We start from the raw sequence: 144,179 nt of genomic DNA, 5'->3' as shown, positions 1-144,179 counted from the left end.
GTGACCAGTCGGACAGTGGGCACCGGTTACTATTTGATACAAAATGTTCTACATCATCTTAGGCATTGATTAACACTAATATCATATACCTATAGCTTATGGTTCATAAGATGAAGCTTCTTAAATCCATGGAAATCGGCCATTTTTCGCCAATGTCTCGGAAACGAGAAAACTGACGCGAAAAATTCCATCACTTTTACAAATACGTTTTCATGCTCTATCGAATGGAAGGCTCAAAATTGAAAAAAAAATCACAACTAGCAAACAGCCTTACACACACACACACACACATACACACACACACAAATAGATAGAGAGAGAGAGAAAGACGGACAGACATAAAGAGTTCGGTAACCAAATTATAAGTTCATTGATAATCAAATTTAAAACACCCGAAAAGTTATAAGAACCATTATTAAAATAGTTTATAAGTTAATTTAACTACCTGAAAACAAATATAACCAAAGCGCTGCCACAGGCCAGATAACCAAAGAGTTCGGTAACCAAATTATAAGTTCATTGATAATCAAATTTAAAACACCCGAAAAGTTATAAGAACCATTATTAAAATAGTTTATAAGTTAATTTAACTACCTGAAAACAAATATAACCAAAGCGCTGCCACAGGCCAGATACCCAAAATGAAATATCTTATAATTATTCAACACAATTTAACCCACAGAAACCCAAACATAGTTCAAGTAAGAATTTTTGAAAAAAAAAAACTTTCGTGGTTCACTGAGAGCCTTACATAACAGAATTGTCAAAAAAAAAACGTTTTCGAATGAATTGAAAACCCAATGTGACACGTGTGACTCAGCAAGGAACAGACTTAGTTTATGACCTTAATTTAGTACATGAACAATTATTATTTTACCAGAATAATCCTTCTACATACATGACAAATAAATTATTAGGGATTTAAATACTTACTTATCATAATAAATAAAATATATCCGTAAGCTAAAAGGCGCTCGAGGACCCCATGAGCACATGAAGTTACTGACAAGAAAGGGTGAATGAAATTGCTAAAACCAGAAGAAAAGAAACGAAACAAAGCCTGCTACAAAGGCTTATATGTGTCTTGTAAAGTAGAATGGGTATTTGTGTAAAACCTTTAAAACTAACTTTATAATGTTAACAGGAAACGCTGGGGATTTGTGGGTTAAATTACTACATCATTTTAAAATGAAAAAGTAATGAACCAGTTTTAATGTTGAAACGAAAAGCTAAATGCAAATTTACAACTGTAACATTACTTATTTAATATAATCTAAGTATGAATTTAGTATTTCGAAACTAAGTGTAGGGTGGCTGTGAAATTAAGTTTTGGATGCAGTTAGGAAAACAAAATTTATTAAACACTCTTTAACATATATTGTAATTGTCCCTTTTATGCCACTGGCATAACATCAAAATTATTTTTGTCAAGAAACACAAGTTTTAGGTCCTTACACTTTATAAATTTATCACAACAAACTTTCTCGTTTAACATTACCATCCTCAAAACATGATAGAACATCTACTGCATATATAATAGAAATATCCTCCACAAGCCTGTCTGGTTTTAATTTCCTTTTCTCACCAAAACTTCTAACTGTCTTTCAGCCATATAGCAGAGTATTTCGTAGTGCTTATTTCGTATCTGCAAAATATATTCTTTGTATGCTCAAAGCAATTTAGCAGAGCATGTTGTATTTCTTGACAGACTTTATGTTATACAGAGATGAATTTCATGTTGAACTTTCGGGTTTAGCTTTGAGTGTATTATTGGTTAGTTTGTATATTAACACATTTGTTATACATAAACAGTTGTAAAGACAGCCATTAAGCAAAAATTATACATTTTTACTTAAATTACTTTGTTCTTCCAATTCCCAAAGTAAAATTCTTCAATTTCAGTTTATTGTTGTTCCTACAACCTTTCCAAAATTATGAGTATTTATTATTAAAAGTCACGTTGGAAGCAAATGAACTTAGAGCTGAATCATTTCTAATAAAAAGTTCACACCTGTGAATCCATCTGGTTTGGAGAATGGAAATTTGCTTCTAAGAATTGTCATTTAAAATAATTAAACTTTTAATTTTATGTTTCGTTATCTGTGACACATGCAGAATGTAATAATTTTAAGGTTATATCTGTCGAAGTCTCTTATTTTGAATTGATTGACCCGAAACAGTTTGGCGACTTTAGCAAGGTTTACCACGAACAATTATCAGATTAGATTGTGTACGTTTCATTTGTTCAAGCTTATGCGCTCTATCCGTTCAGTAATGATTAAAATATTATTTTAATTAACTTAAGTGAAAGTTAAATGTCTGGTTATCAGGTAAAGACAGCATTTTCAATCTACTACTACATACTTTTTACGAATGAATACCAACTTTGAAAGGCACATTTCTCATAACATATTAGATAAAATGTATATCCTAAAGGGAGTATAGAATAACAAGGTATGTGGCTTTTATATCGATGGATGATAGTGAGTCAATCAGTACCGAATTGTGTGACAAGTAACTCAGTGGTTCACACAGCCACTTGTCGGTACTCAAGCCAGTTATGAGACTTTACGTTAAAAAGAAATACAAGCTCAGTCCTTCATCACAGATGAGGGCCTTCACCATTTATTAGCTGTCTAGTAAACGGCGTCGTCCAAAAGGAAAAAAGTAGAGGACTGTTAGGACGACACTAGTATCAAAGATCCAGTTTAAATAAAAGAAAATAATGCTACGTAAACCACTCTTCGCTACGGCTTCTCTGTGGTCAATGTGGTGATTTACAAATTGTCACTGGACTGTTACATATGAAATGAAAATATGAATTACATACTAAATGGCAATTGTGAGAACCAGCGCGTCCATAGCTGGAAACCTAAGGATACAGCTTTCCTCAATTCACTGTTACTGCTATCTCATTCAAATGTCTTTTTAAGAAGTATCAGACATTTAATTCTGCATATATAAATCATCTTAGTTTTTAAAATGCTAGCCTATTTGTCCAAACATTAATCTCCACACGCGATGTGGAGAGAAGAGAAAGAAAGAGATACAACATCTGTAAGCTTTATTTAATTCACTAATTGACTGCAGGGACCGACTGAGCTAATTCCTGTTAGTAGCGCTTTTAAATCTTCAGGAATTTACTACGACAAGTTTGCAGGTAACTTTTGTAAGTCCTAAATCTGTGCGTGAATTATTTCATTCACCTCACGGTAATTATATGAGAATGGAAATTGATTACGTTGAACGTGAATATGTTTCACTGTCGTAAAGCAAGGGCCGCAATAAATGTAAATAAGATTTTTATTATTATATAACAAACAAAAGTATTGATTCCATATATAAAACAATATAATACAGTAACTAAACAACATCGTAATCACTAACGCCCACAGGATTTTTTCTAACGGTGGGACAAAATACCGATGTAGAGTTTTCGTTTTATTCCATAAATGTATTAAGTTTAAATTTATAACATTTATCATTGATAAAGTATATCGTCTTTCGTCGCTATAGCCTACTAGTCAGAACAAGTTGTCGAGAGAATAGAAAGAAAGATATATTTGAACAGTGGTGTAACTAACTTCACTGCGCCTTGCATCGATAGATCAAATATTTACTCATACCTTCCAGGCCCTCGCCCCAGGTATTTTAGCTACTGCGTAATATATATGGTTCCATGTCAGAAGGGCCAGACAAAAGGATGAAGACAGAAAGGCCCGAATCAAAACGACCCCAGTCAAATGGGCCCGAGTTAGGAGGACATGCGTCAAACGGGCAAGGGTCGAAAGGGACCCAGCTACAAAAGTCCCGATTCAAAACGGACCCACGTCGAAAAGCCCGTGTCCAAAGATATTAACGAAAGACCCCGAGCCAAAAGGCCCCGAATCAAAGCGCCACTCATAAAAGGGCCCGAGTCAAAAGGGACCAAGCTACAAAAGAGCCACGTCAAACGACCCTGAGATAAAAGGTCCCAGGTTAAAAGGGCCAGAGTCAGAAGAGGCCTAATCAAAACGCCCCTCATAAAAAGAGGTCGGGTCACTTGGTTCCCATTACAAAAGACGCGAGACAAAAGGCGCTGCGTCAAACGGGCTCGGGTCAAAAAAGGGTCCCGCGTCAAAGAGCCCGGGCCAAAGGTCTCCGCAACAAAAGGTCCCCTGTCAAAAGACCCAAATCAAATGCCTCTCGTCAATCGTTTGTTAAAGCTTTGAGATTTAGGTAGCGATAATAAACATGACAATTATAATGACTGTTTTTTTGCGTTTGGTTACTATACTTAGAAATTTTACAAAGACTGTTGCGGAATGACAACCAACGTTAGTAACAGAGTCGACTCTTGAGGGAAGTGCCATTGGTAATAATTAAGATTTTACGAATGCAATACACGAGAAGTTAATTACGCAAATGTATGATGCAATTTTATTTATTGTGGAAAATATTAACGGTCTCATAATAATATTTATTATTATTATTATTATTATTATTATTATTATTATTATTAATAATAGTAGTAATATACAAGGTCAGTGGTAGCCCACGCTCTCAAACCAGTATAGGACACTGCTCGAAACTATGAACTCTAACATCGATTGTCTTTCGATCATTTTATATTATTCCTCCACCCTCCCAAAGTGCGCTAGGGCGTCTTACCCCTTACACTAAAGCATGAAAGGCAGACAACATTTTCGCAAACACAGCCAGAGGCAGAGCGGGAGTGACAATGAACGCACAAAGTCGCTGTATAGCTGCAAGAGACTCATGGGTACTTATAATTGCCCTCTTGTTCCAAGGTGTTTAGTCAACGCGTACCTATCAAGGTCACTTCCGGCAGTTCAACACTGTTGACTGTTAGAAAACAACCGCAGCCTAGAACTAGTCACTTCTGTTTACTTTAGTTTGATTAGGATTCACCTCCTCATTTTAGTTGAGCGTTTGGCTCTGAATACTACCGCGACAAGTCGTGGTTCTTATGATAGTGGTGTATTTTCGTCCGGAGAAATTACGAAAATAATAAATAATATAAACTAGTTTCTCTTGAAAGGGACGATGAATGTACTTTGTAGAAAGTTTCTAGCATCTATTTATCTGACATCTATATCTTTCATATAGCCACGCTGTTGAACGGGATGTTAAACTCAAAATCAAACCTCAACCTCTTTCTATTTAGCAGTATTGTGTGGTATACAATATGCGGAATTAAAGATGTCTGCCATGATGTACACTAGTTCATTTCAAGCAGTTTTTACACCAATGCTAAATTGTAACATTTGTTTTACCTCATTGTATTCGTCTGTTTGTTACTGCCCTATCATGATAATTTTTTCTAATACATACATATGTCAAACAGCACATTCTGTCTCAGACAGATGATGTGTCAAAAATGAGTTCCATTCTCATTTGTGGGAATATTCAAGCCTAAGTTGAAGTGTAAAGTCATACCCTTTTACATTTAAAACAATACTGTGTGATATGCAATATGACGGAATTCAAGGTAAATTCCATGGTGACCACACTGCAAATCAATGAAGTTTTTGCAATAATAACATGTGTAACATTTATTTTCCTCCGTCCACGTATGTCGTTATTATTGTTCTGTCCCAATACTTTTCACTAACCTTTTATACAAATCACATATGTCTTCTCAGAGCAAAATGTTTCATACTATACTTTGATTCAAGAGCAGAAATGGAATTTTAGAAGTAAGGGGAAGTCAACAATAGATAAAGTTTGATTGGCTATGTCAGGAGAATACAATTACAGAATGACGGGGGTCAGGGTTGGACTGGCCAGGGCTGTTATGCCGCAAGGCCCTCTCAGAAAAAAAATAATGAAACAATAGTGAAAGAAAGAGAAAGAGAAAAACTAAAACATGAGAAAGCTAAATAATCCGGTAGATCACTGTTGTTTTGGTGCCAACACACACTCCTCTTCCATCCTTCCATCAATCAGTAAGTTATCTTTTTCAATATGGTCCTTTTGTTACTAGATTTGTGGCTAGACCCATCTTTCAGTATAGTATTTTATTATAAGAAACTATGATTCAGTTTCTACCTGGAGCCTTGGGCCGTTCTTTCAATATATTGGACAGTAGGGGCGCTGGGCCCTTTATTCATTATATTGGGCAGTTTAGTCCCTTCTTTCATTTCATTGAGAAGGTGGGGTCATAGGCAATTTTTTCATCATGTTGAGCTGTTGGGGCCTGGGACCTGTTTTCGATATGTTGGGCAGTTGGGGCCCTATCATCGTTGAAGACTGGGGCCTGGTTTGTAGCTGGGCCCATATTTAACTAGAGACTGATTTGTCTTTTATGGACGTTAATACATCTTGTAGGTCTATATTTGAAAACTCAAAAATGGAAAAAAAGCCCATTTTTAACAATTTATTTTCTATCAAAAACCTTTACAAAATTGCTGGAGAAAACAGTGGAAAACGCCAAAAAATCCGGCATTTTTATCATAATGTTTGATTCTATCTGACATGGTTCAGCGCTTAATTACCTGGCTATAGTAATTCTCTACCTTCTAAACGGTCAAGTATTTGAGCGGCTGTTAGCAGTTGTCGTGAACAGTGACACTACAATACAAATAAGTTCTAATGAAATCAAAAAAGAACTTTGTGCCAACAATGTTTTGATGTTTGATATAGTAAACTACTCGTTCGATGGAGGTGCTAACTTGAGTGGATCCCATAAAGTAGTTAAACCATTATTGAAGAAGGATAATCCAGAAATCAATTACACCCAATGCATGGTTCATGCTCTCAATTTCGTTATGACAAATTCAACTAAGTAGATCATTGAAGCTGCAAACTTATTTAGTGCGCTTGAAACCAGTGCCGTGTTCTGTCTGAATACTACAAAAAAGAATGTTTGGAAGAAAATGGTTGATGTAAACCACGAGGGACATGACATGCTACGAAAAGTTCAACAAGTTGGTGAAGAACGATGGTGGAGCAAAAACAAGGCACTGAATGCAGTAGTCGAGAGTAACGAGTTTCGCCACGAAAAATGAAGCCTGTAAGAGGAAGACTATCATCAAGATTTCTTTCATTTTTATTGTTCCTCAATGATGATGTACAGGACAAGAGTTTTAATGCGAACTTAAAATTTCAAGCTAAACTTTGTTGAACAAATGGACAGAATTGAACACTGTGATGATGTTCTTTGTTTCAGGACTTGTTTACAGAAACGGAACCTTTTACAAAATACATGCAGTCACATGGTATTTTGTGTACAAGTCGAATTTGCCGCACGGCGTTTTCTACAAATTGTCTACAAGTCTCCAGGTTGAAAGATAGTCCATATCTTGCAACTTGTAGACTTGTAGACTATTTGCAGCTGTAGCTTCAGAAGAAAATAGAGGAAAAAGATTTATCTTTAATGATTTACGATAATACAAAAATACTTATGTGAAAACAAATCAACAGCTCGTGCAATTTGCTGTAGAGATAGCAATGGAAAAAGACTTTCCGCCCAGAAGAATCTTAAAGAAGAAGAAAATTACAGGAGAGTTTGCGGCAGATGAACTTGAAAAGAATTTAAATATATGTAACCATGATTTATTTAGAAGAAAAAAAAACACCAACAAAAACTCTGAATACAGCTCTTACATGTGTCAGTGATAGATTTCAGCAGAAAAAAAGAACTCCAAATGCTGGATTCCACGCACCTTTCGGAAATCGAGAAGAATAGTGTATCTGCAGGAGCTTTAAAAGTTCTTGCGAAAAAAACTAAATGTAAAACAGGAGGAAATATACAAAGAGCTCAGGCAGTTCGCTGTCGTGTATTATATTTTGTCATAAAACGTTCTGGTTTTTGATGATACTGAAGAGGATGATGCCCCTGAATCCGTAGAAAAAGATGATGATGGATATGCATCTGAGCATGATATAGGAGATGGAACATCTTTGGACAGGATTCACGGCAAGAGTGATAGTGATGCTGCCCACACCTTGTGTAAATATTGCTTGTCATCTGCAGGGAAAATGTTGTACCAATTTCTATCAGTCTAGCTATTTTTATAATTTATACATTTTATACAAACATGCGTTGGCTCTACATGCAAGTGACATGTGAAAAGTGCTTCTCAAAGTTAAAGTTAGTGAGTAAAGAAATCTCAGAGCTAGTTTGTGTAAAGACATTTTGGACACATTTTACTAATGAATATGGAAAGAGACTTGTTAAAGTTAGTGTCTTATTCAGGAGTGATGTGAACGAGATTATTCAAGAACTCAGCAATTCATAATCTGATCTGTAAAGAATGTTAAGTTTTTCAAAATATCAGTTGTTTAGTGGTTCAGCAGTGATTTTCGTTTCAGCAAAACTGCCATAGTCAAAAGTTTATATTAGTTGTTTAGTGTTATAATTTTCATTGAGCTGTCCTGTTTATTCTATAGTAAAAATTATCGACTATTATTTGTTTAGTATTTTAGCTACTATATCGAGTGTCTCAAAAGTCCCATGACATACTGTAATCTCCTATTATCAGATTTAAAACAAAATGCAGGAGGGGAAACAGTTTCCAAATATTTTGTTTTAATTTTAAGTGAAAGAATTTTTTAAATCGGAAAAGCCGTTTGGGCTGTACACTCCATATGCACCCAATGTTATATGAAAATGCAACGTTACCATTTACCTGGACTCACAACATAAATTAATAAAATTCCTCTCTTTTAAAAACATTGGAGACGTTTTCTTCTCTTACATTTTGTTATAACTCTGATAATAACAAAGTTACCCTATGTCATGGGAATTTTTAGACATCCAGTATGGCAATACAATAATAATTATAAAATATTCTCTTGAAAGTTTATTTCTCGGAAATCCTGTGCTTGTTGTTACATCAAATTTCCAATAAACAATGATAAATCATAGCATGCAAAAAACTATTAATTAACAACAAATTTATAACTGCATAAAGCGATGGCTCAACCGAGATGTTCATTGTACGCAGTGGCGCAACCTGGATTTTATTTCGGGAGGGGCTAAGAATATCAAGTACAGTAGTCTGCAAACGACATGCTGCACCATTTTATATGAAATAATTGTAAGATTTAATACTCCCCGTTACAAGCAATTTAGTTATCCTTATTATTAACATTCTAAAAAACCTTAAAATGAAAATTCCAATTCACAAATTCCCCGTTATTAACGGTTAGAAGTTTTGAAATTTGCGCTGTAATTATTATTTTGTACCCATTTATTTTTGCATAAAATGACGCACTTTTTACTAGCATATATTACTCTAAAAATTAAAGAAAAGGTTTTCACTTGGTATTTCTCCTTTCGTACAATGCTTTCACTTAATTCAATATTCATTTATGAATTAATCTATTTTGAAATTTCACCAAAAATTGTCTGCAGCTCTGCTGTATAAGATAGACCAGGTTTGTTTCGAGGAGGGCATGGCCCCCCGAGCTCATTGCTCGTTGCGCCACTGATTGTACGTTATTTACGAAATTGGTGTTGTAGTCTGAAAGCCCTCCATCCTAACCACGGCCTAGGCCCTAATACACCCAGCCTGCCTATGGCGGGAGTGCAGGCAAACTTTAATGGAAAACAACTTAAACCATAGCGATTGTTGCAAAACAATCAGCAAGGAAACAAAACTAATATCACTATTCAAATTTGCTATTTGTTGCTAATAACCACAGGTATATTTCCTTCTTTTGCACAAACGTTTCAACTTACTAAGGGGACACAATCCCCTTGTGCAGGCCTCATCTCCACTTTTGCATTGATCTCAAGCATAGAACCGTAGAACCGTATTTACCGGGTCTTTTAGTGTCAGGGATTTTCTGACTTGTGCCTTTTTGACGCAGGGCACTTTTCACTAAGACCTAATTGACACCTGACCATTTTGACGCGTGCCCTTCTGTAGTGATGCCCCTTTTGACCTGGACCCGTTTGACGAAGTTCCCTGTTCACTCGGGCACTTTTGTCGCAGCGCGCTTATAACTTGGACACTTTTGTCCCGTGCCCTATTTAAACAGGGCCCTTATAACTCGGGCCTTTTTCTTGCGGAGACTTTCAACTGAGCCTTTTTGACGTTGGGCTATCATCACTCGGGCATTTTGTAGCGGGACCGCTTTTGACCTGTGTCATTTTGACGCAGGGCCCTTTTCACTCGAACCGCTTTTGTCGTGGGACTCTTTTGAGACAGGCTTTTTGATCAGTGGCGTTTTGATTCGGCCCTTTTGACTCGGGCCCATTTGTTGCGTAGACCTTTTGAACCTGGCATTTTTTGACATGGGGCCGTTTGACTCGGGCCTTTTCAAGCTGGGCTCCATTTCCCCCGGGTCCGTTTGACGCAGAGGTCATAAGACTCTGGTCCTATTATCGTGCGACCCTTTTAACCCTAGCACTTTTTATGCGGTTCGTTTTGATTCGTCCCCTTTATATTCAGGCTCTTTTGTGCGGCGAACTTTTGACCCTGGCTCTTCAGACGCGGCAACGTTGTGACTCTGGCCTTTGTGCAGCGGGGCAACTTTTTACTCGGGCTCGTTTGAGACAGGTCCCTTTTCAGTCTTGTTCTTTTGTCGTGGAACCCCCTTGACCCGCCCTTCCGCGACCCTTTTAGTGAGGGTCGTTTTGACTTGTGCCTTAGGGCTTCTGCCCTTTTGTTGCGGAGAAGTTAAACCTAAGCCCTTTTGTCGCGAGTGCGTTTTGGCAGGAGGCGTTTGTTGCTGAGCCAGTTTTGACTTCTGAACTCTTGTTGAGGAGACCTTGGGACTCGTGTACTTTTGACGGAGGTCGTTTTGACTCGGGCCGCTTTGCAGGGGGGGGGAGCATTTTGAGCAGGTCCCGTTTGACGCAGAGTTCTTTTGTCGCGGGATTCCTTTGACCCAGGCCCTTTCGACCAATTTCGCGGGATTCCTTTGACCCAATTTTTTCACGTGCTTTTTAGACTCGGATCATTCTGTCTTTTCCCTTTTGTCTGTCGATTGTTACATGGAACAATATATATGACGCAACAGCTGAAATGCCTTTGGCAGGGGGCGGGCATCCCACAATAAAATTAGTTACCCCATTGATCATATCTCTTTCTTTCTATTCTATCGACATCATGTTTGGAGATGAATGTTCTGTCTAATAGACTTTAGCGGCGAAAGATGATATACGCTTTCAATGATTAAATGCTATGACTTTTAACTTAACATGTATAGGGCAATAAAACGAAAAACTTTATATCGGTCTTTTGCTTCCCCCCACCCGTTGGAAAAATCCTGTGGGTGTTAGTGATTATGATATTTCTTAGTTACTGTATTTTATTGTTCCATAAGCAAAATAAATACTTCTGTGTTTTATATAATAATAAGAACGTTATCTCCATTTATTATGGTCCTTGGTTTACGACAGAGATACATAGTCACGTTCAGCGTAATCAGTTTCCATTCTCAAATAAGAACAGTGACGCGAATGAAATAATTCAAGCACAGATTTAGGACTTAAAAAAGTATCCTGCGAACATGTAGTAGTAAATTCCTGAAGAGTGACAAGTGCTGGTAGTTGTTGTTAGCAGCTATTCGCTTAACATATAAGACAATAAATTGAAAAACTGAGAATACGAATCTTTTCAGAGATGACAGTGCCTTGAAGTTTCAAATCTATGCCTTTATTTCCTATACCTTCATTATTGCTCTAGTCAAAATAGAAACTCTTCAAAATAATCACAATTTCTTATGCAACAATCCCTTCCTCGGAGTACTGTGCGGTCGCGTACATCTAAGGCGACGTAAATCCACTTTTGGCTACGAGGATACATTAATTGGTCTAAGGTACTAAAGAAAAAAATGTCATACTACCTGCAATTTATTAATTTATCAATTCCTGTAAATTTACAGAGAAAATGCAAAAGTATACAAAAACGTTTTATTGGCCAAGTTTTTAACCTTCATTTAGCTTTGATTTTAAGGATAGAATCATAAGTTTACCCATTATCATAAGTTTACCATTCCTTAATACTTCATACTTAATATCATTACTTAATACTGCGGCTAATTAGAACCAAATTCAACTCATTTCACGAGTGCCCTAAATTCCAGGTTCAACAGAAGCAACCTTGGAATTCACACCGTAGCATGCAGAGTTGTCTTCTGATAGGGGAATATAACCGAATGTTGAAAAATTGATACAATTTCCAAAAAAAGAGAAAAGAAAAAGAAAGGAAGAAAGAAAAATATATAAGTAATAAATCATGAAGTAATAAGTTGAAGTAATAATTCATTTTTTAATTTAACAGAAGCCGAAATATAAAACAGGTTTCAGGACAGTTACTGCACCTGCAAAAAGAAATTATATCTGTCTACATTTTTATGTTTTGTAGTTTGGGAATATTAATGCCCATTTCTATTACATTTTAGCAAAGGCGATCGAAGCAACCGAGGAAAACTCCATCTGTCCTCGAGATTGTGTCAGACCACAGGCTATGCTAACAGAGGAAACGGAGTAAGTACTATATTTATCACATTAAAACAAACCATTGATAATCAACTCAATGTTTTGGGGGGCGCGGTGGCTCAGTGACAGCCGGTGGGTATAGCCGAGCGTTCTGAGGCGTTAGGCTGATGATCGCGAGGTGAAGCCCATTGGGGGTTCGAGTCCCTCTGTAGTAGCAAGGGTGGAATTTTAACTGTCCTCGATGTTTCTGTGTTTGTGTCCCTGTCGTGTTTAGTAGTCCTGTAAAATGGTTGCAGTACAAAATAAGTCAGAAAGTCTTTTAAAAAAAGTGGTAGAGCGTTCACCTCAGGTGCTGGGGGTCCCTGGTTCAATCCCAGCTCGCGCCGTGTAGACTTTGTGGTGGACAAACACCGTGCTCGTGGGTTTTCTCGGGGTTCTCCCGTTTCCTCCCACTTTCTTCATTTCACTCATCTTTCATCATCACCGTCTCCTTTAGCCTAACCGACATAAGCATGGGACGTGAAACTTACAGATTTCATTTTCAACTCAATGTTTTCTTTTAGTGTTCGGTTTCCATGCTAAACATTACAACGCTGGGGGAAATAATATTGAATGCACATATGTGTAAGGCAAGTTAACACATAAAATGCACTCTATCACATAAGAACTATATTTAAACATTACGAATGTCTTTGCCAGTATTAAAAGGAATACTTGTCTATGTCAAATCATGAATGTGATAAGAAGAAACATTAAAGCCGCAGTGTATTTAGAGCCAATAATAATTTAGTTATTTTACTCTATACGTATTTGAAGGTCTTCAAACTAATGATTTTATATCACATGTTCCAACTCAGAGTTTGGTTGGTAAGCACAAATATACACCCTCCATTCCGAAAGAAACCGAACTTTCAAAACAAATAGTACCACTAGTGCCATCTGTTGTAATACTTTACCGGTAGATGGCGTAGTCCCTCATTGACAACTGGTATAAATGTCATGACATTTGGATGCACGGCAACAAAGTTATTGCGTTTCAACTGTCAGTGTGTTGTCTACATCGGTCGGAAAATGAGTTCCAAACAACGAGCTGCAATTGAGTTTTGTGTTAAACTGGGTAAAACTTTTAGTGAAACGCACCAAATGCTACAAGATGCATATGGTGATGAGTGTCTATCCCGTACGCAAGTTCACGAGTGGTTCAGGCGATTCAAATCGGGTAGAGAGACGCTGGATGATGACGAAAGATCAGGCCGTCCCAGAACCGGATTATCGGAAGAAAACATCGAAAAAGTGCGTGGATTCATCAAACGTAACAAAAAATAGTCGATGAAAGTTATTGAAATGGAATTAGGCATTCCTCAAACAACCGCATTTTGACCGAAGTCTTGGGCCTTAAGAAGGTTAATTCGCGGTTTGTACCACACAAACTCACCGAAGACCAAAAAGTTGATCGAATTGCGCATTGCAAAGACATCGTTAAAAGTGCTCGGCAGGATCGAAACTTCTTGAAATCGATTGTAACTGGTGACGAGACGTGGTGTTTTGAATATGAGCCCGAAACAAAGCGGCAAAGTGCTGAATGGAGAGCGCCGGATGAAGGAACACCCAAAAAAAGTCGCTTGGTGAAGTCAAAAGTTAAGGTGATGCTGATTTGTTTTTACGATTCAAAAGGAATTATCCACAAAGAATTTGTTCAGCCCGGCCAGACAGTCACTGGAGAGTTTTACTTGGGCGTCATGAAGCGTTTGCTGGCAAGAATTCGTCGTATTCGGCCCGAATATCCCGAAATCGGCAGTTGGACTCTTTTGGACGATAATGCACCATCACATCGTTCGCGACTTGTAACTGAATTTTTGGTCAAAAATCATTATTCGGTTGCATCATCCGCCCTATTCATTAGATCTCGCTCCGTGCGATTTCTATCTGTTCCCGAAACTGCATTTGGCGATGAAAGGAAAGTGGCACGCATCGATTGATGCTATTGAGAAGGCGACGACCGCCGTCCTAAAGACCATTCCAATAAAGGACATGGAGAAGTCGTTTGACTACTTGTTGGAACGTGCAAATATGTGTATCGATGCAGAAGGGGAATACATTGATTAATAAAAATGATTTGTTCCAAAATGTACATTGCTTTTTTGTTTTTTTTTAAAACGTTCGGTTTCTTTTGGAATGGAGGGCTGTTGAAAATATGATAAATGAAAGATAGTAATAGAATGTTACCAGTTGTGAATGCTTTTATAAACATCAATTGTCAATACTGTTAGAGGTAGTAACATTGACTACCTTCCAGAGGTTAAGTAAGAAAAAATCAACATCCTTATAAATTTCATTTAGAAATAGATTATTTTCGCATTTTTTGCCTAAGTCAGGTCAGAACATGAATTATAATATTGAACAGTTACGTTCATATATAATAATATGAATATAAAAATGGACTAAATAATATTAGATACTCTACTCAAACAGATTAGACAATTGTTTCGCTATCTGACTACTAATTCGATTGCCTATAAATTATTCCTTTTTTCCGTTAACATCCTTTGAGAGTAATGTAAGGAGTGATTTATAATTAACCCATTGTAATCAGGGTATGATCAGTGTAAGATTATTAGGGTAAGAGAAAAGCTTCTCCTTCTGCGTGCATATTTGGAGGCTTCTCTTCTTGTATATCATGCGATTACAGAGCCATTTATTGTGTTGGTCTTTGAAAGGAATCTGACATTTCTTCCAGACATTCACTCAGAGAAGAAGTAGTAGTGTGATGAAGACAAAGCAATTGCTTTGGAACCGTTAAGTGATGGTTTTATATATATATATATATATATATATATATATATATATATATATATATATATATATATATATTTGAAAGATGTTTATCCTCCTTGACAATCAATTTGGTACCGTATATTGTTATATGATGATGTACTTACAGAGGTTAGAATTTGACAGAGGTTAAATTCCAAGATTAATATTTTTAGCAAACTCATGCAAACTTATTTTCCAGGACTAATTTCGTTCAATTAGATGGGTATGAATTTGACATAAATTAAGACTTTGGGGGGATCGTTACTTTTGAGGGTCAATGTTCAATTTTGAGTTCACTTCGAATTTAACATCTCTTTTAGCAGCGAGGTTCTATGAGACGTGGAAGTATAGGTTAACGTGGAATCCGACTACAAGGTCCTAGCATGGAATCCCTCTTGAGTTTTCCACGTTAAAGGTGCATACTAGTCACCTAGCCACGAAGGCATTTCTATTTTGTTGCGAGCAGTTTCACGAATAATTACTATATTGGAAAAGACCACTAGCAGGTATTAGATATGGTATGTTGAATCATTATGATACATTATTCATCTCTGTTTATGGTTACGCATATGCGTCAATTTTCGAGGAACCACAGAATCTGCTCTTACACAGAGTGCATTCATTGAGTTCATTCATTCATTGAATCTTACAACATCAACATTTTTTTCTCTCAGCTGACAGTGAAACGACGTGCTTTTTTAATTCTCAGCATTTTGTATGTATTTGTAATGAAAATAGAGCTTCGTAATACGTATCGGGGAATGATACATTTTTCAATCAAGGTTATGAAAAATGAATATTTATGATTTTTTATGATGTTTTAATTTCAAATGTCCTAATAAATCAAATAAGGCGTAATTTTGTCATCTGTACAATATCTTGATCAGAATTGTGATGCTAGCTGATGGAATTAAAAAATACAACGAATAATAAAAAAAACGTAATGCCGTAACTATTTACCTGTCAGAAGAAGCGGAGCCCTTTCGATGTCATCTGTTTATAAATTTCGAATTCAATGACATCATGACAGCACTTAGCCAATCATATTGCTTGTTATATGTCGTTTCAGTTAGTGATTCATTATGTTCTGAATATTTTGTAATATTAAAAGCTGTATTTTCATTGGTTCTGTTTCACGTCATTCATTAATTTCCTCATTTTTGATTGCTGATAGTCATGTCACATTATACTGATCACGTTTCTCACCTAAATAAAAATCCATTTTTCATTTTTCAAATCCAACACCGACAATAATTGTGAATATAACAATGAGTGAATTTTGTATGTGTGACTTTTTAAACCTTTACCTCAATTTCTTTTCATTCACTGAATTTAAGGGAAGTTCAGAAAGTACTTGGAACACTAACATTTAAGATTTTATCATCAGGTAAGTTTATAATTTTTTCGAAAACTTTGTTGTTCAATATCAGTGGAGTGATGCTTGAACAGTATTTAGCGTACATTATGCATGAGAGTAATATTGTGCCTGAAGCAACGTTACGCGCTCTTAATTATACGCTACGCTTGAGAATAAAATTGTTTCGTTTTTAAGTTATACTACCGTAATTTTATTTTATTTTATTTTATTTTTTTTAAAAGAAGACGAATGAATTATCATTTCACTATTATGCACTTTTCGACTACAGGAGAGCATTTCAATGATAATGGGGAAATTAGTAGAATGAGAAAGTGGAATAAAACGGCGTACTACCGACATCTTGCTCATCAAAAACTTACTTGAGTGGACGAATCATTGACCTCTTGTACCAACGGTAAACTTTTAATTGCACAATTTAATATCATTTTTTTTTAAATTTTAGTTTAGAGTCTCTTCAGCAGTGAGATTAGGACATACCGCTCGAATCACATTAGTGCCCACCTGGATTGAACCCTAGTCTTCCACGGCATATGCCCGTACACTAACCAGTTATCAATGCGGAAGCTCAGTTTTCGAAAAAAGTGCAAGCGAATTAGGTCCAAAATTTTACTTTCTTTTAAAACTACACATGGGAATGATATTATTTTTTCCCGAAATGGTTGATTTCAGTTTAACGTACCTTTCAGCATGGATGGTCTATAAGACGTAGACCTACATTAACATGGACAGCAAACCACACGACTGACCTCAGTCAAAGCACGATGGTCTTTCACGCCTTGTGCACTTCCGCTAATAACTTAGCAAAGAGAAAACACAGTTTTCGAAAAAAGTGCTTGCGTATTTGTTAAAAACTTTTACTCTCTACAGATTTACAAAACAAACTATGATATGTTTTCCTTATAAAATATGTTTGATGGAAATCTTAAGCTTGCTAACGCATCATTAAATATTTTATTTTACAAAAAATGCTTACGCGTACTACGATACCCTGTCAATTCGTGACAGTTAGAAACCAATTTCAATGTATTTTTACCATTACAGACTCGTAGGTCACTTAACTTTGTGATGGACAAACATCCTGCTCGTTGCTTCTATCGATGTTCTCCCGTTTCCTCCCACTTTCTTAATCCACCATTTCATTTATTTCTCATTATCATTGTTTCCCTTAGCCTAAGCGGAATAACTGTGGGAAGTACAACCTAAAAATTTCATTTTTTCGTAGGTTTCGTTTCGCTTTTTCATGAATTTGGTCTTGTTTTTGAGTTCCAGTATGACCACAAAACGTTCATTTCAAAGACAGAGTTATTTAAGACACGGAAGTAGATAAAAACTTCCGGGCTTGATTTCTAGCACTTGCGTTGCAGCAATTTACCTGTGATCGGCCACCGGGAATCAAATTCAGGCCCTATACACTAATTGGTTGGCTAAGAATTTAAGATTTATGATTTCCTGTTTATCATGTGGTCAGTTGATTGATTTATATTTTTGTTTACTTATTTCATTCTAGAATAAGTCAAATAACGCTGCTAAATTCCATTCCCGTTACGTTTTACCGTAATTATTCCTCTTCGTATTTCCTTTTTTTCTATCGAGGCCGAATGGGGATTTTCTAATTTCAATGAAGTCGCTTGACACTACAGTCAATTTAATATTGAGGATGCTATGCTGGAAGTCCAGTTTAACTCATCACACATAAAAACCAGTATTGTTGCACTCTTACATACTTTCAAGTGATGCTGGATTATTTATTGGACAATATCAATGAGAAGACTATGGTAGATTTGTCGGTAATATTTCTAAAATACCAATAAGCCGTTTTAGATGAGTTTTCGCAAGGCCCGCAACCTAACACTGGAAAAAATGTGAGGCTCGTTTGAAAGAGTTTTGAGAGCAATGACACGTATCTCCCTCAAAAGCCATTCAATTTCCATTTACATAGAGTGGATATTCCACCTGCTTATGGAGATGTTTTGCAGCAGCGAATAGTTCGAAATGAAGAACTGTTACGAAGCAAGCGAAGAATTGTACTCGTAAGAATCAAAATTCAAGATACGCTGTTGTAATTGCTATTTGTGTTAGAATAGCGCTCTACAAATGACACGATATACACAGTTATCAACGGCAGAGAAAACGTGTTATGGTCCAAGAAGTGGATGCTTTATGTGCAGATACAGGAATCAATTTGGACTATTGTGCCAGTGTGACTGAAATTCATCATTTTGAGGCTCACCTTAAAGAATATCAAATAACTGTTTATACCAGTTATGACATCCTTTGCGAGGGACCTAATGATCAAACACTTCCATAAATTTAATTTGTTTCGCAGGCTTTTTATATAATTCAGAGTTTGTCTGTTTGTTTTGCCAAGAATTTCTACTGTGAATCGTGGCATAAAATATAGATAGAACATAACAGACATGTGGAAAACTCCCTTGTAACATGTTCAAATGTTCACAAAGACCTGTATGTGACCAGAAAGATGTTGTTCGACAACTGCAAACGTAAATGTTATGAAGATATTTTAACAATCCTCGTAATGATCAGTATCATCAAATGAACCTGTCTCTAAAATTGTGAAAAAAATGTGCTAAAGATTACAGATTGTACTCTGTAGTATGAAGTAGACAACGAAGTCAGCGAAAACAGATGCTTCAAGCAAAAGTTCAAATGTAAAATTTTCTTCAGTATTTGCAATACCGTAAGTCTAATATTAAGAAAACTGTGTGTCTCGCACACAATTCAAAAGGTTATGATTTACATTTCATTCTAAAGGTAAAGGTGGAACAATGCCAATGGAGACCTGCTGCGACATTAAATTTATCATAGATACTAAGTTTAACACTAACTTTTCTGACATTGATTGACTCTTTAAATTTTCTACCTATGAAATTAAGGAAATTGATAAAGTATTCAATTTACCCACAAGGAAAGGCTATTTCACGCATTTATTCAACACAAAGGAAAATCAAACCAAAATTAGGCTACTTCCTTAAACAAAGTTTTATGGTGCAAATGGAATATGCGTCGAAACCAGCAACAAGTTTATGCAATGCAAAAACCAACATCGTAATGACACTTTTAATATTCAGAAAGAAATTGTCTAGTATTACATTGAAATTGTCATTGTACTACGTTAAGCATGTATTTTCTTTATGACGTCGTTTGCAGATAAATTGGATCCGTTCTTGCAGACGATAACTATTGTAAATGCTTCAAATTTAGTATTCCGTAGAAATCTTTTAAATGCAAATATCATTGGAACTCTACAGGCAAATGATTTCCACTGGAGACGTTGTCAAGCGTTTTCTGCAATTCCATGATTGGCATACATTGAGAAAATGGAATGGGAAGAAATCTGGTATGCGACTAGACAAAAGGGGGTGTTTCTTTTTGGCTTTCTGAGTTGATGGCTACTACCAAGATCCCGAAACGTAACAAAACCGCTTTATGAGCATGAAAAGTGCTTCTTAAACAGGTGCCCGATTTGGATCACTACAGTACGTAATCAGCCCGTCGATGGCAATATTGAAGACACGTGGGATTCGTTATGAACGCACGCAACGAAAAATAGCAAGACTTCGTGAATGAGGGAATATTTTTCATAGTTTTTGGGAGTGCGATTTTAAGCAACTATTGAAGCAAAATTCTGCAATGGTATCGTATCACAAGAATCACCCGTGCCTGAATTCCATCCCTTTAAATCCGAGAGATAGCTTTTTTGGGCGCTATTATTTGTAAACGTATACAAATTATTTGAAAGTTTATCATGAAGTCGACGAAAAGGTAGCAGAAAAAATAAGATATCTGGTTATAGTTAGTTTATATCCGTTGATCAACAACACACTAAATACCGTATAGGGTAATAAGGTAGCCATGAATTTGTGTACAGAGAGATGAAAATATATCACCAAACAATTAAAGTGAATGGTCTGATCAATGGCTATCCTTCTATGTTACGAAGGTAGCATATTCTATTTAATAGACTAATTTCTCCTAATAAATTTAATGTTGGTGGTGCAGCCATATTAGCAATTCTTAATAAAAATCATCATAATGCTAAACTAGGTATAAAAGATAGTATTCCCCGATTAATTAACAGTCTTCGACTTCCTAGGCGTTCATAAGAAATATTTGCAAGACAAAATAATCCTGAAGAACATAAACCATGAGCAATCATCAGTGTAAGAGCACCTCTAAACCCTCATAATCCTATTGTTAATAAGCCTATTAACACTAAACCTATATGGGCAACAGAAGAATAAGCAATTAAAGACTTTACATCAACTTGTCGTAAACATACTAATCTAACTGATCAAATACCTACAACTCTAATACCAAATCAAATTAAATTTATATTTACTGCTACATTTTCCATAAAATATAAAATACGTAATAATCCATACCCTCCTAGCTTCAATAAAACTCCCGCCAAAATTATCGAACCACTCACGGGTGCTTCAACATGTGCCTTAGGTAATCAAAGATGAACTAGAAATATAGGCATTTTAATTAAAAAAGCAACAACTAAGGCAAAGTATCATGCATAATATATAATTCCTAAATCTATTACACTTCTCATATTAATTATTAATAAACTACCCCTAACATATTCTAAATAAAAAATGCCAATCAAAAGTGGTAATGAAGCAAACAAGGTATAAAATAACAAATATATTCCTGCCTGCACTCGCTCGGGTTGATAACCTCATCCTAAAATTAAAAACAATGTAGGAATTAATGAACCCTCAAAAAAAATAAAACATAAACAATCTAGAAGAAGAAAATCTCAAAAAAAGTAACACAAGTAATAGTAAAACTAAACTGATAAAACTCGTACTATAAAATGAACTTCTTAATACACCTTCTCTAGCCATAATTATAAGAATAATAATTCAAATACTTAATAAAATCAACGAATATCTCAAAGAATCTCCCCACAAATAATAACCTACTTGTCAAGGAACCAGTCCTATACTATTTCTTATTATAAATAAAAAACAAACTCTAATAAGACAAAACTGAACAACTCATCATAATTTAAAATTAAAACCCAAAGGTATTAAAAACAACATAAATATTAAATATTTTAGCATCGTAATACAACTAAAGAATTCAAATAATCTCCACCATGAGTTCGAACAATGGACACCAAAATTGACAGGCCTAGGCTACCTTCACAAACTCTAAAAGTTAGAAATAACAAACAAAAATAGTTCTCAACATACAAACTACCTAAAGAATAAGATAGAAGTAAAAAACTTATCAATACAATAAATTCAAGTCTTAATAGAACCATCAATAAATGTTTACGCTGAATAACAAAACAAGCTATTCCTAAAATAACTAGAAAACAAGAAAACAAAATAAATAATATTTTCATAAGCTTTTATAGTTTAATTAAAACGTTGGTCTTGTAAACCATTAATGAACAAAATTCTAAAAGCATCAAGAGAAAGTATAAACTTATCTTTAGTCCCCAAAACTAATATTTTAATAAACTACCTCTCGAAAATAAAATAACCTGAATATTACTTATAATTTTAGTAATTCTAAGATTTATCCTAATTCAAATATCTCACCCCTTATCAATAGGACTAATGCTTATTATCAACACTATTACTACCTGCTTAACTATCTCAACTATAAGAGAATCTCCTTGATTTTCTTATATTCTCTTCCTAGTTTTTCTAGGGGGTATATTAGTTCTATTTATTTATGTTACAAGACTAGCATCAAATGAAATATTTAGCTTAACACCCAGCCTTTTCTTATTAATTCTTCTAGTGCCATTACTATTAATTCTTATTACAATTATTGATCCCCTCTTACTGCCGAACATGACTTCGCTACCAGACCCACACCTCTGTACAACTAATTACCAAGAAATTCCTGGTATAAAATTTTACATAACATCAATCTTAATGAACACTATTATATTAGCTACATATCTATTCATTACATTAATCGCAGTAGTGAAAATCACTTCATTATATCAAGGTCCTTTACGACCATCTAAGTCATATGTCAACACCAATTCGCTTACATCACCCTCTTTTTAAAATTGCTAATAACGCCTTAGTAGACCTCCCAGCTCCTATTAACATCTCATATTGATGGAATTTTGGCTCCCTTCTCGGCTTATGTCTAGTTATTCAAATTGCTACAGGCTTATTTCTAGCAATACATTACGTATCAAGTATTGAATTAGCCTTCAACAGTGTAATCCACATTTGCCGAGATGTAAATTTTGGCTGACTTTTACGCACTTTACATGCTAACGGAGCATCATTTTTCTTCATTTGCCTTTATTTACACGTCGGCCGAGGAATATATTATGGTTCTTATCTTTACCTTCACACTTGAAGAGTGGGAGTCGCTATTCTACTTCTAGTAATGGCAACCGCTTTTGTAGGTTATGTTCTACCTTGAGGTCAAATATCTTTCTGAGGTGCTACAGTCATTACAAATTTATTATCAGCTATCCCCTACCTAGGAACAATATTAGTACAATGAATTTGGGGAGGATTCGCCGTAGATAATGCTACCTTAAACCGATTCTTTGCCTTCCATTTCCTTTTACCTTTTATTGTAGCTGCCATGTCAATAGTACACCTCCTATTCCTTCACCAAACAGGTTCCAACAATCCTCTTGGTCTTAACAGAAATCAAGATAAAATTCCTTTTCATCCTTATTTTTCAACTAAGGACACTATTGGTTTCCTAACAATAATAATAGGACTAATATTACTTAGCCTCTGAAACCCTTACATACTAGGGGATCCTGAAAATTTCACTCCCGCTAACCCCTTAGTTACACCAGTACACATCCAACCAGAATGATATTTCCTATTTGCTTACGCCATTCTTCGTTCCATTCCTAATAAGCTCGGAGGAGTGATCGCCTTAGTAATATCAATCCTCATTTTAATAATTATACCATTTTTTCATACTAGAAAAATACGAGGTTTACAGTTCTATCCTATTAATCAAATTATATTCTGAATTACAGTTAGCACAGTAATCCTTTTAACCTGAATTGGAGCTCGACCAGTTGAAGATCCTTACATTTTAACAGGTCAAATTCTCACAGTCATCTACTTCGCCTACTTCCTATTTGTGCCTTATCTATCCTCCTTATGAGACTTCCTATTAAATAAAACTTAGTTCTTTGGCTGAGAATAAGCATATGTTTTGAAAACATACAACAGAGCAAAGCTCTAAGAACTTATTCTCAATTTAATACACTTAAATTAAAAAAGAAATAAAAAGAAGCTTTATACCTCCTAAAAATAAAAAGATAATTAAGAGACAGAGGCAAAAAACACTTTCAAGCAAGGTATATTAATTTATCATATCGAAATCGTGGTAATGTTCCTCCCACTCAAATAAATCCAAAAGAAATAATTACTGCCCTACAAAAAAACAAAACAGAAAAAAATATCATGTCCTAAAAACAAAATAGTAAATAAAACTCTTATAAACAAAATACTAGCATATTCTGCTATGAAAATAAGAGCAAATCCTCCTGCTCTATACTCAATATTAAATCCAGAAACGAGTTCTGATTCCCCTTCTGCAAAATCAAAAGGAGTACGATTAGTTTCAGCTAAACAAGAAGCAAATCAAACTAATGCTAAAGGAAAAGTAATTCATAAAAATCACAACTCTTCCTGGTAATAACCAAAATTTAACAATCCATATCTCTCAGCCAAAAATACAAAAGATAATAAAATCAAAGCTAAACTAACTTCATAAGAAATAGTTTGTGCTACTGCGCGAAGTCCCCCTAATAAAGAATATGAAGAATTAGAAGACCAACCAGCAATCATTACAGTATACACTCCCATACTTGTACAACATAAAAAAAATAATAAACCCAAAGAAAAAGTTAGTATAACACTTAAATAAGGAATTCTTAATCATACCAACAAAGATAAAAATAAACTAAAAACAGGAGCTAAATAATAAGGGTAATAATTAGACATAGTAGAAAAAACTTGCTCCTTAGTAAATAATTTAATTGCATCCGCAAAGGGCTGAGGTAAACCACAAATACCTACCTTATTAGGCCCTCGACGAATCTGAATATAGCCTAAAACCTTCCGTTCCAATAAAGTTAAAAATGCAACACCAATTAAAACACAAATAATTAAAACTAAATAAGAAACCACACCTATAACATAATCATAATACATTATTACCTGGACTCAAGCATCCATTATCAGATCCTAAATCTAATGCACTTATCTGCCAAAGTAATTGCTTATTATTTTTATTCTTTAATAATAAATATTACTAGTACCTGGTCCTTTCGTACTAAAGTACTATTTCCAAATAAAGGATAGAAACCGATCTGGCTCACGCCGATCTGAACTCAGATCATGTAAGATTTTAAAGGTCGAACAGACCTATACACTAAACTTCTGAACCTAGGTAAAATCTTAATCCAACATCGAGGTCGCAATCTCTCTTGTCGATATGAACTCTCAAAAAAAATTACGCTGTTATCCCTGAGGTAACTTAGTCTATTAATCATTAATAAAGGATCATAAAAATACTTAAAAGTAATTGAATTAAGAAGAGTTTATTTTATCTTCTCGTCGCCCCAACGCAACAATCAAATAGCAAATCTACTTATTACCAACTACAAAAATTACTACTTAAATATAAAGATCTACAGGGTCTTATCGTCCTCTTAAATCATTTAAGCCTTTTCACTCAAAAGTAAAATTCAATATTACAAATAGAGACAGTCTTCCACTCGTCCAACCTTTCATACAAGCCCACAATTAAAGGACTAACGATTATGCTACCTTCGCACACAAATCAAGTGCACCTCGATCACAACCTCTTTCCCTACTGATATAAAAATAAACTACTGTTTCCTGTATGTGGTGCTTGTGCTGAAGAAATAAATCCTGCTCCTATAGCAATGTGCATTCACAACGTTTAGGAGCGGTGCCTCATTGGAACATGGGTGTTACATGAAATATGAAAAGCAATAGAAAAGGGAATTGAACCCATGGAAATCTTTGAAATTTGGGGTTAGGGCAATGAGCAATATGATCTCATCACGAAAAGACGTGATTTGTTCACGGAACATCCCATGGAAATCTTTGAAATTTGGGGTTAGGGCAATGAGCAATATGATCTCATCACGAAAAGACGTGATTTGTTCACAGAACATATCAACACGTTTCTAAAATCAAAAATGGAAGCTTCTGGATGGAGAAGTACATGCGTCATCCAAGAAGAGACGATGAAGTTTGCACATACCATCTTCGAGGGTAAATGTATTGCTTGGAAGAGGTCAAATTGAAAATAATCTTGGTAGACGAAGTTTGTCCAAGCTCACATTAATTGCATAATGGGATAAAATGGCCCAGCGTTCAAACATTAGTCCGAACACAATTATTTATCTGGATGAAGTATTTTATGAAAAAAATACTTCCCTTAATATTATACTCCATCAAATTGTAATAATCAAAGATACCAAGTTGTAGCGTTCTAGGAGTATAATGAGAATGCCCAGTTCAAAATCTAAACATCAATATTATTCTTACAGCCTTTACTACATGTCAGGCACGTCTAGAACTGTGTAGTTCCTGGAAAGATTGCACGAACGTTTTGGTACTTCGTGATGAATTCTGTCAATTCTATTGCAAAATCCGGGAAGCCTACATTTAAACCTTCAACTTATGGTGGGTGTTTATCAGCTAAAATACTGCCCTATGAACAATAAGCCTACATCAAAACATGTCAGTTGAATGCCCAAATATATATATATATATATATATATATATATATATATATATATATATATATCCCTATCTATCTATCTATATTCTATCACATCTATATATATTAATGACACCAACGTCGCCAGGTATATATGCAAGATCAGAGGGTATACGTTAAACTACAAGCATTGACTGATGAATCCCGATGCCTTCTTCATCAAGAGGATGAGCGAGTGCGAATTCGTCGTGTGCCAAGGCAATAGCTCCTTGACACCTGTACTGCGTGACGGAGACAAGCTGGCGGCGGCTTAATTATGCCCTGGGGGACATTCACGTGAGCTTTCATGTATCTAGTGAAGCTTAAACAAGGCACCATTACGGCCAACGCAATTCGCACACTGCTTGCAGACTACGTATACCCCTTCATGACGACCATGTTTCCCAACAGTAATGGCAGTTTTTGACAAGATAATGGAACATGTCACAAGGTCAGGAGTGTGATGGAGTGGTTCGGGGAACATAGAGGCGAGTTGCAAGTGAAGTGCTGTCCTCCAAACTCGAAAGATCCGGACCCAATCGAACACATCTGGGATGTGATTTAACGTGACATTAGAGAACACCCCCTCCTTCCCGAAATTTACGGGAATTAGATGATCTGTGTGTGCAACCTACCAAGGATCGACCTACCTACCAGCGACCTACGAAGGATCGTTGCGTCAATGCCCAGATGCGTCACCGTTGTTATCCGTGCCAAAGGTGGATATACTGACAATTAGGCAGGTAGTCATATTCTGGCTAATGTGTGAGTATATTTAAACTCGTACATTTTAACTCGACTCGAATTTCAAGACGTCTCGTCTCGAATTCGAGCCGAGTCAAGACAAACTGTCAAGTCGAGACACGAATCAAGACAAAAACATATTTTCAACTCGAGACATGAGTGGAGACAACGTTTTCTCGAGACGAATATAGACAGCCTTAAATCTTGAGTCAACTCGACGGGTGTACACCCCTATATATACATAATTATGATCATAGCGATGATACAACTATGATCTTTTAATGCAAATGTATTATTTCTAAACAAAGTGTCATATTGAACTCATACGAATGCTATTTATCCTTCTTTGTGTATGCTACTGTGTGCAGAAAGTAGTTTTGGCGAGGAAACGTGACAAGGCGACCTCGTCCAGTAGAAATAGGTAAACCTTTTTGAATACAAAGCTGAATGTTGACGATACTTCACGAAACGAGAAAGACCGAAATCTCATTAACGTGAACAGCACTAGAAAAATCCTGAAGCTTACGTCGTGACCGAGGGGAATTCTCTAATAACTATATACTTAGCATACTCATCTTCGGCACGAGAGATCTGGGATCGATTCCTGGTGGAAGCTTATCTGGTTTGGATTCAATGTTAAGTTGTAGGTTCATGTCTTAAATATCCTCAAGGCTATACTAAACTACAAATCAACCCAATAACCAATCAAATGAAATCACACTTCGGAGCACCTTTCCATGAACATAATTGGATATAGTAGTTCAATGATAGAGTTCTCACCTCTGGTTTTAAAGTCATAGATTCGATTCCAGTCTATGCCAAGAAGTTTGTGTTGAACAGTATCGTGCCCGTTGTTTTGGAAGAGTTCTTTTTTTTCGTCCAAATCTTTCATCAGTTTATTTTATTATTAATTTTCTTCACCCATCATTCCTTTCCTTTAGCTTTCAGGTCATAAGCGTGCGACTGCTAAAAATTTTCGTTTGGTATCATAGTATTAGATCAATAATTGAGTCTTGAATTTCCAAAAGTCAGTCTTCACTATTCACTACTAATTACTTCTGAGTAGATCATGAGTATTTAGATATCTAAATTAATTATAAGTGCCCCGGCACATGTAAACTACTGTGTATTAACTATTTTTTGTTTTTGTCAAACAGAAATTCACGTATTGATTTTCTTCTCTGTCTGAAAACACTAAGCTTAGTCTCAAAAAGAAGATTGCTTTTCAGCAAACACCAGATTTGTTTCACAGGAGTTGCTTGCTCACAGAATTTACGTGAAAGCAGCATGATTCTAGGAGAAATTAACTGACGTGAAAAGGGTTGGAAATATTTTCCCCTTTCACCCGGCTGACTTACTTCTAACGCGATGGTAATACCAGCAGTAGTAGCAGTAGTAGTAGTAATGGAAGTAGAATGGGGATGAGGAGAAATGTTATAAAGAATAAAAGAACTTTTCTTGGACCGGGTTTAAACCGACGCCAAAAGCGGCTCTCGTCACCAGCCTACAGCGCTAGTGCGCACGGCCGCGACGACAGAAAGTAACAATCGTCCGATTTCTTGTATATGCCTAGGATAGCCGGATACTGATAACGCCAATAATGAGAACTGTGCATTTAATTACTACTTCCGGGAGTACTCTCCCGAGCTAGTCCTCAATTACCCAGTCCGAAGTAACAGTTAACTATGTTAATAGAATTCATTTCAAACGGTTCATGCATCTTTCGTTATGATATATAGCGTATTTCTCATTTACATACAATGTAGATATAGATTAATAGTATTGTTCCTGTGTTCTTTATTCATTAAAGTTATTTATTAATATAAAAAATGAGGTGTTATGTTTAATGTTAAACAATACCTAGCATTTTATGTTATCAACAGTCAAATAGCCAATTTGTGTGTAATCAGTAGCGGATATAGGCCAGGTCCGTGGAGCCTAGACCCCTTGTTTGTTCAGTGACAAAATAATTTAAGCCATTATTCATATATTTTTTAAAGTTTATATATATACCTATCATAGTATAGGTACTGGCTGGCCCCCAGTTTTTACCTTCTACATTCGCCACTACATGTAACGTGCATATTACATTAAATTCAATGTGTCACGTAAGTAGTAAATTAGTAGTAAAAACATGAATACTAAACATTATTCAGTGTAAGTTCTCAAGAGATTATCTTTCAACTTACAAACCAATTACAACTGGCTTTTACATGTACAGAAGTTAACAGCTTTTCCCATAAACTTCTCTTATCGTTCAAGTCGTTTACGCTAAAGGCGAGGGATTGTTGATGAAAATATGTTCTAGTTAAAGTAAAATTTTAATTAATCCTTAATGGGAATCCTTAAAACGAGACTGCAACAGCCAGAAACGTACAGGCTGGCCACTAGCCAAGCAGAAACCATATAAGTTTTACTAGAAGCATCATACAAATTCGCCGTGAGTATAACTACGTTTTCTCGTCTCCAGATCTGTTCCGGTCATACCAGGAGACTAGGCGTGATTGTTTCCAGGTCACGAAATTCGTAACCAAATTCATCACTCCTTCCAAATATCAGTATAATCATAGGTCTATTCTAACCCCAACTAGTAAGAATTGACTGTGGTCAGATACTTCTTTCTAAAAATGGAGTTCTATCCTCGATACAAGCCTATGGTTTCGGATCCATAAACTGTAAGTCCATGTCTCATATAGCCTCGCTGCAGAATGGGATGCTAAAATCAAATGAACTACTACAAGTAATAACAGACATTCTAGAAAGAGTTCTGCAGACAATTTTCTTCATAATAAACACTTTCTCGTTTCAAAGAAAACAAAAAATAAAAAATAAAAAAACGACTTGATGTATGAACTTCTACCAAGCATACGCTTTAGCAACAAAGTAGCCTATTTTTAGCATTATTCAACTTGTTCAGTTGCTACATTTGCTAATAAAATGTTGACGTTACATGTTCTTCCTGAAATATACGTAAAGGAGAAAATATATTTTGATGAAAGAATCCGATTTTAGATTGGTTGATTTATATAAAAACATCGGGAAGCAGAGATTCTTATAATTTGTAACCACAATATTATAACCATGGGATTAAAACTTATGTTGCGTTCTCCAAAGGTTAAAGTTCTTAGCATATTTCAGATTCCATCGAGAGTCAAATCCAACGCGTATATTTCAAGGTGAAGTGTCAAGAAACTTGTATTTCAGCATCTGTTCAAGAAACTTGTATTTCAGCATCTACTGGCAATATTTTTGCTAACTTCAAATACCCTGCATTTCGTTACACTTTATTTTATTCTAAACCATAGCTTACTTCTATTACACAATTGTTCATAATATTTGTCATATTATCTTTTACATTTGAAAGTAATATATATATATATATATATATATATATATATATATATATATATATATATATATATATATATATATACATTTCTTTATATAACGAAATTTAATGAAATAGTGACAGTTCGAACTATAATTTCAGTTTTGTTAAGGACAAAAGATGAGAATTGTATATGTAAATTAAAAACAAAATTAGTGATATATAGGCCCAGAATTAGGGATGATGGAAGTGAATGTGCTGAACACACACAAATCAGCTGAAATCCATTTCTTTAATCAAAGCTAATTATGTTCTAAAATTGAAGAGAATTTGATTTATTTTAGAGCTGTATACTTATTCATTGTTTTTTATTAAAAGTAATATGTAGAACAGTTTTACGGTTGTAAAATTGTACTTCATTTTTTCGATTGACAATAAAGAAATACATGCAGAATATGAAATCACACCTTAAACTGTATCCATGTGTTTCTTTCTACTGGAGTCCAATTTGATCAATAAAAAAATAAAAAACAAATAGAGGGACAAGGATTCGTGCACGGGTTGGTGAAACAAGAATTCTGCACGGATCCAATGAGCTACGGAATAAGATACACAAGACATCTACGCTATAAATATATGCCAATAGCCGTAAGCTTCACACTGTGAAAGAATATTTGTTTACTTTTATAAAGTTTTACGTTATTTCTATAGTGTCTTGTATGAACTGGAGAGATAGATCATGCAATTATCGATTTGGGTAGGGATTGTGCTTAAAAAAACTTTTAAAACATTTAATTCAATCGTCATGGGGTAGCAAAGAATGTGTACCGATTTAATTCTTATAGTAAGATGCAAAAGATAGTATCCGCGGAAAACGTGCATTTTCTTATGTGACAGGGAATACATCACTTGGTATCAGGGACGTAGCCAGGATTTGATTTCAGGGAGGCCGCTGGCTAAACGTTCATTTGGGGGTGTCTGGAGGTCCACGCCGTTAAAATGTTTGAATAAAACCGCTAACTTAGGCCTTATGTTAACAAGTTTGACAAATGTCGGGGGTTCCAGACCTTCAGGCTACGCCACTGATTGGTAGCATCCATTGTCCTCGTTTGTAATCTGTCTGTTCACCTCCACCTTCAGCCACAATCTTAAAAGCTAAAAAGTAGGGATACACACGAGATGAGTCGAGACAGAATTTTCGTGGCAAAATTCGAGTCAAGACACGCCTCTTGGAATAGGGAAATATACATTTTTCCAGTCGAAGAATTACTTTTACACCACATTTTCGAGACGAGACAGTCAGAAACGTTGTTTCGTGCGCTTCTCTATCAAACACAATGCACTCGTTCTACTCTTAAAAGTAAAAATTGGGTATTATTAAACGTTTGATTTTGCCATTTGAATGTAAAGGTATGTCCCCTAATCTCTAAATCAAACCTTACGGGCAAAACCTGATCCCTAAGCCCCGCGTGTTTGCTTCCCTTGTTCCAAATAGAAATTTAGTTTGTGTATTTTCTGCGAGATAGAATTTCATACTCAGTACATCTGTTTACTTGGTACGGAAATTCATAGAATTGGAAGTAATTGTTTGTGTAAGTATAATTATGCATTGCAGCCATTAATAAATATTTTGTGTTCCTAAAAAGGTATGAAAATTGTTCGGAAATTTTATATAAAGGTGGAAATATTCTTCCCATTCTGGGACAATAGTAAATAAGTTAATTCCTGGGAAAAAAACTAGAGACGGGGAATTTTCCTAGCACCCCCCTACAAATAAATCACTGGTCATAACGAACGCTTTGTTCCTTACGTATGACTGTCTATCGTTCTGTTTGGCCCCGTGGATGAGTGTGCAAAGGTGTTGCTTGTAATCGTGAGGTCTATGGATCGAATCCGTTCCTGGGTAGTTGAATGTTTTTCATTCTTCGTTCCCTCTTATCTTAAGATGTTTTTAAGGGTGAGCTTTTACGTGTCTAATTACAAAATCAAAATTTGCAACAACCTTTGTTTGCTATCTGAACATCTCTCAAATTCTAAATTTGCACATGTGGGTGTATTTCTCCGTCATATTTGCATCTCCCATTCTCCATTGTCGTCAGCTATGACATAAGATGAGTTGGTAGCAAAACTTCAAATCATAAAAGTTATATAAAGGTGGAAATATACCAATGGGCTCACTCTCGCTAAGCATTTGATGAAAAATATGTTTTCATACTCAAGGAGGGCATTATTCGCTCTTCCCACCACTCCTGAAGTGACAGAATATTTATTCAGTTTTGCAAAGTCACTTGAGATTAACCCTTGTACGTCCCTCGATTTTTGCATACACATAAGTTCCTCTGGGTCAAAATGGACCCATTCATTTTTTTATGTTTCAATTTGTAGTTTACACTACATTTGTATATGTAATAGTGTTGTGACTGGTTTGTGTCAAATATAACAAAAGATGGCTCAAATCTAGACAAGCGTCACTGGTGGGAGGGATGTCTTCTGTTCCCTATATTTTTGAAATGCATGATATATTTTCCTGTCGTCTTCAAATGTTTAGAAATAATTGTGCAATTGTTTTATTATTCACCGAAATTTAACATGCCAGAGATTCCCTTGCATCTAGAAGACTAAAACATTACACACACACACCTATACACACACACACACACACACACACACACACACACACACACACACTATGTTCTGCTGCAACCAGGTTTTATTTAGGTTACTTTTGGTTTGGTTAGGTCATGCATTCCTGTTAACTTTTATTGAAAACCTCTGAGAACAAAGTCCACGTAAGTTATTGTTTTCTTTTATGCGACCTGAAACATGTGAACACCCATTTTACTGCTTTTGACATTGCTCACAAATCTGATTGGAATGTCTCTTACAGATAAATTTGTTTGACAAACTATATTTGATCGTACTTTTGCTGTCTGTTCCTTTTCACCTCTTTTCCTCGGAACATCAGGGCTACTCGTCGTTTAGTGAACACACTCCTCTTGTGTCTCTCCACGGAGCGATCGTACGATTTCTCGGGCTGCACTTGTTCTTAGCACATTTTTGTTTGTTTGATGTAGTTTTCAGTTGAGATGATTTTAGTTTAGTGTCCCTTTCAGCAGCGAGAATATATGAAACGTGGACCTACTGATTAACGTGGAATCCGAACCACATGAGCTCCTGTCAGGAATCAAACCCGGGTGTCCCACGCCAAAGGCGAGTACGCTAACCGCTTAGCAACGAGGAGGATCTTGATGTAGTTTTCAATCAGAGCTTTCCCAACAATCTTCATGAAGACAAATAATCCTGCACTGATAATTGATCCTCCGTTTTAGATGTCACTTCTAAATCGTCAGAAAAAAAATAAGTAAGTTTTGAACTCTTCTGGTGTCAAAAGAGCCATTTTAGACACCAAAATAGACTGTAATTACTGCACAACGAGAAAACAAGCAATGCTAGGAACGAAACTAATCCAAAATGAACGTAAACAATGTTGCCAGTACAAGGTATCTGAAAAATTAAACAATTTTGCCAGTACAGTATACTGGACGAAAGTAAATAATTTTCGGACAGTGCAATAACTAATAATAATAATAATAATAATAATAATAATAATAATAATAATAATAATAATAATAATAATAATAATAATAATAATAATAATAATAATAATTTTGACATTCTTTTGTGGAGGTATTATCATCAGAAATTCATTCAATAATGATTTTTTAGTCACTTAAATATTCATTGAACTAATGGGTCTAAATGGACCCGAGGAACTTATGTGTTACTTTTTCTACTGTGACGTAACAGGATGGAGTTTTGAATCGAAATTTTTACAAAACACACATTTGGTAAAATAACTAAAAGTGACGAAGTATGATGATCAGAGCTCACATAGTGTCCGAGATAATCAAGTTGAAAAATCGCTTTGGGTCAAAATGGACCCGAGGGACGTAAGAAGGTTAAACAACTGAAAGAGAGATCATTCCAACAGCAACAGGATTGGACTTCCATTTTTTGTTCCTCATTATCTTCACCAATAGGACGAATATGAAGTCGTATTTTTGGCATAAGAACTACACTTCTAAGATTCATTTTATTTTGGAGAAATAATGCTGCAGACGGTAGTGTGAATTTCACCCAAGTGTACGGGAACTTTCAGTGCCTGACGATTATGCCACCCAGTTACGTTTAATGCTAATTCGGTTACAATACTTCCCGGCAAATGCTTCGCACTTAATTGGTGGATCACTCTTGCCGTAAATTTCTATATGGGTGTACCATCCAGAAGAGTCCCTTACTCTACTAATTAATCGAAAAAGTAGTGTCTGGTTCATTTTTTGAATTTGAAGTAACTACTCACTTTATCTCGAGATCACTTGATCTGATTCAATTGGTAAGAGTAGTATGTTAAACTAGTAGAAATCAAAGTCAAATTAAATATAACAGTAAAGGGTCTTTCCTAGTAAGATAGTGAAATCGGCCCTCGATCCTAATACCCTTAACCGAAAACTAACTAAAAGAATTTTGACCCCATCCTTACCGAATTATCGTATAATACATGCTCAAAATTGAATATTTTTTTTTTTTTAATTTTGGTGGGAATGATCCCAAAATTTTGAAAGTTTCACAGATTGTAGATACTATCTACATGCAAATGTGCATTTTTAAAACTATTGATTTCATTTATTTTTTTGCGTGATGAAAATTTCAAAAAAAAAAATGTAGAAAAATTTTTTGGGGAGACACGTTCCTGATTTTTTGGTTGAAAATGTTGTTAAACCTTAGGTACATCATATATTTTTTCTGTGCCTGAAACTGATGGCAACATTGTCAAAAAGATATAAACTAAAACAAACGCATTTTTCGCACAGTTTTTCCACTATTTTAGGGCCGTGAAGGTGACGGCCTCTTCAGCAATTCTTTGCCAAAATTCACAATTTTCCTTTTTCTTGCGTCCCTTCTGCTTCTGTCGTTTTCTGGATGCTTCGAATGTGTCCATTTCGGAAGAGAAACACCAAATATATCTCGGCAACAGTGCTTCAACTTTAACCGACTGTTGCAAACACATACCTCGCGTCGGTATCTCGTATCTATCAGCGCTTGCTTCAGTGGCCGCACATACTGGAACTCTCTACCAGCAGTGGTCTCTACCGCAAGCTGTGGGTAACTTTGTTGTGCAAGAGTCGTATGAAGAGTTATCACTGTTGAGGAGAAATATTTGGTGTTTCTGTGTCGAAATGGACACAATCGAAGCAGCCGGGAAACGACAGAAGCGGAAGGGACGCAAGAGAGAGGAAACTAGTGAACTTTGGCAAAGGATTTTTCGAAGGGAGGCCCTCACCTTGAGGGCACTAAAATGGTTGAAAAACTGTGTGAAAAGCACGTTTGTTTTCAGTTTTATTTTTTTGACAATGTTGCCATCACCATCAGGCCCCGAAAAAAATATATGTTGTACTTAAGGGTATATTCTTTAACCAAAACATCAGCAACTTGTCCCCCACCTTCATTTTTTCTACAATTGTTTGAAATTTTTAACACGCAAAAAAATAAAGAAAATACGCATCGATAGTTTTGAAAAAATGCACGTTTGGATCTAGATAGTATCTACAATCTGTGAAACTTTCAAAAGTTTTGAACCACCCCCAAGAAAATTTAAACATATTCAATTTTGAGGATGTATGATACGATAATTCGGTAAGGGAAGGGGGTAGAGGGAAAAGAAGTGAGTTAATTTTAGGTCAAGGTTAACCATTTGAGTCAATAGCAACCCATTTTGGATCAAGGGCCGATTTCACTATCTTACCAGGTAAGACCCTTTGACCACTGTAAGATAAAGAAATATACATCTTCGGAATGAGTTTCATGATGTGTTTACAAAAGAAAATAGGGACGTAGAAACTAATGAAGCTAAAGAAAAGCATTAGTTTAAGATATATGAAAGTAGTTCTGAGATTAAAAGAATAACATAGGAAGATATGGATATGGAATATGTACCGGAAGAATAAATCCATATCCTACCAATATATGTAATAATTTTCAGTAGAAGAGAGTATCCGTAAATGAGAAAACGTTTATAAAGCTTGTTGAAGGTTTTACAGGAGATGCAGCTGATAGTAATTTTGTTATTTGATTTTAGCTTGTGAAAAGGACATTACATATTATCCAAACAATAAGAAAGTAATTAAATATGTTAAAAGGAGATTGAATTTATTTCCATCATTTTTCTTTTTTTGTTTTCAATCGAAATATCCTTAATCATTTTTATAGATGGAAACATTGCTAAACAAAAAATTTCAAATAATTAAAAATAATGTCATATAGAATTTAAATAACTTAATATTTAAACAATAAAAAGTTATTAATTGAAATGAATTAGATTTAGATACGGAATATAAGATTGTAAGTATGGAAATATAAAGGTTAAATACGGTAGGCGTAGTTCAGCTCAATAAGAAGACCAAGATTTTTTTTAAATATACAAGACTAAATAGTAATTAACCAACTTTTGTATTCTGGATTAATAAAATGAATCAAATTATTCAAAGATTTTCTACGTGCGAAATAGAAAACTGTTTTACGTTTAACAATAAAAATATATAAAAGTTTAAAGAATTCTTAAAATAGAACATCCAAAACATTGACGACCGTTTCAGATAATGTAATAGGTATTGATTGAAAGTATATATAAGGAAGAAAAATTACTAATATGTTTAGATAAAAATATGAAACTTCGATAATAGAGAAATACAATTGAGATACAGTATAAGTATTGAACGATATGAAAAAATAGAAACTCCCTGAAAGTGCGAAGAGTACAAAGATTTAGATATTCGATCTATAGTTCATCAATCGTACTTTAAAAATGACGTAAGATGTAAAAATTTATTTTCAAAAAATTCTGAGGAAAAGTCAGTTGTGAGTTAGGACTTGAGAAAAGATTTATTCTTACAAAAAAAAAAAAAAAAAAAAAAAACTTTTAATGCAGTTGTTGAAGATGGAGAGAATAATACGCGAATAATATTCGAAATCATTGTCCGTTTATTTTTTAAATTTAGGATTAATGAACTACTCGTAACTGCAATAAATCATTATTCTTAGAATGAGGTAAGTAGAGCATTCCGTTATCAATATACTTACTTGCAATGTTGACAATTGTAGCTGTATATTTTATTGTTTTCTCGACGAAAAGAACTCTTTGATAAATTCTAAATTCAGAAAGACTCTTATATATATTAGTTGTCGAGATATTAACATAATTACTAATAATTATTTTTAGATAACCCTTATAGACAACTTACTTAAAAAAAAGATTGTTTAATGTTTTCTAAGTATTCCCATGTTTACTAGTTTTCGAGTTATAACCATATGGTAAGAATTACTTCAAACAAAACTTGTATATTGATTTTTGATAAAGCCGGCTGAGTAGTTTCAACATATTTCAATATTAACTTTCTATCTATATATATATCTATATCTATATCTATATCCATCTATCTATCTATCTATCTATCTATCTATCTATCTATCTATCTATCTATCTATCTATCTATCTATCTATATCTATCTATCTATCTATCTATCTATCTATATATATATATATATATATATATATATATATAAGGATTCATTTATGGTATATAATAACGGATAAATGAGAGTTTGTAATTTCCCCAACACAGGTTTGCGAATTTTGTAATCCTGCAACAGGAATTCCGAAAGCATGCAACCATCAATACATACATGGTGTGATTGAAAAGTACCAGAACTTTTCCCGCCGCGCGGCTCCCTGACGTTTGAAAAATGTGAAAGGTCTGGGAAAATGTGCGAGGGACCTTCCTCTTTCAAGCGAAACTTGGCCCAGTGCGCTGCAAGCAGCGGTTGAGAAATCATCGCTGTCTTCGCGAACGTCGTTTTGGTCGTCGGTCACGCTTTCTGAGCGCCGAAAAAGATTGACCAACGCTACGCCATCAAGTTTTGTGTCAAACTAAAAAAGACGTTCACCGAGACCCAGGACCTGTTCAAGGAAGCCTTTGGGGAAGATGTGATGTCCCGTACTCGGATCTTTGAGTGGCACAAGGCCTTCAGGAAAGGACGGGAGGACGCTGATGACGAACCACGCTCTGGGAGGTCGTCGACGTCGAAAACCGATGAAAACGTCGACCGAGTTCGCGAATACCTGAACCTGGACCGTGCAAAAAAATTGTGACTGAAGAATTGAACATGCGAAAGGTGTGCGCCAATCTGGTCCCCAAAATGTTGACCGAGGAGCAAAAAGAACTGCGAGTGAAAATGAGTCGTGAAGTGCTGGATTGTGTGCAAGCCGATCAGTGGTGATGAAACATGGTGCTACGAGTACAACCCGTCGGTGAATTTGATGGCGTAGCGTTGGTCAATCTTTGACTTCATTTTCGGCGCTCAAAAAACGTGACCGACGACCAAAACGCCGTTCGAGCGGACAGCGATGCGTTCTCAACCGCTGCTCGCAGTGCATTGGGCCAAGATCCGCTTGAAAGAGGAAGGTCCCGCGCAGATTTCCCCCCACCCCTCACATTTTTCGAAAGCCATTGAGCCGCGCGGCGGGAAAAGTTCCGGTACTTTTTAATCACACCCTGTACATTAGCTATTCAAATCTGAAGCAAATAGCCAAACTATTGATAATATTATTTCTTTTATTTTAAATTTACCGGACAATTGAGAACCTATTAGGCAATTACTCACTCAACTAATCGATTGCTCTGACTATTCTTCAGTTTATCAGTTTGTCGGTAAACATTGCTTTGCATAGCAAAGAGCAGGTTTATATACATAGGTCTATAGACCGAGTTTACTCGATTTCTCTAAGTGAAAGTTAACCGAGCGCGTTCACTCGCAGCTTGCGACCTATTATTTTTAGTACGCACACCGTCGTTGGTTCGAATCTGGCTACCAACTAACGTAGGATATTAACTCTCGTCTTTGCGAGACACAAGGAAGCTGGAGTCACTGCCTAAGTAGACTTCAACTAGTCAGAAAGGGGACGCGGCAGAAGTCCTAAACGGCAGAAGTCCTAAAAGGCAGAAGTTCTAAAAATCTCTTGTGGCGCTACCATCGCGTCCGTAAGAAGAATACTGTCAATCTGTTAGTCAAAGTTTTAGATATACTGTTTCATATTACAGAGCCTTAGTTCTTACAAGTTATTTGTATAAATACATATTGTATCGTTCTGAAATAATAAATAAATAAATAAATAAAGCCTATTGTCCTTTCTTAATCTTTCCATGATATATTTCTATGTTGACAAAATTTTAACTTTCTACCAAATGTGATTCCCATATCTTTCATAATGTCTGTTTTTCTCTATTTCCACACCATTGATCTCATATTAGTAACATAATATTGTGTATTAGTTATGTACGTCATAAATTTTGTTTTCCTTGTGTTGTTTTGAAGCAAATTATTTTTACATATATATTTCTTGTACAGAAGTCTTTCTGTAGCAAATATTTGTCATACTCGTAATTAATTACTTTTACTCGTTGTCATTATTAATAACAATTTTAGTGTTACTAACATAGTTGTTACCGTTGGAATTAAATACGTTCATATTGGTATTGTGCAACTACTTACTACTGAAATGCTTTATCGAATATTTAAATCTGTAGTTTGTAGCAGGGTGGCCATAGAAGTTAATGGCTTATAGCCCATAGTGCGTCACTGAAATTTTAGAGGATTTTTGAAAAGCAACTTAATTGAAATTAATGAGAAAGATATATTTAAAATAAATTTATTTAATACAAGAACATTACGTTTAATCAATTCCGCAACCATTGTTGAGGAGATGTATTAAAGATCGAACCATTGGAATATTGCAGAAGCAATAGCTGAGTTTTTTAAATATATATATATATATATATATATATATATATATATATATATATATATATATATATATATATATATATATGAAAGTATACTAGAATGTAACTAACTAGACTAGAAATGAAAGAATGTAACTATATATATATATATATATATATATATATATATATATATATATATATATATATAAATGAAAGTAACTATATTTGTAACTTAACAACACTTAAACCACCAGAGTGATCTCGACAAAAACTTTCAACATAGATGAGGTTCGGGCCTGAAATGGTTTTATCATTTCACTTTGAAGGTGCAACTTGGAGGAAGGAAGTGCGGATATATATTAAAACTTATCGATCTTAGTGTGGAACCCATAGTTTTCGGGGTTGCTGAGATGAACACTGACATTTCCGATGAAGCTTAAATTCTAATTCAGCACTGCAACTTGGGGGAAGGAGAGGAAGTTGTATAAAATGATCAAAAATAACCGCTAAAAGTGTCGATTCAATAGCTTTTGCGGTCGCTGAAGTGAACAGTTACACTTTCGATGCCGTTTAAATTCAAATTTACTCCCGCAAATTGAGGGAGGTATATAAAAATGATGAAAAATAATCGATATTAGTGTGGATCTATAGTTTTCGAGGTCGTTAATGTGAACAGTGACACTTTCGATGCCGTTTTAAAAAAAAATAAATTTATCCCCGCAAATTGAGGGAGGGGGAGGTATATTAAAATGATGCAAAATAATCGATATCAGTGCGAATCTATAGTTTTCAGGGCCACTGAGATAAACAGTAACATTTCCGATGCAGTTTAAATCCAAATTCAACGCCGAAATTTTAGGGAGGGAAAAGAGGTGATATATAAAAACTGATGGAAAATGACTGATATTAGTGTTGAATCTATAGTTTCTGTGGTTGCTGAGATGAGCAGTGACGCTTCTAATGCCGTTTAAACCCAAATTCAGCGCCGTGACCTGGGGACATAGGAGAGGGGGATATATATATACAGTGGCGGATCCAAGTGGGGGCTATAGGGGCTATAACCCCCCCCCTTGATGCTCAGTTTTACACTGGATAAAATGGGCTTCAATCCTGCGTTACACTGGATAAAACGGCAAAATATGGTTTAGCCCCTCCCATGATCATATCCTGGATCCGCCACTGTATATATATATATATACATATACATATACATATATATATATATATATATATATATATATATATATATATATATATATATATATATATATATATATATATGACCGATATTATAGTCGAATACATCGTTTTTGGGGTTGCTTTGATGAACAGTAACACTTCCGATACAGTTTAAATCCAAATTCATCTCCGCAACTTGGAGGTGGAGAGATATATAAAAATGATCGAAAATGACTGATAATAGTGTCGAATCAACACTAGTAGTTTTTAGAGTCGCTGAAATCAACAGTAACACTTCCGATGCAGTTTAAATCCAAATGCATCCCCGCAACTTGGAGGCGGATATATATATATATATATATATATATATATATATATATATATATGATCCAAAATAGCGATACTAGTGTTGAATTCATGGTTTTTGGGGTCCTGAGATGAACAGTGACACTTCCGATTGCATTTAAATCCACATTCTGCACCGCAACTCGTAGGGGAAGAAGATGTGGGTATATAAAAATGGTCGAAAATGGTCGATATCAGTGTCGAAACCATACTTTTCTGGGTGACTGAGATGAACAGTGACACTTCCGATGCCGTTTAAATCCAAATTCAGCCCCCATTATTACTCCTAAAGGGAGAGAATGACATGTAATAGTAAGTGAAAATGGCTGATACTAGTGTCAAACTCATAGTTTTGGGGTCCCTAAGTTCACTGGTGACAGTTTTGATGCTCCTGATACCGAAAATGAAACTATTCTCCCCGTATGAAGAACGGGTATTCTGCTAGACTTTAAGAATAATGGACGGAAGTTTCACATGTTAAATTCTTTAATATATTTGTCGCTGCTCAAATTTACGCACTTATGCAGTGTATGTGTGTATATGTAAAGAACATCCTCTCTCTTTTTGAGTTCTTCGAAAAATATACACATAATAAAGATGTATTTATATCAGAAAACTAAATAGTAAAATTAAAAGATGTTGCTTTAACTATTTTTCCTGCTAGCAAAATACGTTGTATGTATAGATGATGCAGACACGTTACAGCAAATAAGATTAGCATCAGGCGAATAAATAGTTTTTAAATTACATTATCCGGGTTTTGCCAATATTTCCGAACAATTTTTTTTTTCTAATGGGTTCAAAATTTACACAGGACAAGGAAGATGCGTGTCCCCATCCTGTTATTTTAACATTTCCCTGCCATAAAACGGTAACTTTATAAGATTACTTAAGATAATTTAAATGCGTCTATATTATTTAATCTAACTTCAATTATATTTCCGTATTTTTTGTAGCCATAACTCCATTCTATCACGGTGCTAACTTTAAAGGAATGGTGTAAATATATTTATTGCCATAAAATTTACCTATTCTAATACAAGAAACATAACTACTCAATGATCTTAACTGTAAAGTAGTAAATATAAAATAGTTTTCAGTTTAAAGGCATAATGTGTGAAACATTAGAAAATTTCAATTTTCCCCAATCTTTTCGTTTTTTTTTTCAGGTTCGGGAAAAACGGTAAAAAAATGTTTTTTACCCAAAATTTCCGTTTTTTTCTAGACCTTTGCAACACTAGTCGCACATATTGTGAACATTCATCAGACACGAAGACACATGATTCATCACTAAAACTCCTATCCTCCAATCATCAGCAGTCCAATGTTCTTTGCCTCGTGCCCATTCGAGGCGCTTCTTTGCAATAATTGGAGTAATTTTTGCTTTCTTTCTTGGCCTGAGTGCTTTTATTCCCTTAATACAAAGAACCCTTCGAACATTTTCAGGCGAAATGTCTACACCATTCTCAGCCATTTTTATGCTTAAGTCTCTAGAAGTTGCGTTTCTGTTTCCCAGAGCCAATCTTTTTTAGTTTTTTGATACCTCTTGGCGATAGCTTTGGATCTCACCCACACTTCCAAAGCCTATTTTTCTGACACATTTGCTTTTTGCTCATCGCAACGGAGATTTTACTCCCAGATTTTTGCCCTACCCCAACTCTAATAGCAATTTGTCGTGTATATCTTCCTTTCACCAAAAGTGTTTTGACAACTTCCACTTTACGGGAAGAAAGGTCTCTGGCTTTTCAAATTATGCCGCGATTACAGGACTTCATAGAATAAAAGATTAATACAAAACACGTCAAGATCACTTCGAACTGACCCTTACGAACTGTTGAACGCTTTGAATGTCGTAACCGCTTACGACACAATACTTCAGATTGTAACTTGTTGTTCGAAATCACAACAGCTGTCTAAGCTGAAATACCACTTTCAGAACTCTCTCCCCTCTACTAATGCCATCTGCTGTTCAACGGTATCACCACTTCAAGTCTACAGTAAACAAATGAAGAATCCTATATTGGTGGTATAAACAATTAAATTACATGTTCAAGAACTCCGAAATTAGGACTGCAACATCAACTTCGCATTTTTCGAGAGTGAGTCTAATAATTTGAAAATGAAATGAAATGAAATCTTTGAGTTTTACGTCCTACGGTTATGCCGGTTAGGCTAAAGGAGACGGTGATGATGAGTAATGAATTAAATGGTGGAATGAAGAAACTGGGAGGAAACGGGAGAACCCCGAGAAAACTCACGAACACGGTGTTTGTCCACCACAAAGTTCACTTGGCGGGGGCTGGGATCGAACCCGGGGCCCCAAGCACCAGAAGTAAACGCTCTACCACAGTACCACTGAGCCACCGCGGCCCCCTCTAATAATTTGAACACGTCTGTACAACTGTCTTACGTGTTTTATTGAGTTTTCAGTATTTTAAACAGTTACTTATAAAGTGAAGAATTACAGATAACATTTTAGGTGCATGACATCATCATCATCATAGGTATTCTGCCATTATTGGCAGGTCAGTTGCTACAACTGAGAAGCTTTCATACTCCACGGTCTTCTGCTAACCTCTTTCTCTTCACGTACGATTATTTTTCTGTTTTGATATCGTCCATCAATTGTAGTCTTCTTCGCCCCTCCCTCTGTCAAAGATGTGTGACAGTTGTAGAAAAAAATAATCATCCTTCTATTAGGCTGCGCCTATGATTCTGTCTCTTGATTTTAGTTCATTTTGTAAGAATTTTCAAGGTCTTATCCTCTTGAATTTTGTCTTGCATTCATGATCATCTGTTTAGTAATTTTAACGAAGCCTGTAAGAAGAATAACCATATCTTTAAGTTTCATCATAAATTTTAGATGTTATTCTACTTGTTCTTTTCGGAAAAATGACTAGGATACAGTTCTGTCATTAGCAGTGCTATTCACATCACTTTCGTACAAATGAATGTAATTTTTTAACACCTGCAGGGAAATGGAAAATCAATTGATTCAGTTGCAGGAAAGCCGTCTGACATTGTGACTTAAACGAACATAAAACATACCTAATGCGGCTTAATATCAAGCCATTTCACATCAAAATTTTATTCAATTTTCCAGAAGTTCATTTCCAACATGCTGAGGCTCTCACAAGCAAGGGGCGCGATATCGAGACTCGAATTGCGCAGTAAGAGTTACATATACTGAAAGAGCATCAGGTACTTAGTAAGTTACCAAATTATTAGCTGCAGTCCGCCAGTAGGGAAAAAGTTATGGAACTGTAAAGTCCAGAGCCCGGCGTACGAAAACCACACAAAACTTAGCATTTGGCTTGTTCCTCTTTGTATTGACAAGAGATAATGAACTCTAACGAATTCCCATCACAGAGCATGATGTTTGACATAAGAAAATCTGTATGAGAAGAATTGTCAGTGTTGCCATCCATAGAAATTACAGTGTTCCCAAAATAAGAATACCTCGAAAAGCTTGGTTTGCAGCCAATGAAAGAGTGAACACAACTGTGTTCTGTGACATCATGTTTTCGTGGTACGCACGGAACTACGTTTTACATAATACGTTATTTAGTTTGTAAGAATCAAAGTAGTTATAATATACTTGTATTAATATTACAAGTATATTATAACTACTTTGTATATTATAACTACTACTATATTAAAGTAGAAACTCTTTTAAAGTCTCGACTGGAAGACCAATCGGAAAACGACCGTTAGGAAGACCTACGCGCAGATGGGAGGACAATATTAAGATGGATCTCGCAGAGATAGGAATACAAAGTAGAAACTGGATGCAATTAGCTAAGGATAGAAGTCAGTGGAGAGCTTTTGTGAACGCGGCACTGAACATCGGGTCCCATAGGCCATAGAGTTAGTTAGTTAGTTAGTTTTTGTATTAATATTACAGAATATTATTTAAACAGAAGTGCAAAAGCTACCAAGAGAACACTAGTATGAAGGTGCTTCGCAAAGTAGACCACACGATAAACCTGTGAAAATGTCATTCGGGTTCGAATCGGTTTGTTCATTGGGCATTTATCGTGAGGCATACCGACAGACAGGCTACACAAATTCCGAGCATCGCGAATCGTAAAACTCGGTCGCTGGCTATCGTCTGGTGTGCATATTGTACTAACTGTTTTTGTTTGAATCACTCGATACTTTGAGCTCTTCATATCAATTGTGTGGCTTAACACTGTCATTTACATAGCTATCTCCCCTTCCCAAACAAATACCATTTGCTATTGCACACACAAACAGGTTATTCCTTCTGTTTGCCATAGTCTCTCATGTTAATTTTGCAGCCCTATAATTTTGTCCTACTGGCGGACTGCAGCTAATAACGTGGTCACTTTATGATTGGTGCTCTTTCAGAATATATTTTATAACCCGTAATGTGCAACGCAAGTCCCGATCACGTACTATTTGCTTGCAAGCTTTTCGAGGTATTATTCTGGCAACATTGTCATTTCTATGGTTGGCAACACTGACAATTCTTCTCATACAGATTTTCTTATGTCAAACATCATGTTCTCTGATGGGAATACGTTAGAGTTCATTATATCTTGTCAATGCAAAGAGGAACAAGCCAAATACTAAGTTTTGTGTGCTTTTCGTATGCCGGGCTCTGAACTTTACAGTCCCATAACTTTTTTCCCTACTGGCGGACTGCAGCTAATAATTTGGTAACTTACTAAGTACCTGATGCTCTTTCAGTATATGTAACTCTTATTGCGAAATTCGAGTCTCGATATCGCGTCCCTTGCTTGTCAGTACGCAAAATGTGTCACAGTTCACATCCTCAAGAGATGTTTGGCCACATATTAAGTAAGCAATGCAAGAGAACCATAAGGAGTACCTTAAGAAAGAGTCTTACTCCTGTACATCACAACTTCTTTTTCGGCATCACCTTATCAGCTTATTTGTCTTCTATATATAAATCTATACTATATGCGATAACACTTCTGTTCTCATATTTATATTGTCAATGTACAAGGTTGTAAATAGCACCAATTCAAAATATCAATATAACACTTTCAAATACTTGTATGCTTTTTATAGAGTTCCAACCAAATCAAAAGGTCAGATAATCGGGGATAAGGGCCGTCCCCCTTATGCACCCTCTTGGATTATTTGTTTAATGTATGGCCAAACATTACATGGGGATGTGAAATGTGATACCTTTTATTTACTGCTAACCTTAGCATGTTGGGCGTGAATTACTGGAAAACTGAGAAAAAAAAATGTTTTGAAATGACTTTATATTAGACCGAATTAAGTTTGATTTATGTTTGTTTCAGTTACAATGTCAAACGACTTTCTTGCAACTGAGTCAATCAATTTTCCATTTCTCTGCAGATATTTAAAGAAATCACATTCATTTTTACTAAAATAGATGTGAATAATACTGCTAATAGCAAAACTGTATCTACTCATTTTTCCGAGAAGAACAAGTAGAATAACATTTAAAATTTATGATGAATTCTGAAAAAAATAGTTATTCTTCTTACAGAATCGCTTACAATTAAGAAGAAAAACATTCCTAGGAGAAATCTCTCCCTGTACAGAATTCGCACCTTCAAAGATTAAGCAGAACGGGAATTTATAATATTTTTTTTACAAAGTGCTAGAGGGCCCTTAGGCAGAGCAGAAAGACACCGAGTTCATAAGGAAAAGACCTCTCGCTTTCCTCTTCGGAGAAATTGACAGAAGAGTAACGTAAGAATATACTGCATATTATGAGGGGATTCCAAATAGTAAATAGCTTTCCAAAGTGAATAGCTTTTATGTAGAATACGGTTCACTAGATGCTCTGCTTCTGTGATGATGTACTGTACATTCGATGTTCTTTGGAAAAGAAAGGAAAAAATAGAAAACATAGAAACATCAATTTAAAGACAGAAGCATTATTTACTTGTTAGGAAACTATTCATACTGTACGAATGCATTTCACATTGAATTGAAGTATTGATAGCAACGAGAGTAAATTATTCATTTTATTAAATAATTTCTCATAACAAGGTAAAAGGACTGTCTAATATTTAACGGCTTTTGTAAACCATTACTAGGTTAACAGAGTAGCGAAGGGGTTTAAGGCATAATGCTTGCAAACTTACAGACGTAGATTCGAGTCCCTATTACGGTAGAAACTCTCCTTTTCTTTATATAATGGAGCATTTTTCTACAACTCACGAATTATTCATTGATAAAACGCAAAATCAGCAAAAGTATCGGAGGTGATAGAATACGAAGGTAAAACAAAACACATGGTTATTTCATGACGGCAGTCTTGCACCAAACAAGCTTCGAAAACAACACTTTCCATTGCTTGATGTGAAGTTCAGTAATACATTCGATTCAAGCAGAGTGTAGCGAATTACTCTAATTGTTTAAAAAATAATTTCTTTTCTTTGCGTTCTTAGGAACATCGTTTTGTAGATTATAAACACTCTTTTTATTTCTTCATATAAACTATATAGTAAATGTCATATTTTTCGCTACTGGTACTCATGGAATTAAAAGAAAAAAATACTCCCATTTCCATCTTAGTGGCAACATTTATGAAATTGTCGGTGGTGAATAACTACATTCAGTGCTCGAAATGCGATAGGTGTCAGGAATTCTCTACTTGTTCATTTATTTTAACGTTTTCGACTGTTACTGACATTTAAAGTCTCCCTAAGATAAAGTTACTTAATTTAATAATGTTGCCACGAGATTAGGCGAGCGAAGACTGTAGACTGTCTCCTGTGGTATGATGTAAATGCCATCTCGTCTCGAAACAATCTTTGTCTCATATGAAAGTCTCCACTCTTACACTGAGAAAAAAACGTTCTCCGGACAGCGGTATAATGTACAAATATACGTAATCCTCTTGCTTGCTAAAGAAATCAGTGCGGAGCATACGTTATCCATATGCTACATACGCACTGCCCTTAGATGTTACATCATGCCATTGCACGATGTCTGACATCCAAGTTTTCCTTATATTACATACATATATGTATGTTACATTCGTCAGCTACATGTTATATACGTCCATTTGTATGTGAGATCCTCACCGCCTATATTGTTTCATACGGAAAGTACGAATAGATGGAACACTTATACGGAATGTATTAGAAAACATGCGTTTTCAGTTATACGTCCGCTGTACGTTAAGTCTAAAAACTACAGGAATTATGCATGTGACCTACCATTTTATGTACGCCACATATATTTTTTTTCTCAGTGTAAGACTCTTGATGATAAACTTTGATAGGTGTTTGTCCACGCACACTGTGTTTGTCCACCACTAAGTTCACATGGCAGGAGTCGAGATCGAACCCGGGCCCTATGCACCAGAGGTGAACTCTCTATCACTGAGCCGCCGAAGTCTCATGTATAAGCGGAAAAAATAAACAAATGTAACGATCACCTACGATCAGGAGAGTATACACTGTGAGAATGAAAAGAATTCTAATATTAAACAAAATGAAGCTATGTTTTCTTACAAGTTAACAAGAAACCGTTGGAAAAGTTTCCGTGGCTGCATTAAGGCACGGAACACAAACTAAAAGTTAACTTCCCAAGTAAAATTTAGTTACAGAAAGTAGTTCGTGACCTGAAAAACCAAGAACAGTAAAGAGTATTTAAACTTCGGGTTTTGAGGTCACGGATGTTCTTCTCGGAAGGAGGCCAAGGTGTTGTACGTTTTCCGAGGAGTTCTTGATTAACAGGCTGCCTCGATTTCGGAAGAGAGAGGCCCAGAGTTCAATTCAGTTTTATTCAGTTCCATAAGCCACGCAAATAGGTTTGGTGTGGGCTGTGACGGTTGCCTACCTCAGATGTCCTGAGATCCATACCGTTCTATATAGCCACGCAAAGAGGTTTGCTGTGGGCTACCACTGATGCTCTCTTTAGAGGTCAAAAGTTCGATCCCGACTACGTAGCCACAAAGAGGTTTGTAGTGGGCTCAAACCTGATCGCTACTCTAGGCTTGGAAGAGGATGACGTGATGCATCTAGTGAATTGTAGTGCCTATAATTAAAAAAATGAAATGAAAGCTTTAAGTTTTACTTCCCACGGTTATGCCGATTAGGCTAAAGGAGACGGTGATGATAAGAGATGAGTGAAATGGTGGAATGAATAAAGAGGGAGGAAACGGGAGAACCCCGAGAATACCCACGAGCGCGGTGTTTGTCCACCACAAAATTCACTTGGCGAGGGCTAAAATCGAACCCGAGACCCCAAGCACCAGAGGTGAACGCTCTATCATTGACCCACCGCTTCCCCTGCCTATAATTATTGTGCAATTAAAACAGTTATCGTGGGATATGAGAAGAACACGAAAAGCTGACTTCCAATACGAGGCTGAAACGTGTAAGTAGCCAGTAATGAAATTTAATGCATAAATGATAGATTCACTCTTAAAACAGTTCTAAACGATATAGCCCAAGGCTCATCTTTTGCCTGGCGTGTTATTTCAAATCATTTTGCTAATATGATAATCTTTGTAAGTCAAACAAAATATATATATAAACAAAATATATATTATTTTAAACTCTGTTAAACTAACTTTTATGACACACAGAGTTTGACCCTTGTTTAGCAGATACGCAGTAGTGACCAACAGATGTAAATAAACAATCATCATCATTACATATTTTCTTTATTATCCCATTTTGCAATTGTTAAATAAAATTAACAAAAGGTTGTAAGAACGAATAGCGTTATATTAACAAAGGTTCACCAAGTAGTTTATAAAATAATTTCGTCCTTATGTGTAATGGAATTGCACGGGTTTAGAGCCCAGCCTTGTTAGGAAGAAGAAGCATATACAGTTTATTGCATTGCAGATAGCATACCCTGCAGGGAAGTTAAATTATAGGTCACACTCTATCACCGTACTACCACACCAAACTAGTAATATTCCAAGACAAGAACCATTGTCTTGTTCTACAAATAACACTAGACTAGCAAGTGATAACAAAATACGTGTACAGAAACCAATACATAGTCATTCAGGAAGTAGCCAGCAAGTTATTCTAGAGGGCCTTGATTTTTACAAACTAAAAACAAATAAAAAGTTTCTTTCAAGATTATGAAAGAATTAATAACACATAGACACATACGTATTTCAGAAGTACATTTATTATTATTATTATTATTATTATTATTATTATTATTATTATTATTATTATTATTATTATTATTAATTGTAGTAGTAGTAGTAGAAGTAGTAGTAGTATATTTCATATATGCTACATTTCTGAGACTTGAGTCTTGATAGTACGTGAAGTTAAAATCAAAGGTTATATTACGAACGGCAAATGATGGCTTCACACCAAAAACACATTCCTGACCGGGACCGGGGGCTAGTCTGTTTTATGTTTATTAAACGTGTTTAATAATTACAGCAAATGATGGATGTTTATAATAGAATGTTAAAGAATACAGCTTTAAAAGAATTAAACTACGTCAACATGTTAAAATAATTAAAAGAGCCTAATTAATCAGCCACTTTGTACTCTCGTTTGCTTAACTGGATGAACCGAGGCCTAAAGGAAAAGAGTTTTCTGCCCAAATCCCGTAAGCAGTGGGATATTTTAATATTATAGAAATTGACCCTCCTTCCCCTTAAAAGTGTAATTTTCAAGACGTTGAAACATATAGTATTTTATTACTTTTAATTAAAAGTTCAAATACCGAGTTTCACGCATCTAACTTAAACAATCCTTCCTTAATTTATTTACATATTTTCTGAGTAAGTAATGGGAAATTCGAACATAAAAAAGTGCTCTTTCCCTTTTATGTGTTCAATTTTCAGTTTTCTTAAACAGGAAAGTTTATATGCCAAGTTTCATTTTGCTAGCTTCAGAAACTTGCGAGATACACTTCCCTTTTAAAAAATCTTGCCCCACCCTTTTTACGATAATTATTTCCAAAAATTCTTTCTTATGTCCTGCTTTCATAAGAAAATTATATTTTATAATTAAAATTTAACGACTCTACTTGTAGTAGTATGCCCAAAAAATCACTCATCTTTACTCTTTTATATAAGAGTACAGAAGATAAATACAGTCAAACAAATGGACTTGCATGAACAGTTTCCGATTTCTTATAACTAACTTATTCATACATTTACCGCAAGCTGTGGTTTGAAATTTACGCTCTGCCAAGGTCCAGGTTTCAAAAAGGAACTAACTGGAAATATAATAATATTCTGTATTTATGTACAGGTGTAATATATATAAATTTACTGTCTTATTGAAGTTTTCGTAATCTGGAAATAAACTTTTGATTTGCTTTTAACATATAAAAAGCCTGTTCCCCTAGAAAAATTTGCAGGCCATACCCCTAAATGACTATGTAGTAATTTCTGCAAAAATGGCACAGGAGCTAAAATTTAGGTCTAGTGCCTATATTTTTAGGACTTGTGCCGTTTAGGACTTATGAATGTCGCCCACTGTATTGCATATTAAATGTTCTTTATTCAATTTTAAATTTACTGCGTTCTTTATGTATACAGTTGGTATTTAATGTTCACTCGTGAAATGCCTAGTGATCTTTTGTCCTAATTAAGTAAACTTCGGTGGATTTTTCTCCTACTCTTAATAAAATACGCTCCGCATAGTATATATTGCAATTCTGAATGTTTGCTTGGTTTCAGAAGTCTGGTAAAATATGCTTTTTAAACATTTTTTTATTTTTATTTATTTATTTTTATTTTAGGAATTTGTCTTGGGATTCTCGTATCTCCATTCGAAAGAAACTAATTTCTTAAGTAATTATGTATTAATTCTTAGAATGAAACAGATTGTATTATGTAACTCGTGTATAAGTGCAGAACAGATAGTGATAATAATAATCTTAGTAGTACAAATATAGCTGTTACTGTTGGAATTAGCTACGTTCGTAACATCATTTCCAACTAGTTGTTACATCGTCCCAATTTCGTGTGGTGGTGGCGAATTTCAGAACTAAAGCAAGTGAATAAAAAAGGCGCAAGTCCTAAATGGCACAAGTCCTAAAAGGCAGAAGTCCTAAACGCCAGAAGTCCTAAAAATCATATCGTGGCAGAAGTCCTAAACTGCAGAAGTCCTAAAATTTAGGACTAGTGCCTATATTTTTAAGACTTCTGCCGTTTAGGACTTCTGGATGTCACCCGTCAGAAAAAGTAGGAAGGAACGGTAACCGCAACATACATTGAAACAGAAGGGGCAAAAACATGCAGATCAAAAGCGTCAGTGGGAAGTAAGATTTGTGATTAAAAATGTAGAAAATGTAAATCAGAGCTTCAATTCAGATATTTTTCCATCACTTTGATATAAGAGCGAGCAAAGTAAGATTGTATATAATAAATGATTTTATCTATTATTCCATCGTTCTTAGTGGATTTTGCGCTAGGATAATTTGAGGAAATATGTTTAGTAGTGAAAGTTATTTAGAAAATATGGTGAAAGTGGGTAATTTATATATCTGCTCCCAACAAAATAGTTTTCTATCTACCATTATTCGTCTTTATAAAAACAGAAGGTGTAAGAACTGTTGCGACTTGCCGTTTCGAAACTTAGACCAGATAGTAAAATTAGACTCTATCTAACGAATATACACAAATGCTTGTTAACATGCATCCATACAGGTTGAGAGGCTTATATCATTGTTGATATTTTTTTCATGAACTACCTTGTAATGTGCTCGAACTTTCCATTAACCAAAGAAAAATAATTTATAGACTACTCGGAACAGAAATACTAAAAGTATGCTTCATATTCCCTTTCCTCATCCTTGCCTAAAATTATTACATATTTGCAGGAAATTTGCTAAGAAAGGGAATCTGTACAGTACAGCTAGAATAATTCTAAAACTGTCAAGATATTCAACAGAGATGCGTGCTACTAGGGAATTCATTGACATTGTAGGTAAGTGTGCTATGATTGCGTCTTTCATTTAGCTCTTACTAAATACACTTAGTAATTCACGTGTGAGCATATGTATATTTTATGGTAATAGTTGAGTTGAGTTGATTTTAGTTTTAGCGTCCCTTTCAGCAGGGAGGCTATATGAGACGTGGACCTACTGATTAACGTGGAATGCGAACCACATGAGCTCCCGCCGGGAATCGAACCCGGATCTCCCACGCCAAAGGCGCGTACGCTAACCGCTTAGCCACGGAGGAGCTCTATAGTAATAGTTGTGAAATAATTGTCCACACTCCATTCGAATTGATAAATTAAAGATTGATCCACACTCCAAATTCTCAGAACGAAATACGTATTACTCGAATTCGTTGATCAATTACCCCCATGTATGTATTGTACGTGACGAAACAAGCTGGTTGAGGGACAAATATACTTTTTTCTGTGCATTTGGCCACTTTTTTAGTGCAGAGAGTGGATGCGTATCACAAACTGTAGAAAGGACTGTCACCACACTGGTATCATTGTACCGAACTAATGTAATGCCATTTTTCTCATCTCTTACTTGAGAGTGGCTACCTCGAGGACTCTTTTAAAATTGTTTTGGGTCTGGTAGCGGAGCCCCTTCCACCCTGTTATTCCTTATTGTTCCAGTGGCCGGATGGCCTTTCTCTTTGAGGTAATGTACAGTACCAATGAAACCGAGGAAAAGAAAGTGTCAAAAGTAACTGTCAACTGTCTTTCCTGTGGTAGTTCCGATATGAGGTACATAACCACTGATCCACCAACAACCAAGTTCAGGCATTGTACTATACGTTAACGCACCTTGGTAAGGTTCGCCCTGCACGAGGTAGCCAACTCTGGTAGCTAGTGACCACACTTTGTAACCGAATGATATCGGCTTACCATGTATCTGCTGTTTAGCACCATGCAGCCCGAAATATGGAACCATGGATTCTTCAACGGAAAGGTATGGATCCCCAGGCCAGTATCTACACCACCTTTCATTTAACATACATCACACTGGTCTTATCCTACCAAATCTGTCCTTTGCATCTATTTCCGAGTTGTAGCAAAAGTGCAAATTCCTGAAAAATTTCCTCAAACCGATTTCTTGACATAGCTTTTGCCACAGCAATATTGTGGACGTCGTCAGCTATTTTCCAGTACATTCTGGTTTGGGGAAGAACGTTGTAACCCGATAAAAAAGGATAGCAAAAAACAAACGGAGCTCATCACCCGACAAATTGAAAGATATGTTCTCCTTTTCTTTGGCATATTGCACTGTGCAGTCAACATCATTGTCAAAAAATATCTGAAACAAGTCTACAGGTGTAAAATATCTGTATAGAAATGCTGGGCGTTGAAATTCCTTTTGAAAACTATCTGGAATATAAACATTTCTTCCAGTCACTCATTTCTGCCGAAATTTCTCTTTTTTTCTTGGCTTGAAATGATTTTTGACTTTCATGAACGCTTGGTTGTTCTTCTGTATCAGAAGATCTCACGGAACACAAATTTTGACCCTCTGATAGAGAATCGGAATCACATAGCTCTTGAGCCCAGGTTTCACCATCACCATATCTATTCTGCAACATTCTCTCTTCTGTTACTTTCCTAAACACCAGCTCTGCTCCCGCTCGAAGCTAATTTCCTGATAACTTGTTAAGGTCACCTGAGGGATCATCAATGTCTCCATCACTGACTATTCCGTTTTCTGGTGGCTCGATGAACATTAGCCTCCAGAAAGTCTTCAGTCTGCTCACACTCGTCTAGAATGAAAGCTATCTCCTCCACCGTAAAACTGAAATGAGATGAAATGATATATTATTATTATTATTATTATTATTATTATTATTATTATTATTATTATTATTATTATTGTTGTTGTTGTTGTTGTTGTTGTAAAATCCTAAATATCCGCGTTCGGAATATGCGTGGGCGTTCCGAGAGAAAAATTCAATAAAACTACTGTACTACGAGCCGTCAATTAAGAAAATAGTAAAATAAATACTTGGTTCAGTGTTTTTAGTTTCTGTATTGCAATACAAATAGCTTTTGCTGTATTGTGCATAGTATCACTGTTTACGTTATGTTTTATGTACAGTCGGGACAAAAATCGGGACAGCCCCAAAATTTATTCGATTCCCACGAAGAACGAGGAATACCAATAAACCAACAATTGTGCGTTCTGGAAATAGGGTTAAAACTAAAGCTAATGAGAATGGCTCATAGTGCACACAAAGATCTCAAAATGCCGGGACAAGAAGAGGGGTCCAATTTTTTGTCGCCGACTGTACAATACAAAACAATAAGTTACTAGGCTAAAAGATTTTTACTTTATTTGGCTGATTTCCCTTATCTGCGACACATGTTGCACTATATTTCGCGGATAAGATGGAGTTTACATAATAATAATAATAATAATAATAATAATAATAATAATTATTATTATTATTATTATTATTATTATTATTATTATTATTATTATTATTATTATTATTAATACTAGCGTAGAATTCTAAATCACAACAAATATATATATCTGTTTCAGTGAATATTGGGAATATACGAATTGTTGCACGGCATCGATTCAAGTAGGAAATTTCATTCCTCTTATTATTTATTTATTTATTTATTTATTTATTTGTTGCAACTCAAGGGTATATAAATACAACGGCTTCTGTGTATAGTGCTATGTCGATGATGATGGGTGTTCTGCCTGAAGGCACGTCTTTCACCCCGAAGGTCCCTGGGCAAGGTGAGACCATGGTTTTTTGCCATTGCCTTCCATGGGATGATTATGATGATGATGACGTCCAAAGAACGGGACCTACAGTTTATAGTGGGATTACAAGGTGACGAGCGTGGCTACTCATACACGGGGACACTATGTTGATAAAGAAAAGTTAAATTATAGTGTTTCTTACGTATAAGAGAATAGAAATACATTCTTTTCTACCAAAAAGTAACGGTAAAATACTTAGTTTACCTTCCCCCTCCCAGTTGGGAACATGAAGGGGCAAATGGCCTATTTTAATCTAAAGTTTACGCTTCCGACATGAAAGCAATATTATTCTCCATTCACAAGAGAGGGAAAGTGAATGCCCCTCAGTGTGAAGTTCATGGTCCCTCCTGTGACCTCTATCGACAAATGACGACACGAAAATCAATGACAAGATAATACAATGTTCTGCAATCAATAACAGAATATTTAATAAACATTATTAAAACGACATGTTCTAACAATAAAAATACTGAGCTACTAAAGAAAAGTGATGTAATAATATAAAGTAATATACTTACTTGTTAGAAAGAGACATTGTATCTTCTGCTCGCTTCAAAATCTCCATACACAATGCACACCACGTGACACGACGCGGGATGTCGCTGTCCTTTTCGTATGCAGTGATACCAGCTAACACTAGAAAAAAGTTGTCTCGTTTACAAAGATTCTCATTTCAGCTCTAGGAGTCCCAAAAACGTCAAGTCGACAAATGTCAGTAATGGGCACAAATGGGTTAAGATTATTTTCTTAGGTCAGCTGAGAATAATATAATGCCAAACTCTAGTAGTTTCTGTAATTTTATTAAAAGTAAAACGAAACATCTTTCTACTGTGTCAAAACAACTCAGTGGGAGAGAGATTTACAGTAATGACGAAATTGCTAACCTTTTTGCATTTCATTTTCAAGCAACTTACACAAAAATCGTGCTAAATATAATGTAGAAGACGTCATTCATCTAGATTTAAAGTGTGAGATATTGGACGCATTTGTTCTTTCTCCTGTGAGTATGAAAGAGATTCAAAAGCCTATCAAGAACTTGAAACCAAGGTCCTGATCTCATCCCGTCATATTTAATCAAAGGTTGTGTTGAGATCCTAAGAACACCCCTACATATTATCATCAATTTGTCAATCGTAACCTCTACATTCCCAGACAGGTGGAAAATAGCAACTATATGAACAATTCCAAAATCAGGATCATAAAACGATACAAATAATTATAGACCAATATCTATCTAATCCTCATTTGCTAAAGTATATGGAAATATATAGTATGAAAGGATAATAACTCATGTTCGCCTAGCTCATATTAACTGATCTCATAGCCTCTACGCTCGATAAAGGCGGCCGAATTGATGTGATATATACATGTTTAAGTAAAGCATTTGACACCGTAGATCATGATGCGCTATGAAGTAAACTTCACTCCTTCAACTTTTAGAAGTCATCATTACAGCTAATATCTTCATATTTGAAAATCGAAAATAGGCAGTGCTTTACAAAAATTTTCTCTCAGAGGCAAAAGTGGTAAACTCTGGAGTGCCTAAAGGATCGAATGTACATCCCTTATCGTTTCTATTACTTATTAATGATTTGCCACAGTGTGTTACGAAATGAGATAAATTATTGTTTGCTGACAACCTAAAGATCTATTTGCCAATATCATCCGAACAAGACTGCGAAAGGCTGCGGGATAATCTAAATAGCATATATTATTGGTGCCAAGAAAATGGTCTTAGGTTAAATATAAATAAATCTAAGTATGACATTTACAAAACAATGAAACCGTTATACATCTTCATAATCGATAGACGGAACTACACTTAAGAAAACAAAATCAGTGAAAAATCTGGGTGTAACCTATGATAGCTGTTTGTCATTCAAAACTCATGTAAGAAATATAATGAAGCATACAGAAACTTAGGCTTGATACGAGTAGTAAGAATAGGTAGAAACATCAATACGATCCATGTGATCAAGATTTGTACATATCTTTCGTGCGATCGAAGTTAGAATATGCAAGCCAAATATGGAACCTGAATCGTGTTACCTTCACAAAACAGATTGAGATTATACATATCAAATTCTTAAAATATCTCACTTACAAGCAGACAGGTCACTTTTTTGGGATAAGGACAAAATCTCGCGGCAGAAACATCGCCGCCAAAACATCGCGGGCCAAAACCTTGGCTCCCAAAATTTTGCCTTGCAAAAAGCTCGCCGTTCGAAGCCTCACGTGACAAAATTTCGCCAAGACGAAACCTATCATCGCCCAAACCTCGCCTTCAGAAACCTCGCGGGCTAAAATCTTGCCGGGCCAAAGCCTCGCGTGGACAAACCCTCGCCGACCAAAACCTCGAGTGGCCAAAACCTCGCCATCCAAAATCTCGCGTGACCAAAATCTCGCTTGGCAAAAATTTGTGAAATGAAACCTTTCCATAAAATTTACCCAATTAGTTTCTTCATATGCAATTCCATATTACAAATAATAATAATAATAATAATATAAAAACATCGTGTGTTTGTACTTTCGAAGGGTATTCCCGTTTTTTCTTACTTTCTTCATTCCATCATTTCCTTCATCCTGATCATCTACGTCTCCTTTAACCTACAGGACATAACCGAGGGACGTAAAACACAAATTATTTCATATTTTCATAAATATTATTCGATTTTGTTAGAATTTCCTAAGATCACCGTCAAAGTGAAATAAAAACCATCCCAGGCTCAAACTCCATCTGTATTAAAAATTTGATCAAGAGAGGTCGGGTCATTCAAGAGTTATTAAGTCACAAACGCGGCCATTCCCCTAGGCCTACCCGTCAATTTGAAATGATAAAAACCATCCCAGGTGGTAACCTGATCTTTCTGGCAAATTCAATCGAGATTGGTTTCTTGGTTCAAGAGTTATTAAGTTTTATTTATTTTTACATATCTCCCCCTCCACTTCATTATGCAGTCAAAGTGAAATTACAAAAGAAATCCCAGGCTCGAACCTCAACTATGTGGAAAATTTGATCGAGATAGGTCGGGTGGCTCAAGAGATATGATGGTTTTCTTGTTATTATCTTAATGCAAGTATGTGTTATTACAAAGTATATACATATAGCAATATATAGAGCATTCTACATCGAATAAATCGTCGTGACAAGGTTTTATACGACGACATCTCTTCCCAGGCAAGATTATGTCCCGCGAAATTTAGACCAGGCGAGATTCTGTGTCCAGAAATCAGGTTTTGGCCGGCGAGATTTTGGGACTCGAGGTTTGGCAAGGTGAGATTTCGCCAATTCTCTGTATCCAATGTATTCTTAAATATATAAATAAATAAATAAATGTAACATATAACACACAATTGCAACCTCAGGGCACGGGGAAAAATCCGTCCTACGGACAGCGGTATATTGTACAAATATACCGTATCCTCTTGCTTGCTATAGAAATCAGTACGGAACATACGTTATAATTATGCTACATAGGCACTGCCCTTAGATGTTACATCATGCCGTTGCAGGATGTCTGACATCTAACAGTTTTCCGTATATCACATGCATATACTTATGTTACCTTCGTCAGCTATATGTTATATACGTCCATTTGTATGTGAGATCCTGATCACCTGCAATGTTTCATACTGAAAGTACGTATAGATAAAACACTTATACAGAAAGTATTATAAAACATTTTTTTTTCAGTTATACGTCTGGTGTACCTTAAGTTCTAAAACTACAGTAAATACGCATGTAACCTAACTTTTTTATTAGGCCAACTACAATATTTTCTCAGTGTGATAATAACACTTGGCTGCCCTGTGCACTATATGTGTATACATCTATTGCTTTAGTTCTTTTTTCTCTTTTCAATGACGTTTTCTTTACATTGTTTTTAAATAATAAATATATTAATGCTCTTTTGTTAGTTACTTCTCTACAAAGAAGATTAAACAAAATCATAGGGGAGGGGTCTAAGGCATAACACTTGGAATCACATGGACATACTTTTGGATTCCAATAAAGGTTAATATTTTGTTTCTTTATGTAATTCTTCAATTTTTTTCGACATTAAATATTTATCAACAAACGCAAAATCCGCTAAAGTATCGGTTATGATAGAAAAAGGACATCACGTGCTTAATGTGAACCTCAGAAATACTTCGTTTTAAAAATACCTTTTTACGCTCTTAGTAACATCATTTTATTAATTAGAAAATGGTTGCTTCTTTTAAACTATATATTACCTTTCATATCTCTCGCTGCAGCCGCTCATAGAAATCAAATAATAACACTTCGGCTTTTACCTTAAATCAAAATGTCTGTAATTGATCGTGAATAACTACTTACAAAGAGTTCTAGTACGATATGCGTGACGAGTCCACTACTTGTTCATTTAATTAAATGTTTTCAATGGTGAATGACGCTTTACCTAAGACAAAGTTACCTAACTAAATTGTGTTGCAACGATAGGAGACAAGAGGAGATTGCTGTTTATATTTTCTGGTGTAGTGTCTTTTCCCATTGAACGTTAAATGCCTCTCTCGTTTCCAAGTCTCTTCTCGTTATCAAGACGATACACGAAAAATATCACTCTTTTCACCAATAATGTTGCCACAATACAAGACGACACAGTTTAAAATCTCGACCTGGCTCGTAAAGAATGCTGCCTCGTATTGAAAATTATGACTGTCTCTTCTTGAAGTATCACTACTTAATTGAATGCATTATAGAACGTTCACCTCAATAAATGTTTAAATATAAATATAAATATTTAACAATATAGTATTCTTTGAATCACGTAAGTAGTGACAAAAGCTCTATAATGCATTTGATTAAGTGATGATGCTGTAAGACAAGACAATCATTCATTTCTCGGGACGATAAACAATGTACAAATTGATTATAAAATTCTCTAAATTACTGTTTTTAAGAAACAAAGTTAACAAAAAGCTTTCCTTATGCACCATTAACATACATAAGATAATTAAGAAGCATTTGCAAACAAAAATTGCGAGTAATAATAGAATTAAAGAATTGCATTGTTCATACTTTCATAACGTGTTGAGTTTTCAACATGTGTAGTAGTTTATATTTTTCACATACCAAGAAAAATTATAATAGTAAAGAAAACTTTTGTTCATCGGACTCTATCCTCCTTAAGTTGTTAATTGATTTCACGTTCTCACCCCTGTTGACTTCTTACAAGTTATAGGACTGTTGTGCTACGAGACATGATTTTCGTTATGATCGAGTTCCAATCCGTGTCTTTTGATAATTGATATAAATTGTTTTGTTCATTTGGAGTCTGCATGTCGTAACTAAATCTCTAATGTCTTCATGGATATAAGAAAAGTTAAAAATATTGATTAAAAGTTTTGCATGTTGATATAAATCCGCATTGTTCTCACTGTCTGTGGGGTGTAGGTATCAGTTCTATGTTGAACTACAGATCTCCTCCCCTGTCTAGAAAAATTCACTTTTGAATATTGTTTGTAATTTTAGAGCTTTCCACCAAATTAAGGCTTTCTGTTCTCATTTCTTTCTCTTAAAATAATATAGAATACAAACATTAAATCATATTTCTCATTAACCTATCTTGCTGTGAAAAACCTCCCAAAATTTCAAAGATGTAAATCAAACGGATATATCTTCAAATACATCAGATTAAAACGGAGCGTTTTTTTTTTATTTGCTCTCACTTGTTCGTTGTAGCCCTGGATTAAAAACTTTGTATCTCTTTTGGCAGAATGTTTCACAAAAGCTGAAATTTGTTACTTTTTAGTAGATATACTAAGACAAAAATTTGATCAACGAAGAGATCCTAGATTATGTGATATTCATACATAGAGTTTCTTTTTGTACGTCGAGGTTTCTCGGAATTTTTTAACCGTCTGTAGGAACACCATTCCTCTTTATATTTGCTACAATATTATTTTTTTACAATATGTTAATACATATCTAAATTATTAATATTTTGGGCTACATAGATGAGAATTTTCAAACGATAAATGTGATTTGGTTTCGTGAATCTCAAACCTCTATTCCATTGACACAATTTTTCAAAGCAGTTTTGAGTATTAGATTAGCCCCTCTTATTTTTCAATTCATCAAAAATGAAAAATAGGGGTTACACATGCACAGTTTAATTGATACTTTTATTTTATTGAAAAATGTTGTTTGCTGGTTATTACTAAATTAATTGACACAAGTATTTGGACTTTCTAATCATCCTATTTTGATTTCTGGTACAATGAAGTGTTTAGTGTAGCAGACAAAAGGTTGGAGTATGTTTTGATAATGTATGTGTGTTTAATTATAAATAGATAAATTTGAGATATATGATATGAAAGATCTACAAAATTTCTATTTGAGTCAATATTACGGTAACCTAGTAATGTACGCTATAATATGTGTAGAAAACATGCAATGATATTGCAGTAAATGTTAATTTCGTATGTATATTAGCATCCTGTGGGCACGGGGTGGCTTACTGGTAGAGCGTTTACCTCCGGTGCTTTGGGTCTCTGGTTCGATCAAAGATCGAGTCGTGTGGACTTTGTGGTGGACAAACACAATGCTAGTGGTGTATCTCGGGGTTCCATTGTCTCCTCCCACTTTCTTCATTCCACCATTTCATTCATTTTTCATTATCAGCGTCTCTTTTAGCCTAACTGGCATAATCATGGGAGGTAAAACTGAAATATTTCATTTCATTCTGTGGGCAAAAAATAACAATTTAATATTTCGTAAACAATCCATCCAAAACAATAAAAGCCTTGTATGAAACTCAGAAATATATTATAGCTAAAATTTGAGAGCTGTACAATTATTGGAAACCATTTAAAGTGATACAGTTGTGATAAGTTTTATGAATTAGATTGAGAGCTTACGATATTTATGGTGACCTTGAATGTATGAAAATAAACATATCTTCCAGTAGTATCTGTAACAATATAAATGTATCTTATAAGATTTATATATCTAAGAAAACACATCAAAGAATTGAAATCCAATAAACGTGATTTATTACAAATCTGTCTTTATAATAACAGTTAATCACAATGGCGGACTTAATGTCTAAATAAATACAGTAACGTGCACTTTTAGTGTCTGCATAATTGAATGAAATATCAAATACTAAACAAAATATTAATCAAAAATTAACTCAAGAAAGTGAACTTATTAAAGGTTAGCCTTAAGAGGACAATCAATTTGAGAGAAACGTCTTAAAAAGGAAACTCAATAAAGCTAATTAAATGAGATTTACATTGTAAAGAATCGGCAAAGTTCTCTCATGTCTCTGAATATAATGCCCTGTATAGACTGAAGTGTTACGGGAGAGTTCTTCCTGAAACGTTGTAATACTATGTCTTTCTTTTATATCTTTCTGATATATGTTATTGAATGTACAAAATTTCACTTTTACTTCTCATGAAATATAGAAACTGGATTATTCAAAGACTGTTCTTGTAAAGTGTTTATATCTTTTATGTCCTTCAGTTTTCTTAAGAATAAATTTTATTTTACCTAATATCCAGACTTCGTGTACATGGTTGAAGGAACTTTTGATTGAAGTAGATTCAAGTGTAGAAGACTTTTATTATTTCAATGAAAATAGATTGTAATTTTAGTTATACAACTCACTATGAGCAGAATTTTAAATAAATTCATATGACACAATTTTAACACTCGCCCAACCGAGATCGGGTCATTTTTTAATAGTTTATTTTATTTTAACTTTTTTTCCTTTTTTTCTTTCTTTTCCCGGTCACCGGCCCAGGAACCTTCTTTTAATATGCATACCTTGCAGTATGATTTTTATGTCCCTATTATTCTTAATTTTCACTACAAATTAAAAAAAAATATTTGTCTAGGTCTTGAATGGCCTGGTCTTTGCTATTCAAGGATATTTTATTTTATTTTTCTTCTCTACGGCAGACCATCCGATTTCTTGCAGTTTTTTTCACTTTGTATGATCATTTCTATGCTTTACTCATTTGCTCAGCATTCTCCATGTCAGCAGTCTTCCCAGGTGGCACAAGAGTTTCCACAAAACGGAAAATTCATATCAGTGAGTGGAATGCGCGATATTTCTTTTCAATGTAGAATACGAGACTGTTTTCTTCAAAATATGTACCAATGGAAGCGCATCACACAACTTTTCAGTGTGTTTGTGTAGATTATTTATTTGCTGGAAACATAGAATTATATTAGAAAATTTCATGTTTACGGACGGGAAATTTCCATTTATGAGCTTATAACATTCTCTGTCGCAGTAAATGTCAAACTCCGGGGAATAATATATATTTTGATAAATAGACCAAGGCCAACAGTGGCGGGTTTATCCTTGGCTTGGTAGCCTAGGCCCCCAATTTTTTGAGTGACAAAAATAATTGAAATATTTATTTATTTTAGAAAGTTTACAGTAAGCTATCATAGTCTGTGTTCAGGCTGCCCCGCAGTTTTTACCTTCTAAATCCGCCACTGAAGACCCATATGCTCATAACTAATATCAAGCTTTAAATAAATTGGATATCTAGTAATAATACTACGTTTTCCTTAAAAACAATAAAAAAGAATTAATGATGAGCCAAAAATGACCCTATCTTCGTCAGAAGTTTTTTTTTTTTTTTTTTTTTTTTTACTATCTTCGCTGGGCGAGTGTTCAATATGAAGAAAACAATATTTTAAAGCAGTGGTCACTAGAAGAAAATTCAAACTTTCTTTTCTTTTAAAACGCTCACATATAATGTGTTGTAAATACACCTTAACCTAATTACAAAACAACAGGTTTATTTCCGTATTTACATAGACTATTTATCTGTATTTTAAGAGAAGTTATGTGTTCTCAGTTATTAGAATTAGATTTTTGCCAGTAACAGCAATAAGGTTTTCATGTGTACAAAGAAGAGAATGGAAACTACCTTTTGAACTACGACATTTCATTTTTGTCGTTGCCAAAGAATTATGAACAAGTAGTTTTTTTTATATTAGGAAGAGTTTTGATCTTACTATTTTCGTAGGGAATATTTCTTAACCGTTGCTAAAATCACTACCCCATATTAAATACCCAATTTATACAATTTAATACACATGTATTATTATTATCAGCTCATGTCAATGTATCCGATCACTGGTGGTGAGTAATGAGGTATGCTGAATGAAACGAAAGCCTCTCTCTCTCTCTCTTATATATATATATATATATATATATATATATATATATATATATATATATATATATATATATATATATATATATATATATATATATATATATATATATCCGGGTACCCTTATTTTGAGTTATTTCGTGTTGCGATACGCACACCCTGCACATCCATACACTGTCACTATTAAAATGGACAGAGAAACGAAGCATCAGAAAAGGAATGACATCTGCCTTTGTATTGTCGAGCATCACTGGATGAACATTGTAGCCATCAAAAGAGAAACTTGTGTTTTTTTTTAAATCGAATGACCTAAACTGCAATTATCATTGGAAGCAACTATGAAAATAAAAACAAAAAAGATGGAAAATGTATATCCGTGTTGCAAATATTTCGCTAAATAACGTGAAATATATGTTAAATTCAAAAATTGTTGGCGCACAAATGGGGTGAGGTACTAAAGTTTTGTACTCCTTAAAATTTATTAACTAAAATAACTAAATGGCCCATGAAACCCGTTGGCAAAAGGACCCCATTGACTTCAATCCTTAGCTAACTAGATTCAGTTTTCCACTTTGTATTCCCATTTGTGCGAGATCCATTTTAATATTGTCCTCCCATCTGCATCTATGTCTTCTAATTGTCGTTTTCCGATTTGTCATCCAGTGAAGACTTCTTACTTTCTTCCATTCTATCTAAATAAGCTGACCACCTAAGCATCCTAGACTTGCTGACCCTAACAATGTTTGGTAATCCGTAGATGTAAATTATGTAGTTCTTCTTTATGACGGTTCCGACATTTTCCATTCCCACTCTTGGGGAAGAATATTCCTCTCTGGATCTTGTTCTGAAATACTTTCAGTCTATGTTCTTCGCTCAGAGTAAGCAATCATGTTTCGCAACCATATAGAACAACAGGCATGATTACACTGGTCCGCAAAGGTATTGTCTTTTTAATTTCATCTGGATTACATGTTTTTGAGTGCGCCTATTCAGAGACTGGCATTAGTTTTTTTTCTATCACCTTAGAATTACTAGCAATTCACTAATAACGCTCGATCCTAATAGTATCTGTTTGATCTTTATTTCGTCAAACGCTCCCTAGAAAGCAGCAGTGCGTCTGTAAGACATTAGGTAGCTGATGCAGGTATGAATAAAGAAAATCAGCTATAAATTTAGTGTATAAAATTGACATTTATTTTTCTCTAGAACTGTATAACGTTCATAGCAATGTCTCTGGTGTGAATTCTTTTGTAGTATTGACTTTTTTAGTTTGTGTATGAACGAATCATATTTGCGTAAAATTTGTAACGAACTATATTAAGGAGGGTTACCTCTTTTGTGTCCTTTAATGTGTTAGCTAGGGCCAAGAGTTGCATATGCATTTGTAAGCACACCACACATACAACATCTAGAGGGTTGACGAAAGTTTTCACTTTCAGAGGACACTTGCTCTTTGAATCTCATTTAGCATCTTTTCATTCATTTTCTCATTCGTTTCGACTTCGGCCCTAAGATAATTCATTGCGATGGCGGACTCTGACAATACTATCGGACAATAAGTTCTTTATCGGCATACAAGATTACCTGCTTCTCTTTCTACAACTACAAACACTTCTCATGTTCAAGCTGCACCCACTAGAAGTACCGGTCGCACTGTCACACCCGACACTTATGCTTTAGCAAGCACATCTAAAGATAGACATCCATCTACTGAGTCAACTCACACTGCAAAGAGATTTCGTGGTGGACCTCTATCTTCTAGCATCCAACCATTGGACACTGGATCGCCATCTTCAGACTTATTATCCGAAACACTTAGCATAACTCCAAAACCCGTTTACAATTTTCTACGAACTGACTTTGAACTGACCTTACAACACCAACTACTGAAACTGAATTGTATAACACTATTTCCCGACTTACAGATACCTGAACCTCTAATACTGAAGTATCTATTAATAGAGACAAAATTTGTCCCCATAAACCAAAGTTACCGCCTCAATATCTGGCCATTGTAAAACGTACATGTAAAACGTAAAAATAATACCATCGTACAGCAAAACGAGGTTTATCTTCACTGCTATAGACAATGGCAACGAGCAGTGAAAAACTACCTTATAAACGAAAACACTGGATTAGTGCTTGCAATAAGTTGCAAGACGAAGCAAATCCTACCCGCTACTAGACGAAATATCAACAATTAACGAGAGAGAATACTATATTAACATATCCGCTCCATGTGAATAGTGTTCAGACACAGACAAAGCAAATTCTTTTGCAGATCAAATACATGCAGTATTTACTCAAACTGAGTCTCCATCCCAGAAAGAACGTGTTGGTATTTCCAATGTTCCTTTTCTACAGCTTTCTGTAACACACCAAATCGATTTCAATCATCCTCTTACAAGACCAATCTTTCATATCATATATCTCAGATTTCTCTATTTATAATTAAACACGCATACATTATCAAAACATACTCCAACTTTTGTCTGCTACACTAAACACTTCATTGTACCAGAAATCAAAATAGGATGATTAGAAAGTCCAAATACTTGTGTCAATTAATTTAGTAATAACCAGCAAACAACATTTTTGCACAAAATAAAAGTATGAATTAAACTGTGCATCTTTAACTCCTATTTTTTTTATCTTTGATGAATTGAAAAGTAAGAGGTGCTAATGTAATACGCAAAACTGCTTTGAAGAATTGTGTCAATGGAATAAATGTTTGAGATTCACGAAACCAAATCACATATATCGTTTGAAAATTCTCTTCCATGTAGCCCAAAATATTAATGATTTAGATATGTATTAACATATTGTAAAAAATAATATTGAAACAAACATAGAGAGGAATGGTGTTCCTACAGACGGTTAAAAAATTCCGAGAGACATCGACGTACAAAAAGAAATTCTATGTACGAATACCACATAATCTAGAATCTCTTCGTTGATCAAATTTTTGTCTTAGTATATCTACTAAAAAGTAACACACTTCAGCTTTTGTGAAACATTATGCCAAAAGAGATACAAAGCTTTTAATCCAGGGCTACAACGAACAAGTGAGAACAAATAAAAACACGCTCCGCTTCAATCTGATGTATCTGAAGATATGCCCGTTTGGTTTACATCTTTCAAATTTTGGAAGGTTTTTTCACAGCAAGATAGGTTGATGAGAAATATGTTTTTAATGTTTGTGTTCAATATTATTTTAAGAGAATGAAATGAGAACAGAAAGCCTTAATTTGGTGGAAATCTCTAAAATTACAAACAATATTCAAAAGTGAATTTTTCTAGACCGGGAAGGAGATCTGTAGTTCAACATAGAACTGATACCTACACCCCACAAACAGTGAGAACAATGCGGATTTATATCAACATGCAAAACTTTCAATCAATATTTTTAACTTTTCTTATATCCATGAAGACATAAGAGATTCAGGTACGACATGCAGACTCCAAATGAACAAAACAATTTATATCAATTATCAAAAGACACGAATTGGAACTCGATCATAACGAAAATCATGTCTCGTAGCAGAACAGTCCTATAACTTGAAAGAAGTCGACAGGTGTGAGAACGTGAAATGAATTAAAAAGTTAAGGAGGATAGAGTCCGATGAACAAAACTTGTTTTTTACTAATATAATTTTTCTTGGTATGTGAAAAATATAAACTTCTACATATGTTCAAAACTCAACACATTATGAAAGTATGAACAATGCAATTCTTTAATTCTATTATTACTCGCAATTTTTGTTTGCAAATGCTTCTTAATTATTTTATGTATGTTAATGGTGCATAAGGAAAGCTTTTTGTTAACTTTGTTTCTTAAAAACAGTAATTTAGGGAATTTTATAATCAATTTGTACATTGTTTATCGTCCCGGTAAATGAATGATTGTCTTGTCTTACAGCATCATCACTTAATCAAATGCATTATAGAGCTTTTGTCACTACTTACGTGATTCAAAGAATACTATATTGTTAAATATTTATATTTATATTTAAAAATTTATTGAGGTGAACGTTCTATAATGCATGCAATTAAGTAGTGATACTTCAAGACGAGACAGTCATAATTGACAGGCAGCATTTTCACGAGCCAGGTCGAGATTTTAAACTGTGTCGTCTTGTATTGTGCCAAAATTATTTATGAAAAGGGTGATATTTTTCGTGTATAGTCTTGATAACGAGGAGAGACTTGGAAACGTGAGAGGCATTTAATGTTCAATAGGAAAAGACACTACACCAGAAAATACAAACAGCAATCTCCTCTTGTCTCCTGTCGTTGCAACGCAATTAAATTAGGTAACTTTGTCTTAGGTAAAGCGTCATTCACCATTGAAAACATTTAATTAAATGAACATGTAGTGAACTCGTCACGCATATCGCACTAGAACTCTTTGTAAGTAGTTATTCACGATCAATTACAGACATTTTGATTTAAGGTAAAAGCCGAAGTGTTATTGTTTGATTTCTATGAGCGGCTGCAGCGAGAGATATGAAAGGTAATATGTAGTTAAAAGAAGAAACAATGGTTCTAACTAATAAAATGATGTTTCTTGGTATTTTTGCGTAAAAAGGATTGGCGTATTTCTGAGGTTCACATTAAGCACGTGATGTCCTTTTTCTATCATAACCGATACTTTAGCGGATTTTGCGTTTGTTGATAGATATTTAATGTCGAAAAAAATTGAGGAATTACATAAAGAAACAAAGTATTAACTTTTATTGGGATCCGAATGTATGTCCAAGCGTGTGATTCCAAGCGTTATGTTTTGGACTCCTCCCCTATGACTTTGTTTAATCTTTTTTATAGAGAAGTAACTAAGAAAAGAGGATGAATATATATTTATTATTTAAAAAGAATGTAAAGAATACGTCATTGAAAAGAGAAAAAAGAACTAAAGCAATAGATGTATACATATATAGTGCACAGGGCAGTGAAGTTTTATTATCACACTGAGAAAATATTGTAATTGGCCTAATAAAAAAGATAGGTTACATGCGTAATTTCTGTAGTTTTAGGACTTAACGTACACCAGACGTATAACTGAAAACACATGTTTTATAATACTTTCTGTATAAGTGTTCCATCTATACGTACTTTCCGTGTGAAACATTGCAGACGGTCAGGATCTCACATACAAATGGATGTATATAACATATAGCTGACGAAGGTAACATAAGTATATGCATGTGATATACGGAAAACTGTTAGATGTCAGACATCCTGCAACGGCATAATGTAACATCTAAGGGCGGTGCCTATGTAGCATACGGATAACGTATGTTCCGTACTGATTTCTATAGCAAGCAAGAGGATACCGTATATTTGTACAATATACCGCTGTCCGGAGAACGGATTTTTCTCTGTGCCCTGAGGTGACAATTTTGTGTTATAAGTTACATTTATTTATTTATTTATTTATTTATTTAAGAATACAACAGGCCTTTAGGGCCCAATTACAGTATTCTGTATTATATTCTAAACTGTTTCAGCAGCTCAGGTCTCAAATAGTTTGCAGGCATATTACAGATATCTAATAAATATCTGTAATCTAATACATACTTTTATTTACATTCTTGTACCTGTTATAAGGAGCACATATTCGCCACATAAGAGAGTTCATTAATACATTCGTCTTAGTTTTCTGACGGAAAAACAAATCAATGTTTTCTGCCCTCGTTCTTAAGGTAGAAACTTGAAGATTAATATTAGTCGTTAGGTCCGAACAATCTATCTCATTGTTAATGATTTTGAATAAAAATTCTCGTAACACATCAAGAATGGTCCTGTTTTGCTGAAGGGCTTGAAAATGAAAATTTGTGACTAGGGATAGAGTTGAATCAAATTTAGTATAGTGGGTTTGGGTACAAAAAGTTGCGGCCAGAACCTCGCGGTGACAACAGCACGGACCAAAATCTCGCTGGGGCGAAACCTCACCTTGCCAAACCTCGTGTCACAAAATCTCGCCATACCCAAAATCTCGCCTGCCAAAACCTCGCTGTCCTGATCTCTGGACATAGAATCTCGCCTGGTCTAAATTTCGCGGGACATAATCTTGCCTGGGAAGAGATGTCGTCGTATAAAACCTTGTCACGACGATTTCTTCGATGTAGAATGCTCTATATATTGCTATATGTATATATTTTGTAATAACACATAATTGCATTAAGATACTAACAAGCAAATCATCATATCTCTTGAGCCACCCGACCTATCTCGATCAAATTTTTCACATAGATGAGGTTCGAGCCTGGGATTTCTTTTGTAATTTCACTTTGACTGCATAATGAAGTGAAGGGGGGATATGTAAAAATAAACAAAACTTAATAACTCTTGAACCAAGAAACCAATCTCGATCGAATTTGCCAGAAAGATCAGGTTAACAACTGGGATGCTTTTTATCATTGCTTTTAGCCTGTAACCTGTTAAGTCTCTTTTCCCAGTAATTGTTAAAGGCCCATTTGTAATAATGGAAACGGTCCTAAAGAGCAGTCTATTTTAAGTGAATAAGATGAATGGATTCAGGTTATATTAGCTCAGACATTATATTTGCGCAAAATATTAGCTCCAATGAAAGTCATGGCAGTAATATGACGATGGACGTTACCAACCAGTGAAGGATAGTACATGGTCACTGAAAATGCTTAGAAATATCCTGTAAATTAAAATAATTCACGCACAAAAAACTTCAAATTCTAACAAGAATAAATCCGTAAACAATCACTCTAAAGCGGAGACAATGTTGCGAGCGCCTGCTGTTATTCTGACCTGCTATCAACAAATAGAAAGAAAGAAATATCAATTAAAAAATTAAACTATTATTTACTAGTTAGAATACTGTTCATTGGACATTAATACACTTCACAAAGTAATCATATTTATAAAAGTAAATTGTACGCATTTTGAAATGATGCATGGATATAATAAATGTTTGAAATATGTGATTAAATGATTCTTGGCCCCGTGTGGCGTAGTCACTAACGTTATCTCTTTCGGTGCGAGCGGGCCCGGGTTCGTTTCCCACCGAGGTCATTCGGTCGAAAAAGTTAAAACGCTTTTTCAGGCCAGCCACCCTGAATGAGGTTTTCCTGGATTTTCCTTATTCTCACCTGGCAAATTTCCGTGTGCTACATAACTTATAGGCCCCAGGCCGCTCCTTCCTTCATCCACCCTTTCATCTTTCCCTTCCCCGGATTGTGTTCTTGACGAGGGACGTCATCCTTCAAAACGCGAAGGGCTAAATGACCTTAGATGCCGAAAGCCCAGAAATCTAAATACCAAATTCTTGATTAAATGATTCGTTTGTGGATATGAATCCACAATGTTCTTACTCTCAGTGACATAGTGATCTCGGTTCTATGTTGAAATACAGAATTCCCTCTTGGTCTAGAAAATACCCTTTTCAACAATGTAGGTAATTTTTTGTAATTTAAGCTAAATTAAGGTTTGTTTACTTCTAATTTCTCTATTTTAAAATAATATTGAACACAACAATAAAACTATGTTTGTCATTAGCCAATCTCGCTAGTCAAAACTTCCAAAACGTCAAAAGAAAACGGAAATATTTCAAAAGCGTCAGAAGAAACAGACGCGTCACTAAATTGTTCACACTTGTCTATTTAAATTCTTAGTGTAAAAACGTTGTCACATCAGTCATTGCATTTTGAAAAACGAAAGAAAACCGCACTGCGAATAAGTAAATTGTTCTTTGTCAAAATGAGCGCTCTCAGCAGTTCTAGGTATTTTGTTTAATAAAATTATTATTTCTCATGCTATGTTCTTTTTTTAAAAAATGTTTTATTGCTCATACTGTAAGACGATTTCATAAAAAAATAAGCGCTTCCCGATAAAAAAAATGAAAAAGTCTGATATGTAAAATATCCAAAACGGTCAAAATGACTGCTTCAGCTGCTCTAGTGTTAAACCTGTACATAAAGAATATTAGAAACTATAAATTAATATGTACTATAGGGAACAAAATCCATATATACTCCACATAATTATTGTATGAAGATTGCTTCTAGCGCATGCACACACATTCATTGTAAGTGATATTTGGAATTTAGAAAGTTATTCACATATAGAGTCTGTTTAAATATACGTTTCTATATGCCGTTTCAATTTCTTTTATATGGTGTAGAGCTGGACATGTTAGGAAATTACTGCAAACATTATACTTTGGTTTCACAATATGTATAAATTATAAATTGGTTTCACAAGCAATTTTAGTAATTATTAAAAAGAAATTCAAAGAAAATTACCTTTAAACTTCTAGGCACTAATCTCAATCATCCCATTTAGTTCCACAGACCTATCTTTATAATGTATATCAATGTATGTATACATTTTATGAAATGTAATGTTGATATGTATTGCAATAAAAAGTATACAACTATCGAATTTTATTCGATTAAAACTAAAATATAAGTCATTTTCTATTTCAGTAAGTGCAGGAGGAGTATTTGGATTATTTCTTGGAGCCAGTCTGATGAGCGTCTTAGAGGTGTTGTACTTCATTCTGTTAAGACCATGGTTCATCTACTGTAAGACAAGGAGAAGACAAATCCATCAAGAAAACCGTATAGAGTAAAAAGAGTATTCATAAGAAAATCAGTAAATTATTATTTTTGATTTTCTCCATTATGTCATTGAACGTATCACCATAATTATATTTGTGATATGAGCACATTCCCAAATTCAAAAAGATTCCTTTTTCAGTTCAAAAATTACTTACTACGTCAGTTTTGGCGTCAGTTTTAGGCATTGTGTTTCACTGTGAGAGATATAGGTATTGCTATAAAATGCTATTGCTAGCAATATACGTGTACTATTTCAAGTATTGTGTATGTATTGAAATATAAAGAATGCAAAACCAATATATAAATGTCTTAGCTTGTATATGTATGGATGCACTTCACGAAAACATTAAACATATTGCAAAGGGAAAGTAAATTATTATTACTATTAACTCACTTTTGGGGCCATAATTTTTAATTTTCTTCCACTTTCTTAGGAACTATATATGAGATTTTGCAATGATGCATGCAAAAATGTTATATCAATAATTACTAATTATGATATACTTATATAATTTGTAATTACTGAATACACGAGAAGTGAAACTTTTCTCGACAGCAAATTATTTTTTAAAATAGTGAATTTCTCAGAATTTAAAATTATTAAATTGATAAAACCCACGAGATAACAAAAACAATTCGTCCCGTAATGACGTATATTTACCTTAAAAGTAATAGGTTGAAACACACATTCACAAATTTCAAAGCAATTACTTGCTAAAAGCAAATAATAATAGAATTTCTATTAAATTGCACTTGTAACTCTATCCTCCAATTATGATTTATACTTACCGTAAATACAGCAATGTTCTTGGAGATGTAGTGCTTGATTAAACGAACGATAACATTAGATGTTATTCCAAGCTATCACGTGGAGACAACTGTTTTTTTCTCTACGTGCAAAGCTGAAAAATAACGGGTTTGAGCATTCGGGCAGCAGTTAGTGTTAATAAAGTGACAAGAAATGCAACTGACAATATATGTGCTTTAAATGTTGTATCAATAGGTTAACTGTAGCAACCATTATAGTTTGAGCCTGAGAAACTCGTGCTTCTAAAGTTATCAATCATTTCACATAATAATATAGTGGAATGTGATTTATATGTTTTTAATGTGCACAAGTAACACTGTAAAACTGAATATGAAAGGTAGTATTTAAGATTAATGTTGTCCTATTTTGATAAATTATGCTTACAAACATTTAGCTGTATTCATCTAAAAGGCTGTTTTTTGCTACGCAGCTACAAAATGCACATATAGCTTGAAGGCGGAAATTAAATTCTCAACTGTAGTTCATTTATGAAAATCATTAGTTAAGCTGTTTGTCCAAATCCTACATTGTCTAGGCCCTGAAAAGAATGCAAAATTCGGTACTAATTAGTAAATAATAATTGCAGTATTTAATATTGATAAGATAATTTATTGTGGCGGTATATTTTTTTTTAAAAAAATACAGATTTTTAAATGACGGGATAATTATAGTGAAAAATATGTATATACAAAGACTAGGTTAGGAAGCGAACAATTAAAATGGATTATTTATTTTCTAAGGTAAAACTTTAACAACATAATTATTTGTTCCTGCAAATGTGTTGACATATTTCAGTTATTTAACTTATTATACTTGCAAATACTCTTGTGTTTGAATTAATGTCGTGTTACTAATTGTGTTTTTTTGCCACGTTATGTGGAAAATTAATTTATATAGCAATGTTATGTTCTACTCTTTCCACTTCCCAAACTGCAAGAAAACAATACTAAAGTGTATCATTATGATTACAAGTTACATAATTTTATATTTGATGACTTCATTTAAGTATTTAACATAACAAGTCTGTTTTCGTCTTGGTGTTTTTTGCACTTACTTTAAATGTAGCTATTTTTGTATGTATAAATGTAATATTATTAACGTGAGATGTATAGGGTAGAGATTTATTACGAACAAAAAAAGAAAAAAAGAAAAAAAGAAAATAATAATCAAACAGTTGCAGAGCTCCTGTAACTTTACGCTACGAATAAAAAACAAACATCTGAATTGAGACCTGTGTTAGATTTAATCATATAAATGTTAGATTTTAAAAGGAATTGTGCATTAGAAGTAAAAACACTGTGACTGATAGCCTCGCACTTATAGTTATAATGAAACAGTGGTGGGCTTATTCTGTGAAATGCTTAGTCAGGTCCAGGTGGTCATACTAATTTGTGATTTAAAAAAAAAAAACCCTCTTCACTCCTCCTTGTTTCTGTTTTTATCCTTACTTCACAAATGCTATATTGTTTTGATTGGTGAATACTTTTCCTTGAACCTTGTGAAAACCTTTCTTCCTAAAATTTTGCAAATCTCTGTTTTCTATTAAGACTTAAACGGAAACATCATGGCAGATGGATTCGGAAAGTGTTAGTGTTTTTTACTGCTAGCTTCTCATTATAGATAGCGTTTATTTACAATGAAGGGGGTGCACGTGTACCTTGGCAGCCTCCTAAATCTGTCCCATCCCTTGTGTTCCATTTCATAAGTTAATACTTCGTGCAAAATTTTAACAAATTCTATGAACGTTTAGGGGGTCCACCAGCAGATCAAACATATAATAGAAGGGTCAAAAAGTATTGAAATAATTGAAATACGAGTTCTATAAATCAAAACATTTTTTGCAAGGATTACGCAAATTCTGCCATTTCTAAAAATATATTAAAATAAAGTTGTTAAAATATAATGTATATTACAAGTGTCAAAAACTCACAAGTGTGTTAAAGAATTGAAATGAAAATTTGATAAGTAAAAGCATTTATTGAAAGGATTACTCATATTTTCTCATTTTAAGAATATACTTTAAAAATTATATCTCGTGTACCGTAACGTAATTTAAACAGTCCCACAAAGATATTTCACAACTAACACGTCTTTTTGTGCCCCTGTGCACAAACTTGGACTGTCTTTTCTATTCTGTCCAAACTGCAAGAAAACAATACTAAAGTGTATCATTATGATTACAAGTTACATAATTTTCTCTTGTTTTGATGAAGAAAGAAAATTCGCAGTCAGCTTGATTCCACGTTCTGCACAGTAGTTGATAACATTCACGGCATTGATATTGAGAAATGTGTATTGAAATAGATTTCTGGCTTGCCTGCAACATCGTCACCGAGGAAGTCACCTTCGAGTTTCAGGGTGTGAAATATAAACAGGTGTCTGGTCCAACCAAATCGTTTAGAGATATAGTATTAGTATGTTGTTCAGGAAATTGAGGTTTTCCTGTTGCATAACGTTTATTTCGATTTGGTAGGGAAGTAGCAGGTTTCACAGCTAAGAGTCTACTGGCAACAGAACATTTTTGTCGGAAGGCCAGCACGCTGCTGAAAAGACTCAGATGAACCATCACTGATGTTAAGTACCATAAGTGCTGTCTATATGCACGTTTCGCATTCTTAGAAATTAATGGATTTATGTTCTTGTACACCAGTAGATTTTGATAGAGCTTTAAATCGTTTCTTTAATAAAAAATAGGGTCTATGTGAGAACGATGAGCGGCACGATGACGCGGGCGAAAAAAATGCTGAGTTGCATGGCATCCAGCACACACTGTACACATTGGTAACAAATATAGCAAAGTCTCTAAGCTTTCTAGAACGTCGTTGAGAAATATTGGCATCGTTAGTTATTGTCTGAACACGTTTCTCCAATAAACAAATTTTAATGGCATAGATCAATTTAGCCATCCATTTCGCTGTGTGAACAGCACCCGGTCGTTTGAATTTAACTCGAATCCCAAGATATTTCTCCACCGAGGAATGTGATGAGAGCTAAATGAACTCGAGGTAGTCATTTCTCAGAACTGTGTCTTGCACTTAAATATTTTCATTTTGTTTTAAATGATATTGGAAAATTAAAAATAAATAATTTTGTAAATTACATTTTTCACTTTTGTCAAACGGAGTTGGATCAAATCGTGAGAGAGAGTGTTCACTGATATAAGGTAATTCGTCACGGTGCTCACGAAATATTGTGAAAAGGAAAATATCAGGTGACTTAGTGATTTCAATATTCAAGTCTTTAAATACTTGCCCAATCATAATTGTACCTATATAATGGTGACAAGATGACCACAGAAGAACTCGATTCAGCTATTCCTGTAATAGCACGCAAGCAGCAGTAATATGGCCGCTGTTTGATGGCGTATTGTCAAATGCCACGTTTACTATGTTGTCTTCACAGTGTTATGACTTTAACAGATCCACTCTAAGTTCGGCAATAATGACCCCAGTATTCATACCAACCACAAATTTCTAAAAATGTGTGTCCAATAGCTTTGGTTCATTCTTATTCTCCACGACACTGTAAGAAGTTTTTCTTTCACGTACTTATTGGGCAAAGATGACATTAAATTTGAATCCCAGTGTCTGGTGGCAAGTTCTGGAGGAGTCCAGTTTTCCATTAATGATCCTGATATCTGTTGACTAACCTTTCGTCGGGTTCTATCTGCACTGGAGTACGACGTAGTGAATTTTGATGTATCTCCGCCTGCTTCCTTTATCAACGCTTTGGTACAAATAGCATTTTGTGCAGGCATCATTTGCAAGCGACTTGCTAAAGGTACTATGTTTCGTCGTTGGATAATATCACGTGGAAAAAAAACACTTGTTACAGTAAGCAGGGAATGATGATTACACTAGCCGACGTCAGTTTAGTTGCAGAAAGGAAAACCTTTGATTCTGACTAATTTCAGGATGGTGAATTAAAAATGAATAGCAGTTTTACTACATTAGCTCTTATTTTGGCGTTATACATGCTTGCCACTTTTGGCATTTTGTAGAGACGGTTTCAGTTGTCATGTTAGTAACTGGTCTAACAATGGTATCTGAGTAAGAAATAAATTAGATTTCACTCAGTTGGCGACAGATAGAACCCACCTTGTTGTTGGAATATATATATATATATATATATATATATATATATATATATATATATATATATATATATATATAACAATGAACACCAGGAGGACGGGGATGATAGAAATGCTTGAAACTTGTGTTTCTCCTCCTGCTTTGCTTGTTTGTGTTTAGACCACTGAAACCGGTTTAAAAATAGGGTACATTTGAAAACAATGAAAGGCACGATACCGCGGGCGAAAAAAGCGCCGATTGCGCTGTTATTGCGTGGGTCAGTCTTGCTCTTATGTATTGGAGTAAGTAATCTCTCAAGTGTATAAGTATTTTGTCGGGAGAATTGAATTGGAATTTTTACGTCAGTAACTTCAGTTTTATTTTACCGTATTTTTAGAAAATTTTGTCTGTGTTTTCAATATATTTTAGTGATTTTATGGAATAAGTGTTTGTGCTGCTTTCTAAGTTTCGTTTTCCTGTGCAAAATGTCAAGTTTTTCCCGCAGAGGATGTAATCTCACCGGGCTGATTTTGTTATATCTGTGACGTATTTATGGTTAAGTCGCAGATTGGATCGATAAATGATGACGTTAGAAAAACATATTATTTTTATTTTGCTAGCAAGATATTTGATCAACATAAAATCTGCGCCCCTCATGTGTGTTGTTCGATGTGTTATGCGACTCTGACTGCCTGGCGTAAAGGAACCAAATGAAGGATGTCTTTTGCTGTTCCGATGATATGGAGAGAACCCCGGATTCATTATGATGATTGCTATTTTTGTATGACGTATACAGTAGGAAGTAGCAACGTGCCATCGAATACCCAAACTTGCAATCCGCGATCAGACCAGTGCCCCATGGAGAAAATTTATCTGTAACTATTCCTCCGAAAGATTGGGAAATTATCGATATTACAGCGTGTACAGGAAGCGATGAGGACACCAACTCAATATCTGCAGATGAAGATCCGAGAGACAATTCCTTCCACGTAAAAAGATTAGCCCACTTCATCCTACAACGTGAGTTGAATGATTTAGTGAGACAGGTGCAACTTTCGAAAGAGAAAGCTCAACGTTTGGGTGCTAGACTCAAAGAGTGGAATTTATTTGCTCCTGGAACTACTTACACTCACTACAGGAAAAGGAACGAGCCCCTTACAGAATACTACAGAATGGAAGGCTCCCTTTGCGTATGCACAGACATCAATGGTCTGATGAATGAATTAGAAATTCAACATGATCCATCCGATTAGTGTATTTTCATAGATTCGTCTAATCTAAGTACAGTCTGAAAGCAGTTTTACTTCATAATGGAAATAAGCTGCCGTCTATTCCTGTGGCAAACTCAGTTTTGATGAAAGAGACTTACGAGAATTTCGCAATCATTCTAAATCGTATTAACTACAAAGAATATGATTGGCAAATTTGCGGAGATTTGAAAGTTATTGCAATATTACTTGGTCTGCAAGGTGGAGTTACAAATTACTGTTGTTTTTTGTGTTTTTGGGACTCAAGAGCCACAGGAAAACATTTTTCACAAAAGGAGTGGCCCCCCAGAGAGACATTTAATCACGGTACCAACAGTGTCAAGTATGAGCCTCTGATCGATCCAGCCAAGGTGTTGTTTCCACACCTTCATATTAAGTTGGGCCTCATGAAGAATTTCGTAAAATCTATGAACAAAGAAGGTGAATGATTTAAGTATCTTAGAAGTGTTTTCAAAAACTAAGTGATTGTAAATTAAAAGAAGGAGTTTTCAGAGGACCTCATATTCGCAAACTTATCTATGACGAATTGTTTGAACAGAGTTTAAACGACAAAGAGTTAAATGCCTGGCGTGCTTTTGTTCAAGTTGTAAAATGTTTTATTGGGCTAACTAAAGCTCAAAATTACCAAGGTCTGGTGCAGCAACTTCTGGCCCATATGCAGCTCTGAGATGTCGCATGTCTTTGAAAATTCACTTCTGCACTCTCACCTCAACTTCTTTCCAGAAAATCTTGCAGATGTAAGCATGAAATGAGAAAACGGTTACACTGGTATATGAGAACGGTAGAAACTCGACATCAAGGACGTTAGGAACCTGCAATGATGGGGGACTACTGCTGGTCGGTGAAGAGAGAGGACACAACATTGATGAAATAAAAAAGTAAAGCAGATGGTGTTATTAGCAGCTTTAAACATTAAACGTTATAAATTACTCTGTGAATGTAAATGCTGATAGGCATACTCTAACAGCATATATATAGTTTTTTTGCTAATACACAAACAGAATACATAGTTTTTTTTAACTGGTTTGATTCAGTAAATTAATTTTAAGAATTTTTGAAAATGAATGTCGTTCTTGACCAACTGTCGAAATTAAGTTTATTCCCTTTCGGCACACAAACAGCTAATTGGACGGTACACTTCATGATACCTCATTTTCTTTATTATGATAAATCTGGCAAATATGCGTTACACAAAAATGCGAGCTAATGTAGTAAAATTGATATCATATTCATATTCAGGGACCTAAAATTAGTCAGAATTAAGGGCGTCCATCAGTGGGGGCAAGGTGGGGAGCTTGCCCCCTCCAAGAGGAAATCGTACTTTGGAATATCGAAAACCCAATAGAATTCTTACATTATTTATAGCAAAATTTGAAACTATATTTGAAACCTTGCTTATATTTGCTCCGCCTTGGAAACCACATAATGGGCGCCCTTGGTTAGAATCAGTGGGTTTTGTTTCTGTAACTTTTCAAAAGTTTAAAAACGTCGGGCTGTATTATTGGAGCGTGCTGCTGAACTAGTGACATAAGGATGTGTTGATAGCACAGTATAATCTGGCTCACCCTTGGTTGATTCCTTGCTTAATATTAATTTTATAATATTACTAGTGCAAGTACTAAGAGAAGAAGACTTTACTCCTATGTTATTTTTATTCAAAATTCATGATACAAGCTACGTGGCGCCCTGTGTTGAGCAACTTATCAGATAATTATTATGTTTCATATAAGTTTATTCCTCTGGTGGACCCCCTAAACATGCTGTGATGTTTTATAAAAATATTGCTGTACTGTATTTCAAATGGAATACTTCAAATTGAATATTTTTATTCCAGGGACAAGTCACTTTATGAACAGTGGGGGTTTGAAGAACCTATATATATATATATATATATATATATATATATATATATATATATATATATATATATATATATATATATATATACGTGTGTGTGTGTGTGTCTGTGTACACAGAGAGAGAGGGGTATTTTAATATTGATACTTCGAGCATATTTTTGCACATTCCAAAGTAAAGTTAGATATTCACGATTAAGAGTTCATAAATATTGTGGAAGTCTATGTGTGTGGGTATTCAACTGTGTACATAAATATTTAAAATTGTAGTTTGCAGTTTTAATTTTAAGTGCTTTTACTGACTTTAAATACAAACTAATTTCTGTATTTGAGTAGTATATTTTTTGCTTCTTTAATTTATTAGATAAGGAAGTTACTGAACATTTAGTTGCTGCAATACATGGTAAACCAGAAAAAGCATTGGAAAAAACATTATTGCATCTTGGCTGAAATTTATGTACAGGGTAGCCTTTTTAATCCTTCCACGGAAATATCTCGAAAACAGTTCAATATAAATGAACCAAAGGAAAAGTCTGAAAGTCAATGTCATAGAGCACATCGAAAGGTTTTGTCGCGGTGTCATCTAATGCCACTCTTCAGGAAAGCCCAGGTCAAAATTTAAATTTTAAATGGAAACATGGGGCGAGTGATACCTCGTTTACATTTTAAACACTGTGATGTTCGACAATTTTGTTTCGTATTTCAGTTGATGGATATTAGTATGAAATCATTGCATGCTATAAAAATGAAAGGAATCATTTAATACGAATTTTACATACTTTTTCTCAATACAGAGACATGTATCTTTTACAAAAACATATTCCAGACAATTTTGTTGAGTATATTCAATTTCCAAAAAATAAGGTTCTAATTTGCAATTTCACAATTCTTTCCAACTTCAGATTGGATAGGTTGCAGCGGTAAATTTCTAGAAATTAGATTTCCTTCTCTGTGATTTTATATGCGATTCTTATTCTGTTTTCATATTAGTGTTACTGGACGTTTCATGTGATAGAGAAACCACATCTTGATGGCCAATTTTAAAACGGTGATCCATATGATTTTTTTCGACACGACCCATGTTTCCATTTAAAATTTCAGAGTTGGGCCATGAGCCTCCATAGTGATGGGCAGTGAGAATATTCCCGGTGTGAAGGAATTTTAAAAATAGGAATATTCCCGGGTTTTTTTTCCTGGCCTATAAATTCCCGGGAAGGAATTTATTTCCAATTCTTTACTTTATCCTCCAAGTTATAAGAACCATACGACTAATTATTTTATTTTAATATATTATGATTTACTTCTAGCTTTTAAAGAATTTGGATGTTTAAAAATTTACAATTCTTTGACTGTACTTTATATAACTAATATTATGAATTTCAAAGTTCCATTTACATTTTTGCACTAGTACTTAGGGTAATTGTTTAGTATAGGGGGAGCAAAAGTAGCAAAAAGTAGGATCATTTACGGAAGAAATGAGTTGATAGTGGTGTTCAAGTAGTCAAGAAAGTATCGAAACCATTTTTTTAGGGCACTAGGGAATCTGTACAAATCGTAAAGCTAAGTGGAAATGATTTATGTGAGAAAAAAGGTAAATTGTTTGTAACGAAGATATAAAACAACGTGCCCTGCGAGGCTCTAACCGACCTTCACTCGGTTATACTCGCTCGGTAATACTGTCTGAATTTAATGTTTTTAACGTAATTGAACGTATGAAACCATAAAACAACCGCATCGGAATTGAATATCGTAAAAAGATAGGTGCAAAATCCGGCTCCCCAAAGCTAAGCAATAGCCAAAAGTAGCAAAATACTAATTTTTAAATGATGAAAAGGTACCAGTTTATAAAGTAATGTAGAAACTATGTAGAAGTAGAAATGAAGTACAATTATTATACTTGGAACCATCGCTAGTAATAGACATCGGTCTGTCCCCTATTTCTGACTCGAATTTCTGAAGAGGTACTCAGACTTCTCTTACACGTGAATTAACACATGAACCTTGGAAAAATAGGTAGGAAAAAGGGTTCTGTGTGGCAAGGTAACATGAAAAATTATATAGATTAGTCAGTGTGTTGCAAATATTGTGAACATAAATATGTATGCGCAAACGTTGATAAATTGGTGAGACACGTATTTTCTAGCAGTTATCCAATGTAATTTGCTTATAACATTTAACAATTTAATATGTTTCTTATACCAGTAGTAGACTGAAGTTTAGAAAATTCACTTAGTAATAAATTTAAACTGTTTAGCGGTGTAAAAATATGTGGACTTACTATACCATTTTTCCCACATATTTACTTTAATATATAATATTGTAAGTACATACACATTTATGGGTACTCTCTAAATTTAATGAAATGCTAATAAGGTAATATAGTAAGCCCTACAGTTCAGATTATACATTTTAAAGAATCCCCTGGAGACAACTGTAATAATGTACTGCGATAGAAAACGAATTTAACTTAGAAATCATAATGTAGTTATAGAATGTAATTTTCTTTGTGATTGTTCATAAATTCCCGGAAAAAATCCCATTTTTGGAATCTTCTCAGGAATGCAAATTCAGGATCTCAGGAATCTTCTATGGAAATTGTTTTCCCCAAACCCTTTGTAGCTTTTAGAGATCTATCGAACGAGTTATCACTCGCTGCATTTAAAATTTTAAAGTTGGGCCCAGGTCCGTCAGTAACACCATTCGATGTGCCTCATGGCACTTCCTATTTGAGTTTCTGTTCGGTTCATTTATGTTGAAAAGTTTTCGAGATATTTACGTCGAAAGATCAACTTGGGCTACCTTGTATAAACATTCAAGTACAAGATGTTCGGAATCACTGAACGTGAATTTCGGAACAGCTGTACTCCTGAACTATAACTGCGAAAATGCAACTACTTTCCATATAGACTCCATATGTGCAGATATTTGTAGTAGTAATTTGAATATCGAGAATGTGCGGCTACAAAAATGACACACAAATGATCTTACAAAATAAAAAAAATATATAAAAATAAGCGATGGCTTGCTTTGTGGGAAAATTAAATAATGAATACTCAGGCTGGGCATGAGTGCGTCGTTTAGAAGGAATAACAGAACGTTGACACCAAGAATAGACATACCACAGCCTCGCGGCTCTCTGAAATAAGCAAATAATTTCCATGTACTATGAGCTCTCTATGAGAACGTTAAGCCGTGCCGACTGGACGATGAAAACATGAAATGACGTTTCCACATTATAATAAAATTTAGAATTTCAACTGCGATAAAGAAGAAACCAACAGACACAAAGAAATGAAACTTTGCAAGCAACAATAAAAATAAATACAAAAAATATGGTAAATGCAGATCAGTGTTGCAAACGTTTCGAGAAATAAAATGAAACATGTGTTAAATGCAATCACCGTTGGAGTGAGGTGCTTACGTTTCATATATCTTAAATCAGATATTGACAAAAATTGTTTATGCTGACTCTAAGTTTAGTAAGATCTGCTGAACAGTGTTCCTACCAATGTAAGAAATAATTATGAGTATGGAAAAGTTGCAATAACTCGGAAAATGTCACTAGTGCCTTATGGTTTGAAACCTATATGTAAAGGAGGTAGAGCACAGCGCATTGGAATACCAACAACTTAGTTCAAATATAAAAACAGTGTGCAATTTTCATGGGTTTATGTACTCATATGCTTTTCAAGCCGCTGATAACGATGATAACGTCTACAGTATAAAAGCGCCGATGTGCAGAATTACCATGTATTACAAATCTAACTTCTCTACTAGAGGAAGATACCGAATATCTCTATCAGTACGTGACATATCTATCTCACCTAGCCACTGGACACTTCTATTGTTCTACCACCTTGCATTATAGCTTTTATACCATTCAGCATTATTGGCATTTTCCGAGTTATTGCACTTTTTCCAAATTTAACTTTTTTCCTTGTATTGATGGCAACATTGTTCAGCGGCTCCTTCTAGACTTAGATCCAGAGTAAACAGCTCTTGTCACTAATAAATTTAAGGTGCACATAATGTTAGCACCTCACTTCCTGGGTGCGCCAACGCCGTACGTATTTAACACATGTTTCATGCTATTTCTTGAGAAGTTTGCAGCACAGATACTTATTTGCCATCTCTTTAGTCTTTATTTCTATCGTTGCATCCAACGATGATATCCAGTTAAGGTCATTCCATTTACAAAAAAGTACTATCGAAATAGCCCACAAAAAGTACTGTCGAGAACCAGTACCCCGGAATGCTAATCGTACTCTGCTGGAACATTTTTCCTGAAATACACAGCGATTGAAAGTTTGTAATGTGTTGTGTTGTGTGTTGTTCTGACAACCAAACCAAAGTGGTTAAAAGCTGTAATTTTAACTACTTGGCATAACAGCTCTTTTTTGTGTGCCTGGCCGCTCTAGTGTTGCCACAAGCTGAGAAACTTCTTGTGTCTTGTCTCATGAGACGAGATATGGGACGAGACGAGACAACCTGAAGTCTCGTCTCGTGGTAACACTACTTTCGATCATGTGGGTTACTGCCCCGATCTTTGAAATGTCCTGGAAGGGATTGTGCTATGAATAACAGATTTTATTTAACTAATTGACCGATTCCGATGCCACGTTGTTCCAATTTCACCTATTCGCAATGTAAATGGAATATACAAACATACATTTATATGGTCCCGTATTCGATTCCTGGTAGAGGATTCGGTCGAAAATGTGTAAAAGTTTTTCAGAACAAAAACCTTGTATGAGGTTTTCTTTGGTTTTCCACATTCACACTAGGCAAATGCAGGGGCGATGCCTTAGGTCCTACGTCGCTTCCATCCTTCTGTTTTCCCGGAAAGTGTGCTCGCCCAGGGATGTCATCGCTGAAACGTGACTGGCTAAAACGTGGTCTCAGATGCCGAAAGCCCAGAAATCTAATTCCCAAATCCTATATTTTCAAGGTTACCTTGGGAGAAAATTGTATTTTCAAAATAAATTTCTATATGTTGATATTATTATTGTTATTATTAATTGGTTTCTTGTATTTTTCTTACATCTTTCTTAAATAACTATTGGTTATAATCGATTATGTAAAGTTAATACCGTTATGTACTGTATGTTTACCGTTTCGTTTCTTTCTTTCAAAATACATTCCTATCTGATCACATGTATTATTGATAATTTATTTGTTGCATTTCATAATAATTTATTTCATTCACACAAGAGATAGAACAACTCGTAGCATTTTAATTACACAGCACGTTTTTCTTTGACGTAGGGGGAAATCTTTTTTTGTAGCAACATCCAATATTACCAATGGGGATTTCCCTATCCCCTTCTAATAAAACATTGTTAAACATGTCTATTGTTTTATTTATTATAAATATATGGTGAATTAATATTTCACTTGTATTAACAAATTTGTGCTTTATTGGTAGAAGCAAAGAAAACAGAAAATGTTGACTCGAGACGGGAATCGAACACGGAATTCTTTGCACGTAAGTCGCAGATGCTCCTAACACTGTGTGCTCCTAAAGTGTGCTCCTAACACGTCACTTTATAACTTTACCTTTAGTACGATATATGAGGCGACTCGAAAACTTTAAGACGCTTTTTCTCCGCTTTTTGTTCTTTCTTTTTCTTTTTTCGCTATTTCACTCTCCCAGTTTCTAATATTAATGAGAATGCACACGAGTAGAATCAAGTCGAGATTTAAGAATTTTTCGACTCGTGACGAGAAAATTTCTCGACTCGAAAACATGTGTCTCTCTTGACTCATGTCTCGACTTGATTCACATTCAAGACGAGACCTCCCGAAATTCGAGTCGAGCCAAAATATACGAGTCAAAATAAATAAGCCAGAAGATTATGACTACCTACCTACTTGTCAATATGTCCACCTTTGGTAGGGATAACAAAGGCGTTGCGTCTTGGCGTGGACACAATGATCCTTCGTGGGTCGCTGGAGTGAGTAGGCATCATATTTGCACACACAGATTACGTAATTCCCGTAAATTCCAGGAGGTGGGGGCGATCTTCTCCCCCCCCGACGTAACGTTCAATCACATCTCAGATTTGCTCGATTGGGTCCAGATCTGGCGAGTTGGAGGGCCAGCACATCATTTGGAACCCGCCCCTGTGCTCCTCAAACCACTTCATCACACTCATGGTCTTCTAACATGGTGCATTATCTTGTCGAAAAATGCCACTACCGTTGAGAAATATGGTCGTCATGAAGGGGTATACGTACTCTGTAAGCAGTGTTCGATACGTCTCAGCCGTCATTGTGCCTTGCTCGAGTTTCACTAGACATATGGGGAATGTCCACTACAGCATTATCATTATTATTATTATTATTATTATTATTATTATTATTATTATTATTATTATTATTATTATTATTATTATTATTATTATTATTATATATTTGAAGTAGAATCAAATGTCACCACATAATTTATTAGTTTTAATTAACTGAATTGAGCTGAAAATTAAATCTTGATTTTGAAAGATTAACTATTGAGTTTATGTGTTCTGTACCTTTCGAAGTAATAAATGCTGGAATTCGTTTCAAGGCTGTTTCTGAGTGAATACTTTCTTCAAAATAATATTAAAAATTATAGAAAGATTTTCGAGACATTCTAGTCGAGTCGAGACTTTTACGAACAGTCTCGTCTCGACTCCAAAATTAGAGTCGATAAATACGTTTGTCTCGACTCGTCTCTTTACAAAGTGTTTCTCTACTCGAGTTCCAGTCGAGATTCGAGACATGTCTCGACACGTGTGCATCCCTAAATATTCATATTTTAAATGTGCAATGCTACCTCGCGAAAAATGACCCCGAAGTTAGTTTACCAATGTCTGCTTTCTTCTTGTTAGATAAATGATCGTGGTTTAGGATAGATTATCTAAAGTCAGATATGGTTATGTATGTTTACACTTTCCTTTCTTTCTTTCAAAATGCATCCCTATCTGTTCCCATTTATCATTAATATATTATTTCTTTTATTTATGAATAACTATCTGAAAAATCCATTATTCGCATGGTAGCTGTATTTGGAAGTCAACGCCTGTATTAGTATCACCGTCTATTTCAGTGAGTGCCAAAATTGTGGATTTGACATTGATATCGTTCATTTTGGATTGTTTTACATATCAGGGTATATCCTCCCGTACCAATGACCCGCAAATTGGGTGAATTTGGAAGTAAAGCAATCGGAGTTTCAACATTGATCTCAGCGACCGCCAAAACTATGTATTCGACACTAATATCGGTCATTTTCTACTACTTTTACATGTCCCTGTAAACGTCCCCTGTGACCCCCTTGTTCTATTTAAAAAAGAAACGCTTCGTCTTGGTATGGGTCCTGGACCAAGTACCCGTGATCAAAATTTGGTAACTCTGGCTCTTCTCGTCTACTTTCATGGCAACACACAGTCACATACATACATACAGACAGACGCACAAACAATCTTTTTATTTTATTTATATTAGGTTAGATTAGGAATATTTCGAACGGTGTTTCTTCCACAAATGTCTTTATACGCAGTATCTCCTGGAAGAGTCCAAAATAACACGCCTATAATATAATAATAACTAGAATAATATCAACAATTCCCCTGGAATATTAAGTGTGGTCCCCAGGAACAGTTTCTGAAAGAAACACTGTTTCCAAAGACAACAGATAAAACCAATGGCGCCGGCTTTCCAAAATGTATATGGATGCATATTAATGGTGGGACGTGTTATATGTTTTCAGGGGAGTATCGGGTTTTTTGATTGATTTCTTTTTAGTTAAAATATTTTATGAACACTGTCGTAAAGGGCGGTGCTCTGATAAAGCAAAATATAACAGTAATATAAGGATAAGTTGGGACCGTCCTAGCTCAGTTGGTAACACGGCTGACTTCAACGTAAAGAAATAGGTCTATACCAGGGTTCAAGTCTAATTATTGTAATACATATTCCCAAACATATATATACGTGATATTAAGTGTATTTTCAACAACTTATATGATGCACAATAAGTGCAAGAGGTAGTGATATTATTAGCAACACGTTAGTAAAAGAAAATCTACATTCATACAAACTAAAATAAAAAAAATCATAAAAGGAAATAATTTTAATGTTATCTCAGAAAGAGCTTGCAAGAATCTTGTTGTGGACATAAAGTATAAAGTGACTAACTTAGTTTGTTACTTGGTTGCCTTTGCACAAATGCACTTGAAACAAACAATTATATTTTAAAGGTTATAAATTTAAACTTCCATCTCTATGTTTTAATTGTTTATTTTTTGATAGTAGCAAGTTAGAAATGTTTATTTTATGTTCCTATCAAACTAAAAATATTGCCTGCAGCGCCCTGACACGATTATTTGTGTGAGTGCTGGAACCAGGGAACACCAAGTAGGCGGCGCACATAGACAGAACACCCCTACCATTTCTTACACAGCACAGCGTTGTTTGGCATAGAATGTGGCGAGTTCCAGCTAGTTAAGCCTTTTATTAACAGCCGGATGCAGCATACTGTTATATCGTTGTAGTGAGTCGCATATTAAAATACTCCTAGTATAATTGTTTTCATTGTTTTATTGACCTTGAAGGACCAACAAATGCCTTTTGAGGAATAGAAGTTCCCCTTAATTAATGAAGTTGATATAAATATTTACGTTCCATTCAAAACTATACTGTTAAACTGAACTGTTAAACTAAACTGTTAAATGCAATCACCGTTGGAGTGAGGTACGTACGTTTCATATATCTTAAATCAGATATTGACAAAAATTGTTTATGCTGACTTTAATTTTATAAAGATCCGCTGAACAGGGTTCTTATCAACGGAAGAAATAATTTTGAGTATGGAAAAGATGCATTAACTCGGAAAATGTCACTAGTGCCTTATGGATTGAAACCTATAAGGAAAGGCGGTAGAGCACAGCGCGTTAGAATACCAACAACTTGGTTCAAATATGAAAACGGTGTGCAATTTGCCAGGATTTATGTACTCATGTGTTTTTCAAGCCGCTGATAACGATAATAACGTCAACATTATAAAAGCGCCGATGTGCAGAATTACCATATTACAAATCTAACTTCTCTAGTAGAGGAAGATACCGAATATCTCTGTCAGTACGATAAATATCTATCTCACATAACCACTGCACACTGCTATTGTTCTACCGCCTTGCAATATAGCTTTTAAACCATTCAGCATTTTTGCCATTTTCCGAGTTATTGCACTTTTTCCAAATTTAACTTTTTTCTTCTATTGATGGCAACATTGTTCAGCGGCTCCTTCTAGACTTAGATCCAGCGTAAACAGCTCCTGTCACTAATAAATTTAAGGTGCACTAAATGTTAGCACCTCACTTCCTGGGTGCGCCAACGCCGTATGTATTTAACACATGTTTCATGCTATTTCTTGAGAAGTTTGCAGCACAGATATGTATTTGCCACCTCTTTTGTCTTTATTTCTATCGTTGCGTCTAACGTTGATATCCGGTTTAGGTCATTCCATTTAAAAAAAAACATAACTTTATCTTCGGTTGGCAACACTGTGCATCTCGTAATATTCGCCAATACACAGGCAGTTGTCCTTTCTGTAATAGTTTCGTGAAAAGTTTGTAATCTCTTTCTCATTTTGTTTATTCCTTATCACGTTTGGAAGTTCTAAATCATATTATAGTATGGAAACGTCATTTCATGATTTTGTCGTTAAGTTCTCGTAAAGAGCTGCTATTTCACTAATGCGTGTTTACTATTTCACTATTTCACGGTCACATAGAAAACACGAAATTACCCAAAATAAGGGACACCCATATATATATATGACTTCTCATTTAGCCTTCCTGCTGAATGGGACTTTAAACCACATGCTAAAACTCAAAATCAATCAAACAATAACACACACGTATATATACAGGATTGTCCAAAAGTGCCAAACCACGCTAATTGAATTGGGAAGAAATTAAGAAAGTGATGATAACAGCGAAAAATATATTCAGAAATATGTATATTTTGACAAAGGCCTATGTATTCAGACATTTGACACTATCCACCTCCATCTTTAAATTGCCATCTTGAAATGATGGATTCTTTTTAAATGGTAACCCATCGTGCGGTACATCAAATAGGATTGAAATATTTCCAGGAATCCAGGGATTAAATATTTTGATAAAGGAACGAATGCCTGTAGAGTTTAACTGATTTTCTTTTGTTCCAGACGGCGTAACAAGGAATGTCACTAACCAGAGGTGAGCGATTATCTAAGTAGAGTTCAACAAACAGCAAATCGCAGACGATTTCAGCTCTCGTCACACAGAACGGGAGCTCATTTCCCATAGTAGAGTGGATAAAGTTATAGTGAAATTTAGTGAAACCGGGTGGGTGGAAAACAAACCAAAATCAGGCAAAACCTCGCAAAGCGACGGACGAAGATGCATCCACGACTGGGTTGGCATCATTATTAAAATGTCCCACCCGCAGTACCTGTTGCCTTGCTCAAGAACCTGGTGTATCTCGTACGTTTATTCGGCGAAGCGTATCTGTGCATAAGTTTCGCCCATACATGATACAAGTATTCCAATAAATAAGAACATGCCGGGGCACCACCTCATTTCGGATTATACGCTCGTGAATACCTGGATGAACAATTCCCACTGCGATGGATAGGCCGGCGAAGACCTGTGAGATAGCCACCTCCTCACACAGACCTAACTCCATTGTTTTTTTTTTTCTGTAAGGCTAAGTGAAATCTGTTATTTATGCTACACTAATCAGAGACACTAACCGGATTCAACGGAGGATTGTTGACACATTTGCACTCCTGAGGATATGTTAGGCAGGGTAATGGAAGAATGGCAACGGCGAATATATTTAACGATTGCTCAGGAGGAAGGGCACATTCAAAAATTGCTGCAACATTGGTCACACATTACCTGCACCTTTATCACCATGATAGAGCTTAAGATCCGTTAATGTTTGCAACGATTGGTCGTAGAACAAAAATTTTTCAACGCTGGATTTCTGGAAAATTTTCAGTCCTTTTTGATGTATCGCACGATAGGCTTCACATCTTAATAATTTCCCGCCATTTCAACCTTTCACCCAATGGTGCCATATGTCACAAAAGCTGTTTCCGTTCGTTTTTTCTCATGGTTCTTTTTCCTAATTTTCCCAATTCTGAACGGCTCGGACTTTATTTGAGTGGTTCCACACTTTGGATATAATGTATTTTTCCACTGGATTATTCGAGTTAGAACAAAAACCTCCATAAGCAACCGCCTAATCAGTACGTACTAGTAAATATTCCATTTTGCTGACTCGATTTTTAAAAAGTTATCCACGGGAGTTTTTGCAGGAGAGGACAAAGTTTGTTCTCTTGTTTGGTATTTTTAATATAGATATTAAGAGAAAGAATGTGCAAAGAAGTCGTACTGAGACTGATTTATTTGATACCATCACGGTATTCACGGTATAATCACATGACATAATCACTATTAACTCCAGGAACGTTCGTTTAATGTGGTGTTTATAATAAAATATAGTGTGCAGACAATAATCGTATGCATTTTTACATAAAGAAAACAATATCTTTATGCCTAGTTGTATGTGAGTAAAGAAATATGAAAGGACGTAATTATGTTGGGGGTATGCAGAATGCTCCTTGGACATAAAATCTACTTCCACAACAGAATTTCTAAACGAAAAAATGTAAAGAAACTACTGCAGCTTTAAATTCAGAGAATGTTTGAATATTCGCGCAAACTTAATACAAATTATTCACTTATTTGTTACGGACAGGCTATATCCTCCCGCGTGGAGTCAATCGATGTAATTCTAAGGTATACTTTTAGACCAAAAGGAAAATCTACCCGAGCAGTGTCAATAATAATTATATATTAAATGAAAGTTTTATGTATGTTTGTTTCTACAAAGCATGTGTGACAATATATAGTGTTTACTAACAGATTGCATTCTTTTCCAAACGATAACTCCTTACGCACATACTGCTTGTAGATGTTTCAATAAATCCTCACAATATGGCATAACACTTATTTATTACTCTTATGATCGAATTTTGCTTGGATTAACTTCTAAAATGAATCAGTCTTTTTTATTATATACAAATTGTGATCAGAGAAATGGAAACACCTGAACGAAATTGCAACTTACCAGATTACTATGGTGTCGGGCCAACTTTCGTATTAAGAACAACCTTGATGCGACGTGGGATGAGGCATACACCATCCATTCCAAAAGAAACCGAACTTTTGAAAACAAATAGTACCACTAGTGCCATCTGTTGTAATATTTTACCGGTAGATGGCGTAGTCCGTCATTGACAACTGGTATAAATGTCATGACATTTGGATGCACGGCAACAAAGTTATTGCGTTTCAACTGTCAGTGTGTTGTCTACATCGGTCGGAAAAAGAGTTTCAAACAATGAGCTACAATTGAGTTTTGTGTTAAACTTGGTAAAACTTTTAGTGAAACGCACCAAATGCTACAAAATGCATATTGTGATGAGTGTCTATCCCGTACGCAAGTTTACGAGTGGTTCAGGCAATTCAAATCGAATGACGAAAGATCAGGCCGTCCCAGAACAAGATTATCGGAAGAAAACATAAAAAAAGTGCGTGAATTCATCAAACATAACAAAAAATCGTCGGTAAAAGTTATTGAAATGGAATTAGGCATTCCTCAAACAACCGCATTTTGACCGAAGTTTTGGGCCTTAAGAAGGTTAATTCGCGGTTTGTACCACACAAACTCACAGAAGACCAAAAAGTTGATCGAATTGCGCATTGCAAAGACATCGTTAAAAGTGCTCGGCAGGATCGAAACTTCTTGAAATCTATTGTAACTGGTGATGAGACGTGGTGTTTTGAATATGAGCCCGAAACAAAGCGGCAAAGTGCTGAATGGATAGCGCCGGATGAAGGAACACCCAAAAAACGTCGCTTGGTGAAGTCAAAATTTAAGGTGATGCTGATTTGTTTTTACGATTCAAAAGGAATTATCCACAAAGAATTTGTTCAGTCCGGCCAGACAGTCACCGGAGAGTTTTACTTGGGCGTCATGAAGCGTTTGCTGGCAAGAATTCGTCGTATTCGGCCCGAATATCGCGAAATCAGCAGTTGGACTCTTTTGGACGATAATGCACCATCACATCGTTTGCGACTTGTAACTGAATGTTTGGTCAAAAATCACAATATTCGGTTGCATCATCCGCCCTATTCACCAGATCTTGCTCCGTGCGATTTCTATCTGTTCGCGAAAATGCATTTGGCGATGAAAGGAAAGTGGCACGCATCGATTGATGCCATTGAGAAGGCGACGACCGCCGTCCTAAAGACCATTCCAATAAAGGACATGGAGAAGTCGTTTGACAACTTGTTGGAGCGTGCAAATATGTGTATCGATGCAGAAAGGGAGTACATTGATTAATAAAAATGATTTGTTCCAAAATATACATTGCTTTTTTGTTTTTTTTAAACGTTCGGTTTCTTTTGGAATGGAGGGTGTAGAGGTTGTGAAAGGTAGCAAGTGGAATTTTACACCATCCTCGTGCAGGGCATCGGCCAGTTCTGTGAGAGAGGATGGAGGAGGAAATCGTTGCCGGAATCGTGTTTCCAAGACTGACCACAGATGTTCAATTGCGTTGAGCTCTTGGGATTGGGCGGGCCAGGATGCCATCCTCATACCACGCTGCAACAACGCCAGCTGTGTTAATGGGTGCATTATCATCCTGGAAGATGGCATCACTGTCCGGGAACAACATGCGAACCGTTCGATGCAAGTGGTCTCTTAAAATTGCGACTTAATGGTTGGCAGTGATTCCTCCGCTAAGTGTGACCACAGGACCCAAAGAAAATCATAATATTGCGGCCCACAGCATCGCCGAGCCGCCGACATGTTTCACAGTTGGGCGGAGACATTGCAGATCATAAGCTTCTTTGGGCGTTCTCCACATATATACACGGCCCGTGGTTGGGAAAAGGTGAAGGTTGACTCATCCGACCATATCACACGTTTCCAGTCCTCAACGGTCCAAGTTGCATGGTCGCGACACCATTTGCGGCGAGCGAAAGCATTATGATGAGGGTTTGGCCCGTGCAACACGACCCCCTAAGTTCGTGTCATGTAATTCGCTTCGGACTGTGATTGTAGAAACATGATGGGTGAGGTTCTGATTGATTTCGTCCGTCACTTGCTCCGCAGAGGTACGAAGGTGTTGAGTGACAATGCGCTTTAATACCCGGCGTGACCTGTCATTTACGATTTTCTTCCACCCACTGTTCCGCTTCCCCGATGTGGTTTTCCCGTGTGTTGTGTAGGCCGTCATCACCTTCGACACTGTCCCACGCGACACACCTAACACAGTAGCCACTGCCGTACTCTTACTCCACATAACCGCGCACCAACAATTTGCCCTCTTTGAAAATCTGAGAGGTCTCCCATTTTACACTACCTCCGTCTGCCGCAGCCACTGGACACTGCTGTTCCACTGCGCATGACGTAGTATGGAGACCGACAAAACACACCACCACCAGCGTCCCGACGCTGCGGGCGCCACGACACCACTGCCAACCCATACATATCACGTGTTGCCAATTACAGGTGTTTCCATTTTCCTGATCACCATATGTATATCATAGATAAATATTTTACAAAAGTAACCAACAAAGGTATGTCGCCTTTTTAGGATGTCTGTGTTCAATTGAACCTCACATCGTGTGTTGAATGCGAATGGACATAAGATTAGCGTCAGTTGTTGGTGTGGGTAAATCCAACATACTACGTGGGTGTGGCAGTTCAGTTATGCCGTACAGTTGCGTAACGACAGAGAAAAGATGGTACCTCCACAGAGTGGCGTGTATGTTGTACGAGTTCAAACTGGGGACATATACCTCTGCAGACAATTAAAGATATACCAGGAATTAGTGAGAGTGTCGTGACTAAGCATTCAGTGCTGTGGTTATTTAGCAACTTTAAGGATGGTCACAAAACACCCGAAGACGCACCAAGTGCCGTGAGACCAACAAATGTATAAATGAATTTCTTCAGGCAGCAATTGAGCCGAATAGTGGTCAGTTATGTGAGGAATTGAGATTACAATTCCGTGTGAATGGAGAAACCAATCGACAGCAACTCCATCAATTTGGAAAGCACTGCAAGATTTGTCTATGGGTCACACGATTTGAGTCAGAGCAGCTCAACGCGAGCAGATACCTGCGCTTGTTGCTGTCTCATCCTTGGAAGGAGCAATTTCTAGACAGGATCTTGAATTGTAATAAGAAGTGTGTCCTGCATGAAGTTCGACGGCACCGTCAACATTAGTTAGCATCCCATGATCGTAACAGTGGAAACGAACACTGCCCCAGAAGAAGGTCCTCCTGTGTGTTTGGTGGACTACTCGCAGCATCGAGCATTGTGTACTGCTACGAGCTGGTAAGAGAATCAATGCAAATCTCTACTGTCAGCAGTTGAGCCTTGTTTACGGAAAACTCAAAACTCTGGAGACAGCACTTCTGAACCGCCAAGTAATCCTCCTGCTACAAGACAACGCTAAAACCAACGTGACTACGATGACACGGGATACCTTTATACGGCTTGGATTGGTAAAAGTATTGCATCCGCCATACTCCCCAGACCATGCACCGTCTGGTTATCACCTGTTCTTCTCCTTGGACAATCACATTAAAGGACGCCACTTCAATCCCTAGTAGAGGTGCCAAATGCACTTGATACATTCTTCCCTTCACTGCCCATAACGTTCTATCGCGATGGTATACATTGTCTTACACAACATTGACAGAAGGTCGTCGATGCTGATGGGGACTATTTTCCATCTTTCAGATGCATCTTAGGTGACATATCGATAGTAAAATTGGTGGGTGAGAAAGGGACAGAACTTTTTTGCTTACCATTATGTCAATATACTTATAGAGATGCATAAATTAATTCTCATGAAAATATTCACACAGAGTTTCTCTTTGCAGTTTCGTTATATATATCCTCAAATACGACTCGTGTATTTTTTTTAGTAGCTCACAAAAAATATTTTGTAATAACCCTTATATATTGCATAATCAATACCATGAAAAATTCGAGAAGGGGTAAATTTTCTTCAAACGAAACTTTTCCAGAATATCTTAATACTTAACCACAGAATACTTAACCTCAATAACTTTCTTTAGCTTAGCAGAGCGACATAGGATTTTGTTTGTTTTCGGTTTGATTCGTTTGAAGGATTGAATTTCGTATCGTCTTCAATACAAGTAATATACTAAACGTGGTATTAAAGGTTGAGAATATATCCGAACCTCAATATCTTTAAACCACGGAGTCCTTTGAGTGAGAATCGATGACGGAACGTCAGTTATTATGATGTGATACTACTACTGTTTACTGTGCAGAGACCAAGCTTTTATGACACAAATATATGTTAATCACATCAGCCAAAAGTATAAGATTTGTGCGTGTGTAGTTAACGGAAATCGTTTAATATTTTAATAACATTGTAATATAACATACTTCGTGTTATATTACCAGTGTGTACATCTTTAGAATAAACTATTGATGTCAATCTTGAAATTATACCTTAATATAGAAATGTGTACCACTACTAACAGAACATAGTCCCGTTTTGTTAGAGGCTGCAACTATTAAACGAATGCCTAAGTGTGTCATATTATTTATGTATTATTTTCTTTCTTGTTATCCTTATTTCGGAATTGCCCCTAGAGATTCTTAACAGTGTTTGGAGTTTCGGAAACTGTTCGTTTCTAATGGAAAATGTAATGTCACTTGGAAATGCCTTAATTGCATTCTGTACAAGTAAACTTAGGGAAATGAAAATGTTTGCGTGAACATAACAGTTGGCAAACAATCAATTGTCTACAACTTTATGGTTGTTTATTTTCTTCCTCGTTTGCCCAACTGATATTGTAATCTAAATTTTACCTGTTTTAAAAATTCTAACTGGGCTTCTTTACAAGGAATTGTGTATACTTATTAAAAGGAAAATATAATTATAGAGTGTCCGTGAAGTATCGCAACATAAAGTTTGATTACCTATATATTTTTAACCAAGAACAACAAAGATCTAAGGCTTGAAACAAATGTAATCGTGTTGTATGCAAATATTTTCGAACATATAAAATATGAACATATCCGTAAGACTGCAAAACACTCAAGTATCGATTGTATTTGCTTATTTCTAGCATATCTATCAAGATATCATGACAGCTAATAATGTCGAGTAATCTTATTATTTTAGCTTTGCACTTTTCGGACTAAGAAATTATATAAATAATATTTCACTTATATAAATAATATTTCATATACTATAATATTTCACACGTAGAATAAAAGCTTATTCTATGTTTTTATTGTACACATTCTTGAAAGTTGTAGGATAATTTATTAGCGAAATAAACATCTGTTATCAATATTTTAAAATAAACCATTGAATTGAAATTATTTTGAGTAATTTCAATATATGGATTCATTGCCAAGGTCAGCAATTCCGCTCATGTTGTACCACACGATGCAGCTTTTCTTGTGGGTGTTCCCAAAGACAGGATGATTTCCAGGCTACTGTATAATTTGATTATCTTTACTCAAATAATCGAACTATTACTTCAACTTTTGTTCTTTGCCTTATGATATTTGCCGATCAGAGATAAAAGATTGTTCATCTCGCTGTATATATCGTAGGAGATTATTTCGACTATTAGTAGGTTTAATGTATTAAATATTATCAGGTCACCTACCTTAGTCAATGATATTTCTTCACATGTTTAGAAAAGTAACTTTCATTTCACCTTAAGTGTGAAGATAGAGTAACAAAATTGATAAATTAAATGCTCATTTAAACCCATTTAACAAGTGTATCTATGTAACCTAAAGCAAAATAATACGTTCTAACTGAGGTAGGCAACTAATATAACTATATATACAACTACACGAACTGAAATTAAGAAGATGAAGATATTACTCATGGTACTTAAATGGGTCCTTTTTGGACATATAAACTCATATGTAAAATTGTAATTCCGTATGCGTGTACGTTTTCATTAGCATTACCTAAGAAACGTAGAAAACGTAAATCTTTCCAACTTTAAAGTGGTTTCATGGGGAACTGGAAAATCTCCCGCATGTTATTTATACGGGCCAAAATGTCTTCTACACCCTAAAATGTTTAGGTACTTCTGGCAGGATTAAATTGGTGAATTTTGGCATGCTTGTAGCCTTCCGAGACTAACAGACAGGAAAAAAATCCAAAAGTAAATATATTTAATCTTAACGTTTATAAAGGTGGATGAAGAAACTGCCATGTTATTTCAATATTCGTTTTCTCGTGTTACAAAATCTTATATTTTAGATAGTTGAAATATGAAAAGGAAATTTAAATTCGGTAGAATCTTCTGTTCAAGTGGTGCGAGGTCGTAGGTTAAGCAAAGGCTGGGGTGTCTGGGCGAAGCCCTTAGATGGACAAATTCAAAAAATATGAATGGAAAATGCACGAAATTCGCTGTTGTTGCAAAGTCCGTAGACAAAGCAAATGCATGGCTCGGGGGCTAGATATTATATAAAACATAATCACTCAAAATTTAGTATTTTAAGATAAAATATACCTGGATTATAGTACTCTTTGCTAAACTTCTCATTCATTTTAATTGGATAATTTTCAGCCTTTCCGAGAACATTGTTTTTAAGTAAAATGGTAAGAAGGAATACGAACGTTTGAAGAAAATGTCAAGTAGGTATTAAATTTTGCCTAAACTATTCCCTATAGCTGATTACATTTATAAGTACGTATATAAAGCTTTCCTTCAATATTGTTCGCAACAAATAAACTAAAATAAAAATTATAGTATTTCTGTAAGAATGTAACACGTCGGTAATACGATGAAAAACCATGATATTTTAAGTAATGTTATTAGTTTGGTAAATGTGACATAATGTAACATGCATAAACTAGAGAGGTCATTAATTAAATAATTTAAGGTACTACTTATAAATGTAATAGCGTTATTTGAATATGGAAACGAAATGTGGAAATAAAACGAAGATAATGTTTGATACTTCATAACAAATTTTTAAATATATTTTCTGATAATTCTTTTATTAGCATTTGTTAGGACTACAAATCATGGTGCTTACATTTAAATTTATACATTATATTTACATTTATTTAAATTTAACAGTTGTAACGTTATACATAAATGAGAACTCTTGAAAGGATGAAAAAATAATGAAATCAAATAGCAATTTTACAGCAGTGAGAAATACACAAGTTCAATTGTCCTATTCCTGTTATGATATTCCAATTGTACTGTATTAATGCTTCTTTTTCTCCCGTTTTGTTCCTCAATTTATTATTATTACTATCATTGGTAATAATAATAATAACTATAATAAAATAATAATAATAATAATAGTAATATATACTTGTATTGTAATAATAGTAATATATATATATATATATATATATATATATATATATATATATATATATATATATATATATATATATATACATATATACAAACTTAATCTTTCTCTTGTATGTAATTAGAATGATAAGTGAATACAAAAACATAAAAAATAGTGAATGTACCAATCAGATTATTGTAATCTATTCGCACTTACATATTCTAATTTAATGCTTTTGGAACAGCTTTTTAATGGAATGCTTTTTAATGTTGTAATTAGCTATGTGAAGTTGCATAACTGCAATATCAATAAGAGGAAAAACATATGCTTTAGTTACTTTAAATGAGAGATGCGGTCTATTCGATGTTTATATTAGCCACGCAGTGTGAGTATACCTGCAATAGAAATTGGCGTGGAACATGGATGAAAAGAGGGTGCAGTAACTCAAAAGATAGGGAATATGCGAAACTACTAAAAAGAACATGCACATGAGGAAAAGCGCATACTAATCATCATGCAAGTTGTACAGCAGGGGTGTGCAACTTGGAACAGAGGGCGGGCCAAGCAGAGAGTAGTAAATGGCGTCGCGGAGCTCACTTTAGGTATATTATTTTCACGACAATTGAATAGTATATTATTAAATGATGGAATATGATCATCGTAATTTGCACCACAATAAAACAAAACAACTTATACTGCTAACCAAATATTTACTCAATAAAGAGGAACAAAATAATGTATTTAGAACTTCGTCGGTAAATCTAGCAATCCTTATACTGAGGGAAATTTCCCCCACATACCTGCACTAGCTTCATGCAGGTACGTGCTTGGCTTCATGGCGTTACCACGTTTGGCACTATGTGATTTTGGAAAACGTCCAGTTCATTATTAACAGACTTTGTTAAAAACTATAATAATTATTGTTTCAATAACTCAACAGCGGGCCGGAAGAGACTGTCAGCGGGCAGCATATGGCCGGATATTGCACACAGCTGTTGTACAGATGATCCAAAGTAACGTTAAACTGTGGGTGATGTGACTAATGGCTGGATGAAATAAAAAGAAAGCATGCTTACTTCGTATGCAGAGAGAGAAATTCTAGAGGCAACCCAGAAGATAGTGGCACCGAAATACTAACTGATTTCACTCGAAGAAAAAAGAACAAAGAAAGCAAGCATTGATAATAGAACATATTTCCTAAAACACTCATTTGCTTACTAACGAAATTGTGAAATAATAATAATAATAATAATAATAATAATAATAATAATAATAATAATAATAATAATAATAATAATAATAATAATAACCACAGCTTCTGTTTGCTTACTACCATTACACACAACCTTATACAAACAGGGAGAGCGTCTGCTCCATCCAAGATTCGAATACGGGCCTCTGTAATTGGAAGTCTAGTGACGTAAACCTTCCAATCACAACCGACTAGTGTTCAACCACGCGTGAGTCTCACAAATGTACATTGTGTTTAATTTGGGTAGCGTCTTAGACCTTTTTTCACCTTAGTCGGATTCAAGTACACAAGCACTTAACCTGTGACGTGCAACTTAACAAGAACACATAGGTGGTAGAATTTGTTCTGAAAGAATCAGATTTTAATCGTCGTATACTGCTGTTACAAGAGCCTAGAACAGAAGCTATGTATGTCTGTAAGGCATTATTCATACACGAAACACAAAATGTGCCTGACACTAACTGAATCATGTGCTCCTATAAGAAGTAACATTTTGGCCCGCTTATATTGCAGTGCTATGGTTTTCCTTGTGTGAGTGGTATACTATTTAGATTTTGTGTTTCGTACGAAACAGTAGTGATGTATTCAGTACCAGAACATGAATGAGTACTTGTATAGTGAGCTGGCCCATATGCATGTAATATGTGAACGTGCTGAAAGTATCTCGTTGGCAGCACAACGCTTATACCGTGAGACGTTCCCAAACCATCAGGTTCCAAATACTCGGGCATTTGTTTTCATTGATAGCTGTCCCAGGGAAACAGGTAGTTTCCATGAAAAAGCTGATTGTGGAAGACCAAGGAAAGTGTTTCAACCTGCCGACGAGGAAAGGATTCTTAACCAAGTAACACAGCAGCCAGAAATCACCACACGTAAAGCAGCAATAACAGAAGCCGTATCCTAGAATGTTATTTCGTGAACAGCTGTTATATCCATGACACAACGTATACATGCTCTTGAAATAAGAGACTATTCTCCACGACGAAAATTATGTCGGTGGATACTGAGGAATTGCACACGCAACGTCTCCATCCTTCATTCTTTTCACAGGTGAAGCTAGCTTTACGAGAAATGTCCTCGTAAACCTACTCGATCGTCATTCCTGGGTCGAGAAAACTCCGCATCAAATTATCGTAGGTTACTATAACCGCTACCAGGTTATAAAAGTACTTTTTGTAGACGCCCTATATATTTCGTAAAGACAGTGATTATTATTTTCGATTTGTACTTTATTCTGCAACGCATATACGTTTTTTCTCGGTGGGAATTGCTTTTTTCCCACACAATTGGACAAAGACGTTTCTCATTGTTTTTTTCATATATATATTTAAAACATTGCTTTTGGTGAGAACATTTCAGTTAGTGACAAACCATTTCAGTGTTTCTCTCTGACTTATTATAGGCACAGTATATATTCTGCAGTTATTTGGAACTGAATTAAGTGCTTTCTTTAATCGCTTATAAAACATTGCAATAGATTAGAGCAGACCAGACCAGAACAGGTATTCAAATGACCAAAGTGGCACCAACTGCGTTGTTTTGCAGCTCGTTATCTGTACTTTCTCACGCCACAGTTATCGTCGTGTCTAGTGCATTGTAGGCAGTTGACTAAAATTAACATAAATTATTTTCCGTATTCTGTTTGCATGTGCACACAGGCGATTTAACTGAGTGGATTTCGAAGTGAACTGACAAAACTCTTAAGTCAACCATTGCAGCCGGTACCTTGAGCTTTGGTGCTCAGGGAGTTTGACTCCGGTATTATACGAAGCCACCACGCACGTTGCGTTGGGAATCAAGTATTAATTTGTGTTGAGGGGCACATGCTATTAGCCGGAAAAGAACGTTTTCTTACGGCTAGCCCCAACAAGTGAAGTCAAAGGTTCACAAGCCATGTGCATTTAAAAAGTTATACACACGCCCACCAACATCAGCATTCTACTTTCTTTTCTAATTTGCGGAAAACTCGTCTTTACGCTTCAGGATTGCTTTGCGCCGCAACTAGATTCATCCCTGGAATTGTCCCGACAACTTTTCCTCAGTGCTAATATCCCAAGTGGTGTAAGAGAAGCATTCGCAGTGAAATCTGAATTATAATCGTATATATATATAAAGGGCTACAGCGCATTAGAACGGCAAAGTGTGATTTTAGTGATGAAAATTATTCTACATATTCCGTGTTCAGTGTTGTGTTCCTTCCTCTTCCTTATTTTTCAATTATATAATAGTGCTCTAATAAATAAGTATAGTGTTATTTAATCCAGTGTGTTTTCGTTGTTGGTATAAGTGATGTTTGTGTGCGTTATAATCTGGATGACCGTGTGATCGTCCGTAAGGTTTTCGAAACGAAACACGCGAACCTCTTGGCGCCTAATGCTCATCTCTTCATTGAGACCGACGAGCGATTTGGAAACAATTTTTAACTCTTCTTGGAGAGGTCCTTCATCGTCGTGCCCAGGTAAGTTCCAGTCTCAGGAAAATACTTATTGGTAGTATCATGAACCACGAACAGCGACCACATTATACTGGATTGGTTACATTACCACCAGAAAAAAAATTACCGTAAACGTGTGGGCAAGCATAATCGAAAACCAAATTTCAGGGCCATGTTTTTCCCAGGGTGTCTAGCAGGCAAGCTGTACCTCAATTTTCTACAGTATTAACGTCCCCAACTTCTAGAAGATGTACCTCTGGAAGTAAGTCGTTCCATGTGGTTCGTGCAGTATGGGAATTCTCCGCATTTCAGGGGCAAGTTTGTTGAAATTTTGATGTTGCTTTTCCAAACAGATGAATAGGAAGGGGTAATCGATACGCATGGCCAGTTCGTTCTCCCGATTATAATCCATTGAACGTTTATTTGTGAAGACATGTTAAGGAAGTAGTTTACGCAAGGGAAATTCATGATATAGACGATCAGAAACTACTACGCTACTTTCCAGTCCATTCGTGACACACCCGACGTACTCGATAATGTTCGTCAGTCGTTGTTACGTCGTGCCCATGACTGTGAGCGAGTTGGTGGAGGATATATTGAGAACTTACTACGAGTACTAAGGGGGATGTTTTATACATGGAACAACAATTTGGCAAACAGAACCTACTTATGGGGAGTACAAAGCAGGTATACTCTGGAGACCCAATTGTTTTCATTTTTGTATTTACTACGTTGTTCATGTGTATGTTATTATTAGTAGTTTCTGCTATTCCCTATGATTTTGGTTACTGCACCCTCTTTTCATCCATGTTCCCACGCCAATTCATGTTGCACGTACTCACATACAGTGCTGCTCCTATTCACATCGAATGACCCGTCTCTGTCATTTTTGGCAACTAAAGCATATCTTTTTACCTCTTACTGACCTTGCAGTTATGCAGCCAACATTGCTAACTAGAACATTCCCGCGCCATGTTGAATTAGTTAAAGACATCACATTGTCGACAACGAAATAGTGTTTGCTGTTTTCGAACCACGCTAATTTAGACCTCTCTTTCTCAACAGAATTTACGAGGATTCCTCTCTTCCTTTGGGGAATCCCTTGCCCACGGGTTTCGCGATTGCGGCGTAAGCACTTTCTTGATAGAGCGCATTCGATGCCTTTGATTTGACCGTACCGCCTTTGCTCTATCGTTTAAGATAGTAAAGTTCATTGTCCCACTCTTTCGACACAGTATATGTCCGAAACTATGGACTTTTGTCCAAACCATGGATTTTTTCTTGATTTGACATCACACTTAATTTTTTGGACGCATTAATAATACCGCCTGTATATATATATATATATATATATATATATATATATATATATATAGGTGTGTGTGTGGGCGTGTGTGTTGGAAACACGTGTGAGTTTTCATACTTAAACAAAAACCTCTTTATCGATTGATTTGCTTATATAATTGCTTTCGTTCCATCTAAAATAATACGTTGTATGTTGCTTTTTACCAGAAAGAATAGACTCTATCCGCATTAATCTTCAATTTGATTTGAAATACAAGACCCAAGGCCGAACTAGAAAGTAGTAAACTGGCTCAACTAAGCTTAACAGACTGGCTCCAATGAAGAGTGAGGACACACCGCCAACAGACACTGGAAATAGAATTAAAAATATATAACTCAGTTTAAAACATAATCGTTTCTTTGTAAATTGTTATATTAAAATCATTTATATATATATTAAATGCTTCCTCTTGTTTTACTTAATATAAGCATATTTGACTAAATGACCCAGTAACTCTAAATAATTCTTATTCATATTTCAATGAACTTCTACCTTATAAGCTCTGGTGCTTTCAAGAGCTTCAGAGCTACATATGATTTATGTACTATATTCTTCGATTAGCAGAAGAAGTTCACTGCAATTTTCGGTTCCAGAATTGATATACGCAGGCCACAAAATGGTAAGATATAGCGAAAAGCTGACTATCTAAAATTTGATTTAGATTTCTAACAACAGGAAGTATCTTTTCTATTATTACCTTATCGACACCGGAATTTTCAAATATATAAAAAAAAACTATAAGGCTTAAAGTTGTTCGTCTTAGATTAAAACTTGTAATAAATTGAAGAAGGCTGTGTTTTCTATCTGAAAATTGTCCACTTCATGGTTTAACAGTAGTCGATATAGAGTGAATGCGGTCATGTATAGAACTATTTTTCGCACAAAACAATGGCTGCAAACAGAGATGCATCTGCTGGAAGAGAAAGTACAAAACATCACTAGCATAAATCCGAGTAAACTGTAAGTGCATTCTCCATCATACGCTGAAATGATAAGGAAGATTCATATTCATATAATCTCTCTCTCTCCCTCTCTCTCTCTCTCTCTCTCTCTCTGTGTGTGTGTGTGTGTGTGTGTGTTTGTATGTGAGTGCGTTTGTGTGTCTTTCTTGATGTTTTCCTATCATGCCTTCACATATTTCTTTTCCCCTCTCTCTCTCTCTCTCTCGAAAACACACTTTATGTGCGAGTGTGTATTCACAGTCACAGCCGCACCATTGTGATGACTTGGTGACCAGCCAGATATCCGTAATAGATAAAATCTAGTTTTAGGTTGGAAACAGAAAAAGCTTCAGAGGTAGAAAATTGCCCCTTATCGGATATTTGAAAAGGAGGTTTTATTTAGATTAGATTGCCACAAAGTAAGTTTCTACCTTACAGTTCAATGTGTTATTATTCATGTTTTATATGTGAAATAAGCAACGTTAGCACATCTATAAGGAACATTCGATTTCCGTTTTTTATATTTCTTACTTTTCATTATTATAAAGTTTCAGTTTTTAATATAGTTTGTCTCTGAAATAAATTTAACAGTAAAATAATACTCATTCATTTCTTTCTTTTCTTCTTTGTTTCAATTTTCTTTCTTTTATTATTTCCTTTTTTCATTTGTTTTCTCTTTCTTTTTCTGTTCAGTTTGCATTAGTAGTATAGAATTTAAGGTATGACCTACGCTGAATACTGTGTTAATTAGAAAGTATTTCATTTCTGAACGTATAATGAGCACTACCAAATGTGCAGATGTACCACTCGGAAACAAAGCATCTGTGTTTAACTTTCAACCTTATCCTAGTTTTGTCTCGGAGATCTAAAGTTCGACTTGAAATTGAGAATTTAATTTGACCATCAAGTTTGCTCTTCATTTTCAAAATGACTGAATGAATTTTCCAAGAATCATCTATACATTTGAATAACTGACAAAATATAGAGAGAAAAAAACGTTATTTCTATATTACTGTTGGATTTCTGAAAACGAAAGTTTCTAATGTAAGTTTCTTGTCCTATTATGTTTAAGTGCTAAGTTTTTATTATGTTTCTCTGTCTCACTTCTGAGTCTCTTCCAAACACACATCAATTGGTTTCAATTATGCATTGTGTGTGTGTTTAAGTTGCTCTCTACATCAAATTATGAATTGTGTTTCATCACTGTTTTTTTTTTTTTTCATTTTCTGCATAGAAAAATGTTGTTCCTTCCAATCAATGACGCGTCCCAATAAATTATTTCGTCTTCAATGTAATCTATCGCTACTACAACCCAAGTGGTAGAAAGCAACTACCACTTTCGGTTTATGTGAAACAAATATTATTTCAAAGAAATATCAAGCAACACAAATAACTTCTTTACATGTTGTACACGTTTCACTAAAGGAAACAGTGTATGTTTGTCCAACACTACTATATGTGTTTGCCCGTCGACCATATGTTATACATTAGTACATACACGTGTACATCACAGGAATGGGTGGTTCGTAATGGTTTATATATATGTGATGGTTGAAATTATATAGTTGGATGTATCCTCCATGAAAAAAATATCACATTCAAGCAATATATTTCTTAACTTTAAGCACTCGGACGTTCTTATTGTAAACTTCCAGCACTTTATTTATTTTTTTCCGTTCTCTTTCAAGCTTCTATCCCGAAGTCATTACGACTATATTTGTTCATGTTAAATTAGATGACCTTAACTTTGTTTCGTTATTCCGTGTTGCTTTTTTATAGGCTTCAATAGACCCACCTCAGTATTTAATGATGAAATTATAGTCGTTTAATAGACACTATGTGACACAAAGAATTGTGTAGATATGAATACTGGTTAATTAATTTAAAATCAATCCAAGCCTTACGCTGGAATACCTTGATAGATTTTCTGAGTTTTGCACAGTGGTAAAGTGATAGCGCGTTTGCCAAGTTCGCCAATATACTATATACTTTGACTAAATGTTCTGAAGAAATATCCAATATACTAAAACTTAGCCTACTTTATTTCTATCTGCTACGAACAAAATCGTTTGCTATACTTGGTGAGTCTCTGTAGTTAGAGATATTGCCGAATATTCAATTAGTAGCATTTGTGGATAAGGTTTTGGAGGTAAATAGAACTTAACTAGGCATGAACCAGATGAACCAGAAGGAGCATTTAAACTACTCGCCTCCATATATTGGTCTAGCACTACATGAAGATTTACGTATTTTAAGAAAAGAAACAATTCACTCTTTCTGATTCTTTTTAGGAAATAAAAATATTTAGAGATTTTGAACAATCATTCTAAAGATACTTTTATAAGTGCTACAATTAATATCGGGAAAAGTTCGCATAAAATTAACTTGTGGTACGTTAAAGACAACTGTGACACTTATCCAATTTAAAATTTCGGACTGCGTAAATCTGTTAAAGTGCACTTGAATTTTTGTGTATGTGTATAGGATGGTTTTAAAAGTGAATTCAGCGATAAATTACTATGATAAGACTTGAGGGATTGGTCCAATCATTGTCGAATCCAATGCTACACTACCGTTTACTTATTTTCTAAGACTCTTATCACAATATAATATAACAACAGCCTATTGCAATCACCTTACTATTTCTGTTGGAGTTGCATCTGGGAAATGAAGTTTCAGAAGATAATAATAATAATAATAATAATAATAATAATAATAATAATAATAATAATAATAATAATAATAATAATAACAATAATAAATGCTTAAGAACATACATAATATTAACATCTGAATGAACACAAACTGAAATAAAAAAGGAAACAACAAGTGTGACGGTGTAATATTTATCTAATAACAAGGAGAAGACTACAACAAACCGTTTCTTTTTTTCAACTTTAGTCTTTCTTAAGTCAAATAAACAATATGGTGCGATTCTAGACACTAGTGCTAGTTGTAATGAAAATACTTAATGGGTTGTTTGAAATCGTTATATAGGTAACATTAAATATGTTTTCGTTCTACTAATACTATCAACTGACTAATTATTGTTCCGTTAATTCTTTACCTTTCAATAAACAAGTGAATTGTGTTGTCTCGCAAATAAATATTGTGAAATAACAATAAATTTGAGAACTACTTGTTTCATTAATAAAACAAAGTGATACGTCTATTGCTTGAATTTGTAATAGGAGGCTAAGGTAAAAGAAGGAACTGGTTATTCATGGTAATCCAGATGAAAGAATTTCCTCTATCTGATACACTTTTTGATCCAAGAGGACATTGAAATTGGACATTGTATAGCTTTCTGAACATTCCAATGTTGCTATAAAGATAAGGACAAGAATGTAACCAATTACTACTTTTCTGGGTTCATATACCCATTTCATGTTAATTAGAGTTCATCTGATGATATATAAAGTATAGATGTCATGTATATATAATTGTTTAACAAATGTTTTAATTATACAGAATAATTTATTGTAAACAGCAAATTCAACAATATCAAGTAGTTCTTCTCAATTTGTTCATATATATATATATATATATATATATATATATATATATATATATATATATATATAGATAGATAGATAGATAGATAGATAGATAGATAGATAGATATAAATATATTGTTATACATTTTTAAATCATATTGAAGCCAGTAATAGACAAGTACAATGTAAAAAATTTTAATTTATGATAAAATTAGGATTTTCGTTATTCGATCATTTAAGTATTTTATGGTGTTTTATTTTAAAGTAACAATTTAAAGTATATGTATTTTAAAGTAAGAAAATCTCCTCCAGTGCTTTACCGGGAGGTATGGTTCCTAGTGTTGAGGCTACATTACCTCCCTGCATCGCCATGCTTATTCTTTGGATTAGGAAGCTGGTTGCAATTTCATCACCGGATAGGTGTGTGATGCGCTTTCCTACTTTCTTTATGAAGTTTAGGCCTTCCCTTTCCCACGAGCCACCGGATTCAACTGCAACTGCTACGAATTGATATTTTTCCACAAGGTTGTTGTATTTGTTTATTTTCTCTATTTCTTTGCGACCTGCTGCATTGCCAGCAAGGATTGAAGAGAAAGGAAGGTTGGAAGGTGCAAAAGTGTCTTTACATGTGAAGTCCCAAATTAAGGCTTTACCTTTCTTCCAAGGTATTAAGGACATTAAGGACATTTTGCACCCTTGGCATTTATAGGGTTCACAAATATCTGCTCATAATCTCAACGCAATTGCTGTCCTAAAAGATTCATCATTCAGGTGAAGGCCTAGAGGACGTGAGGGCAAAGCTTTGAGCTCCTTCTTCAATGGACGATGCAGCGATCAGTCTGGCCTTGTCTTCTGGGTTGTCGGAAGACTGTAGTAAAGATTTAAAAAATGATTGTATGAAGGGTTCTTCGCGTGTGGATTGTTTGGACCTGAAACTGAAGTCGAGTAAATCTGAGCCCACCAGCAATAACCATGTGGACGAGTAATCTTGAACTTCAGAATCCCAGTGGAGATTGTTGTTCTGTTGGAGAAGTTGTTTTATGAGACATTGAGAGCCGTAGGATGATGCCAAGAAGGCAGGAATAACCAAATATAAGGCTAGTCGAATGCCTAATCCACCAAGAGTAACTGGGAGAGATGCCTGAAGCCATGTGCTATCCTCAAGGACGCAATTTAGGATAGACTTCAAACCTGATTTTATACTGTTGTCATATGTTTCTAATAAATCCCCCTCTTTCCACGAAGGTGAACATTGCAGGAAATATAATAATCTTGGGATGGAAAATGATGTTCTTAGTAAGTAGAGGGCAGAATTAGCAGATATTGATGAGAGACGTGAGAAATATATGTCTAACTGGTTCATCTTCTCAGTTAATAGAGTTCTTGATTCAGTTGAGAGAGCAGCTCCAAGGAGGAAAGCGTTTGATGGCGACATCAATTGGATACCTGGAGCTACTTGGTTGTACGACGAAAACAGTGTGTGCTTTTCTTTGTTTGTAGCTTCAAGAAAGCTGATTTCCCATTTCGAGAAATTTAGTTGCAGACCAATTGTAGCTGCCTGTGTGTTGATCATTTTCAATGTATTTAATACAATATCCGGATCTCCAGCTATTGCACCATCATCGAGGTACCAGATATTTAAGTCTGCCTTGATATTATTTACTATAGGGTGCAATGTTACTTCGAATAAAGGTGGACTTAAAGGATCTCCTTGCTGAACTCCTCTTTCTGATAAGATCATATCTTTGTCATAATATAAATTACTGGCTTCAGCATAGCTCTGGTGTACATAGGGATATATCGAAAGAAATTTTCATTGACGATAGATAGCATTGTATATCTGACTATTTCATTGAATTCATTCTTAAAACCTATTTTTAAGAAAACTTTGGGCTTCTGGTTATGGTATGAGTAATAGATACGTGCTGTATGTGCTGCCGCTTCAGCACCACGTTGAATGATTACTCCAAGTTGGTGTGGAGCAAGGAATTGGAGTAGAGGTTTTTTAATCCTCTCCAGATAATCTTGGATGCAAGTCCCCTCCAGACCTTTCCAATGTCAATGTGTCTGATACCGCCATTTTCCTTTGTCAAGGTTATTAAGGATGCTCCAAAGAAAATAACGTCTTACTCTTTTAGAAACATTACCTGATATAATCTTTGAAACAAACTCACAAATGTTCTTAATTAGGCTACCTTTAGAATCTTGATTATTATATAGTATCAAATCCTTGATAATTGAAGGGCGCATGCTCTCTAAACCACCAGCCGATCCTCAAGGAAAGGATTTCAGTACTTCAAGAAATTCATTAGATATGACGTTGTTAAGGTCAGTGCTAAGATCATTTATATCAGGAGCTGTAAATGCATATGCATGTGTAGGATGTTTTTGCTTTTAGGGCTTTCAACAAGGCGGCATCTGTTGGAGCTAAAGTATCTTCGGATATAATAAGTCTGACTGCTCCATGTACATCTCCATCTGCAAGTTTATTTTCAATTATCTTGATAAGTTTGCTATTAGATGATTTGTCAGTTGTGTGTTTTTGTTTATTTTTCTTCAAATATGTTTGGTTTGTATATTGTCATTGGAGCTGCTTGACCAATTTTGGATTCTTTGTTTACCCACGTAGTTAGGTTACTGGTTTTTATAGTATGTGGAGGCATTCGAAGTATTACGTAGGGGAAGAGTAACAGATTCATCCAGCATTCCAAGTTGTCAGAATTCACTATCTGTTCAAGCACTTCACATAACAAATCTGTCATAACATGTCTTGCTTCTCGCGGAACTCTCCGTAAAATATTTACTGATGATTTTAATTTTCCTAAAATATCACTATATTTAGAAATTAATGCATTTTCATCTATCACATTGACATTTGTATTCGAAACTTACGCACTAGGTTGTTGATGAGATAAAGAATGTTTCGCGGTGACATCGATTCCTTTATTTCCTTATTAATGTCATTGTGGCATTTGCTGTTGTGTATGGTTAGTCCTCTTGAGTAGAGAAAACTCTTATTACATATAAAACATTGGAAATTATTGGAACTACCAGAAGGGATGCTGGGTACATTTGTAGTTTGTTTATTAATCATTGTTTTCACTCTAACAGATTTTGGAGTTTGAAGTATTGTTATTGGATGATTCAAATATTAAATGTTAACGAATAATAAAAAAAAATAAATTATTCGTTGTAATTTGTAATAAATTAATTCGAAAGGAATTACTTATGAGAAAAATTAGTAAACTATAAACTATTAAAAATATAAATTGATAAATAAAAGGGAATTGTTTAACATATATCAATGAATATTGTTATTATTATTATTATTATTATTATTATTATTATTATTATTATTATTATATTACTATTAATATTATTAATATTATTATTATTATTATTATTATTAATGTCTTGTTGTCCCTTTGTAATAAACATGTAGGAAAATATCACTGTAATTGAAATGGGTAGATGAAGCTAGCACAAACTAATCATTCATGATAGATACAGAATTCTGATCCGCATTTGGTCCTGTAATTTCCTTTTGTCGGAAGCACACCAAATTGAAAATATGGTCTTGTGAATATTGATGCCCAAGGATCACCAGGCAAGAAGCCCAGTTGCTATTGAGTACTTCTACAAGAAGGGCATGGGGCCAAAACTCCAACCTGATATGTTTCAATTATTGAGGAACCGTGCAAATTTTAGTACTATTAAGAGAAACTGAGTTACAGATTTACAAAAATGGCAGTCGCTTATAAATGATCAACTTCGCACAAGTGCAAATTTAAAAATACCGATCCAGAAAACATTGATGTTATCTATCATGTGGTATTGGTGAATAAAAGACGTTTTGTGTGTTATAGAAACTATTATCAATTTTTAAAAGAGGTTCCAAGGCCCTCTGCTGAAGTACTGTACAAATATCTGTAGGAAAACATGAGGTAAATATTGACAAGACAGGTTCCCAAATCTCAGTGTTGAACACATTCCTCAATTAGTCAAATGTTCCTTGGGGATGTATTCTATCATCTCTCCACTCGGGGTTGAAACTTCGCGTAAGGAACTGCTAAGATAAATTAAATAGTCTCTAAATATGGTCAAATTCATTCTGGATTCTCTCCGAACAACGTATTCTGTAGGAAAACATGAGCGAGTTCTAAGCACGTTTTAATAATTTTTGTAATTGAAAGTATTGCTTATATCCATCATTTTGAGTCTGAGACAAGAAAAGTTTCAAAGCTGTTGGAAAAACAAATCATTTCCACTCCCAGAATAATAATACGACATTTTTTGGGGGGTAAACTGGTGACCTTTAATTTATAGATCTCTGGTGGCATTCTTTTCATAGACTATCTAACAAAATGTGAGACGTGAATATTGAGAACTATTGACCATTTCCCTGTGTAATTCTCCCACTGCATACTTCTGTTCAGAGTGTTTGGCGTACTAGTACGTTTCAGATCATTATGTGTTGAGCCTAATAACACGATCTCGAGTGAATTCGCCTGTGTTTATTGAATTAATACGTGTTTCCATAATATCTCACTACTATCACTATTCATGAAGTGTGTGGTTTTCCTATGAACACCTATAACTATCTACGAAAACAGTAAGGAGAAGAAAAAAAGAAGAAGTGTTTTATTAACTAAGGCCTATTTAAAGAATGAATGCATTCGTGTTTATTTGTTTGTACCGCTTTTCGTTTCTCAAGCAATGAGAAGCCCTGTGTGTTGATGTATATAATTTTTAAAATACAAATAACGTGTTGTTGAGGATGACGACATTATCGAACAGCTTCTTTGTTCCAGTCACACTGGTTCAGAAGTTTCTTTATCCGATATTTCTGATTTCTCTGATTCTGAGGGAGACGATGGGAGTGAAATATATGTTGCTAGTACATCATGGACAAAATTATATACACGCATTTTGCCAGAAGTGTTTTGTAACAATAGTGGTATGGAAGTTCAAGTGGATGATAAGGATAATGCTCTTGAATTGTTGAAGTTATATTTCTCAGATGATCTTGTGCAGTATATTGGGCTTGAATCTAATAGATTTGCCACTCAAACGATATTGCAATAAAACGGATCTCCTCAAGAAGAGAAGTCGTGTTCTTGCGTGAAGCGGTACTTACGCAGAAATCTGGTTATTCTTGGCAATTCTAATTCTTCATGAACTTGTGTGGAAACTCGAACTCCCTATGTATTACAGCAAAAAGATGATATTGAAGTAACCAGCTTTTGGACATATTGTGCCATGCAACAGACTTGCTTTGTTAAAAAAAAATTTGATAATCAAAACCACGCACCGTTTCCAATAGAAAACTGTGGAAAATAAAACCTATACTAGACACCCTTGTATCTAAATTCAAAAATATGTACCTATGTATATGACGAAAAGAGAATTGTGTGCTGATGAAGGTTTCATGTTGTAGAAAAGACGATTGTCATGGGTTCAATACATTCCCATAAAAAGAAGTTAATTTGAAATTAAACCAAATGTACTCCTTGAGGCACGGCGGGTTATATTTCGAATTCATTGTGTATGCAGGCAAAGATACTGAATTACAAAGGAACAAGTGTTACAATGCTGCTCGTGCAGTCCTCACTATCGCAAAACAAGATTCTTTCTTTTGGGCACTGTACTTACACGGGCAATTGTTATACAACTCCAGAATTAACTCTTTCTTTTAAATCTATTCAAACGGACTGAACAAACGTTGTCAAAAATAAAGGAAAAGGAGTTTCAACTGACGTAGACAAAGCTAAGCTGAAGAAGGGGAGAAAAAATTGTGTACGAATTTTAAGAGTAAATGATGATAATGAAATAGAAAGACAACTGGGAAATTCGTATACTCAATACTGCAGAAACGTTTGACAAGAAGAGTTAAAGAAACTATCATGCCGGCTGCAGTTAATGATTTTAATCGTTATATTACCGCTGAAGGTAAATGCTATAAAATTTTGACGGCTTACCCAGTGCAAAAGAAAAAGTTATTAAATGTGGACCAAAAACGTATTATAAGAAGCATTTTCTATCTGTGTTGAAAATGTGTCTTCAACGTTCAAGTTAACATAAGAAATTGGAAGGGAAGGAAACCATGTTACAATTTCAAACATACTTATTTGAAATTATCATTGTCACACTTCTCAAAGAAGATAACCCGCAAAGTAGATTTCGTCTTCTCAATTCTGAACCAAATCGAATGAGGTTGACTGAAAGACATTTGCCAGATTATGTTCCAGCTACAGACAAGAAGAAAAATGCTGCAAAGAAATGTAAAGTATGTGCAGTCAGAGGCATCAGGAAAGAGTCTCGTTATCAGTGTAGTGAATGCAATGTCGGACTATGAATAGCACATTTCATTAAAGATTACAACACAAAGAAAGGCAGTGTGTGAATTATTTTTCCAGTGTTGTACCGACTTATTTGTAAAACCGTGCACCTAACTTGCAGTCCACATGTAACATAGTGTGTTATCATAATACTATATAGTTTATCAATATTTTCATACATAGCTCTTGAAGGAAAACTAAGTTCAGTAAATTATTTACATAACTTTCTATAGTTTTAACTATTTTGTAATTACATTCACAATTATGAAAACGTCAAGTATATTACTCTCAATACTGTATCAAATTTATAACCTAAACTAACCTAATCTAAGTTGCTGCTCAGAGTTTTTCATTCAGTAATAAATACGAAATAAATAAGTAACGTCAAAATAATGATAGTAACGACTGTGAGGTCGTGATTATGATGATGTATTGACAAAAATATTAAAAAGGATACTATGTATCCTTAGAGGCAGAGCAAGCAATGTACACATAAAACTGATGTTGTAACGTATGCGCAAAAATTCTCAAAATAATTGCACACGACGGAATAAGGTTCACTCAGGAAAATATATTGTAAGTACTAAATTGACCTGGAGCGTAACATTACAACAAACACAGCAATGTGAAGACACTGAAGTGCCTAACCAGTATCTAAAATCATTGTGTGGAAAGCTGTCTAACATTCTGATGAATGAAGACATCATAAGGTAAACAAATGAAAAAAACAAACATCTAAGAAATAAAATTTTGTTCTTCTTAATGACTTAATGACTTAATATCCTATTCTTTATTTAATACACTTAAATTAAAAGAGAAATAAAAAGAAGCTTTAATAAAATTTACTACTCGCAAAACTTTTTCTTTCCCCTAGCAGATAATAATAACATTAATGATAATGATAATAATAATAATAATAATAATAATAATAATTATAATTATTATTATTATTATTATTATTATTATTATTATTATTATTATTATTATTATTATTATTATTTTAGTTTACTTTGCACTGGAAAGGAAACCAGCTACTGCTTTATGTATGATTCGAACTAGCTGCAACTTCACCTTGTGTCCCCTGCGCGAAAGACGCATGCAATAACAACATTGGCCATCAAAATTTGGTCTTGTTTTCTTTTATAAGTGAAAGATTGATTTTCCTGATGCTGATTTCAAATATGTTTACATATTTTTTTTCATCACTCAGGCCTCTCGAATAATTTCTTTAAAAACAGGATGTATATATGTTGAAGAATATCTCTCTTCAGTGTCTAACGTTAGTCTGCCAACATATTTGGACCCCAATTAGCCTGAACGAGCTGCCCTGCTGGAAAATCTCCACGTGTTTGTCACTCACAGTCCCTAGTTTTGTCAGGGACGTATCATGATGGGACGGCAGAAATTTAACTTTTATCAAATATTATATCATATTTTATTTTAGTTCTTATTCGTCTCACAGAGAAGTTATCTGTGGTTATGAGGCCTGATGTTTCCAAGAAAGATTATGATAATTATTTTGAATGATTGCCATGGAGCTATTTTTGCATAATTAAGTGATTTCCAAATGGTGTGTAATTCTACAGTTCACCTACTTGAGAGCAAACAAATATTCATTTCTTTAGTGTAACTGCACTATTCCTTTAATCTTATCTTTCAGGAAGAGAATTGCACTACCATCACGATTCAATGAGTTTACGCTCTTGTATACCTAGTTATGAATCAGCAAATAATTTCATGTTCAACATCTATAGCTTCATTTTGTAAATGCTATATTCAGTTTTGGCTTCCGTCCCATCCCCCAATTGTTTCGTCCAATTAAGATGTCGCCTTTATTTTTACATTTATTTGTTGTAGTTTTTTTTAAATATTTATTCATTTTAATCATTATTCCTTAGTCTCCTATTACTCTACTTTTCATCATTTCCGTGCATGTACAAGGTATGATGCGCTTTCAAAGAAATTCAGTTTGTTGGCGGTTGTAGTTTGTTGATCTACGTTCCGTATATATGTGACAGTATTAAATGAATTAATTCTTGATTGCTTTTTGAGTCCATTTTCTGTTGTACTGAAAGTTATTGACATACAAGCATGTAATGTTCCTACATATATAACAATATAGTTGTGATATTTTAAAGAATACTTCACACAAGATGAAATTTGTGTCGATACATTACAAAATAAATTACACATTCGTGAATTTGAAATATGGAAGAGGATGAATATATATTGTCCAGAACAATAAAATATATTATTTGAGTTATAATGCTTTTTGAACATTTGTAGTTTGGACTGACAATATTATATATTTGAAACCAATTAGAATTAATGCTCTTTTTCTATATCAAAATAGTATGCTATGCTTAATTTTTTTTGAGTAAAAGTTACTGTTTCCCTACTGTACTCAGACAAGAAATATTTTCTGTATATTGTTGGTTCTTTCATTTTATGTATTTCTTACTGAAGAATGCATAAATAGTTTATTTCTTCGTATTCCTAAAAGAGTCATCATCTGACGTCAAGCTATAAGTTTTGCATTTCACCAGCTTGCCTTCAGTTAATTGAGCCAGTAACTCAATGACCGATGCCTTGGAACAAAATGTCCGAGAACACATCGCCAGAGATTGTTCTAGAACGACAAAGATGTAGGTAGGTACTCTCCTCAACATTTGATTTTCGGCGCATATACTTTACTCATGTGAAAATGGCCATAGCATCTTATGTTCAGTATTCCTTTACAAACGGCAACAATGGATTGTTTCACTCCATATGACGATGTACTTAAAATTCCAAAGTGTTTTATTTATTCCTCATTGAGCCCGTTTCATGATCACATTACCTAAAAGCTCTTGCCGTGAGAAGTACGAAACCGTTCTCAAAATACGGTCAAACCCACAACCTGGCCCTGTAAGGGACCAGTTTATGGATGTTTGTGACCCTATGTATGGCATATCCGACGGAAGTAAAAATGAATGTTACGATGTATCACCCGTAAGCGGCTAAGTCTATTAGGTCACTTCTTCGCTTATTGCTAGAACGTGACTTGGGCAAGACTTTGATAATATCCCTTTGAACCCACGCGTACCCATTTGGTCAAAGTTACCAACCAATTGTAAATACAATGTGGCAGATGGTTTTTCTACCGCTGGATGTATATCCATATGACGTTGCATAAACATCATGCGTAACTAGAAAAATATACTGTGGATGCGTTCCGCAACGTTTGTCAAGGACCCCCGTTTGTCAGTGTTGCTAACCAATTTTAAAAATGAAAATTTGTAAAACAGCTTCCATATGATAAGACGTTTATACATCAAGCTTGGCAGAAATATCACAGGACACTATAGAAAAAAACGTTGAGTGTGTCCGTTTCCCAACCATTCTAGGTTGTCAGGGTTGCAAATGGCATGCGCGCCACTTTACGAATATATAACAAATGTGACATAAGCAGCATTAGACAATGGAAAACATAGTATGAGTGTTCCGGCCTCACAAGCACACAAATCTAGCAGTGTTGCCAATCAATGTGAACATTCAAGATTTTTGCATGAAGTCTTCAGCATAGGAAAGCATAATTACACTGTGACACATATTAGGGTTTCCATTGCCCAATGTTGCGGAGAACAGCGCCATCAACGTGAACTTCAGATTAGCTGCCAGTTTTAGTGTTGAACATTCTGCGAACTGTATCCGACGGTATGGAACTATGGAATGCTGGTGAGCTTGCATCATGTATGCGTGTTACATTTTAGTGGAAAGTATGAACAGAATGGATGATCGACTAACTCCACATTCCTGGAATACACCGTGTGCTAATTTAGGGGCTTTTACTGAAGGATCCGAAGAGACTGTAGTTTCCTCATCTCTAGACATTTCCTGATGACCACCAAGATATCTGTAGTCCACAGAACACGTCTCTCTGAATCTATTGATAAGGTTGGCAACTCCGTTGTAGAATATGGGCTCCTTTCCGGAGTGTACCGCATTAAATTCCGTAGCCACTACTTGAGAGCTCCGATTTCTAACATCAGAATGATCTCAATACGTTCCTGGGTTGCCAGTATTATTGTCCAGTCGCTGGAATCTACAACAATAAAACTGGACATAATTCACCAACGATTAATGATATGAGAAAATGGACAGCAGTATTGCATTCCTCACCGAAAAGTAATCGTAAAACGTGCCGCATGCCTACATTTCAATTTACAAAAATGAACTGATATTCAAAATTGTAGTCGTGGTTGTGATGTGTATTTTTATGTTCCTTTTCCCCACTTATCATCTATGAGCAATGTAGGCATCTATACCAACATACTTTTTTGTTACAGGACTGTCACCTGAATTTTGGCCCAACCTGTACATTACAAATGTTTGCAGTTTGATTCATATACTTCGTCAATTGTCTACTTTATTATTTTTATTTATTTATTTATTTATTTATTTATTTATTTATTTATTTATTATCTTATTTACTAACATACACCAGACACATCTCAGACCGCATTTTACACTAAAGATATATAACAACTACAAAGGGAAGGTTTTCGGATGTATTTGCCAGGGCCTGTATTTTAAATACCATCCCGGCATTTGCCTCGTGCGACTGAAGGAAGCGATCGAAAACTTCAGTCAGGACAGTCGGCCGCGAGACATGAACCCACGGTGAATTCCCGAATGCCAATCCAACGAACTCCCAAGTGCGCCACCACAACTTGGTACATGACGTTACTGTTCGAGATTTAAATCTATTAGTTACGTATTACAGATTATAACTAAACATACCCTGCAGTAACAAGATGGAATTTATGCGACATATGCAATATAATGTTGTCTTCATGTACGCAAGTACAGAATTTCGTAGGAGCTATCAAAATTGTTCCTCAGTGTTGCCAACTTGCGTATTTTCCTTGTTTTCCATTTTTTAGCCTTTCCACTGTTAAATTGCAAGACAAATAAGTGGCGTACAATTTTATTATTACTCTCTTTCAAAGTCGGGAAGGTGATATACCCAAGGGTTGGTAGAGGTTTAAAATCCCACTCCCTTCCCATAAAAATGCTGAACTTTGTAACATTTTACTATTTTGTGTTTTTGTTTTGATTTGAAACTAATATGCCAGGCAGAACGTTTGCTGGAAAACCATTCTGCTGCCGTTAGAAAAAACGGTGTGTTTCTTTCTGTAAATCCTGTTAATGTTACTTTGATGTTATTTATAATGAGAAAGTTGTGGCACTCTGAAAACGTGCCTCGGGCAACATCGCTTATTTCTGCAAATATTCGGCCTATGTACTATGGTGCATATCTTATTGACATTGGTTTTATTTATAGTAATGCTTTTAAACTTGGTATTTTATCTCTTGATACTACCCAGCTTATATGTACAATTTTTCATGAAAATCCGTGACGACCACTGGGAGTAGAATAACTCAATGATAGCGTAAGTATAGAATACATATTAAATTAAAAACGTATAATTATGACTAAAGGAAGAGATTTACCTCTACCTATACGCAGAAAATTGTTTGCAATTTTGATTCACGTTTACTAACGCAATTATCACGTATCGACTGACTGGATCACCAGTTGATTGGATTTGTAAATATTTCTCTGTAGAGGAATGAGTATTTTCACAAAGTTATGTAATACCGGAAGTAGAAAAATGCCGGTTTGCTCGATATGATTTACAAGCTGACGTCAACTTAATTACCTTGTAGTACTCTCTTTATTTTCATAGAATGTCCAGAATATGCTCTACAACCTTGGTGGTCTTTTTTCTTAGTCTACATTCGTTTCGAACAGCAGGACGCCAAAAATGTACGTTCAGCAAGGTATCACTGAATAGGCTCAAAACCGTTCTATCTGGATGTTTCCTCAACAGTATATCTGCTGGTACAAGAGCCATACTTGTCGAGCATTACCATTCATAATAATCTATGTGAAATGCATATAAGATAATTTAGCATGATTGCACACGTTGCGTTCATGTATATTTGTTCAACAAAAATGTTTAGAGCTATTACAACTTAATCACTTGTACTACAACCACGTCTTCTTCTATCTACATCATTTTCTGTTCTTCAGCATTAATTTTAGTAACTGTTAATATTTATTATCCACAGCACTAGTTTCAGCTATGCTTAAGCACATATTGTTCCGCTACACAGGGCTATTCTTACTCTGGATCACTGTTCTTCTTTATGGTATTTTGTTGCTACAGGAAGAACGGAAACAGTGTTTCTGTTATAAAAAAGGAAACTACGAGTGATGGAAACCTCCATCAGTGATATAAGTATGGTTGCAGTTACTGTGCATACTTAATAGCTAGGAAATGTTTCTGTCTCTCGGGCTTAGGGCTACGTAGAAAATCTTTTGCACTTTTCTTGGAAATTCGGTGACGCCTAGTGCGGAAAAGGTGCCGTTAGTGGCACCGACCTTACTGATTTTTTTTTTATTTTTTCGACAACCCCTTACCCTGCCCCAAGTTGAAAGTTTTTTTTAAGTATTTGGTTAGGAAGTGCGCACAACACCAATGCATAAAAAGCTACTTGTGATAGTTTTAGAGATACCAGATGGCCTTAAAACAATTATTTCATTAAAAGAAATTTTTAGCACTGCCAGTAAACAATTTTAACATGTTTATGAGTTATAATTTTAAAAAGTTTATGAGTACAGCCATATTAGCTCAGTTGTTGGAATTAATCTCCAGAGTTTGTTTCGAATGCCAAGTTAACGATGATTATAAGTATAGCCCTTAATATAAGACGATTTCCTTAGTGCAACTTGTCGCTTATTTTGCTCTTTACGCAAAATAACCCAGAACTCACCACAGGGATGTGGTTGTCAATTGAGTTCCGTCCACCCATCCACCCAGTAGGCATATATTGATATTTGACCTTAGGTCATGTAGATTTTCTTGGTCTCGAAGCGGGCATTCTTGTTCTAGAGTTCCGTTGTGCTCTAACCTAGATATCTCTTGCGTTCTGAGCGCACTTTTTCGACGCTGCCTCGGACACCAGTTTTACTATGCGTTCCACAGCTTGACTATAGCAAGGGAATGTTGATGTTAGAGTAGCTGAAGTTCGAAGTCTTTCATCAAGCTGCTCATAAGTTATGTTTCGTGTGATTGGCGGCTCTGTTATACATTTAGGCCAATTAATCATGCCGTAGTAATTTTCAGCTATGAAATTTAATTTGGGAACAATGAAGTCACGTGGGCGCCTTAATCTCGTAGTCTACCGGCTGCGGCACTTTTTATCCTTCTCCAGACTAACGTTAGAATATGAGATTTTCAATTGCTGTCATTGCTATCAGTAGGATTTTATGATGAGCCTAATATCCATTTATTTTGTAGAACAGAATGAACTATGTTTTGTAGATTTTCTGACAGAAAACGTGATAGCTCAACTATGCTAAACAGATACCTGGCGCCCATTTTGCACGAAGAATTTCGCCGTATTGAAAACCAGACGGGAACGTATACTTTAACAATGTACTGGCAAAGTAGACACAAACTTGAAATAGGTTTATCAGTATTGATGTAGTGGCGAAGCATTCTACAGGTCAATGTAATCCATCGTGAATGAGATAATAGTCCTGGTTTTCTGTTTGCTACAACGGCCTTACAAATTTCAAAGAGATCATTCTGGTCTCTGGTTAAACTATTTGGTTTTTCTTTTTCACACATCGATTCAACGGGAATGGGTGTAAAGGAGACGATCAGTGAACGTTCAAAATCCTTTAATTTCTCTCCGATGGGGCCGGAAAAATCGTTGTGTCCGGTCGTCCCATCATCTAATTCGGTAACCATGTGGTATCGAAATGGCAATTCGTTAGTATGAAGAAGGTAAATGAGATGCTGTAGTTCCTTTCCAAGAATCTTTGTATCTGACTTATCACGCCGTTATAACATCCTGTGATCGTGTCTTCACCATCACTGCCGACTGTCTCAAGGCTTGACGGATCTTCTCTACAAGCTTCAATATGGAGTCGGCAATATCCTTGGCAGTGCCTCACTTAGGTTGGCATGACCCACGTATTCTCAACCGGGCTCCGATAGAGCCGTGATATGCTTTTGTGTAACCTCTCATCTTCTTAGTTTGCCGTTAACTTTTCTTGCATAATAGTTGCATTATTTTTACCGTCGAAGTAGATAATTGTAATCTACCGGCCTAGGTGAGCCTTTTCTTTCTGGATCTTCTCACCCAGTTTGTATTTTCCTCATCGTACCATAGATCGGTTAACAACAAGATTTTTCCCTTTGGCGTTATGAGTCTTGTAACGTGGAGTACGGCAGAAGCGATTAAAGTAACCTGTCTCTCTGAAACTCCAGTTCTAAACTCTGCCTCCGCTATATTTTGAAGATAGATGCTTTTCAGGTTACGTTTCTTTCTTGGTCGGGCCTCGAAATCAGATCGCGCCACGTGCTTCCCAATACAACAGCTTCGCTGGATTTCCCTGATGACGCCAGTAGGTTGAATCTGTGTCTACTCCTAATCCCACTAGTTGATGGACTTGTTTCAAGACTTCCAGCATTTTTCTTGGTTGTCTGCCCCTTAAGTCTGCTTACTTTACGGGGAAACATATTTGACAGAGATTTACTTGTTTGGACGTCAATGTTACCAATGTTCATTTTCCGTGATGTTCTCTGGTCCAAAAGAAATTTGAATTCTCATTTTGGAATCTTGCGTGTCCTCTGAAAGTTACAATCTTCGGCGGTTTTACATTTGCAAGACGCAATATCAAAGAGAGACTTTTCCGCGTGTGCAACAAAACCTGCACGATATGTTTCTTCTTGTCCTTGTCGACTGAAATGCTTTTCCTTAGTGCGACACTTATTATAAAATGTTTTCAGCATGTCAAGTTTTTTCTGAAACCACAGGAATGCTTGTTTTACGCCAAATATGTACAAACTCATTGTCCAACTAGTTTACAAATGTCGGTCACTGGTAATTTAGTTACACTTTCGTCACCATTTAACCACTTCGAAACCAATGATAATGTCGCATAACGTCAGCCTACGTGGGTAACTGCACTTCACTCATTTCACTTGGAGTTCCAAATAAGCATGGTTTCAAACTTTTCCGCGTTGATCTGCTATGAGGCATTTTCTTCATCTTGCTTTTCATTGCTTTCGAACTTGGAGACCAAAGTATACAAAATGTCTCTAAATCGTATCGCACTGAGAAGACTGTAGCTTTAGGTGAAATGCACAAAATCTGTGTCTTAGCAGAAACAATAGCGAATTAAAACTGTTAGCGATTAAGCTTCAATAAACTGGCCTGTTGGATTGGCTGCCCAAATTAAGCAATATCTATACCACCGACGAACGTCGAGCGAGAATATTCTAGAAACGCCGGCGTAGGTTGTGGAGCCAACGAGGTTAGCGGAAGGGGTTGGAAGTTGCGACGACGCTCGAAAAGCGTGGCCAAAGTAAGCAACTACGAAGTTGTATAGCCTGCTGCTAGAAGGCATTTGGTGTCAATGTAGATAACAAGCAAAGAGTTGTCCAAAACAAATCGTGTTATTTCAAGAGTTATGTCCATAATCATCATTAACGTGGCATTTCAAACAAAATCTGGGCATTAACTCCAAAAACTGAGCTATTATGGCTGGACTTTGTCTCATAAATATTTTAAGATTATTTACAGGCATTGCTACAAGTTTCGTTTAATCAAATAATTGTATTATAGCCATCAAGTAACTCTAAAACCATAAACAAGTAGCTTTTCTATTATTAGTGTTGTGCGTGCTGCCGAACCAAATACTTAAAAAAACTTTAAGTCCGTTGGGGGAGGGTAAAGGGTTGTCCCAAAAGTAAAAACAATTCAGCAAGGTCGGTGCTACTAATGACACTTTTCCGCAATAGCCGTCATCTAATTTCCAAGAAAAGTGCAAAACGTCCACCCTATTATGTAGACCATGGCCATTGTATTTTCCCATCCTTGGCCTCCCAATCTTAAAGTCATACTAGTGCATTCTACTGTTGACATCAATGTTGGTATTTTACCTTCCTAGGTAAGGGGATACAATTAAAAAGTCTCGTTCATGTTTTCTTATTCTTTTTCATCAGCTTCTTCAACAATTCAGTGCAAGGCGTAATTAGTTTGTTTAAAAAGTTAGCTTATTGAATTGTATAGATATCAGTGAGATAGGGCGACTATAGCGCTGTAGTGGCAATGTACACAACGATATCTATTCAAAATGTACGTACGTCACGAGTTACAAGCTTCAATTGTGAAGCTGAAATCAAAATGGTCGGAACAAAAATGTGTAATAACGAGTTTAGTGCAAACTGAATATATAATTTTGGATATCATAGTTACCATAAACCAATTGTATGCGGAACTAGAAAAGGGAGAACAAATATTGTGGTATAATACCAATTAAGAATTGTATTTGGTGAGTGTTTTATTTTTATTTTATGTATTATTCTGGAAATTAGTGATTAAATAGGTTGTACATAGATTGTAAATTATAGCTTGGTTTTCATGATTGAAATTGCTTCTAATGGAGCTTACATTGTAAACATCAATTAATTAAATGCTCGGATGTATATCATATTAAGATATTGCTTTTAGGTTTATGAATTTTAAGTTCGATAATTTGTAAAATCATTCCTTTTGTTAGCAGTTACACTGATGTTGTTCGTTAAAATTTTGAGAAAAATATCAAAATCGCATGAATTGGAACTTTGCTTACTCATTTCTTCATTTTAATCGTTGATAATATTAGAGTAATCCAAGGTTGTGATTTTGAATTTAGTTATTTATGCATATATAAATATTTTTAAAGTTCAATTGTTTTATGCAATTCCCACATAATTTCAGCCAGAAAACTATTTGTGGAGGGGGCTATTCATTCCTCTTCGGCCAGTGATGTTGCGGTATTGGATCGCCATTACTTCATGCACGTTACAAAGGACATACACCGGAGTTGGAATCAGTGGTGTCACTCATGACTTCCTGCTCATTATTAGGAGATAATGGTGCAAACAATGTGACTTGGTTAAAAGTGCTTGATTAAAATATTTTTGAATTGTCTGTATTTGTTTCAGTATTACAATAACTAATAATCTTAGAATCACAATTGAAAGAATAATTGATAGAATGTAGATTAAGGAATATAAAATCTAGAATCAAACGTGAGAGTAATTCAGCTTGATTAGTGAACTTCATTTGTTAAATGAATACATGTAGATCTGATATTCCTGATACATCTTGGTCATCAAGTCTTTCCTGTTAACTAGCTTTGTCGGGATTAACGGATCTATAAATGTGATATGATGTGTTGAAAGTAATCTTAGACCAGGGAGATGTTGACGAAAATCGTCACAAAAATAATTCACGTTGCGGCAGTGGAAAATAACTCACCAATAAATAAAAATCCGTTATATCAATAGCAACGACACTTTTGCAGAGAAAGCTATCTAAATATGATACTGTATGAAGGTATGGTTTATTTTATTTTACTTTATCAGAGGCACGTACCTGGTTAGGCAATAATGAATATTCGTTACATTTACAATTTTCAGTGCAGAGAGCTATTGAATAAATCAACTAAATTTAAGAAATTTTATAAAATGCTAATCATTCATTACCATTGTAATCATAAAAATTTTAATAAAATGATAATATTTAATATAGTATGGTGCAAGTATTTTGCAATCTCTTGACAAAATAACACTTAAAGAGCAATCGCTTCTTAATAAATGGAAGTGAACAACGTTTCAGCATTCAGAATTAAATTTTTACCAGTTGGAAAGAGGGACAAACCGCCACATTAATTGAGTGTTGTGTCTGTTTCTTAAGATCCCTAGTTCCACCTTTGTCAAGTAAGTTTCACGGAAACAATATCATGCAGTAGGTATTATTACGATACTTCCGTTTAATGCCACACTACCAACCATTGTTTCTTGCTTGATAACTCAATGACTATAATCCTCCTTCTCCAATAGCCTAAAGGTCATAACCGAGGAGAGTTAAATGAATTATATCATTTTCTGCTTATTTTAGTGCGTCATTTTTATACTCAACAAAAGAAAGTTTTACATACAAAATTAATATCTTCACGGTTGATAACATGGAAGATTATATTTTGTTTTGTTCACCGTACGGAACATGATTATTTCCTTTTATATCAATAGGTAATTTTAACATACAAAGTAGTACTACTAATGTTTTTATATCAAATAAACAAGTTGATCACCATATCGAGAAATCCTGGAATGTTTGAAATGATTTTGTAAACATAATTAATAATTACCTTGAACAGAATTGTCAAGTCAATTTTATTAAAATAATAACTGCCGTAATAAAGGATAGGGTTTAAGAGGTGTGCCAAAAATGGGGTATCTCACGTAAGGAAGATAGAATTTAATATGAGATTCATATTACTAGCTTTTAAGATTGAACAGGGGCAATTTAACTGACTGTTCTCAGTATTTAAAAAAGATGATATCGATGTGGTATATCATGTCGTCACAGCATAAAGAAAGAAGAGCTTGAATGTTTTATATACTGTATTTATCATTTGGCTTTATAACGTTTATCATGTTATATCAATTAACATGCATTTCGTAAAGAGAAGAGATTTTGTAAAGTATGCCCCAAAAATAGATTATCTCTCGAGCCTTTTAAAATCAAGAAGTGATACTGAATATACAAACATCACATTAAAAAAGTGAGCGTATCCTCAAACATGTTAAACACTTCGCTTTTAAGGAGGAAAAAGATAAGTTCGAAATATTTCTTCCGTATACAAGTCTCGTATACAGTGCATATCGAGGCTGTCTCTCTGTTCATCAAGGGGAAATGAGTGAGGCGTATGAAATGCACTTATCAAAATATTTAGTACTTATTAAGTGGTTTACTAGCAATAACTTGGAGTTGCACAAAATTGAGAAAATTTTAATGTTGGTCAACTAGGACAGGGTGTTTCAAAACTACACCGACAAAATTTGGGAGGTGATTTCTGACACCAAGACAAGACAAAATGTATAGACCAACCTGGGTACACAGATGCTTCTTTTTGGAATTATATCCTGCCGAAAACTTAAACAAATAAATTTTAAAGACCCATAACTCCCTAACTATGTAACCTATCGTAATCGATTCAAGACTTCGCTTAGAAACTAATATATACTCTATCCAAAAATCCATGTGTCAGAAAGCTCGATACTTACATAATTCGTATAGAGGGAGTTTGGCTAAGAACTTATGAATTCAAGTACTCACAAACTACCTCTGTGAAAATTGTTGCGGAAGTACCGCAGGTTTCTCAAACTTGGATATTTGGATAGGGCAAATATTAGTTCCTAAGTGAAGTTTTGACCCTATTAACTTAGGTCCCATAATTTTGGAGCTATGGACGTTTAAACTTGTTTTCTTTCATGTTTTCGGCGGTCTATAACTCCGAAAGGAAGCATTTGTGCACCCAGATTGGTCCATACTTTTTGTCTTATCTTGATGTCAGGAATCACCTAACTAACCTTGTCGGTGTTGTTTTAAAACACCCCGCATAAATCTCAAATAGACATGCACATGCTGCGGTAAGTAATGGCAATTTGATGTTTAGCGTAGATATCAATGAAAAGCAATTATATACATATAGTTGGCAATACGGTACAGTACTTAGAAAAATAGAAATTATATACAATAAAAGTATGTGATATATTAGTCCCAAGTTCATATCAGCCAATATAAATTAATTTTCATGAGATATAATTACCTTTAAAATGTTGCGTCTTAGAAGCTTGCCTTCAGTTGACGTTTCATGTAAACCAAAAATACCTTGGTGTTTATAGGGCTATACTAGTAATGACAATCGACATATTAAAAATAAATAATAGAAATGCATATTTTAATACAGAAATAATATGATTGACAGTTTATTTTTTTGAAACTTTGAGACACATATTAGTCCTTTTACTTAAATTTGTGAAAACTTTACAGATCCAACTGAAGTTACTCCTTCAAGCTACATTTTCCAAATAAAGAAGAAAAAAATGAATATTAGAGGTACGATACAGCTCTTCTCCTTAGAGCGAATTATCGAAAATTCTTAGGATTTATTCCGTTGTTTTAATGAAAAATCTCTCGTTTTGAGGCATTGAATGAGCTTCACTCTCCGCTAATTTATCAGCATGAGATTATTTTTCTACAACTATTTGAAGCAAAGCTATTCTATTTACACAGTCGAATACCGAACACTGACGTTTCATTCTTCTTCTTCTTCTTCTTCTTCTTATTATTATTATTATTATTATTATTATTATTATTATTATTATTATTATTATCTACAAAAATCCCAACAAAATTTGATTGTGGTAGTCTGGGATTAGTCGTTTGCTAATTAAATTTTAGACGAGCGACATATTAAATACACATAATACGTAAAAGGCTATTGCTTAGCGGTGATTAGAACCAACAGAGACTAAGTTGGAAAGCTTATTGTATTCTGTGTGTGCATTGAAATGTGATTTTTCTTATGTTTTTATTAAATGAGTATCCCACGTCGAACAAAGAAGTTAGTAAGGAACGTAAAAATATAGTATCTCAAGACCCAGATCTGCAACTTGAAAAATGAAGTTCTTAAATAAAATTGTCGTGTCCAGCGTTTCAAAAATTTAATCTTCTAATTAAGGGGGTGACAGGAACAGTGCTCTAACCCAGTGCTGTTTTTAAAAACGGAGAAAAATCTACTTAAAGTTAAACACATGTGGTATTTTGTACAATACATACGACACATTCAAGTATGACACATTCAACCACTTATGGTTGCTTTTAGTGTATTGTATATAAAGCACATGTGTTTAACTTGAGTTGTCTCCATTTTAAAAACAAATGTGAGTTGGAGCTTTGTTGCGCTCACCCCCTCAAATTGAACGGGGTATAACGCAATTTCTGTATTTTTCTCTCCATGTATAAATGCAATGTTGACATTCTCTCTTCCTCGGTATCACAGTTCGAGTTCGAACACATTCAATATGGTTCTATGAAAGCAGTTAGAATTAGACCTAGGTTTAAATTTTGCGATTTCATTTAAAATGTAATTTAAAACCCTATCAGGGAGAAAACGGGTTCAATTATACCATCGAAATGATTTGAATAACTATATTTGTCTTATACAAAAACATAGATTTTGCTGGATACTTTTAATACTGATACTATGTGTATAATTGGTAAATGTATATTTGTGGTACATTTCATACGAAAAATTATAAATACGAAAATTAGAATGACTAAAACAAAATGTTAAAAATTGAACAAGAAAGTTTTTTTTTTCGTTTTGTTACTCTTTTAACATGAAATTGGCTACATACATGTCTTTGACTATTATACACATACTAACATTATAAGAAATACCGGGCTAATTCTTTATCAAATTATATTCCTACAACAACATATTTATAGACACGCGACAATAATTCTTACATGAGTGTACATGCTCGTTTAGGATACTAATTTTTATGTAAGAATAAATACCTTATAGCGTCTAAATGTTAAATTGGCTCAGTAATGTATTAATTTTTTAGCGTTTAAACTGTTATCTGACATTGACAATTTTCTAAATTTAAAATGGGAAAGCGAAGTACGGGTATATAGATCGTCCAATTTTCTATTCAGACATGAAAGTTTGTAGTACGCTTGGAAACGAGTCAACTAAATTTTTAGGCGTTCCATATTCCTTGGAGTTTCTCAATATTTAAAAGCATGTAAAATTTGGTCATGAGTATTTCTTGAACTGTTTACGTAGAACTTTGTAATTTTGGATAAGCATTTCCATGGACAGTGTCAAGAAAATGACTGGTCAGTTTTATAGATATGGCGTTTCGTGTTGCAGTTCATTTTTATCAAATAACTTTGTCAATCGTGCAATGAGACTCATCGTTGGTGGCCCGAACAGACGCATTTTACTCCTATCTTTGTCACGTTCATCGTAACCCAAGAAACGTGTCAAAACTCTGCGTATATTTATATATTTCTCAACACTTCTAGGCTGTAGAACTCATTCACATCAGCTTTAGCTGCAAATTTAGTTCCACAAATGCGGCTGTTAAAACAATCTACTGAAAGATATGAAAGAACTGAATTGCATTTTTTTTAGTCTTTCTTTACTGCGTGTTATGGGAAGATATGTGTTTGAAATGCATTCTGGCGTCTCCTGTTTGTTCTCAATCCATTGTAGAATGATTCATGATGTATTTTCTACGTTTTATTATTATATATTTTTTTTATTCTAAACGATTGTGTTGATTATTTCTAGAGTACGCGGACAAGTTTTGTAACACTAGTATTGCTTTTATAAATCTCCGAGTTTCGAAATAAAGAAAACAACGTGTCTGCCATCCATTTTTATGCATGCAGAAGGTTGCAGGGTAAGAAAACAAAGAACATGTTAGTCTGGGCTTGCGGAAAACTATCCCGTCAGGGATACAATCCAAAAAGTACTGGAAAAGTCTATGAAAATCTAAAATGAACAGAACGTCATAGATTAAGCCTAGGGAAAGGAAAGCAATTTTGTTTGCATCTTCTGATTTACTAATTATATATATATATATATATATATATATATATATATATATATATATATATCTTATAAAACATTTCGTAAAAATAATTAGTTTCAGAGTATATTTGCACTGAACGTTAGTTCCACCGCACATATATGTCTCAGGAGTTGACGTTAGCGATTATATTCCTCAGCAATTATGTCTACGCTTAAGGTATCATGTGAACATAATAATTCAACTGTCATGAAATTTAACACAGATTGACTACGCAAAATATTGTTTCGTTATTTTTTCATTAGAAGTTGAACGGCTGATTTTTCCTTCAGCTCGTAATTAGCGGATTACCTATTCTAGTCTCCCTACACACTTTGGTAGTTCAAGCACTTTCTTATAGGTTCGTATCACAATAAAACTGTCGAAATTACAGATAGCTGTCATAGAATTTCACGAAACTCTGGTACGACGCATCCCTTCTATAATAAATCCAAGTCTTTTTCATGATCATGGAGAGGATCTCTGTCACAGGGAGCTTTAGAAACACCCTAGCAAGGTTTATTTAAAAAGATTATTTTTAAAAAAATAAATTATGCTATCCTAAATAAACATTAAAAAAGTAGTCATGGCCTCTCTTGTGTATGTTACATAGAAGTTATAAAGATGGTCATATGCTATGTCGTAAAAGATAACCAAAATATTACACAATGTCTAATATGTTTTATGCTGAAGTTAAAAAGTGGTAATACATTTGATTAGATGTGTTTTACATAGGTGTTGAAAAACAACAAACTACAATCTAATATGTTAAATAGAGGTTGCTTCTAATGTAAACTGAGTGAGAAGCGGAACTGATCAGTGAAATTGGAAACGAAACTTAGACCCCACTCTACAATGTTGCCAACCCAATATAAACATCACTGAAATTCAATCCAGAAAATGTAGTCATGTGAAATATAAGCCATAATGTTTATTAACGGTCGAAAAGGTGGTGGTAAAAGATTAAAAAACGAAGTCATTGTCATACTCGTTTTTCATGTGGTTAGAGTACATGTAATTTCTGCTATGCTCAATAGAATGATGTTTGAGTTTTACGTCCATGTCTATGCCTCCTAGGCAAAAGGAGACGTTGATAATGAGAAATGAATGAAATAGTGGAATGAAAAAAGTGGGAGGAAACGGGGCAACTCCGAAGAAACCCACACATACGACATTGTCCACCACGAAGTTCAATTGGCAGGAGTTCCAACTTCTATGTTCAATAGAAGTTGGAAAAATATTTTCATAGCTCTTTTTGTGTAAGCTCTAGGCGTTACTAAAATATGCAATAGATTTCCGTAGTGTAATTTTTGTTATATGTTCATAGACGTACTATGCTCAATAGATTATAAAAACAATGGTTGTATGTAATCTCTAAATTACATTAATAGCAACATTCCATAAGTGCCATTATTACAATTTTCATGACATTTTCACGAAAAGTGAAATTTCACAATTTAGAAGCAATTTGTTGCCATTGTCACAGGTTTTCTCTTCCACTACTCTTAATGTACTCATGAATGACAGCTTACCACAAATCTGAGTCGCTCGAAAAGCGATCTCGGTGTTTGATAATACCTGGTCTACTTCCGTAGGAATGTGGCAAATGGAGGGGCGGAGATGCTAATGTGTAGTAAGTTTTTGAATTTTTTTTAGCAGTGTTCGGTTCTTGCAATGACAAAGGAATATTCTTACTTTCAAGAACTAGTCAGGTGGAGAGTCATTGTGAACCTAACGCGTGCGTGATACAGAACTGGTAATTATGGCCGTTTTAATATTTGAATATGCCAAAAGTTGGGCATTCTAGGCAACATAAATTGGAAAAAATGTGAGTAAAATCGAGCGTATTGTGTTTTCAACAGGCGGTTCCTTACGTTTTGTAAGCTATGTGAAACTGTGGTTTCCGCCGAAAAATGCTATTTTGTAACATACCATAATGCAAAACACAATTCAGCAAAGACACGCAAATCAGCTGCTGAAAATGTTAAAATATTTCTTAGAACAATCACGAATGCCGCTTCGCGTACTAACAGTTTTGGAATGATCTCTCTGAAGCTCTACTTAACACAGAAATTCCATTATGGGAGTTAGAAAATGATCCCTTTAGAAACTTTCTTGAGATATACACAAAACAAAATTTCCAAGCGAATCGTCTTTGAGAAAGACTTACGATGATAGCGCGTACATTAGACCTATTGACGATATACGTAAAAGTGTTGATGACAAATATATGGATTTCAATTGATGAAACTTGCGATAATCTAGGACGTTGTACATTAGACCTATTGACGATATACGTAAAAGTGTTGCTGACAAATATATGGGTTTCAATTAATGAAACTTGCGATATTCTAGGACATTCCATTGCCAACCTTCCGTTATAATGGAAGGTTGGGAAGGAAAGAAGGCAAGCATACATTTTTGATTGCATCAGACGTTCTGGAAAAAGTAAATGGCAAGGCAATTGTACAGGTTATTACAAAATCTGACTATTCTGTGGCCAGAAAGTGTAAAACACGATACGGTCCTTCGTTTTGTCACAGATGGAGCTGCATTCATGAAAAGTACATCAAAAGTCCTTAAGGTTCTATTCCCAAGTATGCTGCACGTCACATGTTTAGCACACGCGCTATACATAATTGTAGTAGATGTTCGTTCTCATTTTCCTGACGTTGACCTTGTTGTGTCAAATGTGAAAAAGGTACTTCTGAAAGCTCCCTTGCGGACAAGTGCATTTCCGCAAATTAGCGCCTGCATTTCCTTCCACAAGAGTCCCATTCCCTAGAGTCTGTCTTAATGAGATTGGGTACATGCATTACAGCTTTTCTCTATTATGCTAACAACTTTGAACCCATAAAAAGAATTACTAATACTTTTGATGAGAATGATTCGTTTTCAATTAAGGTTGCTCAAAGTTTGCTTAAGATGAATTCCTCTAAAAAGGACTTAGTCTTCATTGCAACACATTTTGCAAAGTTATCAGATGCCATTGCCAAGCTTGAAAAAAAGAACAGACTCTCGCTAGTTCTCTGAAAATCGTCAATGCTACTCTCAATCATCTGACTGTTGTAGCTGGTGACTAGGGCGAGTATATTCGCCGTAATTGTGATCATGGTGTGATCATTGTGGCTAATATAGGTTTTATGCAATTATATAAGTATTTTTTCTGCTGAACCTCTTTTTGGTTTATGACTACTTTTTCTGGACCAATTTTGGTGATGTTATATTGAGCTGGCAACACTGTAGATTGGGGTCAGTTGCGCATGCCCAGTATTGCTTGCGATTTAGTAGAGATTACAACTTATGTCACTTAACTCTTTCCGGATTCCGGATTTTTGGGCTATTTTTAGACTTTCAGTCAAGCAGCTACTGCATAGTCACTATTTATCCTAGGATCATGGTTCATACCTCATTCTCTTCAGAATAAAGCTGGATTTCAAATGGTGCAACTCATATTATATAATAGGAGCGGGAAAAATGCATGCTCATACTATATATTAGGAGCGGGAAAAATGATGTCAAAGTAAAATTTCGGAGAGAATTTTTTTTCTCGCACTTTGGCCCCCTTGAAGCGGCCCTGTGTGAACGTAGTCATCCACAAAACTCTCATGAATAGTACTTGGTATACTGAATGTGTGTGCCAAATTTCAAGTTTCTATCTTGAATAGTAAGGGCGGGAGAAATTTTATAAAGAATTCCCACAATGCCCCAAATTACCATAAAACACTATGATCTCAGGGAAAAAATTCCTGAGACATCCCGAGTTAACCTAGGGTCATGTTTCGCCCATCATTCCCTTCAGAATAGATCTGCCTTTGAGGCGGTACCATTCACATGTCTCCATCATGTATTTAAGGCGTAAAATTCCCGAAAAAAGGGATATTTTTGGTCTAAATATCCCTTTTTCCAACTTTTAGCATAAATATAAAAAAACTGTTAAATACTACTCGGTGGACTGAATGTTTCTCCACAATTTCAATCTTCTAGGTGCAAATATAAGCCCGCCATAAAATATATATACCAACATTGCCCCATATTCCCCTATAGAGAAGTATATTTTGATAAAAATTCCCTGACACATCCCTAATTACCTTAGGGTCATGTTTCGCACATCATTCTCTTCCGAATAGAACTGGCTTTCAGACGGTATGACCCACGTGTCTCCATCATGTATATAAGGTGGGAAAATCCCGAAAAAACGATTTTGGGGGTAAAATATCCCTTTTTTCAACCCTTTGATCCTCTGCTTTCCCCTTGTTTTAACTTACAAATCTGAAAAAAGCTGGTAAATAGTACTCGGTGGACTGAATGTTTGTGCAAAATTTCAATCTTCCACGTTCAAAAATAAGCGCGCCAAAAATATTGAACATTGGCTTACTAAATGAAAAAATAGATTTTAGACTTATGACGTCATCACCTTCTATGTCTGGACGCAGGAAGGTGTGAAATCATACGTAATGTCTTCTACAATGCCTCTGGACTTGACAAAACCAAAAAAGCTTACGAAAAAGCTCAAATAGAAGAGTTATAACGCAATGTACCATGAAAAACGCGTATGGTACAAATTGTACCATTGAATCCCCAAAGGATTAAGGGAGTTTTCGATAAAATGTTAAAATGGCACATATAGTAAAAAACATCATCATTTTATTTAAATAAACAACACACTTTTTTGAATATTCGGTTGTTGCCTTATGCTATGTTTGTTATAAACAGAATGCTTTGAAACGTCGAAAGAGGAACACTTTCATAATTTAATTCCATCTTCTGTTATTAACTAAGGCTAATAATTATGTGGTTTAAGTCTTATTTTCAGTTATAGTTTAACAAAATACTAAATGGAGGGCACAAGTCCAAATTTTCTACCGGACACTAGATACATATTTGAATGTAAAAAGATAGTATGCCAGTAATTAATTATCATAATGTTCCCATTATTTCCCATTAAACAATTGTTGAATAATAAGAACAATAACATTAAAATGCATTTGTCTTCCACACTAAGGAGCTCATGTTAAAATAACTCGAAAGTGTAAAATAATGAAGAAAGTTACGCTCAACAAACTGCACTAAAAGATTCGAGAACACAGATTTCCTTTCGAAAAACAATAGAGAAGTGCAATCATAGGAAACAGTGCTCCTTTATTTTATTTTAAGCTGCATTAATAGTAAAAAGCCGAAATGACTACATCAATTAAAGAATAAAAAGACCAAATGTGCGCTCAACAAACTACAACTTAGGACCTTCACTATACAAGTAAACATAAATAAAAATTTAAATTACTATCGTAACTGAGACAATCAGCTTTGGACGTTTTATACCACAACAATAATTTTGAAAGTTAATTAAATGTAAAAAGTTCTCACCATAAGTAAATAGCTCTTCCTAGTTTATTTAAATGCACAAGTGGCCAAACGTGGTGCAGTCCCTAACATTCTAACCTTTGGTGCGCGCGATGCCGGGTTTGATTGAAAGTGGGTTCGAAAAAGGGGTAACTGCTTTCTCAGGCCAGCCTTCTTGAGTGAGGTTTTTCTTTTGTTTCTCTCACCCACATCAGGCAAATGCCGTGATGGTACCTAATGGTCCCAGACCGCTGCCTTCCTTCTCCCATCCTATTATCCTTCCCTTTCCTCGGATAGTGTGCTCGCCGAGGGACGTCATCCCTCATTATGGGGGGCTAAATGGGCTTAGATGCCGACAGCTCAGAAATCTATATCCTAATCTCTATTCCTAATCAAACGGCATAATTTGTTTCTTTGTGTTACAAGATGTATAAACATAGTAAAAATTGTAAATTTAAAATATCGCATCTTAACTATTTTTTTAAAATGGCTTTCCTTGTTTTATTAAATGATGCAATTTAGAATTAAAATATTGGCATCATAAAAATTTGAATTACCCTTTATTTGTTTATTTGAATGATACCCAAACTGCACAACCTAGTTAAAATTCAAATTTTAAAACAGCCGGACCACAAAAAATGAACTACATTTTAAAAAATGGCCTTCCTTCATATTTAAACGATAGAAATGGAATTAAAATCCTACAAAATTTAGAACTAATTAAATTTCGAATTAGAACTTCGCACAACAAAAAATGGTCTCAACAAGTTAAAATGGCCCTTCGTTGTTTATTTAAATAATACAAATTTTACTGGTTGTTACATAAATAAACAAAATAATAAAAAATTCAAATTTGAAAGTGTTGCACAACATTTTCCTAATTTTCCCGTTAATAACATTACGCTCCCTAATTTTAAAGTAATTCTATTCCGTTTATTTAATTAGTCCAAATTTTATTTGTGGTACAAAAACCACGATATCAAAACACAAAAATCCTGCTTTAAGACGAAGAGGTTACCGCAAAGCCATGAAGAATGGAACACTCTAAATTCTGGGAGGTGAACTGTGAATAATGGCAGAAAAAGTATGAAGATGATGGTGATGATGATATTCTGGAAGATAGTTCTAAACGTTATAACTAGAAAGGTAAATTTCTAAATTGACTTTATCTTGTTTTGGACCAACTCACCTATTATGTCCGTAAAATCTCTTATAACTATTAGTTTCCTTCTGTAAGAGTTCAAATTCAGATGGAACGTGACTCTTAATTCTTTACTGGATCTATAACTGTTAGAGAGTTTATCCCTGCAATAGAGCAAAATAAAAGACATCATCCTATTACAAATTTTTGTTCAACATATTATAATTTCCAACTATACTGAAAGAATATAGGAATCTTGGTGATAAACTATACAGTTTACACTTTCGAGTTATTTTAAGTATAATTTTCACACTATTCGCACAGTTTAATTTAACACTAGAGTAACGTAAGCATTTAAATTAAATAAATTGCGTAATACTCAACGAAAATAATAATATAACCAATAAAACTTTACATCATAACATTGAAATAATTGCCTTTCGGTGTTAATGGAAATTACAAAATGAACATGTTAAGTACGTTTACATCAGAAATGAAGAATTAATCAGAATTATAGTACGAAAATAATACATTTCTCTTTTAAATTCTTTGTCTGATTGTGTGTGTGTGTTGGTGGGTATATATATAACAGAAACTGTAATGTTATATATACGAGTAACTCAGGCTAACAAAATAGTAACCGCCACTTGAGGCGAAATTTACTTAATAGAAACTTAAAATAGAAGATCATTCATGTGACCTAATTTCGGAAATGAACCTGCAGATGACTAGGAATGTTAGCATTTTATGTCATTTCAATGATTCAATGGGTGTGTTATACCTTTTTTCCAAGCGTTCTAGAAGGTTAGAAGATATGACCTTTTACCCCAAGTCTTGCGTACAGATAGAAAAATGTTAAGAACAACCGACTCTAACTATAAGTGTTTACGTCTCTCGCAATCGTTGCTAGTAGTGTATAACAGAGCGCGCGTTGTTGGTGGAAATCTGAGACGTGGATAGTTTATTTTACAATTACTGCAATTGAAATGCACAGACGCACATCTCTTATCTTCATTTGTACTCGTACAGTTTTATCTTGTTGTTTGGGCTATTAATACAGTTAAGGTATTATTTGAAAGAACCCTGGAAAATAAGTCATACAAAAGGACATACAAGAGGACATTCATACATAAAATAAGACAATTTATTTTTATATACATAAGTAGTAGAAAAACCTGCGTTCTGCGCCACTGACCCTCTACCCATTTTCTCAGTCCCGCCTGAAGCAGACAACGAATTTCCCAGTGCCGCCTGACATACTATGCCGGGGGACATATGGGGGATACGAGAAATCGAGTATCGTGAACCGTCAACCCACGGTCTTTTACGACCTCCATTTTAGGGGTGAATTTGTTCAATTTTATGAGCACTTTTTAGGGGGTGTACTCGTTCCCTTTTACGATCTCCATTTTAGGGGTGTATTCGTTCCCTTTTATGAGCATATTTTCCAACCCCTATTTTAACATAGCAGAGACTACATAACATACCAAGGGTGTACTCGTTTCAACCCCTATTTGAACATACCAGATAACACATATAAGAGCATAACATAGCAGGGTGAACTCGTTTCCAACCCCTATTTTAACATAACAGAAATAGCAGAGATTCGTTCCCTTTTATGAGCCCATTTTAGGGGTGTATTCTTTCTCTTTTATGATCACTTTTTTCAGCCCTTATTTGAACATAGCAGGCGGTCTTTTGCGACTTCCAGTTTAGGGGTGTTCCAACCCATATTTTAACATAGCACAGAACACACAGCAGAGGAGAGAATACATAAGATTCATTCCACCCCTATTTGAACATAGCAAAGCAAATAAAAGAGCATGGCTCATTTTTTAACCCTTCTTTTACCATAACAGAAGACTACGAAGGGGGTGGACTCGTTTCCAACTCCTATTCGAACTTAGCACATAAAACTACTCCAACCCCTATTTTTCCAACCTAATTGAACATAGTCCATTTTAAGGGTTGACTCGTTCTCTCTTATGAGCATATTTTTAACATAACGAACATAGCAGAGCGTTCCACCTCTAATTGAACATAGCATAGATTACATAAAATTCATTCCACCCCTATTTAAACATAGCAGAACTAATAAAAGAGTATGTTCTTTTACGGGTTAGCAACCACCAACCCTCCTCCTTTCTCATTCAGGGCTATTTTACCATAGCAGAAATTACACATAGAAGACGGTCTTTTACGACCTCCATTATAGGGGGTGTATTCATTCTCTTTTATGAGCATATTTTCCAACCCTTATTTTAACATAGCAGAAATTACACTGGGACTACGAACACACATCAGAGCATATAATACATGAGATTCGTTCCATCCCTATTTGAACTTCGTTACCTTATAGGGGTGAACTCGTTCCCTTTTATGAGCATATTTTCCAACCCCTACGAACACATAGCAGAACATCAGACTACGTAACATAACGAACATACAGCAGAGCAGATAACACATAAGACTCGTTTCCTTTTATGAACACTTTTTGAGGGGTGAACTCGTTCTCTTTTATGAGCACATTTTAAGGGTGAACTCGTTTCCTATTTATGAGCATATTTTCCAACCCCTATTTTAACATAGCATAAGACTACGAACATATAGCAGAGGTGTATTCGTTTTTAAACCCCTTAGCATAAGACTATGTAACATAGCAGTTACGAACACATAGCAGAGCAGATAATAAACACAACAACCTCCATTTTAGGGGTGTACTCGTTCTCTTTTATGAGCATATTTTCCAACCCCTTATTATAACATAGCACAGTTTACATAGCAGATCTAATACGGTTTATTTTCCAACCCTTATTTTACCATAACAGAGACTACGAAACATAGCGGACATAGCACAGGGTGTATTCATTTTCTCCACACCTAATTGAACATAGCAGAAATTACACTGAGACTACGAACATACACCAGACCAGAGAATACATTTTAGGGGTTTACTCGTTCTCTTTTATGAGCATATTTTCCAACTCCTATTTTACCATAGCAGAAATTACATAAGATTTTTTTTTCAACCCCTATTTTAAGACAATGAATACCTATGTAACATAGCGATTCGATACGGTCTTTGAACCGATTAGGATGAAACTCGGCATATGGGGGTTTTCAACCATGCTGAGTACGAATATCATACTTATTTTTATCTGGGTCCTATAGTTTATGTGGCATACGCCCTTTGTATGACACTTAAAACCTAATCACAAGTAAACGAAGCAACATATTGAGGTGGTGTTTCCACATTTAGCAATAGGTCATCAACTACTACAAGTTCCGAAAATAATGACCATCGAGGTGAAAGGTCAAAATACTTAAAACCCAATAACTCGAAAACGAAGCAACGTATTGAGGTGGTTTCCAAATCTAGTAATAGGTCATCAACTAGTACAAGTTCCAAAATAATGACTATCGAGGTCAAAGGTCAAAATACTTAAAACCTAATAACTCGGAAACGAAGCAACGTATTGAGGTGTTGTTTCCAAATCTAGTAATAGGTCATCAACTAGTACAAGTTCCAAAATAATGACCATCGAGGTCAAAGGTCAAAATACTTAAAACCCAATAACTCGAAAACGAAGCAATGTATTGAGGTGCTGTTTCCAAATCTAGTAATAGGTCATCACCTAGTACAAGTTCCAAAATAGTGAC

The sequence above is a fragment of the Thermobia domestica genome, chromosome 3 (assembly GCF_964235325.1).
Source record: "Thermobia domestica chromosome 3, izTheDome1.hap1.1, whole genome shotgun sequence".
Lineage (NCBI taxonomy): Eukaryota > Metazoa > Arthropoda > Insecta > Zygentoma > Lepismatidae > Thermobia > Thermobia domestica.
Note: the sequence above shows the minus strand (reverse complement) of the source record.